This window comes from Pongo pygmaeus, chromosome 4 (assembly GCF_028885625.2).
Source record: "Pongo pygmaeus isolate AG05252 chromosome 4, NHGRI_mPonPyg2-v2.0_pri, whole genome shotgun sequence".
Classification (NCBI taxonomy): Eukaryota; Metazoa; Chordata; class Mammalia; order Primates; family Hominidae; genus Pongo; species Pongo pygmaeus.
In genome coordinates this window covers 91,490,626-91,634,804 of record NC_072377.2, presented here as the reverse complement: position 1 = coordinate 91,634,804, position 144,179 = coordinate 91,490,626, and the positions used below count along the sequence as shown (strand labels likewise).

The window sequence follows — 144,179 nt, the reverse complement described above, 5'->3', positions numbered from 1 at the left end:
TACAACAGATTTGTCATTCATGCACCGCTGAGCATAGACGCCTAATTTTACCTTTTTGCTATTATTTTAAATTAAGGCACTTATCCGAAAGATCAAAACAGCTTTTACAATGGACACTTTGTGAAGGGAGATAGTGATAATATCTGGAGGAATATGGTAATTAGTCCTGTTGTGGAGGCACAGAGAGATGCCTCATGCATATATTGGGAAACTGCAAAGACCAAATATAAAAGTATATCTCAAAGTTGGGAGGGTAAATTAGAAGGTGCCTAGTGATCCGGCAGAAACATTAAATAAAGCAAAAAACATTGCATTTATAAAGCAAGAACAAAGACATTTCCTTTTGCTTTGCTGGTAAAGAATATTAAAAGAGGACAACCTCCTTTCTGACAGCAGTTTTAAATCCAGCTTTTCATATTACAGTCCTTAATGAGGGACCCCACAATATCAGATGAAGAAAAACAAAGAGAATTTTTGATGAAAAAAAAAAATCAGGAAAAAGAGAGAGATGATTGAGAATATGCAAAGTTTGTCTGCAGTTGTTTGAGCACAGGCATAATGCTGAAGGGACTTTTTCCCTCTAACTACCTATTAAGGAAGGCTGCATAACAAATAGCAGACTATCCCCTAAAGAGCTGAAAGGTAAAGTTCTCAGGAAGCCCCAGTAAATACTGAAATGATTTTTACTATTCCAAATTTAATTCGACATTTTCTTAGTGTGTGTATGGGGAGGGCGGAATACCCCCTTTGTGTCCTAAAAAGTGTCATGCAACACAGAAAGATCTCTCTGAAAGAAAACGCATCTTGCTTGACTAAACACTGAGCTCTCAGCGTGAAGAGAATAAACGCCTCAATGTTACACGCGGCCGTGTGGCTGAGCAGGTCCAATACAGTGCTCTCACGCCATCTAGCGGCTTTGTGAGAAGTCTCTGGCAGGCCCTGTGATCTCATTGAGCCACTCCTGTTTGTATTTAAGTAGTGCCTATAATGCAAATAGAAGCGCAAATAGAAGAGAGAAATTGCCATAATTATTCAGAGAATTTGGACACAAAGTAGTTATTTTGCTTGAAAAATATAAATTTTTCAGGATGAAATATTCCAGCAGTTTAAATACCCTGGCTTAAAATTTTTGGTGCCATTTTGATTTAAGCGGAAGTGGTTTCAGAACTAGGGCCCTTCCTTTCACTTTTGTCTACTTATCTGCTGCATCTCTTTCCTTTCTTCTTCTCTACTTTCCTTTATTTTCACATCATATTTTCTTTAAAATTTCTGTTTTGATTTCAAATTTTTCAACGGCTTGAAGCTTTTTTTTTTTTTTTTTTTTGCTTGTACTCATCAGGCTTTTATTTTAATAAAATGCCCCCTTTGGCATTCTAATTTGAGATAATAATAGGTAATAAAATCAAAGAACCAACTTTCTGCTTCTTGGAAACACCCAAAATAGTGCTATCCTCAGATACTCTTCCCTTACCAACCCTCAGATGTGCTGCCCTGCAAGCAGCACTTGGAATGTCAAATTGCAAAGATACTGTTTACAAGCTATTTTAGCCACTCTCAGAAATACAAGTTTCCACTGTCATCTTTGCAAAATGGCATTATACACACTATTTATATGAATAGAAAGTGTGCTTGAACTTTGCTTAATGAATCAATCTTCAAGTAGTGTAAAGTCTACTTAACCAAAATCATGTTTCATTCTTTTCCTATTTGAGAGTTATTTCATAGGCCTAGGCATTCTCCCTTTTGATCCCATTGAGTCACACATTTTAATATTACATTTATTATATCTACAGATAGAAACTCTTATACTCTGAAAATATAGTTTCCTTTTTGGATAATGTGAAAAATTAAATTTACAGTGTTTTCATTGAGATACCTTTTAATGATACAAAGAAGCTAATTTCTACATTTGTATAACAAACATCTACATAATATTAGTCATGAACCAGGATTAAAGTTTCTAAATCACGAATAAAAGGGGCTGTTGGTGGGAAACTAAATAGGAATTTTGAAGACCTCATGTATTTTATTGCGTTTGGGAATCAATAAGAAACACAAGTTGCGACTTTCTCTATACATGTGGTGTTCAAAGACTGATAAATATTTTAAATCAAACATCCTTACTTGAAGGGATTTAGTAAATTAATTTAGTACTTGTTGAAGAAGTGTGCACATTTAACCTTTCAAACATTATAAGTAATATACAAGTGGAAAATAATTTTGTTTTTTTGTTTATATTAAAAATTCACTTTCAAGGTTTCAATTATGAACAAACAAAAATTCATAAAATCTGAATTTAACATTTCTCTGATAAGTATGATATTATTTGCCTTTGCTGTGTTCTTTTTGAACATTTATGTTTCATCATTTAATTTAGACTATGAGCAAATATTTTAAAGTAAGGATGCTTTTTTAAAAAATGCTGAATCAGAAAGAATGTTCTTTGATTTTTCTACTTTGTACTAATTTTAGTATAAATTTTCTTAAAGAGAGGTCAAGTCTGGGTTTTTGCCTTTCAAACAACCATAGGGAAAAATTCATGTTACACAAAATGCTCATTTTTTTTCCAATTTTTTCTTGGAATGGCAATATGAAATCTTAAACAATAAATGTTTCCAGATGATATCTATATATTCTAGTAGATCAACTGGTTGGTGATTTTTTAAAACTGATATTTTAACTATAATTTTCTTATCTGAAGACATTATGTGTTAATTTTAAAATTGTACTTTTATTACATTTTCTAATAATTATTATATATGTAATTTGATTTTATTTTCATATGTAAAAAGAAGCTATTTATAAAATTCTAAGAAATATTGGTCCAATTTTAATTGAAATCCAGCAGTGTTTCTACCAGTTTTAATGTCAATATTATTGAGAACCAGATATAGCAGTGTTCCTTAAAACAATATTCAGAAAAACTTTAGAAAGCTGGAAACTTCTTTGTTGAGTAGCATGATAGTGCTTTTCTGCATTTTTTCTAAATAGGTTCACATAGACAGAAAAATAGACTTCCAAACAGTTTAAAATTATATCTCAGTAAAATGCTACTTTTCTGATAAATTCACCACAACTATACATATTCATTGTTTTAAAGAAAAGGAAAAAAATCTCAGGGAGGTTTCATTTCATAGGAAAAGGCATGTGGGCATCACACATTGCTGTCTGAGGACAGTGCTGCATTTTGATTAGAACAAGAAGCTATAATTGGAGTGATAATCTTTTACACTGTTTTTAATTGTAATCAGTGCAGATGTTTGTAGCTTTATGATTAAAAAATGGTGCTTTATGATATGTATAGTTGATTTTTTAGGCCACAGGCTTCTCACCTTGGCTTATCTGAAAACATGAATTTGATAGTCAAAAGTACTGAAAAGTGAGAAATCCACAAGAATTAAAAAACAAACATCTACCATTTTTGATGGACTAAAATGTGTATGTTTTAATCTCACTAAGCTTATGTAGATAATTTTTTGTATCCTTTCTTCATGAAGTGAAATAAAGAAGCTCCATCTATGAGACTAAAGGAAAATTTGAATTATGATTGAAAATAGCTTTGATAAAGAAAATATTAAAGTCTTCATAATTTAAGCATGATTCCTCCCAGGATAAGATAATTTGGCTCATTCTTTAGGCGTTAGAATGAAATGCAGATGAAAACAATTCTATATAAGCATTACATTTTGCCTTTCTTTCATTGTGTCTATTTTTATCTTAAGATAAGTTTCCCTGGAGATATAGATGATAGATAGATAGATTAGATAGATACATAGATAGATAGATAGATAGATAGATAGATAGATAGATAGATAAATAGATGATAGAGATATCTGACTTTTTCAGTTTTTATTCATAATGTTTTTAATGGAATTAATAGAATTAATTAACTTTAGCATTTATATTATATACCCGGGGGAGGGTCTTTCTGTATTTTCTGGAGGAACGATTTGCAGTCTCATAAACACAAATCAAAGGAGTCCTTTCCTCTCTTTTATGTGTAGGAGTATATTTGGTGTACGGAAATCTCTTAATGAATGTTCTTGGTCAGGTTCTCTCTACCTAATGCTGCACTTAAAGGCAGATATTCTGGATGTTAGATCCCTTTCTTTCACTTTTCCTGGGCTGTATTTCTCTTTTAGGTTACACAGCTAGGCTGCAGCAGTATCCCATTCTGTCTGCCTCTTAAATGAAACAGAGTGGAAAACCATGCCCCCACATAGAAGCATCTGCTTTATTAAAACAATACATGTGTTCAAGACTCAACAAGGCATTTTGAATCACAGTGAAGTTTAGAAATCAGCTGATTAATTTTCTGCAAGAATCCTTGGGGGAATTTCCTTTTTTTCTTTGTATCAAAAAACACATCCATTTAAACAGCAAACATCTGATTATAAGTGGTAGAAATGTGAGTATATATGTGTAACAGCTAAGACTAAACTGGTTAATGCCTAGAAATTTATGGTAAAGAAACTTAGGAAGTATTTTACTTCTTGCAGTTTTAGACCCCAAATTCCTAACATAAGAATAATATCCTGTCTTCATTACAATAGCAATATAGAAATGGATTCATTGCTAGAGTGTTTACAAATTTTACAAAGGAACTAAAAATTATTATATGGCTAATACTGATCATTTAAATAATAATAGCTGCTACTCAATGCCATCTGCCATAATTTATATTTTTTATTGCTCATCTTTAGAATGATCTCACAAATTAGGTAGTATTTATATTGTACACATAAGGAAACTGAGACTAACAGAATTTGGATCACTTGCCCATGGTCACCAGCTATCAAATGGCAAAATAAATTCAAATATATGTCTGCTTCATCTTACTACACATCATTCCTCCATGCCATGCTCATCACTAATATGAGTCAGAAACTGTCCCATGTTCTTTATACATATCCCTTGATTATAAAGCCTGTGTCTTTTCCTATATGCTTCTTAAATTGAACAAAATTTGGATGTGTAAGTAACAGTATATTTACAGTATTAACTTCTTAGCAAAAGCAGAAACAACTTTTATCAGGTATGTCAATAATCAAAGCATTCAATTTTGGTAGAAATCAGGGGTCATGATGCTAACAAACTGGATTTAATACAATATTAAAACAAACTCTAATGGATGAATTTGGTAATTATTCTCTGACATATTCTCTGACATATTCATATAATTATTCCATTTTATGGATTGTGGAATTATTCCATTTTATGGATTGTGGAATGGTGCCATTTTCCCCTTGTTCATATCTGCTGCCACTTATCTCATTTGTCTAGAGAATGTTGCACATGACTCGTTCTTCTTATTACTTTAAACATAAAACACAGTAGACATGTCATGCCTTGTTTATCTCTGCCTCACCTGACCAGACTTTCTTCAAAGTCCATACAACATTCACACTGACCTCTTGGGACTTTGTGGTAGTTTACCTCACTTGATTGGATTCCTCTGTCTTGGCACCACTCAGCACTAATTTCTACCATATCAGTTTATACAATAAACTTGTTATTTTATTTCACATATATGCTTGATATCTTAATATCCAAAATCTTTAAAGTGGAAGCAATTTTCGTTTCTTTACATTTTCCATGATATCATTCTAAGGTACCTAGCAGAATGCTCCAAAGAGGAGCTACCCTATTCAACAGTTAAGACTGAGCCAGGTGGATGGCAGCTAATCAGGTCCAGTTCCAGTCTTAGAATAATAAGCAACATGCCATTCTACCATGTAAGTCAGTGGGGCCAGCTGCGGTGGCTGACGCCTGTAATCCCAGCACTTTGGGAGGCCAAAGAGGGCAGATCAGGAGGTCAGGAGTTCGAACCAGCCTGGCCAACATGGTGAAACCCTGTCTCTACTATGGATACAAAAAATTAGCTGGGCATGGTGGCACACACCTGTAATCCCAGCTACTCAGGAGGCTGAGGGAGGAGAATCGCTTGAACTCGGGAGGTGGAGGTTGCAGCAAACCGAGATCGTGCCATTGCACTCCAGCCTGGGCGGCAGGGCAAGACTTCATCTCAAAAAAAAAAAAAATAAATTAATTAATTAAATTAAATTAAATATATAAATAAAATAAGTCAGTAAGATATTGTTAAACAAGATGAGGTCAAGACTAATTCTCACAGAATACTATTTGTTTAACATTTTCTGGGTTGGTCCGGGGTCTGATAACTTTTCCCTGGGACCTTTTCTCCGGGTACAATATTGTATTCATTTGGAAATTTTTAACCAGAGTTCATCTTAACCAGAGTTTATAGGTGAGCACAACATGAGGACCAGAATGAAAAGTTTTGCTGAAGTTAACAGTACAGTGTAACTATTCCTATTCCTCCATCTTCCAGTGTTTTTAATAGAGAGTCTAGGAGGAAATGTTCTTAATTCAGCCATGCTTTTGTCGACTGAATATTTTCAATTTTAAGGGATTTTTGAGACAGTATACTTGAGAAATAGTTGCATATATAACTACACATTACATGGGTCAAAAAAACAGGCATAGATCATCTAGTCTGCAGCAATAAACTGGTAGCTTCTAGGCCAGAACGCATTCTCAAATATGCTTTGTTTGGCCTGCCCAGTTCTCAAAAGCAGATTTTTTTCTTAATTCAAAACCCAGGGCATTTCACATTTTTAAAAAACCTTGCTTCTCATGAAAAACTAGAAGGTTTTGTAACAGTGGGTCTTCTTTCTTGCAGGATAAAATCACCTGGGACTGAACATTTGCCATTCTCTTTAGACAGGGCATACTTTCTCCAATTTGCCCGGTCCTCAGTACTTCTTAGAGAGATTTCTTCCAAGCCTACTTCAGGCATTCATTATCTGCCTTCCGTCTGTAAGCATGTAAGTGATTCCTAATTTAGTCCAAGCCCTGCATTTTAAACTATTAAAAGGAAAGCTGAGTCATTTATAGTGATGCATCCAAGCCCTGGGTGTTATCCACTGAATGATTAGATGCATCAAAATGAGTTACTTTTAGACATTTCAAAAGGATTTTTAATATAGTAAAAGCATTCTATTATAAACTTGCACATCCGTATGTATATAATTACTCAAATCAACTATAATATGATTTATTATAGAAAATATCTTCCATATCACACTTTTCTAAAGGTTGGATAACAAAATGTGTAATATGTGTTTTCACTAGACACAAGGTGTTCTGTGTATATAAGAGAAGAAAACAAAGAGTTTCAATGTAGACAGTTCTGCCTGGCCGAGAGAATTGATTTCTCAAGCATATGGATGGATCCCTTTCTTCCTTGTTGTCTTTCTGTCAGTTGATGCTGGAGTGTCTGATGGTGAGGAAGGATCAGTGCCTGAGAGATATGAAGATGAGAGACCCTGACATTGGCCTCAGCACTAGAAACTTGTACTACTTCACAAGTTTCCAAGAAGCTTAAGCTCCAAGAAGCTCCAAGAAGCTCCAAGAAGAATTAAAAGAACTAAGGATCTAACCACTCCCAAGAACTGCCTTATAATCTGAATCCTTGGAATTTTCTTGGCCTACTTTGAGCTGAAGTTCTGACTCTGTATCAGGGAGAGATTCTTCACTAAATTGATCCTTTTCTTGAGAGTGAGCTAACCCAATAAGCACTGAAATTCATTTAAAGGAAAAATTTGCATTTAAATTTCTTGTAATTTTGTATCATTTTTACATAAAAATGAATATTCCCCTCCACTCTATCCCACACGCACACACAGGGGCACTCACTTTGGGCAGTTGCTTTTTAATGTCTATCAGATTTACTCTAGGCAAACTGAGAAAACATAGGAAGCTAGTTTCAGCATGGTAACAATAGCTCATAAGCCCACCTGCCACCATACACAGGAGCTTTTATCAAGACATAATAGAATGTTAGAGAACTAATTACAGTATCATTTTTCAAACATGACACTCTCTAGAAGTTCAGGTTAATTTATTCCCGCAATAAGTATTTTTCAGATGCAAACTTGATGAATGGCACTGATCTATGTGCTAAAGATGAAGAACAAAAAATGCAAGATCAAAACCCTGCCCACCAGTCACTTACTGTCCTGTTAGAGAAAATTCGTAATGCAAAATTGTAGATGAGTAACACAGGGATGTGGTTGAATGAATGTTATGGATGCTATGGTTCCAAGACAGAAGAGCTAACGAATGCATTATTCATTCTAAAGGTGAGACTTGAGTACAACCTTGGAGAATGGGGAAGGAGAAGTATGAAAAAGGCTTGAGGTCAGAAATATGCTTTATTCAGTTGACAGTGAGGATTCTCAGCTGTCCAGAGAGGAAGGTTCATACTAGCAAGAAGTAAATTAAGTAGGCAGGAGAAATCTTCATGGCTAAAATCTCATGCAGGGTCAAACTGTCTGGGTTTGAATTCTGGATCTATCACTTACTAGCTGATGATTGTACCTCTGAAGTCTCAAAGCATCTTACAGAGCCATTTGGGAGATTTTGTGAGTCCATTTATGTAAGTCATGTAGCACAGTTCCTGGCACATTAGCACCACCCTGTAAATGTCAGCTACTATCAGTAAAGGTGGTGGAGAACCCGATATGAAATGGATTTGAATGCCAAAATGAGAAGTTAGAACTTGACCTTGTAAGTAAAATGAAAGCTATCATTGGGTTTTTATTTGTTTTTTAGTGGATTTGAGATATGATATAGATGATGTTTCAGTAAGATTGATCTGGTGGCATTTATTGTAGAGGATGAGTTGGAGAAAGGAGGCAGGAGGACGGGAAGGCAGCCGGGAGGTTACTGGCGTAGTTGGGGTGTGAAGCACTAAAAGTGTGCACAGAGAAATTTTAAAGAGAAAAAAATCATTGGGATACTGGGTCTTAATCATTTGGGGTTGTAGGCTTCCTAGTCAATCTCACAAAAACTATGGATCCTCTTCTCACAAATGTGCATATACTGTTGCACACAAACACAAAAATCTGCATGCAATTTCAGGGGTTCAGGAAGCCCTCCCTTAGAACCCAGATGCAGGGAATAAAAGAAAAGGCAGAGAATGAATGTACTGTCATGAGGAAGTACAATAATAATATAATAAAATTAAAACAGCAGTATGATAAAGTGAATCTAATAGATTACATTGGATATATAATATTGCTACTTTGTATTTATGTTTGGGAACTGTTTTGTAATTTTAGTTTGCCCCACAGAGATGGACATATTTTTATATCTCAACTGTAATAATTGTATTTTCTTTCATCTTTGATTTTTTTCCTAAAAAATATTACTTCATTGAACTGATCTGTCAAATGTGACTTTCACACTCAACTGGTAAGTACAGGATATCATATTCTGCTCCACACTGCCAGGTTATGCTCTTCTCTCCCGTTTTGAAAATTGGTGCCTGCGTCTGTGTCTTTTTTATTTAAGTTTCAAAATTATGTAAAAAACATTGTTCAAAATTATTTTTTCAGTATGAAAATTAAAAAGAAACCTGTATTGGAATTTTCCTTTCTTCATTTCTAACACGAATTAAATCTGGAGACTGGGGAGGCAAGTGTATTGCATCAGTCTCACCTTCACTTACCATTGATTACCCTTCTGCCCACTTATTCCTATGTTCTTATATCAAAATTAAGCTCACGAAATAATAGCCAATGCACCCCAAATTGCAGTTTCCCACACTCTTAAGAAGTCAAGAAAGTATAAGCAGAGAATACACCTTTTTTTGTGGATCGGCTAATTCCCAGTAGGCACTCCAAATGCCTATCTTTAGGTTCCTTATTTTTATTTTATGATTGGAGCAAACTTATTTATACTTAATTTTGTGGCAAATACCAAAAACAACTTGCATCTCTATTAAAATTATTCATATATTACACAGGATATAAATATAAGTTTTTACTAAGATTGTATCCATTTCCTTCTTTCATATTAATTTGTTAGGAAATTTCAAATAACATTTTATGAATATTTACCAAGCTTTCACCATCAATCCTGAGGATCAACAGTCTAATCCTGCCATTTAAGCCACATCTAACATAGTACGGGATCTGCTGTTTTGGAAACTAATTGATCAGATTCTATTAAACAGACCAAACTGAGGTGAAAATAGACCTAATGATCATCGATTCATCAGTTAGGTCAAAATTTTTATCTTTTCATGTATGTTAATCACATGAATATTCTTTTAAAGCATAGTAATTATCACACACATCTAATTCTCCAGAATATGCATGAAACACTGGTATTAGAAAAAGAGACTGCAGTATTTGAGAGCTTTAGGAAATCCTATTCTTGTCACTAGAAAGATGTGGATGTACCATGACTCAGAGATACTGATTTTATACGATGCTAAATGTATTATAATAAAATTAGCCCTATGATTCGCATTTACTAACAGCTCTGACAGTTTCCTCACCTTGTATATAGATTCTAATTGGAATTTTTTGAAAATATTTTTCTTATGGATTTAATTTTTTCAGTAATGGTTGATATTTTTGTGCTGAAATGGGCTTAAATATAACTTTAAAACAATTTAAAATAAGACAGTTTAAATTAGAAATAATAATTGAGTTTAAGTTAAACCAAGAATAATCCAAAAAAAAAAAAAAAAAAAAAAAAGACCAACTTGCCCAGTCTCACTGACTTTAAGAGAAACGAAAGCCTTAAGCACAGTCAGAACTAGAATAATGGACACTGAACTAGAAGCCTGAGGATGATGCTGTCTGCTGATTACATTCTGTCATTCAGAACCACTGAGGCCATTTTCTGTTCTGTAAAATGGGAATTAAAATACTTTCTATAACTCTTTTGCGGGGTAGTTGTAAGGATCAAATATAATAAAGAGTGAAAACGCATTAATCTTAAGTGACACAAAGTTATTTAAAGAATGGATTAGTGCTATCCCAATTATTGACTTCTTTTTCCCCTACAATGGTAATTTTTCTTTTTGATTTTCATTGATGGTCTCTGCCCTCACTTCCTCTGAATAAAGCCTTGGAACTTCTTTTCATAATTGGATAAAATTAGAAAGAATCCCACATCAAGTAGCAAGATGCCTTAGCTATTATTACATTGTAAAATTCCAAAGAAAACCATTTAGGCATGTGGACCCCATTTAGGGATTTCTGTTTTATAAGTCATGTTGGTGTAGAATTGTGTGAGTAGAACTCCACAAATTATACTTTACATTTACTCCTAAGTAAGCTGGTAAATCTGCGTGAAAAGAAGCCCAAGTCTCCACTCTTGCTTCCAGTTCTCATGCTTATAAAGCGAACTGTGTCAGCCAATTCCAGCAAAGCCAAAGGGGGAAGATGTTTTTGTAAGCTTCCTTTAACTGGCAACATTTAGTGCACCACACTAATATCCCAACAACATCGCTATGGCAACCTCAGGCAAGCCCTGCGCATTCCTTAACTTCCAGGCCTGGGCAGAAAACTTGGCTTGCGCCACCAGGAGGTGGGGAGCTGGGGAGCTGGGGAGTGGGGAGCTGCGAAGAAGGTTGGCTCCGGGCTCTACCCAGCATTAGAAACAAGGGCGGGAGGGCTGGCGGGTGAAGGGGGACGACACCACTTGATATCCTTTCTAAGTGATTCCTGTGTTACTCTGACTTTGTTTTAGTTATCACGTGAGCTAATTACAATGCTAATTAGCCCAGTTTACGGGGACTGCTGTGCATTTGTACACGAGGGTTCTTTGTTTGATCTGCTACATCATAAGCTTACCAGCACGGAGGAATAGCATGTATCGTTGAACGTGGGAGAACACACCTTACCTTCATTTGTATTAATGAAGAAAACTACTGAAAACCAACAGACTAATTAAGGGTAATGAACAATTTTGATCAGCAATTATTTTTTAATATCGAAGTTCGCTCCTGGAAAGAGTAGAATGGGGAAGTTCATCTTCCAGCTTTCTACCCAGAAAGGTAGTGAGAGAGAGATCCTGCTTCATTTCCATTTCTTCTCCCACAAACTGTTTTAACATATAATTGAATCGATGCCTTTATTTCAAAAGGAAAAAAAATAATTATAGAGCTTGTTGGGATCATTTTCTGAAGAGAGGACATTATGTGTGCATGAATTCCATCGGTGATCTGAGGAGAAGCAGGCTGCTTGGACCATTACCCATCATTGTCGAACAGCAGAGTAATTAATTGGGCAAATACGTCTAGATCTGGTGAATTCACATGCACAGTAACTGGGCAGCAGCAACACACACTCTTTTACTGTGAATAAAATAGCAATAGTTTTATGTGTCTTTGTGCTATGTAAAATGTCTTTTTTTTCCCTCTTGGCTTTATCCATTCCAGATTATTTTGTCTATCTTTATGCACTCATTTGAAAAGAGGTTGCTTATTACAAAGGAGAAAGATATCTAGATGAGCAGGTTTGAATTCCATATCTGTTTATTTTTAAAGGAATGAATTGGGTTCATTATTCTTTCACTAATTTTTAAAATAATTTAATATTTTCACTAAAATGGGTTAAATGAGCATGAGGAAATAGTATTTTTTAAACTAGTTCCAGGAATGGGCATGCTTCTAAAAAAATTATTAAGGCCTTCTAATTACCGTACAATATTAATTCAAAAATTTAATTTTTTATTTAAGTGTCATCTACAGAGGTAAAAAATAAGGCACAGCATTTGTCCTGGAGAAACTTCTTATAATAGTCCTCTGTAAAGTACAGACAATCCAACAATCTAACACTGTTTATTTGAACATCAAAAAGTGGACAAATATTTAGAGGAAATAATATGATTGTTTTAATGCAAATCATCTCTGATGGCTAAATCCAAATGTAATAAGAAAGCTTAGGTTTTGACTTAAAAGGAAGTCAATTTTCCAGCATCTCCACTTCTGAAGAGGTTAAACGATGATTCTTTTTTTTTTTTCCGATCACATTTTAATCCAGATAACAGAGGACTTGCACTCCTAATTCAGACTTTCTGGTAAAGCTCAGCTTGTCACAATGTATAGCTTTCTTTCCTTTGATAAGGTCAGTTTGCCAAAAAGAACAAAGTGCATATGAGTAATACATTACTCAACCACTTGTATACATACATCTATTTTTCTTACCAGGTCTCACTATTCAGAAAGGTACAGACATGGCACCATGATAAAAAGGGTCATTTAAAAGACTTCGCAGAGGCTCTGTACTGTGAAGGATTGAATTTTCACTTGAATGCCTACATTTTCACATCTTTTTCTTTGCAGAAATATTCCTTTTGAATGGCAGACTGCAATTGGGTAGGTTTTTCTTTTTTTAAAGTCACTGACCAGGAATATATAAAATATTAGAAGGCATTTGTCCCAGTGGAAGAACACAGTTCACTACCAGGTACCAGGTCGTTATTAAAAAAGTTATACAACTTTGTGTCTTCAGATTGAAGAGCTCCTTCAGATAAAAGCCTTAAGTTCAGTCAAGGTGGAAGGAACACTAAGGTCTGTCACTTCTAAACAACAGACAATTTAAATAACTTGTGAAATCATTAGCCTCAAAGCCATCTACCTAGTAATTTTTCATAATCACATCCAATGTGTATTCTTAGGAACACACAAGCAGACTCCAGTTTATCTACTTCAATATTTGATCACAACATTTTGAGAAATATGCTCATGACTAATTTTAAAACCTCTTATTTTTGTTTAGTGGTTTTATATTTCCCAAATACACTTAAAGGGGTGGGGAGGAGAGAAAAGTCTATTAAATACACTGAAACTTTTTAATATTGGTTATTGGATTCCCTAAGGAGTTAATGTAAATTCAGTTCAGTTGAATGAAACAGATATTTCTTCATCTCCTACTGTCAGTATGGTATTGTGCTGGGATTACAGGGAGATATAAGAATGAATAAAGCATCTTCTCTACTCTTAAGGATTCTAGAATCTATGAAAAAAGTAAGGTGCACAACCATAATAAAAGCTAGAATATGATGAATAAGAACAGAAAGTCACAAAATTCTGTCAGAATATATCAATGAGATTTTGTCTGGCTGACTCAAGGAAGACATTACAGAGGAGAGAGCACTTAAACACCACCTTGAAAGATGCATTCAGTTGGCCTGCAGTGGAGAAGGACAGAATAGTCTGATAGAATTGTTACATTCTGGAAAGGAAAATGGTAAGAGAAAAAGCATCCAGGTGGAAAAAATGCAGGAATGTTGGTGTGACATGGAGTCCAATATAAGCGAGACAGAGGGGGAATATAAGTTGCTTGAGGAAGAGTGATGAAAATCAAGTGTGAACAACTATGTTGACACTTGATGATGTTACTAAGTAGTTTGGTTGTGATTCTACAGGCAATTGTGAGCTTTAGAGCAACAGAATGTCTAACAGAACTGTGATTTGTGTAGCTTGTAAAATATTGTTTCTTTCTTCTCATGTACAATTTATCTGTTTTTTCCTATACTGTTAACGATTTTTCTTGAACTTTAATTGGATTTTTTTCCCTTTCCTGTTGGAACTAAACCAGAGGACTATAGATGTCATGGACAACATATCCCCCACTCAAGTATTCATGTCCAAACTAAATTGTTAAGAAACTTCACACTAACAATAATGATTTTATGACTCTAAGTCTAGTGGAAATTGTGTATTGTTATTTTAAAAAATACTTAGAATTACTTCTGAGTTATGTGGAATCAGAAATACATTTCTTTGAAAGTGAAACAGGATATCTTGTTCATACTGTATGTATAACAAAACCGGATGAAAAGGTATTTTTTGGGCTTTTAAGAAATAAACTTGCAAACCTCCCTAAAGTATGGACAGTTTTATTTCTAAATGTTGACATTTGGAAAAGTTATAAGAATTAAAATACATGGAAGAGTCTGTATACAGTGACATATAATTCAAATAAAATGTTCCGAGTTCCAACCACTGCCATCCAATTCTCCCACTAACGTACTTATCGCTAACAGAAAAGGTACCTCCATTTTACAAATTTGAGCTTTGATTAGTGAAGACAGAGATAAATTATCCCTTTTAAAATTTTATATAAATTAAAATAATTTTCTCTTAGCTATAGAAAATAAGGCAAATTCTGTGTGTTTTTTTTTTTTAATTGAAAGACTCTTGGAATAGGGGAGCAGAAATGGCAGCAAGAGTGAATTTCAGCTCAGTGTGTTTTTTAAGTAAAATAGGTTATTCTGTATAAGATTAGTAGAATTTGAAGGTGGGCTAGAGCTATTCTGATGTCCTAACAGATCAATTTTTTGTCATGTATAGTAAATAGGTGAATGACAGATCAGACATATTGTATTCATTTTGATGTCATGTCTTTTTAATCCAATAAATTGCTATATAGTTAGCCATTATGACAGCTGAAGCAAACAATTTGACACTGAAATAATTGAATCAGTGGCCCCACATTCATACTCAATATTTGGAGTGAGAAGACAAGTGGGAGAAGTGGAAAGACAAAGCTCATGTGGCAATTGGATGAAAAAATAAATGCTGCCCTTTTGTTTAACTATAAGAAAATAAATTGTTTTATACATAAGATTTAAAATATGACATTAGTCTTTGCAATTTCAAAACTAAGAAATCATTATTTTTTTAACCTGAGAATAATGGCATTAATTCAGGCATTAATTCAGGCTTGAGGTTGTTGACTTCAACATGCAAAATTTTATTTACCCTTATAATGAAAATAGCTACAACTAAAAATACAATTTAGAAAGGGAAAATACTTGTGATCCCTGTGAAGATACTATAATGACAGATACTGTGACCAACAAAAATGCAGGATAACTCATATTTTTTCAGTTGCTTGATATATATTAACCAGACTTAATGTAACATTCTTAAATCTGGGCACCCATGTTGTTGTAAACTTACTTTGCTTTCAAAGAAATACAGTTCAATTAGGAATTTCTATATCTATTTAAATCTCCAAAATAAACATCTGATGGGGATGGAAATACCTAGTTCATACTCATTCTTCTTAAAAGCTCCATGATTGTTTCTAATTCTTGGTATCGCTAAGTCTCTGGAATCTTTTGCTGTCTTATCCCAGAGCACAATTTTTCCATATTATAGTCTCCTGCTAGATGCATTATCGACACATCTCATTCTTGCCATGAACAATCTTCTGAGTTGCTTCCTCCAAATTATTTTTGTAAGATTTCAACCTCCCACCCCTTTCTGGCTCTCATTCTTTCTACCCTTCTCCCTTTCCTTCTGCCCCTATGAGTGGGTTGTTCTTTGCCCATTATTTTAATTCTGCCAGGGAAAACCACAGAAATCCTTACTTTCTGGTAAGTGGCAAAAAAGTGAGAGGAGATGGGTGTGACTAAGTAGGGAAGGCTGCTCTAACTTACTGAAAGGGAGGGCAAAGTTGGAGTTTCAGTTTGTTAATACTTTTATCTCCTTCATATCGGCTTATAGTATGTTTTCTCCTCTGCCCCTTAGACAATCACAGTATCACTAATAGCAGGATGCTTACACAGAATAATTCAGACCTTCTGACCTTCTGACCTCTGATTATATTTGATTAGGTATGAGTTTACCTGGTAAAATTCATATGTGATCTCCAAGTTCCTACCTTCTAAACTAGTTCCAAAACATAGGGTCTGGCCTATGCAAATGTGATAAATAAGCTAATAATTATTTATTGAGTAGCTATTATGAATAATATACTCTGCTTGAAAGTGAAATATAAATCAGGATCCTACAGTTGTTGTGTAGGGCCAGAGGCAAGGATTTGTAGTCAGATGACCTGAGTTTGAGACCCAGTTAGCACTTACTAACTCTTAACTTGGAGAAAAACACTTAATCTCACTAAATCCTATTTTCCTCTTTTGTAAAATAAAAGCAACAAAACTGTCTATAACATGAGATTCTTGAGAGATTTAAAGAAGATAATCTATTCAAAACAATTTTGTAATAAATAGTAGACTACTAAGCAAACACAAAGAAATGTAGCAGGGATCTTCTGGTTCAGATGGCCTGAATTTTGGTATGAGCTGGATGTAGATAAAGAATTGCCTTGAAGAAGCCCAAGTCCCTAAAGAATAAGGAACACACACACACACACACACACACACACACACACACACACACACACCTGTTTCCTCTAGAGCAAGGGTCCCAACGCACCAGTCTGCAGCCTGTTAGGAACTGGGTTGCATAGCAGGAGATGAGTGGCTGTTGGGTAAGCATTCTTATCTAAGCTCTGCCTCCTGTCAGATAAGCAGTGGCATTAGATTCTCACAGGAGCCTGAACCCTATTGTGAACTGCACATGTGAGGGATCTAGCTTGTGGGCTCCTTATGAGAATTTAACTGATGCCTGGTGATCTGAGGTGGAATAGTTTCATCCTGAAACCACCCCCCAGCCCCCCACCTCCCCCCACCGACACACATCATGAAACCAGTCCCTGGTGCCAAAAAGGTTGGGGATCGCTGCTCTAGAGGTAGCAGGAGTTTGTCAAGGTTTCCTGACTGAGTTACTAGGAATAAGATAAGAACTGTGAGGAAGATTTCAGCTGCTAGTAGAAGTTACAAGTACTAGACTTGGGGACCACCAAAGGAAGCTTTTCTCCACTTGCAATGCTGGTATTAGGAAAAAGAAATGGCAACAACAATAACCCAGTTATTGGCTGTCAGTCTGTGATGCCACAGAAAGTTAATATTCGAGGGGTAGCTTTGTGCCCAGAACTTGAAAATGTAAGGTGACTAAAGTAACAGCATCACTGAAAGAAAGAAAAACTGACTAGAAGCAGCAAGCTTCATATCAGCTACCTAAGAAGGAAGGGACTCAGGGAAGAGTTCCAACAATAACTCTGATGAGGCTCAGGTCCATAAAGTCAGTTTTACGGTTGGTGTTCTGACTGCTATTCTTTGAATTGACCCCTTTGGTTATAGAAAGCACCTGATACATAAACATACAAAAATTCTAAGTTGACGTAAAACTTTCTTTATAGGATGTTTAATATGATTCAGATGAAAGAGCATTCTAGTGTATTATTCTCACTTTCAAGAATCCTGATTGAATTCAATTTTGGCAGAGTAATTAATAGAATAATTTGTGCTCTATTCTTACTGATATACTTATTTCCCTTCACATAATCCTGCAAAAACTGCCTAGTCCTTGTCTTTCTGTGCTTTAGACATTGTCATATTTCCAGGGATCTAAAGATCCAGTACGTTGGTTTAGAAAAACCCAGACTCTTAGAAATGATGAGGCTATATTTATCAATAGGGAGAAGGCCCACTCCCCACCCCCAAGGATTAGGAGAGCCAATTGGAGAAGTAAGAGAGGTTTAGAGAGATTTAGTTTTTTGGAGATAGCAGAAGGAAGGAACTAGGGTCCTGCCAGTTCTGCAGATGAAAGGACCAGGGCTTTGGTACCATGCAACATCATAGAGAGGTGGCTAGACCTCAGATGGAAGCATTTATGGTAATACCTAGAGAGGGTGGATGTTATGACTTGAGTCTTCAATTTAGAACAGTGAAGCCACCTAAGACCCTGCTGTCTCAGACAATGAGTCTATTAGGGTAGCCATTATGGACTGAAGACGAGAGGATGCCCCACAGAACAACCTGGAATGTGTAGGAACCTAGAATTCTTACACAATCTAAGGAGTAGATTCTCAAATTATTTCTAATGTCATTATTAGAAACATTTTCTCTCCATTCAATTAAGAAGGGACTTGAAGCAGTTTTATCTGCTTTAGAAAAATAAAAATTTTAAAATATGATGATTCTTAAATTCCACACATTTAGAAGAGAATTTACATTTACTATGTCATGAAGCGTTTCAATAGTGACTCCATAATGGACACTGACTTATATTTTTAGATACTTCAGTAAGATAGGTGTTATTCTAATGATGTTACAGATACGGAGAATTAAACTCAAAGAGATGTCATTTATCTTGCTCCGTGTTTTATAACTCATAAATTATGAAGTCTTAATTTAAACTCCAGTCTCAAGCTACAAACTCAAGTTTCTGTTATTAACTGTGCTGCTGTTAGAAATGGGCCGAAAGAGAAGCTTTTCATTCATTCACTCAACGTATTTACTGGGGACCCACTATGGGTCAGGCACTCTTCTGAAGCTGAGGAAACAGAAGCAGATAAAACTGGCCCTCATGCATCTTATATTTTAGTAGTGATGTGGGGAGAAGGAGACATTAACAAAAGATAAGTATGTGTCATCTGTTGATAAGTGATAGGAATAAAAATAAAGCAGTGGAAGGGGGGTGGAAGGTGATAAGGTGCTGTTTTATAAATGATAATCAGGAAACATACCTTCGATGAAACAACATTTGAACAAAAATGTGAAGTCAATTGATGGAGGGAACCCTGCCGATAAAGGAGGAGAAGCTTTCTGGGCAGAAGAAACCAGAAGTACAGAGGTCCTGATAGAAGGTGTTGGCTGTGTTGGAAGAATAGAAAGGAACCAGAGAGACTGAAGAGGAGGGAGAGGAGCATAGAGGGTAACTGGTAAGGCAGAGGTGTGGTGGCAGATCAAATCAGATGAGGCCTCCCAGGGGTAGTGAGGGTCTTGGATAAACTTGGAAACCAGCTCCTCTGACTTGACTGGTAGGCTTAAGAAACTACAAAGTTTGCAATGTACTTTAATATTTACTTTGTAGGTATCATTTTTGAGTCATATTTTCTGCTAAAAAGCCAAGTAAGATGACTTACAATAATTGTTTTTGTTTCCATACAAAATCACATTAATGGTCATTCCAACCCAGTATTTGCTCCCTAAGAGGGGCAACATCTTGCAGAGAGCACAATTTTCATTCATGATAACTAAGCTCAAGTGACCGGGGATGAATAGTAGACTGTTGAAATATGACTTTCAATAATATAAAGCCAGGAGCAGATGATTTGGCCTTTCCATTTGAAACTTGAAAATCCTGTGATTTCCAAAACTAAATTTTATTTTGTTCTATTAGTGATTGTCCTTAAATTTTGCCTATGCTTCAATTCACTATGCTTTATGAGGGCAGAGTAAATGTTCCAATGGGGTGAAAAAGATTTAAATAATATTTCATTCTGGTAGTTTGGTCACATAATGTTAATTAGGAAGACAACAAATAGAAAAGTTAATTTCAATTTTACATGACCTGCTGTGTGTGTCAGCTTCCAGTTCATCCAACTTGTGTCTTTTACTTCTTCAACAGATCAGATACTCCATGTGGGGCTACCATCTGAATAGAAATTAAATGATCTATTCTCCCACAAGTGCCTAAGGAATTGCAGAGGTAACTTTCATTAACCTTAATGGATCTTAGACATATAAAGCCCTTGAATGTCAATGGGAGACTGGACTCCGTTGAGCTTCTCCTACTTTCTTTAATAGTGCATATTTAACCAAAGAATGACAATAAAACATTTATCGTCAGAGATTTTTTTTTTATTATACTTTAGGTTTTATGGTACATGTGCGCAATGTGCAGGTTAGTTACATATGTATACATGTGCCATGCTGGTGCGCTGCACCCACTAACTCGTCATTTAGCATTAGGTATATCTCCCAATGCTATCCCTCCCCCCTCCCCCCACCCCACAACAGTCCCCGAAGTGTGATGATCCCCTTCCTGTGTCCATGTGTTCTCATTGTTCAATTCCCACCTATGAGTGAGAATATGCAGTGTTTGGTTTTTTGTTCTTGCGATAGTTTACTGAGAATGATGATTTCCAATTTCATCCATGTCCCTACAAAGGACATGAACTCATCATTTTTTATGGCTGCGTAGTATTCCATGGTGTATATGTGCCACATTTTCTTAATTCAGTCTATCATTGTTGGACATTTGGGTTGGCTCCAAGTCTTTGCTATTGTGAATAATGCTGCAATAAACATACGTGTGCATGTGTCTTTATAGCAGCATGATTTATAGTCCTTTGGGTATATACCCAGTAATGGGATGGCTAGGTCAAATGGTATTTCTAGTTCTAGATCCCTGAGGAATCACCACACTGACTTCCATAAGGGTTGAACTAGTTTACAGTCCCACCAACAGTGTAAAAGTGTTCCTATTTCTCCACATCCTCTCCAGCACCTGTTGTTTCCTGACTTTTTAATGATTGCCATTCTAACTGGTGTGAGATGGTATCTCACTGTGGTTTTGATTTGCATTTCTCTGATGGCCAGTGATGGTGAGCATTTTTTCATGTGTTTTTTGGCTGCATAAATGTCTTCTTTTGAGAAGTGTCTGTTCATGTCCTTCACCCACTTTTTGATGGGGTTGTTTGTTTTTTTCTTGTAAATTTGTTGGAGTTCATTGTAGATTCTGGATATTAGCCCTTTGTCAGATGAGTAGGTTGTGAAAATTGTCTCCCATTTTGTAGGTTGCCTTTTCATTCTGATGGTAGTTTCTTTTGCTGTGCAGAAGCTCTTTAGTTTAATTAGATCCCATTTGTCAATTTTGGCTTTTGTTGCCATTGCTTTTGGTGTTTTAGACATGAAGTCCTTGCCCATGCCTATGTCCTGAACGGTAATGCCTAGGTTTTCTTCTAGGGTTTTTATGGTTTTAGGTCTAACATTTAAGTCTTTAATCCATCTTGAATTGATTTTTGTATAAGGTGTAAGGAAGGGATCCAGTTTCAGCTTTCTACATATGGCTAGCCAGTTTTCCCAGCACCATTTATTAAATAGGGAATCCTTTCCCCATTTCTTGTTTTTGTCAGGTTTGTCAAAGATCAGATAGTTGTAGATATGTGGCGTTATTTCTGACGGCTCTGTTCTGTTCCATTGATCTATATCTCTGTTTTGGTACCAGTACCATGCTGTTTTGGTTACTGTAGCCTTGTAGTATAGTTTGAAGTCAGGTAGCGTGATGCCTCCAGCTTTGTTCTTTTGGCTTAGGATTGACTTGGCGATGCGGGCTCTTTTTTGGTTCCATATGAACTTTAAAGTAGTTTTTTCCAATTCTATGAAGAAAGTCATTGGTAGCCTGGTGGGGATGGTATTGAATCTGTAAATTACCTTGGGCAGTATGGCCATTTTCACGATATTGATTCTTCCTACCCATGAGCATGGAATGTTCTTCCATTTGTTTGTATCCTCTTTTATTTCCTTGAGCAGTGGTTTGTAGTTCTCCTTGAAGAGGTCCTTCATGTCCCTTGTAAGTTGGATTCCTAGGTATTTTATTCTCTTTGAAGCAATTGTGAATGGGAGTTCACTCATGATTTGGCTCTCTGTTTGTCTGTTATTGTTGTATAAGAATGCTTGTGATTTTTGTACATTGATTTTGTATCCTGAGACTTTGCTGAAGTTGCTTATCAGCTTAAGGAGATTTTGGGCTGAGACAATGGGGTTTTCTAGATAGACAATCATGACGTCTGCAAACAGGGACAATTTGACTTCCTCTTTTCCTGATTGAATACCCTTTATTTCCTTCTCCTGCCTGATTGCCCTGGCCAGAACTTCCAACACTATGTTGAATAGAAGTGGTGAGAGAGAGCATCCCTGTCTTGTGCCAGTTTTCAAAGGGAATGCTTCCAGTTTTTGCCCATTCAGTATGATATTGGCTGTGGGTTTGTCATAGATAACTCTTATTATTTTGAGATATGTCCCATCAATACCTAATTTATTGAGAGTTTTTAGCATGAAGGGTTGTTGAATTTTGCCAAAGGCCTTTTCTGCATCTATTGAGATAATCATGTGGTTTTTCTTTGCTTCTGTTTATATGCTGGATTACATTTATTGATTTGTGTATGTTGAACCAGCCTTGCATCCCAGGGATGAAGCCCACTTGATCATGGTGGATAAGCTTTTTGATGTGCTGCTGGATTCTGTTTGCCAGTATTTTATTGAGGATTTTTGCATCAATGTTCATCAAGGATATTGGTCTAAAATTCTCTTTTTTGGTTGTGTCTCTGCCAGGCATTGGTATCAGGATGATGCTGGCCTCATAAAATGAGTTAGGGAGGATTCCCTCTTTTTCTATTGATTGGAATAGTTTCAGAAGGAATGGTACCAGTTCCTCCTTGTACCTGTGGTAGAATTCGGCTGTGAACCCATCTGGTCCTGGACTTTTTTTGGTTGGTAAGCTATTGATTATTGCCACAATTTCAGCTCCTGTTATTGATCTATTCAGAGATTCAACTTCTTCCTGGTTTAGTCTTGGGAGGGTGTATGTGTTGAGGAATTTATCCATTTCTTCTAGATTTTCTAGTTTATTTGCATAGAGGTGTTTGTAGTATTCTCTGATGGTAGTTTGTATTTCTGTGGGATCGGTGGTGATATCCCCTTTATCATTTTTTATTGCATCTATTTGATTCTTCTCTCTTTTTTTCTTTATTAATCTTGCTAGCAGTCTATCAATTTTGTTGATCCTTTCAAAAAACCAGCTCCTGGATTCATTTATTTTTTGAAGGGTTTTTTGTGTCTCTATTTCCTTCAGTTCTGCTCTGATTTTAGTTATTTCTTGCCTTCTGCTAGCTTTTCAATGTGTTTCCTCTTGCTTTTCTAGTTCTTTTAATTGTGATGTTAGGGTGTCAGTTTTAGATCTTTCCTGCTTTCTCTTGTGGGCATTTAGTGCTATAAATTTCCCTCTACACACTGCTTTGAATGCATCCCAGAGATTCTGGTATGTTGTGTCTTGGTTCTCGTTGGTTTCAAAGAACATCTTTATTTCTGCCTTCATTTCGTTATGTACCCAGTAGTCATTCAGGAGCAGGTTGTTCAGTTTCCATGTAGTTGAGCGGTTTTGAGTGAAATTCTTAATCCTGAGTTCTAGCTTGATTGCACTGTGATCTGAGAGATAGTTTGTTATAATTTCTGTTCTTTTACATTTACTGAGGAGAGCTTTACTTCCAAGTATGTGGTCAGTTTTGGAATAGGTGTGGTGTGGTGCTGAAAAAAATGTATATTCTGTTGATTTAGGGTGGAGAGTTCTGTACATGTCTATTAGGACAGCTTGGTGCAGAGCTGAGTTCAATTCCTGGGTATCCTTGTTAACTTTCTGTCTCGTTGATCTGTCTAATGTTGACAGTGGGGTGTTAAAGTCTCCCATTATTAATGTGTGGGAGTCTAAGTCTCTTTGTAGGTCACTCAGGACTTGCTTTATGAATCTGGGTGTGCCTGTATTGGGTGCATATATATTTAGGATAGTTAGCTCTTCTTGTTGAATTAATCCCTTTACCATTATGTAATGGCCTTCTTTGTCTCTTTTGATCTTTGTTGGTTTAAAGTCTGTTTTATCAGAGACTAGGATTGCAACCCCTGCCTTTTTTTGTTTTCCATTTGCTTGGTAGATCTTCCTCCATCCTTTTATTTTGAGCCTATGTGTGTCTCTGCATGTGAGATGGGTTTCCTGAATACAGCACACTGATGGGTCTTGAGTCTTTATCCAATTTGCCAGTCTGTGTCTTTTAATTGGAGCATTTAGTCCATTTACATTTAAAGTTAATATTGTTATGTGTGAATTTGATCCTGTCATTATGATGTTAGCTGGTTATTTTGCTTGTCAGTTGATGCAGTCTCTTCCTAGTCTCGATGGTCTTTACATTTTGGCATGATTTTGCAGTGGCTGGTACCGGTTGTGCCTTTCCATGTTTAGTGCTTCCTTCAGGAGCTCTTTTAGGGCAGGCCTGGTGGTGACAAAATCTCTCAGCATTTGCTTGTCTGTAAAGGATTTTATTTCTCCTTCACTTATGAAGCTTAGTTTGGCTGGATATGAAATACTGGGTTGAAAATTCTTTTCTTTAAGAATGTTGAATATTGGCCCCCACTCTCTTCTGGCTTGTAGAGTTTCTGCCGAGAGATCCGCTGTTAGTCTGATGGGCTTCCCTTTGATGGTAACCCGACCTTTCTCTCTGGCTGCCCTTAACATTTTTTCCTTCATTTCAACTTTGGTGAATCTGACAATTATGTGTCTTGGAGTTGCTCTTCTCGAGGAGTATCTTTGTGGCGTTCTCTGTATTTCCTGCATCTGAATGTTGGCCTGCCTTGCTAGATTGGGGAAGTTCTCCTGGATAATATCCTGCAGAGTGTTTTCCAACTTGGTTCCATTCTCCCCGTCACTTTCAGGTACACCAATCAGACGTAGATTTGGTCTTTTCACATAGTCCCACATTTTTTGGAGGCTTTGCTCATTTCTTTTTATTCTTTTTTCTCTAAACTTCCCTTCTCGCTTCATTTCATTCATTTCATCCTCCATGGCTGATACCCTTTCTTCCATTTGATCACATCGGTTCCTGAGGCTTCTGCACTCTTCACGTAGTTCTTGAGCCTTGGTTTTCAGCTCCATCAACTCCTTTAAGCACTTCTCTGTATTGGTTATTCTAGTTATACATTCTTCTAAATTTTTTTCAAAGTTTTCAACTTCTTTGCCTTTGGTTTGAATATCCTCCCGTAGCTCGGAGTCATTTGATCGTCTGAAGCCTTCTTCTCTCAGCTCGTCAAAGTCATTCTCTGTCCAGCTTTGTTCCGTTGCTGGTGAGGAACTGCATTCCTTTGGAGGAGGAGAGGTACTCTGCTTTTTAGAGTTTCCAGTTTTTCTGCTCTGTTTTTTCCCCATCTTTGTGGTTTTATCTACTTTTGGTCTTTGATGATGGTGATGTACAGATGGGTTTTTGGTGTGGATGTCCTTTCTGTTAGTTTTCCTTCTAACAGACAGGACCCTCAGCTGCAGGTGTGTTGGAGTACCCGGCTGGCCGTGTGAGGTGTCAGTCTGCCCCTGCTGGGGGGTGCCTCCCAGTTAGGCTGCGTGGGGGTCAGGGGTCAGGGACCCACTTGAGGAGGCAGTCTGCCCGTTCTCAGATCTCCAGCTGCATGCTGGGAGAACCACTGCTCTCCTCAAAGCTGTCAGACAGGGACATTTAAGTCTGCAGAGGTTACTGCTGTCTTTTTCTTTGTCTGTGCCCTACCCCCAGACGTGGAGCCTACAGAGGCAGGCAGGCCTCCTTGAGCTGTGGTGGGCTCCACCCAGTTCAAACTTCCAGGCTGCTTTGTTTACCTAAGCGAGCCTGAGCAATGGCGGGCGCCCCTCCCCCAGCCTTGCTGCCGACTTGCTGTTTGATCTCAGACTGCTGTGCTAGCAATCAGCAAGACTCCGTGGGCGTAGGACCCTCTGAGCCAGGTGCGGGCCATAATCTCCTGGGGCACCGTTTCCCAAGCCCATCGGAAAAGCACAGTATTCGGGTGGGAGTGGCCCGATTTTCCAAGTGCCGTCTGTCACCCCTGGAAAGGGAACTCCCTGACCCCTTGCGCTTCCCGAGTGAGACAATGCCTCGCCCCTGCTTCAGCTGGCACACGGTGCGCTCACCCACTGACCTGCGCCCACTGTCTGGCACTCCCTAGTGAGATGAACACGGTACCTCAGATGGAAATGCAGAAATCACCCGTCTTCTGCGTCGCTCACGCTGGGAGCTGTAGACCAGAGCTGTTGCTATTCGGCCATCCCGTCAGAGATTTAAACAGTAGTATTTTAAAGCTTTGAATGGGATCAACAAATGAGTCATTAAAAAGTGTCAAAAATGGATGGAGCTGGAAGCCATCATTTTCAGAAAACTAACATAGGAACAGAAAACCAAACACCACATGTTCTCACTTATAAGTGGGAGCTGAACAATGAGAACACATGGACACAGGGAGGGGAACATTATACACCAGGGCCTGTCGGGGGTTGGGGGCAATGGGAGGGAAAGCATTAGCACAAATACCTAATGCATGCAGGGCTTAAAACCTAGATGATGGGTTGATAGGTGCAGCAAACCACCATGGCACATGTATACCTGTGTAACAAACCTGCACTTTCTGCACATGTATCCCAGAACTTAAAGTAAAATAAAATAAAAAATAAAGTGCCAAAAATGATTGCTACAGACATCTTAAAAAATACTAGTTGTTTAAAAAAAATTTCAACATAGAAAATACTACTGTCATCCCTTCTTCCAATTTACAAGTATTAAGGTAAATTCCTTTAGAGAAATAAGTTATTTGTGCCAACATTTGTCACGTGCCTAATATGAGTATAGCCGTCAAATTTTGTTTTCCAACACACCATCACTGTGTGTCTGCAAGTAGCCACAAGGCTCTGTACTTCACGTCATTTTTGAGCTCTCTCTGCATGGACCTCTTAGAAGTCTTAAAACTATGCTCATTTCAGCACCAATAAGGTAAATACTAAATATATTAAGAGAAAGGACAGTGCCTCTTGCTCTTTCACTCACTCATCCCCTCATTCACTCTCTCATCAAGCACAATAGCTCATTGACCCTATTGATAGGAATGGCCACTGAGGATTGCTGAATTTTGCAAATTAGCTTGTGTCCCCCGTGAGCTATACAGCAATTTACACTTAATAGAAATTATAAAGAAGTTTTGCACCAAAATGTATCAGAGTGGCAATGGGTTAATAGGAAATGTGAACTTTGATTTCACAGAGGAGGAGGCTAAAAGCCTTACTCCAACAGGAAGGGATTCATGAGGGAGTGTAGGGAATGCAGCGAGGGAATTCTGGAAAGGAGTGAGCAAACAGGAAAGCCTCTAAAGTGGTCAAAGGCAGCATTGACATCATCACCCAAGCAGTGACTTTAGTTCTGAGCAGGTGAATATTTTTAAAAAATCCAAATCAGTCAATTTAATTGCTGATGGGTTTGTCCTCTCTGGTGGTGAGAAGAAAAATGAGACAAAAAAGTCAGCTGATGCCAGTTCTTCTGGCAGAGTGTTGTGGTTTATAAATGCAACATCTGTATGTGAATGTGTATCAATGTGTGTGTGCACATATGCTTGTGTGGCTAGGTAAGAGAGGAGGAAAGGAGGCAAAAAGAGGTCCTTACCACATAGCAAACCTGATGATGACATAGGGGATTTCAGTTTTTCTGAAGTTCATAGTCTTAAGTCTAACTTAGTGATCCTTGCTCAGAAAGCAAAGGTTAGATATCCAAGAAAATTAAACTGTCTTAAGATTATGATGTCTTATTTTTGAAATGGCATTTCTGTGTGTAAGTGTTATGTCATTGGTAGTTGGCAGGATTCTTTTAAACACAGATCCCGACACACACAGACATACAAATGCATGGAAGTTAATTGGGCCTATTCCATCCATTTTTTATATTAGCAGTGGGAAATATTCAGAGACCAAGGATTTTCAAAAAACATGGTGATTTCTCCTAGGGCTATTCACATTTCTTTTCCTTCTCATTTCCTTGTAACTATAAGGAGGAAGGGTTAATCCACTGAGAAGCAAAGATGATAGCTGAAACACTTGGCTGCTTAATCATTTGTTCTTCCAGGATCCTAAAAGAACAATAAGAAGTCCTGGCAATTGCTTCCAATTACAGTCCTTTTAAAATAAACTGGTATCAATAATGGTTTTTTATACCAACAAAGATATAACCATTAATAACTAATTATAAGTAAGGTTTGTTAAACCAGCGCTGATTTATTCAAAATGATATGTAATTCAAAGTCACTGGTAGTCTTTAACTGATTAGATGTTATGCATTCTTTAACAAAACACTGAATAAATCGGGAAGAATTTAACCTCAAGTCAATTAATTAATGTTATTGAATTCTGGTTTGTTGCTTGCTGAATTAATAAGAGTTTGCTGTAATCAGCCATAGCATCAACTTTGGACTCACAAGGATGTCAGATATGCAATCTGGTGACCTTGAATAGGTGACACGTTTCTATCAACTCTCCTCTGCCACCCATCTTCTCCTTCTACTCAATTTCATTTTTCCCTGACAAAAAGACTAGAGCAGCTTGCTGGAGATGCAGCATGGTTCAGCAGGTGGATAAGAGCACAGACATTGGAGCCAAACTGTCTGGAGTTGCAATCACAGCCCAACTACTTTCTAGCTAGGAGAACTTAAGCAAGTTAGTTAATTGTTCAGTGCTGCAGTACACTCACCTATAAAATGGAGATGTTAATAATGATTCATGACTCATAGGTTTGTTTTGAAGATTAAATAAGTTAGTAGTGATAAGGTAATCAGAGAGGTACCTGGCATACAGAAAACTCCATAGTAGTACCTACAATAAATAAATATTCTCAGCAAACACTATGAGCAGGAAATTATAATTAACTTGGATGACCATAACCATCTCTTTATCAAGGAACAGCAGCAGTCAGAAAGGAGAAATTCAAGTTTTGTTGCTCTCACTTTCTTCCACTCAATTCCTGTCTCACTTTAGCCCAAATTCATTGAGACTCAGTTATGCTCAAGGAGGGCTCTTTTCCTGGTCTTTCTCCAATCAAGAAAAAAATAAAAGCTTTTGTTGATCTTAACTAATGATCTCTCCTATTAACACTGAAATTGCAATTTCAGAAGATTTGTATAGACAAATGTCTTATATAGTCTCAGCTGAAAAACCACTCATGCCCAAATTTCCATATTCTCTAACAATAAGTAAGTTCCATGTATGTCTGACCAGTCTCAACAAGGAATTGAGCTCCTTAAGGCCATAGGCAGCTATCTATTTCTTTAAAATGAAGCAACATGAAGAAAACATAAATAAATGGAAAGATAGCCTGTGTTCATGGATTGGAAAAATTAATATTATGAAAATGTCTATATTATTAAAGTGATCTACAGATACAATGCAATCTCTATCAAAATTCTAATGTGATTTTTTTACAGACACGGAAAAAAGCAATGCTTAAATTTGTGTGTAATCACAAAAGACCCCAAATAGTCAAAACAATCTTGAGCAAAAAGAATGAAGCTGAGGGTGTCATATATCCTGATTTCAAAACATATTAAAGTGATTTTAATCAAAACAACATGTTACTAGAATATAAACAGACATAGACCAATAGAACAGGATAGAAAACCCATAAATAAACCCATGCATTAATAGTAAACAGATTTTTGACAAAGGTGCCAAAAACGCACAATGGGGAAAGGACAGTCTTTTCAGTAAATAGTGTTGGGAAGCTGGATATCCACATGTGGAGGAATGAAAGTAAACCCTTATCTTGCACCATATTCAAAAATCAACTCAAAATGGACTAAAAACCTGAAACTGTAAAACTACTAAGAAAATATAGGAGAAAAGCTTCACAACATTGGGTTAGGCCATTATTTTTTAGATATAACCTTTTCTTAAAATCTGTTTCATTGACAAAAATAAAAATTATATATATTTATGATGTACACCATATTTTGATATTATGGAATGGCTGAATCAAGTACTTTGTATATTTGTTACCTCATATACTTACCTCATTTTTTTTTTTGATGGTGAGAACACTTAACATCTGCTCTTATCAATATGTTGTATCTTTTCAAATAGCATATATATTTTTTAATTTTTGTGGGTACATAGTGTATGTATATATTTATGGGTTGCATGAGCTATTTTGATACAAGCATGTAATGCGTAATAATCATATCAGGGTAAATGGGATATCCATCACCTCATGCATTTCTCCTTTGTGTTATAAATGATTCAATTATACTCTTCTTTTTAAATGTACGATTAAATTATTTTTGACTAGAGTCACCCATTGTGCTAGCAAATACTAAGTCTTATTCATTCTTTCACTATTTTTTGTGGCCTATTCTAACTATTTTTGTGTCACAAGCAACAAAAGCACAAATAGATAAATGGGATAACTTCAGACAAAAAAGTTTCTGCACAGCAAAGGAAATAGCCAACAGAGTTAAGACACAGCCCACAGAATGGGAGGGAATATTTGCAAACCATATACCTAATAAGGGGTCTATATCCAAAATATATAAGAAACTCAAACAACTCAATAGTAAGAAAACAATCCAGTTAAAACTCGACAAAAGTCCTGAACAGACATTTCTCAAAAGAAGACACACAAATGGCCAATAAATACATTTTAAAATGCTCAGTATCACTCACTAATCAGGGAAATATAAATTAAAACCACAATAAGATAACCTTACTCCCGTTAGGATGGCTTTTATTTCAAAGATGAAGTATAAGCATTAGAGAGAATGCAGAGAAAAGGCAATCCTTATACATTGTTGGTAGGAATGTAAATTAAGTTCCTCAGAAAACTTAAAGTAGAACTACCATACAACCCGGTGATTCCACTTCTAGGTATATATCCACAGGAACAGAAATCAATATATTGAAGAAATAACTGCACTCTCATGTTCATTGCAGCATTATTCACAATAGTCCAGATATGGTAACAACCTAAGTGTTCATCAGTAGATGAATGGATAAAGAAAATGTGTATACACACAATGGAATACTATTCAACATTTAAGAAGGGGGAATTTTGTCATTTGTGATAACATGGATGAATTTGGAGGACATTATGATAAGTAAACAAGCCGGGCACAGAAAGACAAATACCAGTTGATGTCACTTATATGTGGAATCTGATAAAGTGCAACTCATAAAAGTAGAGAGTAGAATGATGGCTTCCAGAGACTGGGGGAAAAGAAAGAGGAGAGAGGGAATGGTAAGTTGTTGATCAAAGGGTACAAAGCTTAGATAGACCAGGGGAGTAGGTTTTGAGAGACATTGCACAGCAGGGTGACTATAGTCAAAAATAATGTATTATATATTCCAAAATAACTTAGAGAGTAGATTTTCAATTTCTCACCTTAAAAAATGATAGGTAAGTGGGCTGGGCATGCTTACACCTGTAATCCCAGCACTTTGGGAGGCTGAGGCGGGTGGATCATGAGGTCATGAGTTCAAGACCAGCCTGGCCAAGATGGTGAAACCCTGTCTCTACTAAAAAAAAATTACAAAAATTATCCGGGCACGGCACAGTGGCAGGCGCCTGTAATCCCAGCTACTCAGGAGGCTGAGGCAGGAGAATCGCTTGAACCAGGGGGCGGAGGTTGCAGTGACCCGAGATCACGCCACTGCCCTCCAGCCTCGGTGACAAGAGTGAGACTCCGTCTCAAAAAATAAACAAACAAACAAACAAAAAGTGATAAGTAAGTGATGTGATGGATATGATAGTTTAATTTCATCATGCCACATTGAATACATATATCAAAACATCACCTTGTACCCCATAAATGTATATAATTATGATTTGTCTATCAAAATAATATTAATAATAAATAAAAATAAAGTAAAATAAATAAATCTACTCCAAGCAATGAAATAATAAATATGAAGCATAATGGATGCTCTGTTCTCATAAAAGAATAATGGTCTTCCACCGAAAGTTTTTTCCTATAGAACTAACTTTACTTTCTCGTACTGATAACAGCTGAGGATGAGGAATATAGGCTACAATGCTGAACCTCTTTTCCACATAAAATCCAAGTTCAGTCATATTTTTTAATCTGTTTAAATTCAATATAGTAAAATTATTCTGTAATTTCTTATTATAGTTAAAAATATATCTGAGATATAATTTAAATCAAATATGATATAAATAGAGCTTTAGGAAGAAATGGATCCATGGAAGCATATCAAAACACTTGTGTTAATAGCCAAAAAATATTCTCTCTGAAAAACCACTTATAGTATAACTAATTTTTCATATTTTAAGGAAATATAGTATTAATACTGCCACAAATATTCTATCATTTCCAAAAAATTTTTAAATAAATATGCTGGAATTCATGATAGAACGAAAGCTTATGAAACAGAGGTATTTTCCTGTTTTCCTAAAAATATCCAGTAAGAGAAAAATGTATATTTATACAGATAATTTTTCACTTTTAAATTTTAATTTTTCAGAATTTTCTATTTATTATAAGTGGTTGGTTTTGCTTTTGTTTTAAATGAAAGCAGCTTTAATTATCTGACTCTCATTGACTACTAATGACATACTAATGTAAATCTCAGGGAACAATCCAGGAGAAGGCAACAACATGGAATGCTTCTAGATGGCTTGTTTTCTCAGCTCCTCTGAGCATTAGTGGGCAGGAGAACCTGCTCTTTGCAAGAGGAAAAGACGGCAATCGCACGAGAATCCTCCCTGTGTCTTTCAGCATAAGAAAAGGAAGGTTTTTGGTTTATTAAGAGTGTGTCTCTACCAATGATTGAGTCATTTTTGTGTGCCAGGTTACTGTCAAATGTTTGACACATGTAATCCCACTGGATCTTTACAAACATTATTTCTATTTTACAAAAGAGGAAACTGAGCCTTGGTGCAGTTAAATAATTTGCTCAAGGTCACACGATAGTAGAACTGAGATGGAAACCAGGTGTGCATAACTCTAAAGACATCTGAATCACTAAACTGCCTCTCTGTAAGCAGTCATATAAAGGACACACATTTACAGAACAGCTAAGATGATCAAATTGAACCTTCAAATTCTACATCTCCTCTACATGCTAAAACTAAGCCGTTTATTAATATACATTGAAAATGATTAAAACATAAAATTTGCATTGTACTTTTTATAATACTAGTGATTTCCATGCTATAAAAGAAAATAAATGATAATAATAACACCTCTAACACCACCTCCAAGGATAATTTCTACTGCCATTTACTAGGCATTTATTTTAGGTACTTTGCTAAGCACTTTACCTATATTATTTCATTTTTTAAAATAAGAACTAGCCACAAATTATACAATCTAAAACTCAAATTAAATTGAAATATGTATACATTTTTTCAGAAGTGAAAAATAAAGATACAGTTTTCTATTTCCTTGATTTCATTTTCTTTACTTCTAGAGGGCAGATTTTCTATTGTCCAAAGTCTGGTTCTTACAGGTCTGAGTGATTAACCCATATCTCGATCCCAAAGAACATGCAAAAGGTACTGAGATCAGTCAGTGAGGGCTTAGCAAGGTAAGACAAACCAAAGACCCAACTGAGAAGTAATTTAAACCAAATTTACTCCTCATTTTCTTCACCTATTCGTGCCAGGTGGTAGACGCTAAATTCAGTGCTTCTCTCAACACTCAGGTAAGTTAGCAGACCAGCATATTGTCACCCTGGGCTAACAGGGAGAATAATTCCGCCATCCCCACCGGTACAACATTAAAGGAAATGAATCTCATTCTGTTCTTTTCTTGGGAAGTAATTTATCAGATGATTTATTTACAGTGCAGACTGCATGACAAGTAAACAAATATGTTATTTTTGCCCACTGTAGTTGGATTTTAAACATGAGAAAGAGACAGAGTAAGTGTCTTTCTAGGGTACGTGAGTAGCTCTGACAACAGCTTTGAAAAATAAAGAACTCCATTACAAGGCGTTTAGCAAGAACTGATTTACATACTAGAGTAGATCTTTCATGAATTCTGCCAACGTAGAGAGGAAAGGGGAGGAAAAAAAGGCTCCAATTGCATGCTACCACTGTGCATGTTGATGAATCCCCCAGCACATGTTAATTAATGCCCCTATTGTGTTTGGCAGACTACCAGGGACTGTGATTGTACACGAACTGATCCTTTAAATGGAGAGTGGGTTACTCTATATTGAAAAGAAAAAGATTTCTATTTGTATAAGCCACAACTATTCCTTAGGAATAAGTGTTTTGCTTTTAGTGCAATTAAGAGAGACGAACTGCAATCTATCACAATATTTTATCATTACACTTAAAAAAAATCCTCAACCCCAGTAAAGCAAGTACAAAATCACAGAAATGTCATTGTTTTTAAGGAAAAATATCATTGCTCCCATTGCCTTATTTAAATCAGTGCCCAGATTTCACTCATAAATGATGATAATTAATACTGTTATCTATGACACCATCTTGTGTTCTGGCTGAAGCATAAGATTGTATTCAAGCAATTAAAAAGAAATCCTCATAATAAACACATGGCGATCTTGAAAAAAATTAAATAAACAACGTCATCCTGATAACAGAGGTGAACTGAACACGGGAAAAAGCCAGAAGATGCAAATTGCCCTTCCTTAAAACTTACAAAAATATTATGTCCAGCTAGAATTTTAATTTTAATCATAGAGAAAAAGAGGACTGACTACTTTCTCAGCTCTTATTTCTTATTTGTTTTAATTTGCTTTTTACTACTTACACTGCAAAGAGCTGATAAATATTGGGTACATTAAAGCATGAATGGCCTAGAAAAATAAATTGCCTTATATTACTGCTCCTTGTGAATAAAATTGACATATCTCAGAAGCTGCTGCAGTAGTATCCAAAATGGCGTTACAGCCAAATTGATTAATTATCTTCCACCATTCTAAATAATAATAAAATTCACTTCTGGCTTACTAAAGAACACATCCCTTTCCTCATCTACATTGCTTTAGTTGAAATAGGCTTTATTTGTATTTTTTAATGGCTTCAGTCATTTGGGCTTCCTTGTAGGTAGAACTCCCTCCAGATTTTCCCCAGCATATGTAAGCTTTACTTAAACCAGTGATTCTCAAAGTAGGGACCACTTAAACCAGAAGCACATCGGGGTGCTTGTTTAAAATACAGGTTCTGAGACTCTATGTGCTCAGAAGCTCTGATTCAGTAGAAGTCCAGGAATGTGCATTTTTAACAAGGACCTAGGTGATGCTGATCACTTAATCTATTCCATATGCCCTTCTTTGTGATTCAGTTGCTTTAAAAAAAAATTCACCAGCTCTTCTTTTTACTTAAATGATTGATTTCACTGGATAATGAGTATCTCTTTAAGAGTGTGGTATCATATACTTAGATGGCCAGGTCTGTTCTCCTTCTGGTCTGAGGATACTGGGACTCAACACTTCAATGACCTTTAATTCAAAGTGCCAGGATTGTAAGCCCTCTTTGCCAGTGGAAAAGTACTGCAGGGCTGTGGGGACATGAAGTTCCAAGAATAGGGTAGAGATCATCACAGAGTGACCACGGAGAGCTTCTGTGAGCCCTTCAACCTTTGGGAAACTTCTTCCTGGGACACACTCTGCTAACCTTACTAATTCTTAAGTCATGTTTTTTATCAGTCTTGGTATGCAATGAACTCTTGTTTAACTTAGTTTAGTATGAAACCCCAATCTTATAACCAGATATGTGTTGAGTCATTGACTCCTTTTGAAATATAGATTCCTCTTGGGTCTATGAATGAATAATAGCAACAACCTGTTGAATGTTTACTATGTGCCAAGCTAAGAGCTAAATGCTCTGCATACATTACATTATATATCCTTTCAGCAATAACCCTCTGAGATAGGTGTTACAATTCTCTATCTTATAGATGAGGAACTGAGGTTTTGAGAGGATAATTAGTTTATCTGTGGTTCCTGGTGGTAGACATAGAATTCTGCCCAAGTTGGTCTGACTCTGTGCTCTTAACCAGGAGGCAATCCGGCCTCTAAAGTGAGTTTCTCTTTCCTGTATAACTAGGCAGTCTTTGTGCCTCATGTCTTTGAAATAAAGTCTGGGCTCTATATGAGCATTTGCTTCCTTTGGGAGTGCTTTTACTATATTATAAGTTCTTTGAGATGAGAACAAATGGATTGAGCTCCACCTCTGGGTTTCCTTGCCAGCACTGTCAGAACCAAAGTACAATAGTGACATGCTCAGGGTAAGAAAGCGAGGTCCTGCCAGTCTATTTTAGGACTCAGAGCTCTGACAGAGAGCTTACTGTTACATTATCGCACAACATGATTACAATAGATGAAGTCACTTTCAAGGGAAGCCAGAGCCTATACCCCACCAGTACTTTGTTTAATGAGCCCAAGACAAAAATAACAGCATCTAATAGGCAGGGAGGCTAAAAGAATGGCACAAAACAGTCTTTACAGCGCGCAACTCTGAAATACAATGTAAGTCAAAGGCAAACAGCGAGTTGATTTCTAAAATCTCACTTTGCCCCAAATAATTACTGCTTTACATAGACGGTTTTCTTTTTTGAGTGAATCCTGAAGTTCTACAAAGAAGAATGACCATTTCTCATACTTTCCCATTCCCTGCACTCTTGCTTGTGCCATTACTCTCATTTGGAATCCTCCCTAACTACAGACATCTCCTTTCCAAAACTCTGCCTGGCCAATGGCAAATGATTTCTTTTAGGATGAAAGACAGTGTGACCGTGAAAGTGTGCTCTTGCTCTTTTAAAAGGAAATCTATGCAAAGAAATTTAGTGCTGAAAATAGGTTCTGGTACCTGAGTCCACAGCAAATCTTGATGTCTTATATGCTTCCTCTAGCTTTTAACCTGGCTTTGGTTCATAACTCTGATTCTGAAATTCATTCCTTTCAGTTCCTGCAACTTCTCATCCTCATAATCAGGTATTGGAACCTGGCTTTGCCCCTGGATACCACAATTCTTCCCTCGATTGACATTGCTGGATGGCTACTGTCAGTCTGGCATCATCCCTTAAATCTCTAGATTCACTTTCATTATCCTTCAACCTGTAGCTAATGTTCAATTCAAGAACTGTGAATGAATGGTCAACCTCAACCAAAATATTGCCTGATTATTTAGGGAAGAAGCAATTTCTTCTTCCTCTGCATTTGATCTAAACCTTTTTTATGGCATTTATACTGCCAACTATGATTATTTGTATACGTCTTGTTTTCTCTTCTGAATTATAAGCTCCTTGGTGCTAGGGACCAGGTATCATCTATTTTTATATTGTCCACAATGTTTTTGAATTAATAAAAATAATAGTAATACTATTAGATAACATTTAGTGAAATGTTGATATACTTCAGGCACTGTGCTACAAGGTTTTCACACACTACCTTCTTTAGTTTTTACAAGAACACTGTAAAGTAGGTATTATTGTTATTAACATTTAACAGATGAAGACATTGAAGCTTAGAGAGTTTCAGAAATTTGCCGAAATTTACACAGTCAGTATGTGTAGAGCCAGGATTCTAAATCAGGTCTGCCTGACTTCATAGCAATAACTCTTAATCCTTGCACTGGAGTTTTTAGTGAATTGGTAGAATGAGTAAACACATTTACAAATTAAGGAAGAGTAAATTGTCAAAACATAAACCATATTGCATGTTTCAAATAAATACATTACATACCCAATATTTTTAAATATTGGAGTTATTTTGAAGGTGGCCTTTTTTCTCTGATTCTGTAATATTTAAGGAATTTCTAACATTTAGCATTGATATGTAAAAAAGTTTAAATTAAAGATGAAAACAAAATGAGATTCAGTCAACCAAGTTGGACAGCTAATGAAAAGTGTGATGGAAGAAATTTATGGTGCTTTATACATAGTAAACACCCATATTTGTTGAATGAAAAAAAAGACTGAATTAACAAACCACTCAATCAATGAACAAACATTGAAAATCAATCTAGATACTAGACACTGGAATAATTACTGAAAATGCATAGCAACTCATAAAATATTTGGAATTAGATACACTAACAACAGTATATATCACCACAAGAATGGAAATACATATGGAAGATGATCCTGTCAACATTTTCATAGAATTAGACATATCAAATCCCAGAGTTAGCTGCTCAAGCATATAATGTGTTTATAACAGGGATGACCATTTCTACTTAACTATAACATTGCTAGATTAAAAGGAATGTAACATATATGTTTAGTAACTTGACACATAATAGCCACTCAATGAATATTATGTCCCTTCTCCTAGCCCACACCTCCATATTACATTTCTTTAGGTAATATCTTCAACTAATAATATCTTTTTGAGACCACACTTTCTTTAAGGTCTTTGGTTCCCATCCTTTGCATCCAAATGGTAGAAATGATATGTGGCTTCCCCAGAAGTCTTCAGTCCTATCAAGAAGAGACAAGGAAAAGTATTTGAGGTAATTCCTGTTCTTTCTCTAGAGAGGTCTAAAGGGAACTCTTAAATGAGGGCATTGCCTGTGTCTTCTCTAGGCTTTCCAACTCTCCTCATGGGTAAAAAAGAGATTGTGAGTTGCATAAACAAGCAGATTCCTCAGGGCTCTCAACTCTACCCAGAAGTGTCAAGGCCAAATTAATCATTTTAGATCACAACTATCCACAGCTTCCCCAAACCTTATGGCCTCTGCCAGTAGGGCTCAAAGGAGGCCTAGACACCCAGACTTCCCAATCTCTTCTCAACTGCTGCTTTGCTACATGCTATGCTTGAATCTACCAGGCCTAACTACATTATGCCTATTATCCCTGGACCTGTCAGTCATCAAAAGTAGTCCATAATCCCAGGCACCTGTTATATCTGTCACATGAATTCTCACAGGGCTCTGCACAGTTTTGACCTCTCACTCCTTTCCCACCACTCCCCAATTCGTGAACTCCTTCCACTGTGTCTTCTAGAATTCATTGTCTGCAGTCAAAAAATCTCCTAGATCCTTAACCTCTTCTCTGAACATTGTTTTCACCTTTTTACTCTAATGAAAACCCAACTTTCCTTACAATGTCTCTGAGGTAGTGATTGGGTTTTTTGGTTGTTGTTATTTGTTTGTTTTTCTCCCACAGTCCTCATACATATGGACCTGGAGGTTGTGTATGTGTTGTAGTTGTTATCCTTCATTGTCCGTTCAGACCAATCTCTCCGACTTACCAGTTACCACCATGTTGCCAAATCCAATGGTCAATTTTGGTTCTCATCTTACCTACCTAACATTAGCATTTGACACAGTTGGCTCCTCCTCCTTGAAACTTTTTATTTATTTCACTTCTAGTTCACCACGTTCTCCTGATTTTTCTTCTGTGTCAGTGGCTGTTCCTTCTCAGTCTTCTCTGCTGGTTCCTCCTCCTCTGTCCAACAAACTAAATATTAGAGTTACCCATGGCTCAGTCCTTAGGTCTCTTCTTCTCCTTCCCCATTTCACTTTATTTAAATCCATTAGAACAATCTTTTTTGGTCTCATGGATTTAAATACCACATATATGTTGATGGCTTCCAAATTACACTCCAGACTTTCTTGATCTCCAGATTCATGTCATTAACTGCCTACTCAACACCTACAATCAGAGGTATGGTAGAGATATAAAACCTAATATGTCCCAAACTGAACTCTTAATGTCGTTCCATGCCCCAAACCTGCACACTCTCTCAGTTAATCAAGTTCCAAACCTTGGAGTCATCTTCACTCCTCTCTTTCTCATACCCCACATTCAACCATCAGAAAATTCTTTTGGTTGTGCCATCAAAATGCTCTCAGAAGCATGTTACTTCTCACCACCTCCACTATTACCGTCCTGTAGAAAGCCATCTTCCTCTCTGGCATTACTGCAAGCACTTCCTACCTGGTTTCTCTTTCTATATTCTTAGCACCACTATGATCTATTCTTAACAGTAGGCAAAGAAAAAAAGGTTTTTCAAAATTACAGTCAGAAATCTTGCAATGACTTCCTTTTCTACTCTAAGTAAAAGCCAAAGTCCTTACAAAGGCCTACAGGGCTTTATAAGATCGGGATCACAGTACCTCTGACTCCACCTATTACCACTCTTCCCCTAACTTACTCCGCTCCACCCACACTGTTTATGTGCTCCTATCTTAGGGTGTCCCTTTGACCTGCAGTGCTTCCCCTCAGATATCTGAAAGCCCAACTCCCCCACCTTCTTCCAGGCTTTGCTCAAGTGTCACCTTCACAAACAGACTAACTCTAACCTGACATTCCTATTTCACTTTGCAATCCTCTCCCCAGCCCCATACTCCTAAGCCTCTTCATCTGGCTCTACCTTTTTATTACAATTATTCCCTTTAACACATGGTGACATTTGCTTTAATTTTTCTTTTTTAACATCTATTGCTTATTGCCTCTCTTCCCTGCTGGAATGTGAGCTTCATAAGAGCACAGATTAATTTCTTTCTTTTTCTCTGATTTGTTCTAGGAATCTGGAAATGTGTATGCCACATGGTATATGCATAACAAATAATTGTTAAATAAATGCCAGATTTGTATAGGGTTTCAGAATGTGTGACTTGCTGTCTTATGTTTTGAAATTATATTTAAAACTAGCCTTTGCTATTGGCCAGGCATTTATCATTATTCCCATTATTCAGATTAAGAAGCTGAGTTCAGAGATCATTTTTCCTGACTCATAAATGTATTGCTTTTGCTACTTCATCCTGGTTACCAGGACAGTGTCTATAAAGATTTTGCTTAACTCATAGCATAGACCAGTGGCTTAAACATTTACTGAGCACTGACTGCTGTGTGCCAGTGATAGCACACAAACACAAAATATAGCCCAGAGTCTGACAGACAATATATTTGGACAACAGGGATAGGCCAGGGTCTTGACTCGCAAAATGTAAATGTGCTCTTCCTTTACGAGCAGAGCCACACCGACCATCATGTCAGTTGTTTCTCTTTGTTTCATAAGCCACCTGGCATCCTGCAATTGGTTCGACATGTTCAACTCAGGGTTTTTATCTCAGCATTACTCTGAGATGACACCTCAGAAGGTGACTAATACAATTTGATTAAATTTAGATTTTGGTAATTTGCCAGCACTTACTTACTTGACTAGAGGAACAAGGGTCCTTTGGTACATATGATCATGAAATTTAAAGACTATAGCTTTTACTGATTGCAATTGAATGCGTTAAGCATATTTTAGGCTCAGCTTTATGACTGGTATTCAGAAATGATCTTGTGGCTAGTCAGCAATTCCACCTGAATAGAAATTCTTTAACTGGAAATTTCTGGCTTTGTTTCTCTAAGCTGTGGTCAGAACCTCACCTTTGACTTCCTTCAGAAAAGCATTACTGTTACTTAAGAAGCTTCTGTACCTGCTCTCAAGAACTATAGGCCAAATTCTTTATGATCTCCATGTTTACAAGAGCTGCTACCCTTGTTCCTGGCCAGTGACTAAATCCTCAGATTCCTCTCAGGCATTAATTTAAACTTTCTTTGTTTGAGAATTTTTATTTCTGACCAGAAAGAGCATTTGAACTGATTCTAGTAATCAGCAGGGTTGCTTTGAAAGTCTTGAAGATGATTTGCTATAATTACCAGTTCTTGTTGTAAGGAGTGTAAAAGGAACACATGCTTACTGAGTGCTCACTCCCCTATGTGTCACAGCTCTTTTAGTTAGTTAGTGCAGTTAAGCCTCATCATCACCTTGAGAAAACTATGCTCAAAGCCATGTCTTAATACAGTTGGAGGTATTAAGACACAGGGAGCTAAAACCACATCCCACAACTGCCTCAAAGGCTAGGACTTTGAGCCTATATTGGAGAATGACCCATGTTCTTTAAAACCTCATACAGCTAAAATGTAGCCATAGAGAACAACAACAACAGCAACAAAACAGAACAGAAAATAATGAATAAGACAACCTCACAGATAAGATGAGAGCCTTGTCTGTAAAATGTCAGTTTAATAGAAGTCCCAAGCCAATCAAGCCATCCCATGGAGATTAGACAGAGAGGCCATAGGGACAGATCCTGTCAGTCATCTTATGAGTAATTAGCAATCAACCAGATTAGATGTGTAGGAAAATAATTTGATTTGTTTGAAGTTAAAATGAATTAATAAATTGAATGTGGCCATTCAGACAGGAGAAAATTTTGACCACATGCTTTCACTGTCTCAATATAGAGAATGCTAAATTTGATCGGTATATTTGTCTCAGTCAAACCTCATGAACCAATGTGCTAGAGAAAAAATTCTGATCTTTTTTCTCTACTTCCTTTTTCTCTTTCTTCCTCTCTTCCATCTCCTTCTTCTTTTGCTTTTTACATTGAAGTCCCTACTACAGAGAAGTTGAAAGAATTTGAAATTGATAACCTTGTCCCAGGAGTCTTTGTTTTTCAGGTTCTCAGCTGTGATTATAGAATTTTCATTATTAGGGTCAAAGTTCAGAACATTTCTATCAATGTTGCAATTTTTTTTTCCTTTGAGGAAAACTGAGGAAGTGTCTTGGCAATGTCCTTTGAATTATAAAATACACTTTTCAGGACTTCTCTATGATTGAATTTAATTAAGTTTCCATTTGTTCCTCATTCATCCTCAACTTCTCAAATAAATTTTCTTCCTGTATTTAGTTCCTATTACTACCTCTTTTTTAAAGCAGGAATATAACTCTAAGCCTCTTGTGTGAATCTGACTCTTTTATTTGTTTAAGAATAAAAATCTGCCTCCTGTGTGTTGAATTTGGTTATCATGGTTTTTATTTGGATTTTAATGTAGCGTGAACAGTTTTTAGTTAAGGCATACATTGTCCTATAAAGTGGAGTCCTAACACCTCTCAATTGTTTCTGACTCCTTCGTATATTTATGATACTTGCCTATGCCCTGAAGGCATTTCAGTCTGTAATCCTTATTTAAACAAAAATCAATTCTAATGATTTTATGATGGTTGAAGATGTCTTTAAGAATATATATATAGGTTCATCACACAATATATTTCGTTTTACATATTATGTGCTGATTATCAGGTGATACACCAGCTGCATTCCTATTCAAATACATTTGAAAAATTCATTGGCATTTTAGCAGCATTTTTTTCTCTAACATGGATATATATTTTGCATGATTTTTGGGATAGAGATTTGTTTTTACAAAGATACGGACTTTTATCTGCCATTGATAGTTTAGTGGTTTCAAATGTAAAATTAATTGCAACCTTCTAAATACTCTTCAAACTATGATATTTTGGTGCCAGGAGAAACCAGCTATAGCGATATAGGTATTTCTGAGTGACTGTCAATATTTAGGGAACACATATGTAGTATAAGAGATAATTTGTTAAATAGATTTATTTTGTTTAAACCAGATAACTTAATGAACAATGGCTATATGTTAAGAGTTGTCAATCAGATTCTTATTTTATTAAAGCTATCCAACTACCAAATGAAGTTCCAATCCTAATGGATACCTGAGAGTAAAATAGTATGTACTTGAAATTCACTTGCAATACAAAACAAAAGTGCCAGTTATGTTTTTAGCATATTTTATTGTAGGTTAATTTTGAATAGGAAAAAAGTATACTGCACTATCAACCCAAGGGAAATGTTTCTGTGTTTAAATAATTATTACTCTGTTGAGGTTCTTTTAAATTCCTTTCTTTCTGCTCTTCATAAGCCAAATTACTAACGGTTGATTTGAATACTAAAAATACAATATTTGTATTTTATTATTTTAAATGTCTTTTCCTATAAAATTCAAGGACCTAGTTTTCAAACACAGATCAATTTGTTTGTCCTTGAAAAATCTACTTTAATTCTAAGTACCACTAATACAGACACCAGAGGGAAAAGGCTGAATATTTACTAGCAAAGTCAGAGACGAACAAGAACTGTTATAACAAACTATTGAAAACAACTGAGATTATTAAAATCTTTGTAGGAAAGAATATCTGTATGCTGGGTACTAAATTGAAATGTTTTCAATACTAAATTGAAACATTTAGGCTAGAAGGAGAGCTAAAGATCCTTTGGTGCCAGGCACAGTGGTGCTCACCTTAAATCTCAGCTACTGACAAGGCTGAGGAGGATTGCTTGAGGCCAGGAGTTCAAGATGAGCTTGGGCAACACAGCAAGACCCTCTCTCTAAAAAAAAAAAAAAAAAAATCTTTTTTTCAATACTTCATTTTATAAATGAGCAAACTGTGACTCAACTAGTTGTGGAAGAACTAGAATTATTCAAGTCTCCTCATTATAATAAACCAATTTCTTTTTTTTTTACTACTTTTTTTACTACTGTGAACCTGAAAAAGCCAATCCCTCAAGATGAATCCTGAATGGCTAACTGGGCCTAAATTTAAAATAGAGCCAAACATTTCTCTGAGTTACCAGAACACCTACACTGCTGTCTAACTTTAGGGTTTTCATACCTGACTGTTCCTGTTCACCTGGCCTGAGCCAACCACTTAGGCTGGCAGGCATCAACCAATCAGAACTCAGATGCATTGACCAATCAGAACTCAATTGCATCAACCAATCAGAACTAAGCAAGTTTGACGTTTTTCATTTGCCTAAGTGAACCTGGGAAATTGGGAACCTGGGCTGGAACTTTCTGTACAGAAGTCAAGCTTTCCTTATTCTCTGGAACATATCTTCATTTTACACTGAAGGCTGTTTCTACACTGAAGGCTGCATCTCCCCAGTTTGCAAAGTGTTTCCTGGAATAAAGTCTCTTTCCTTCAAATTCCTTTTCAGAGAAATTTTGTTCACCTCAGCTGTACTTATATAGGGCATAATACAGTTAGAACACCAACCATTTATTGGGATGTTATGTGTCTGGCATGGAAAGTGTTACTTGCCTTATTATCTTAACAATCCTGTAAGACAGGTATCAATATCCCTATTTTACTGATAAGTTGATTTTAAATTTCTGTTTTGAGATAAAATGATTTGCCCAAAGTCACCTTACAGAGCCAGCAATCTAATACAAGTCTGTGTGAATTTAAAGTCTCTTCTTTTGCTGCTGAACTAGTCATTTAATTTTTTAAAATCAGAAACAAGTTTATAAAGTTGTGTAGGACATGAATAATATAACATATTAATTGGCTTTCCCCTTTTCAGTTTTACCATTATGTAAATAAAGTTAAATATTTATGTAAAATTTATAACCTGTCGCTATCATGAGATTTTTTTTTATCTAGAAGAAACCTGAGAATAGCTACTCCACCCCATTCATTTATAAATGAATTATTAAGACCAGAAAGGTCAAGGACTTTTCACCAAAGGGATAGTTGTGAAACTAGAATAGAGCAAAAGTTCCAGCTTGAAGTTATCCGTTTTTTTCTATTATTCAGCATTCACCTATTGAAAACCAAAGTGGAGGGAGGGGAAAAGGAAGGCTGAGAAGAGACTTAAGTACTATTATTAGTGAGCTTAGTGTTGATAAGGTCGATGCCTATACATTTTTGGAAAGACAGTACTGTTTGAATATGTTTGACTTTCAAAGGGCCCGGTAACTTTTACAGTTTTTTATGTGTTTTATGAGGGACAGAATTTGCATTTCATGTTTGGCTAAGAAAGGAGATTCAGTAATTTTTATATTTCATTGTGTCCTGTAAGTAAAATGTGCATTGTATTATGAAAAGTGAGAAAGAAGATAATTTTCAGCTAAAGTACTAGTCAGCAGTTAATTTTAATTTTCTTTTCTTCTTTGTAAGGTTTTTTTAAAAATTTTTTTACTTAGAAGAATTGTTTTAGTGAAAAGTAAAACATCTATAGCACATTTAGTAATTTTTTTCCATCTAGTTTAACTTATTTTCCTAGGGAGAATGAGGTGGCTATAAATACCTTTACCACTTGATCTTGTAGCCGTAAATGAGGGCAAAACTCCCTTGGCACTAACAAGAATTTTGTCTACGAATAGTTACAGAATTGGGTCCATGATGATTATGAAGCAATTTGATTCTTTCCCAAGAGACAGAAAACTCTAGCACAATTTTCAGTTGGAATATACACACTAGCATCTTGTCCATATTCCTAATAAGAACAAGAATGAAGGAAGAAAAAAGCCAGGAATTCTTGTAGGCTTTAGCCGGTTTGCTTCAAAAGCCTGTCAGCTAAACAAATAAAGTGAAGTAGTAGTGGGAGGGAGAGCCAGGAAATTAACTGCTGTGGGCTATAGTTAATGAGTGGTCCGATGAAAAAGAAGTTTTGGTCATGGAAGTGTACACATAGAATGAAAAAAATTAACACTATCAAAAAGAGTTAGCCTACACAAATTGGATTCTTATTCAATTCTGAAGTTTATTGCTTTCTTGTGGGATGTGCCTCCAACCAGCTACAGAAGCTTTCCCTTACCCCCGAGCCCCCACTCCCAAACAAGATGAGTGACATCAATCAAAAGATTGAAACTTTGAAGCATGGTTAGACTGCTGGGTAAAAGCATGCCAAATATGCTTGAGACTTCATTAAAAAGTGCCTACAAAACACCTTGGGTAAAATCCACAGCATCTTGGCATTTCCACCTCATTAGGGGTAAAATGAAGTGGTCATTCCCTGAAAACTGCCCCTGCCGTATTCTGACCAATCACTTGAGTGTCTTGCTCAAGCTCTGATTTAAAGCCTAAGCAACCACAAATCCTCTCAACTAAGTCTGTGCAAGGATCGGTTGACTTTAGGCAATATGGTCTCTCTGGTCTCACTTTTTAAAGACAGGATTAATCAGAGATTTCCTATGAATAATTTGTTGCCCTTTTTCAAAAGTTTGAGAACAAAGTAATCAGCAACTTACTTGAAGAAGTAAACTACGCATTTTAAGAAAACACTGCTTTGGATATGACAATTACCAAATTTTGTTGAAATGGGGCATTCTTGAAACATTCTTGAAACAAATGCTTCGGTACCTGATATCCCTGTACTGTATGCCACAGGGAATTGAAAACCAATAAGCTCCTAGGACTGAAGAGGAGCAAGGCTTTCTCTTAAGTATTCTCTCTAATCGTGCAACTTAAAGAGTAGTTCAGGGACCAGCATCACCTAGGAGCTTATTAGAAATGCAGAATTTGGAACTGATCTCAAACCTCCTGAATCAGAATATGCACTTTAACAAGATCCACCAGGTCGTACTTTTGCACATGAAAGTTTGAGAAACACTGCTCTGAGTCAAGGGTTCACAATGGAGTATATCATTGAATAGTAATAATAAAAATCCTTATAAATGTCATTCTACACGAACAACTTACCCTTAAGCCCCCTTCCTGTCAATGTGATTCTAAGTAGCCTAGTGACACAAGAGGCTTCAGAATTATTCTAACTAAAGAGTGCAAATTCTTTGAGACCCAGCAGTGGCTGGATTTAACATAAAATGATGTGGGCCAATTATCCCAGTTAAAATCTTGATAGCACCATTACTAACTTTTATGAACTATTTTATTGTGGAGGTAGAGAAAGTGCTATAAATAAGGCGTTTGAAATAGTTTGCTTTTTAAGAGTAAATCTTTAATGTAATTTATGCTGAAAAGACATAGAGGGGCCTAGACCAGTTTCCTATTGAATCAGAGCTACAGTTTATATTAGTAATTTCCAATTAAAACTTCTTACAATTAGAACTAAGCTCTTATTCTCAAGGGCAAATTTGTCACTAAAACCTTGTGTTAGTACATGCAGATGAGTCAAATGATATACTGCTGAGGTAAGTTTTAATTAATTCATGGCTACCATTAATGGCTATATTTTAATAATAATTTCTTCTTGTATTTATACCCTTGTCATGATTTTGTAAAAAACACAAAAATATTAGCCTGGTCTAAATCCCCAAGAGCATAATAATTCCTAAGAGTTATGCAGAGTCAAGTTAGATGGGCCATGGGCCTCAGTCAAATATTTATATTAACCCGGATCTTGATTGTCAACCTGAAATTCATTTTTTCAAAAACAAACATACTCCTGGCTTTCTTATTTTTAGTTACTACTACATTATATTTCTGTGACTTATGAATTTTCAAAGTCCAGAATTTTCTAAAATGTGTTTGGGATAAATACAAGTGCTCAGGGACATTAAAGGTCCTATGGCTAATGAAATTTGGGAAATACCAGATTAAATAAAATTATATATGCTGAGATACACTATTACTAACCAATAGCAGGGCTATAATGTACAATGTTCTTTTATCCTCAAAAGTCACATGTTAGGCGGACACGGTGGCTCACGCCTATAATCCCAGCACTTTGAGAGGCCAAGGCAGGCAGAACACTTGAGGTCAGGAGTTTGAGACCAGCCTGGCCAACATGGTGAAACCCCGCTTCTGCTAAAAATTAGCCAGGCATGGTGGCACATGCCTGTAGTCCCAGCTACTCTGGAGGCTGAGGCTTGAGAGTCATTTGAACCTTCGAGCTGGAGGTTGCAGCGAGCTAACATCGCACCGCTGCACTCCAACCTGGGCAACAGAGTGAGACTGTCGCAAAGAACAAAAAACAAAAAAAAAACAACAAAAAAAGCAACATGTTTAAAAGCATCTATGATTTGTGTCCTGAGTTACATACTTTGGGACACCTAATCTAACTAATTGTTTGAATTTTCATTTTTCTGAGTACCATATTATACCACTCACAGTAAAAACAGTAAAATAGCATATTTGTAGTCTGCACTGCACAATTTAGCACATACTTACAAACTCTTTCATGATTCATCGTTGTTTTGTCTATTAATCTTCCCTCCCAACTAAATTGTAAATTTAGGCTGTATGAATCACATCTTATATTTTGATATCTGCTACAGAATTGAGCCCTGTGTTGGATGTGGTACGCAATGGAATACTTACGGGTATACCGACCTATGCTAAAATTAAGTTTTTCCAGTTTCCGTGAGTAGTCAGTTGTTGTAGTATTTCAGGATTTTATGAGATAGTTTGTTTACTTTAAGTAGAAACTTCTTATTATTTTATATACTTGGATTCTACATCCAATAAGCCTGTCTTTCTGGACAGTGAATATAAATATTTCTGGCCAATGAATATAAATATATAATCACAAAGCTGCTACTGGGATCTGGATCTTTCCAGGTTATTATTTTTTTATCTGTGTTATATCTACTGGATACTATTTCTTCAATTGCAGAAGCGGAAATGCCAGAGAAACTCAAAGTGCAGACACACCATTAATTTGAACATGTTTTGCTATTTATTTCATCATCAATGCATTTCATAATGAGACTCAACAAATGTTTGTGTTCTATGCCGCAGATGATATTGAAATTGTAAGTCTAGAAGCTATCCAATACTTTTTTTCACGTATAAGGATGCCGAGGCCCAAGGAAGTGAAGTCAACATCTTTCAGGAATGTTTACAAAGCTTCCTATATTTGTCTTGCTAGCGTATCATTCTAAGTACTGCTTCCATTATATTTACTAAAAGAATAACAGCAACCTACTTGTTTTCTGTGAAGTTCAGCTGTCGCTTTGCTCCATGTTCACCTACACTGTGGGCACCTACTTGAATCTGACTTTTTCCACAGACATTTCAAAATTAAGATGGAAAAAATACCTTTTTTTGAGCTTGGAAATTTCACTTAGTGTTCCATCTCCTCAAGCATGAGGTGATGAGTAGGGGAGGCTGGAATATTCCTATCCCACCATTTGAGGCCACTAAAAAATTCTCTTGGTGTCAGTTCCTTTTGATCCCCTGTCAGTAGATCTTGCAGATATACACACAAGGTCTTCAGAAGATAGGAACAGCTCATGCTGAATTTCATGAACTGATTAATTACAACCGCATCACACCCCATATGTATTCAAAAATATGATTTTTTTTTAACAGATTGGATTCTAATTGTTTTACCCTGGAATTTACCACCACCCAGTTATAGAATTCAGATTACCATACCAGACACATTTAAGTAATATTTGGAACTGTCTTAGCACCCTAAATGAGATGCCCAGTGAGAAACAAGAAGAAATTGTTTCTTTTCCCACTTAGAATATAAATATCTTTGATTGCATAAAATATTGGACTTAGGTTGTTTGTCTAATTACTTGCCTAAAGGCAGGAAACTGGACCCAATTGTTTATTAATATTCTTTATTATATTAATCTACATATCCTTCAACTGAGTCCTTTTTTTAAAATCTTGGCATCCCAAGCAGTAAAAAAGTCAATCACCCTTTCCCAAAGGATGTGTGTCCATACAGATAAATTTTATTCTCAAGCATAAAGGTTAAACAAAAGGTAAGAAAGTGAGATTACAAAGTCAAGGAGCTGCCTTAAAACACTGATCAATGTTTTTACTCCCACCCTGTCCTCATCTGGACACCATTAGGAGAACCACTAAAATTGAATTCAACTGCTATGTATTATGCATGATGCATTGTGTACTGTATTGTTCCATGCCATTCATTTCACTTGAGATGAAATCAGGCAAAGGAGGCAAATTAAGTCTACCTTCAGAACTCTAGACCACTGACTCTTATAAAAATTGATTTACTATTTTATCTAATGTTTCAAAAACTCATTTCATTAAGTTGTAAATCACATCATTCAGTACTACTACATCAGAAGGTAAAATTAATGATAGAGATAAGGACATTAGAAAAAGCCACAGCATGGCTACATGACAACATGAAAAAAATAAATTGATGAATAGCAGCTTAGGAGCAGTGACATAGGGTTCAGATTTAATTTGAATGGTGAAGGGCATCATCCTATTGAGCAGACTGGATAAGGGTAAGTTCATATTGGCATATGGTTTGATGTCATCATGTGTGACATGGAGCAGTGGTACAGTGAGAAAATAACGTGGCATTTTGAAGACCAGAAACATAAAATTTGAGGTTAGCCCTGGATGAAAGTGCTTTTTCTTTGCCAGGTAAAGAATCACTATCCAGTAATTCTGAAATCCAAAGTTTTTTTTCTTTTCTATTAACTCTTTAGAAGTAGCCTTAAAAGAATACAAAATTGATGGCAAAGATGTGGGGTCATGTTAATTATAGGTAGCAGGTAGACAAGTTGTGAGTAAAAATTTAATGTCAGTACAATTTTATCAGAATACAAGAAATGCCATTTGAGATATACGCTGTATTAGGAATTTCAGTACCTTTCACACTACCAATGTACTTCCTATGCTTTATTAAACTAGTGTTTATGCCATCTGAAGAAAGGGGATGGATTTAAATAGAAGACAAAGGGATATTTAATTTTACGTATTGATAAAGAAGCTGAGGTATAAAGGGCATGTCAGCATAGGCAATCCTTTCTACAAGAAATTCTAAGACATCAACAATTAGGTGTTCTCAACAGATTGATCATAATAAATCTTTAGCTCTCAAAGCCATACACTGATTACATCCAGTCTGTGTCAGTAATTTTTGCCTTCATATCTTTTGGTCATCGACTTGTCCTGTCACCGTCTGCATCAGGAACTGGCTCTATCATGGCCAGGAAAGCACCTGTCCCACCTGAAGCTGCAGTCAAAACACATAAGGAAAGTCAATAACTGCTCCTCATCACAGAGTTTGCAAATCCTGACTTACACATATTACTGAGTCAAAATGTGCTTGTGAAGATCAGAGTGTGTCACTTTACAAATGAGGAAAGTAAGACAAGAAAGAGAGCCCCTCACTTTTTAGTCATCTCATGACAGATCTAGGAAATGAACTCTAGTTTTCTGTCTCTATTTTAATAAGCCTGATCACAACAAATAATCAGTTTGCTTCCTTATTCTCCTTTCAAGGAAGAAATACTGCCTATATTTTGAGTGAGTCTAAGAAACAAGGAAAATGTCTATTTTCAGAGGGAGGAAATGAACCTATGATACAAAGTGTAAAATTTACATTTTTCTTTTATGGACATGACTAAAACTAGTATGATAATATATCTTAACAACCTAAAAGTGAGAAAGTAAAATAGTCAATGAAATCCTTAAAATGATACAATATTGAACCAGTTATCAGAGTCTGAAAATGAATCCATCTACGTATGCAATGATAAAGATTTGGAGATCCTAATCCTGAAAATTTACTATGTGAGTCAGGCCTCCTGCCTGATTTGAAATGAACACATTTAAGGCCCAAGTGCATGTGACTGTCTCCTGATTTATGAGTGAGATTGAGGCAAGTGTGCACTTGCCCATGAAAAGTAGACCTCTCCAGAACTCTCCTTCTGACCACTGAAGAATCACACTCACAGCATGAAATAATCAGGTCTCTGCTCATAAAATAACGACATTCATATTTCTTTATTCCTGTAGGACTAAGAATTGATTTCTAATGATGAGCAAGCAATTTTTTCTTTGAAATAGAAATAAGGTTTTTAAACCTTTTATTTCTGTGTGTGTTACATATTAGCTCTCGAGGACCATCTGTGTGTACAGTTATGTGGAGGCCTCAATGCTATAGCATCTAAATATTTTGTATAAGATAAAAGAACATACTAAAGTTTTGCCAGTGTCTGCAAGAGATTTGGGCAAAGGTGAACAAGCCCCAAGCATAACTTGATTTTTCTTCAACGTAGTATCTCTTGTATCGATTACAAATGGAGGAGTGTACACAAACAGGAAGCACAGGAGTGGAAAAGAAAAATAAAAAATAACAAGGGGTGTTAAAGGAAATAAAGAAAACAAAATACATGAGACAACAAAGTATAAGCAAAAGAGGTGCCCAAACAGGAACACTTACATGTGATAAAATGGTGCGTCTACCTAGACCCTGTGCATTATGTTGATATTCTGTACTAAAATTTGTACTCACTCTTAAACACTTTATAATCATTTTGAATCTCATTGTTCATAAATAGGTCTTATATAATAAACTTGTAACTCTGGATAGAATTTAAGGTTCTATTTTATCTTGAAAAACTTAAGAAACAGTGAAATACAGAGATTAAAGCAGTTGCTAACTTACTTTTTTGCAATGAATATTTATTAATGTCCAATATGTACAGCTAAGAACAAATGAATTTGAAGAATAAGAGCTCATCACTCTAAGAAGCACTGATAAAAGTAAACTAAGAAATAAGAAAATGAAAATAAAAATGATATGATTACAGCTGATTTTCATCTTGACAAACAGGTCACTGACTAGTTTATCATAGAAAGGATATTAGCAATTGTTGAGTGGTTCCTAGGGAAAAGCTGAGAACAATGATGGGGCTGGGGTTGTGGGGGATGGATTCTTACGGGAGCTGACCCACTGGTACACTTCATGTAAAAAAGATGCAGTAGCAAAAATAACCAGTGCTTTTCATGAATTTTATCAATAAATAATAGATTTTCACCTAAAATGTTAAATAAGGGGAAAATTATGTAATATCAATGCAGACTTTCTTCATTTTGCCCATTAAAAGAACTTTCTTATAAAGTGAGAGAAGAATATTTTGATTATTCTTTCAACTACATATTATTTTAAGTCTCAATCCAATTGAGATCAGTTGATTGATAATTATTCATCAGATTTTGGCTGTATGCACGGCAAAGTCAAATATTAAGGGCAGAAGACAGGTCATGTTTCAAAAATGATCCTATGTTGTAATTGCACAATAAGTACTGTTTCCAACCCTTTTCTCAGTTTCCAGTGTTAGGGTGGACAGATAATTTACAAAATGCCTTGACACTCAACATTCCTTCACAGTCTAGAAGGGGTAGAAGGAAACTCACAAGGTCATAAGAACTTGTCCACCAGAATTCAAGTCTCGGGAGTATGGCCGAGTGCAAAGCTGCCCATTAGCGGAGACAAAGGTCCTCCAGTTCTCGCCCTGCAGGATTGGGCAGCTGAGGCTGTGCTCCTTTAGCCCCAGCTTGCATGATATGTTAGTGAATGAATTCTAAAGACAAAAGACATCCCTGAAAACCTTTTAATAAAAGCAAGGTTTTGGACTAACTGTATGAAAACAAGATAACAAACAGATGAGCCTTTAGAAAAGGAAAATTAAGTGCCTTCAGCATTTCTGAAAAACAGCATAAATAGCCTGCTTGGGTTTTTACTGTGCTACATGTTGTGATGGAACCAAAAAGGAAATAAAAAAATGCCTTGTTTTCTCATGGACGAACTCCATTTGCATAGTTCTATGACAGCAATGCAGTGGCTATAGAGGTCAAATACTCAGAGACTAGGCCATTGGGGCGAGCCACTCCTCCTTCCCTTCATTATTTGTCTTATCCACAAAAACATACTATCAATTCTCTTTTCCTAAGTTAGATGATAATTCAGTAGATTTATACATTGTTTATTTTATTTAATAAATCCTCATATCTAAGGGCTTCCCAAATTAATACTAAATAGAAACTAGTGGCAAAAGTAAATATTTTTCTCCTGAATCTAATCTTTTATTAATCTGCATACATGTTATTCCAAATATATACATGTAGATTGCCACATATATATGTGCATAGAATGTATAAATACATATATATTATACATGAATGATTTATTACAGAAATATCAGTGTTTCTAGATTACACTGCATACTTGATGAGCTGTCATTAGTGCAGAAAGGATACATAGCTTTTCAACAAAAGAAAAGAATGAGGCTGCCAGAGTGTTGCAGTGGTTTGGTTTTTTTTTTTTTTTTTTTTTCCAGCATCCATCCCTGCCAATCTCTGCACTGCCAGTAGGGAAAACCATATCCATGGCAACCAACCGTACCATTCCAACCCACATCAATGACGCCTCCAATCTAAACTGTCAAATATTCTATGCACATCATGTAAAATAGGTCTCTTTCCCCTTATACCTCTGTGCATCTCGTTTCCGTGGCTACATGTTTATGCAAATGAGAATTGTCCTTTCTCTCTCAGGTTGATTGAACACTGAATTTGTTTTGCACCTTGGCAATGCAAAGCCATGCTGTCTTGCCACCTGGTCTACCACATAATTGCAAAAAATTACATTATAATGATAACTGTCCCCAAATTAGCCTGATAACACCATCTACCTGCCTTGTGAGCGAAAGAAACAGTGCAATAAAGAAAGATGTTAAAACAGAGTCGAGATAGGGGAATAATGTTTAATTGGCTCTCCAGAGTCCACTAATTTTCAGAATTGGAAACCTAGTGTTTGATTTGTTCTTTTTAGTCAGCAAGAAGAAAAAATATCCTTCATAAATTCTGAATGACAAATTTGCCCATCCTTTTTTGCATGTGGTTCCAGCATCCCAGGGAATCTAAAATGTCATTTCCTCTCTGGAAGAAAGGAAGCACAAAACATGCTAGGTATGTACTCTAAATTTTCACTCAGTATCAGTTCTAACTATAAATTTCTCCCAATTCCTGTGGTTTTCTCATTCTTTTTCTCCAACCCTCTCCAAATCTTACATCAATACCTTTCTTTTAAAGTTAAGATGCAGGATTTTTACAGGATGACACGTATTAAAATAAAATAAAGCTGGGACTGTAAAACAAATTACCTTCTCTCCACCCCCAACTCCTTTAATCTATTGCTTTCCACTGGATTATGTCCTGTAAATGATTTTGTTGTGCTGGTTAGTTTTGTTTTCAGGAAAATCACATTTTGCAAATAATGAAATAACTAATTGTTTAGTTAGTTAATTTTTAATTATGACATATCAATATGATGACTTTAAGGACTATATTCATGTTAATATTTTTTACAAAAGAAAAAGAAATATGCAGGTAAAAATGTGGCTCGTAGTATATTTCCCCAGGGTGTAGGTGACAAAATAAAAGATACTAGGCTCTATTATGATAAATGTTGAGGATATATTTTACTTTTCCCCCTTCTTAAGACCTATTTCCCTGCAACACAAATCCTTCAGTATGTTTTTAAAGGAACCATTTTATATAATTCCATGAGATTTTTGTCTTAGATTGATCTTCTAAACTTTGTTTATACTCTGAGTTATCTTTGAGTAGATTAAGGAAGAGCAAAGCTTACAAAGGTAGCTAAGATCTCTTTTAAATTTAACAGATGATCTGTAAATATGTCCTGGCCAAAGATTAAAAATCTGAAATTTCCAAAGAAGGATCCTTAACCATCTTTCCCCCAATCTTCTTCTCCAAACTATAAATATTTTTTAGGGTTTAGCTGAGAAACCACTTTCTCCCTGACTCAATTCCTATCTAAAAAGATAACAAAGTGATTGTTGTTCCCTTCTTGATCTCTTGTTTGTATCAGTGCTGTTTCAGCATTTCATAAGATATCATTTCCTGTTTGTATGACTTGCTCTCTGATAAGATTACAAACCCTGGGGCAAAGTTGGGGAAAAGTAATATTATATCATTCTTTTGTATTTTCTATCCTTAAAGTGAATATTTTGCTCAGTTAAATTGAATGCCAAGTCTTGATTGTTCTTGGATTTTAGGCTGAGACATTTAGACAGAGAGCAGCTAATAAATGTGTCTCAGCTCATGGTAGGAGAAGAGAAACCAACTTTTAGTTAGGTGTTCATTATGTTCAAGAAACCATGTCAAATATTTTACATATGGAACAATAATCTTTTCCTTGTTAAAATTTTCTTTTAAATAACAGGTTATATTTTTTAAAGCATAATATTTTAAAGAGAGGACATGACATTCATCCTGAGTAATTCTGTTTGATTGTCATATTTCCACCAATAAAGTTATTTGCTGAGCACTATTCTTGGCTCTATGGGGAATAACTGAGGAAGCAGAAGACCTAATTTTATAAAGATAGCAACCAAATAGGATGATAAATATGTATAAACACAGGTGATAGGAATGATTTAAAACTCAGCATCAATTATGACACTAAATAGCTTGGAAGGCTAAAATATATCATTATTGGAGTTAATTTCTAGGAGAAAAGTATGGATGAAGAGTTTGAATAAGATTTACCTGAAGAGGACAAATATTTAAGTATGTGACTCTTTCATTAAGTCAGTTTTTTTTTTTTTAATCTAAGGTTTGCGCATTTGTACTATCCTCATTTAGTCTCAAGGTTAAAGCTTGGAGATGGAGCTTTAGGTATCCCATGCTGAATTTGCCTTATTTGCTATTTAACTTTGCCTATTCGTGTAAAGTAAAATGAAGAAATAAAACATTCTTTTGCCAAACATAAGGGCTCAAAAAGTTTGTCTGCATTCCACATGTGAAAAAACTAAGGTGTTTATGCACAGAACTAGAAATCGCCTTAATTCTCTCATCCACTTATTGTATCTACACAATTTACACTGCCTAGATTCCTCCTATGAGATTTCTCCTTAGAAACATTGCAGAGAAAAATAAACAAACAACAAATAAAATCCCCAAAATCCATCACCTACTTTCTTAAGTAAGAGCACCTACTTTCTTGAGAAGGGATAATACCATATTATCAAATAAATAATAATAAATTCTTATGAGACACTATGTTCCAAACACTGTTCCAAGTCATTTACATAATTTAAGCCATTTGTTCGTTACAACAGCTTTATAAATTAGATGCAATCATTAACCCTAAGAAATAACAGATGAGAAAACTGAGGCGTAGAGAGGAACCTAAATTTGTGCAGCTAGAAAGTGGTAGAGCTGAGACTCAAGCCCTAAGAATCTTGCGGTAAAGTCTCCAAAGTGTTAACCTTTTTATTTCTATGTTGTATGACATTTTGAGAAATAATTTTATTCTCAATTATCACAATAAATTTGCATCAGTTAAAAAATTCTTAAAATTGTAATATTCGCAAATTCTGTCTTTATAATTCAAATTCGCTTTTATTTCAATTTTTCAAAGCATGATATTGAATCCTCTCTTGGGGAGAAAAATCTCTTTCTGAAAGGCTTCAAAATTGGAAACATTATTTTTAATTCCAAAAATAATTGTTAAATGTATGTTGATTATTTCACATCTAGACATCCTTCATTCATCTAGTCAGTCAGTTAACAAATATTATTGCAGACTTACTAAGTGCCATGCACTGTTCTTGGCTCTGGAGATTTAGTAGTGAGAAAAAGAGAGCCTATTACCTTATGGCACCCACTTTACAGTAGAAGGAGGGAAGAGAAGAGAAGAGAAGAGAAGAGAAAAGAACAGAATAGAATAGGTCATATGGTGAGAAGTGTTATCAAGAAAAATTAAAGCAGATGAGGGAAAGGGGACTGCTTTTTTATTATACCAGTAAAAGTTTTTTTTGATAAAGTGACATCTGATCAAAACCTTGAATGAATTGAAGGAGGGAGCTCAGAGGTGGAAACAGCCTTTCTAGGCTCAAGGACCCATCAGAATAGTTGGATGGTGTAAGGGAGAAGAGCTGCAGGAATTGCTGTTAGTAAGGCAACAGATGGTCAAATCACAGAGGAACTTGCAGGAAATTTTTAAGTACTTTCCCTTATTCTCTGAGAGAGATAGGAAACCCTCAGTGGATTTTCAGCAGAGGAATAATAGGAACTGACTTACATTGTAAAATAGTCACTCTGGCTCAGAGTGAAATATGGAGTAGGGGACCAGATGAAATCAGGGAGTCTGGTTTAAAAGGATTGCAGTAGGTGAAGGTGGCATGTGCCCAGATGACAAGGAATGAATTGTGAGATAATTATTATTATTATTTTTTTGAGATGCAGTTTCACTCTTGTTGCCCAGACAGGAGTACAATGGCACAATCTTGGCTCACTGCAACCTCTGTCTCACAGGTTCAAGAGATTCTCCTGCCTCAGCCTCCAAAGTAGCTGGGATTACAGGTGCCCGCTACCACGCCCGGCTAATTTTTTGTATTTTTAGTAGAGATGAGGTTTCCCCATGTAGGCCAGGCTGGTCTTGAACTCCTGACCTCAGGGGATCCATCCACCTTGACCTCCCAAATTGCTGGGATTACAGGCATGAGCCACCACACCCAGTTTGAGATAAGATTTTAAATGTGTAAACTACAAGATTTTATAATTTATTAGATTTGAGTTGTGAGAAAAATTGAGGAGTAAAGGATGACTTTACACATTACATAAGGAAATTAAAAGATTTATACTTAGATGTGAAATGTATCTTTAGATAAAAATTAAACATTTGAAATAATTTGAAAGTTATAATACAGTTAAAATTCTTCTCAGCTTAGCCAAATTTTTTAGATACTCAATTTAAAACAATTACTTGATCATTACTTCTTTATTGCCAACAATTTTTTGATGCTATCCAACTCTTCACTGAAGATGCAACTTTGTAAAGTTAGCAAAGTTCTTAATGTAGAAACAACCTCCTCTTTCTTGAAACACTCTTTCATCTTCCAAATCTCAGGTGTCATGCTCCTTTTGTCCTATTTCTTAAACCATTCTTTCTTACCTTTTTTTGCAGGCCCCTCTTCGCTGGCATTTCCTAACTCTCAGTGCTTTTTTAGTGTTCTGTTACAAGCTATCTTCCTATATCCATCTTGGACTCCACTTGGACAAGCTTCACCACAAGAAAAGTTTCAATTATTGTCTAAATATTAATGACATCAAATTCTGTAGTCCCTTATTGTTCAGTGTGGTAGCTCTATCTGGCTCTTGAATGCTTCAAATGTTGCAAATACAAATTAAGATGTGCTATAAGCATAAAATAAATGCTGAATTTTGAAGATATAAGTTTTTTTTTTTTTTTTTGACAGAGCCTCACTCTGTCACCAGGCTGGGGTGCAGTGGTGCAATCTCAGCTCACTGCAACCTCTGCCTCCCAGGTACAAGCGATTCTCTTGCCTCAGCCTCCCGGGTAGCTGGGACTACAGGTGCGTGCCACCACGCCCAGCTAATTTTTGTGTTCTTAGTAGAGATGGGGTTTCACCATGTTGGCCAGGATGATCTCGATCTCTTGACCTCGTGATTTGCCTGCCTCAGCCTCTCAAAGTGCTGGGATTACAGGTGTGAGCCATCATGCCCCGCTGAAGATGTAGATTTAAAATAACAGAATATATCAATAATTTTTATATTGATTAGACATTGAAATAAAATTTGTTGATATATTGGGTAAATAAAACATATTATTAAAATTTATTTTATCTGTTTTTTTTTACTTTTGTATTATAGCCATGAAAATATTAGAAGTTACAGATATGCCTCACATTATATTTTTTTTTTTTTTTTTTTTTTTTTTTTTTTGTTCTTTAAATATTTATCCAACATTTGTTTAAATGAGAGGCTGAGCTCTGCCTGGGAAAAGGGCAGAAGACAAGCTGCGCTCATTTGTGCCACTGTTCTAATTTAGCTCCGACCTCAAACATCATGGCCAACTCAGCAAAACAGAAGGTCTATGGGAAATAGGATCTACCACCTCCAAGTTGTCCCTCTTAACCTACCTCATGCCTCACTCCAGCCACCATCTATTGTTTCTCCAGCATACCCCTTGAGGGTCTCATCCCCTTACCCAACCCCAAGTGTCTCAAGCTTTCCAAAAACATGCAGTAATCTCTGAGAAGAGACATTTCTCTGCTAACAATTTGATGCCAGGTTACATTTGGTGTTTCTCAGAGAAGCTGCTCCAATGGAATGACTCCAAGCCTGTTCTTGACCTACTTCTGAGATGAGGATGGGGAATTGCAGAGGGTCAAGTTCAAAATCACACAGGGTATTGGTAGCCATTGAAGGACATGCAGGATTCTGTGAACTGTCTCCAGATCACTTCCATTTAAATCCTCACATTATATTTTTATTAAACTGTGCTTCTCTGGCCCCATTGATATTTCTTCAGTATCAGACTTAGCCCGTGGCTTGGTATATAATGTGTTGATAAACATTTATAAACTAAATAAATGAATGTACAAAACAAAAACCTTTTATAAACTGGGATAAACTTTGCACAAAATGTGGAGATGGTATACAAACATTTTCTAAGGAATGCTAAAAAGTGATGTTCTTATAAGGAGATAACCACCATGTTTTGAATGGGAGAACTCAGTTTTCTAAAGATGTTAATTGTCCCTGAAGTGACACACATTATAAGGAAATGATTCTTATAATTTTTCTTTAGAACTTAACAAAATAATTTTAAGATTCAACTAGAAAACTAAACATGGAATAATGAGTCAAAAAAGATTTAAAATAAAATAATTATAGGGGATCATATCAAGTTTTTAAAAAGTTATAAAACTTCAAATATTAAAACAGTATGAAGCTTGTGCCAAAATACAGAGATCAAGGAAACAAAACAGAAAGTTCAGAAACAGACAAAACTACAAATAAGAATTCGGTACATAATAAAGGTGGCATTTTAAATCAGTGAAGAAAAGGTGTATAATATGATAATTTCTTTTTTAAAAGTGTGATGACAACTAACTATTTGACAAGAATAAATGTAGATCCTTAATTAACGTCTTAAAATAAAACTAATTCTCCAAATGAATTAGATGTAAGTACAAATAATGAAATTTAACCATATTAGAGGAAAATATAAATGCATTTATATAGATAAAGAAAGCTCTTTCAATGAAGAATTAAGGCAGAAATGGAAAGATCTAACTAAATAAATGTTTTAAGACATTTGTATGGGGAAAAATAGCACAATCCAAGTGAAAAAGCAAATGACAGAAATATAACTATGTGTGACAGAAAGGGTTAATGAATTTAGTATATAGAAATCTTACAAATTGTCAATAAAAAGAATATATAAGCCACTAGGAAAGTGGGCAAAAAGTATAAACAACCAACTTACAAGAATAAAAAATGTAAGTGATTAACAAAATATGATGAAAATATTCTACTTCACTAGTAACCATAACCATGAATATAAGACAAGATGTCTTCCCTGCCCTCACCAACTATTAGGCTATCAAAGGAGGAAAATTTCCACTGTGATTGAGACTGAAAAGCAACACACTCTTACAGATTAAAATTAGTAACAATGTTATGAAATATAAAGGGAAGTGATGCATTTAATTCAGAAATTCTATTTCTAAGAATTTTCCCTAGTAATCAGATGGATTCATAAAAATGAAAATGTGAAGATTTGAATATCACAATATTCTTTATAATAGGGGGAAAATTGAAAATAAACGGACAGCCTTAGGTTAATACTCAAATAACTCATACAGCCATAAAATGAAATTCTACCCAATCATTACAAATGATGGGGTCTATATTGACAAATATATAGTTTGTTGATGACATGTTGCTATATGCTAAGTGTAGTTTCCCAAAAACTGTATCTACGATGATCCCACTTTAAAGATACATTTATTTCATTCATACACATTAAAAGAAAGTATTCTCCAAAATGATACTAGTGCTTACACACTAACAGTGCAAATATGGCTAATCATGCTAATAGTGATAGGATTATGGGCAATTTTTTCCCGCTTGCTTTTATTTTTTGTTTCTAATCTTTCTACATAAATATGAATAAGCAATTAAAAATGCACAAACACAAGCAATATATATATATGGAAACATTGTGATTTATAGCAATGCAAGAAGCCTTAGAGGCTATGTTTATACTGTCAGAATTCACTTGTGCCACATTTCTATTCCACTTTCTGACACAGTGAAGCCTCACACTCATAATCTCCTCAGCACACCTATATAGGTGCTTACATAGGAGCCTACAGACATGCAGTTCATCTCTGCTGAGAGCAAACGCTGCTATGCTCACTCTCAGGGAAACATGGCAGGCATTGGCATTGTCTCACAATAGGTGCCTGCGTTTGAAGGAGAAACTTTGAAAAAAAAAAATCTTTTGGTGTTTTCATGTCCTTTTAGGACACACTCAACCAACTTGCACAGGGAAGAGAGTTTGGCTTCAAGTTCTTTACCCTAATAGTAAAAATAATAAGACCTTTGCTTATATAAATGTACACTAACTTACTTGTTTTCAAAAGAATCTTGTGAGCTATGTTGGCTGCCTTCCTCTTCTTCCTACTCACATCTTAGAAAAATGAGATTCAAAGAATTTACATGATTTTTTTTCTAAAGAGCAGGATGATGGTTCAAACTCAACTATCTTTCTTTCAAACCTTAGATTCGATTTCATTTCACTCCACAGCCTTCCATGCCTACTGTTGAAGGGCCTAGTCTTTAAATAACTAGGAAGAAGAGAAAACCCAAACACTTTTGATTATAAAATATGATTGATAAGAAATTATAAGTGTTTCACAAAATGTTTTTTAAGTGTTATTGGTATTTTGCAATGAAGAACCATACAAAAGAGAAGAAAAAGGAAAAGGATCCTTTAAAACTCCCAAACAGACATTTTCTTTTTGAAAGTTACTTCTTGTCCAAGAAGATATTTTTTCAAACTGGGGGAAAGAAATTGGAATAAATATGCTATGAAATACACTGATTTATTTGTATTAAAGAAAGTATACTACAAAGAAAATACTGAATTAGAGAAAAACATACATGCTACAGTGCTGCAAAATGTACTGCTCATTTCATGCATCTAGTATTCTTCAAATATGAAAATTATTATATTTTAAAGTAATATTATGCTTTATATTTCAAAAGCCAAAAGGAAGGTTGAAAATGGCCTAAAATATCTACAAAGCAAAGGTCTGTAGCTAAATGTTTTATAAAAACATAAATTTGGTATAATATTTTTCCAATTCTGAGCCAGCTTTCTGTGCATTCACATGCAAGCATGCACCGGTGTCCTTCTCTATGAACATCATTGCAAAGTGTGCAATCAATTTGCTTCTATTATGAATCATGCCCTATTCTTACTGGTTTTCTGCACATCAACATTCAATGAATAGACTAAAAGCCCATGCTATGTATATTCATCTAAAATTCTTCCATATACAACCTTTGCAGAAATAACTGAGCCAGAATGCATATCAGTCATATTGCTTTCATGTTTGAAGCCCAACTGTTGCACCTTCTGGGTCGATGCCAAATAGAGATTTTTCTAGTAGGTAATATAAGTTTTCACTACTAATTGGATCTGAAATGTACTCTCACAAATAGTCACATTTGTTTTTTCTTGATTGATTTTTAAATTATTTGTCAATGCAAGGTCAACAGTGACCCCTCTCAGGTCTTTCAGCCATGGGGATTGGTCCTCAGCCTGCTGAAATGCCAAGAAATTTTAATTTATTTCATTTGTCTACTTCATGTTTATAAAAGTGCATTGACATACAGACCCATAGTTCGACACACTGTTTTTTAATGAGTTTTAAGCATTTGTTGTCATTAAAATAATATATTTTAGAAAATTTGAAAGAGAAAAGGAAAATATCACAGTCACCACAGTAACACTATTATTATTTGTGTTTATTATTACCTAGTTTTTTAGTAATAAATCCTTAAAAATTATTGTATATTTTAAAAATATGTGTCTTAGTCTTTTCCTTCCCTTTGGCCCTTAGGTATACATAATTAGAGGAATTATAATCTTTGTTCATGACAAATGCTATTTAATGTTCATGCAAGGCCCTATTAATTTTTTACTTACTTATTTGTAACACTATAAGATCTCTCACAAATTCACCATCATCTCCTTATATATTAGGAGCTTCATACTAACCTACATCAAACGTTTTGTTCCTCATTCCTCACTCTGCCTTTCTCTACTAAAGGTAACAATCACTCAAAATTCTGTTCTTACCAATCTCTTATTTCATGTATTGCATTTAGATGCACTCCTTAAAAGCTTATTTTTTCTTGAGATTGTTTAAAAGTTGAGCATACTGCATGTAATCTTTTGGAATTTATTTTTTCATTTAATAATCTTATTACTAAGATTTATTCCCAATGTTGTCTGTTACTCTATGTCATTCATTATGATTTCTGTATAATAAACCATTGTGAATATACCACATTTTTTTCTTTTATTTTCACTTGGATGGACACTTGGGTTGCCTTTATTATAGTCTTTAACTGTCAGTTTTCATAGTTTTATGATATTCCATCAATTTTCCTAATCAGCTCTATATTTTTTAAATTTTGTTGCATATAATACATTGCTCTATTGATCAAGGTTGGAGTGAGCACCTCTGTACTAATAGGTTTCCTGCAATATATATTATACCTTAGACAGAGACAGAATTATTAGGTCAAAAGATATGAGCATAATATTTCCAATTTGCATTCCAAAGGATGACAATTCCATCAGCAATTGCACGATTATCACATCACCATAAGCACTGTCTTATTCATTTTTTGTTGTTAATTTAAAAGATAGTTATGTTTTGGCTGGGTGCGGTGGTTCACGCCTGTAATCCCAGCACTTTGGGAGGCTGAGGTGGGTGGATGATCTGAGGTCAGAAGTTCGAGACTAGCCTGACCAACATGGAGAAACCCCGTCTTTAATAAAAATAGAAAATTAGCCAGGCATGGTGGTGAATGCCTATAATCCCAGCTACTTGGGAGGCTAAGGCAGGAGAATAGCTTGAACCCGGGAGGCAGAGGTTGCCATGAGCCGAGATCATGCCATTGCACTCCAGCCTGGGCAACAAGAGCAAAACTCCATCTCAAAAAAAATAAATAAAATAAAATAAAGATAGTTATGTTTTACTTTTGAGCCTCACTGATTTCAGTCAATAAATGAATATTGACGTATTAGAGGTAAGGCATTAAGAGTGAAATAATGGTTCATAAACAGGCTCGAAAGTCTAGTTTGAAATTCTAAATGGGATATATTGTCAGTAAGCATTGTTTATTCTTACTAGAGTGATTTTCAACTTGCAAGTAAAAAAGCTGAAGCTTAAAGGAAATAAGTAATTTTTCTAAAATTATATAGTTAGTTTTCTATCACACTGTATTGCTTCCCAACTGACCAAATGTAAAATGGATCATCAAAATTTTTAACTTGTTTTCATTTTGAGTGATCTCTTTAAATTTCTGTAGGATTTATAATCTTGGCCCTACAACATAGTACTTGAACATGCATCTACTGTTATTTTAATTCCACCCCCCGCCCCACCCCGAGGAATGGCCTTCTTTTCTTGCTGTTGCTTCTCCCTTGAATTTATCCCTCACAATGTGTTGTAGTGTCAGGTCTAGAGCAATTTGTACAGACAGACAAGCTGAGCTGACCTATCTGAAGTCACACTCTTTCTATGTTGGAGACACTTGTCTTACCATTCCTCTAAATCAAAATATTATTAATTATGTAGATCTGATATCTCATTTTCAACTCATTGTTCTTTCATATGCCGTATGTTCAATAATATTAATTAACTAGTTTGCATCACAACATGGCATAAAGTGCATTGCAGTGTTTGTATAATTTATATAAATGTTTGCCACAAGATTACTTGGCCAATGGAGATAGTAGTAGGGACTTTTTTTTTCAGTCTCACACAGAGCAACATTTGCCAGGCACTCACAACACATAGCCACTCTACTCAACTACCTCAACTAGAGACAATTTTTGTTCAGTCTGATTCATCCCAACAAAGCAAACATATTTAATCCTTGGTCTTTATGACTAAAGTCAGCAGTTTTACCCATCATAGCTGCAAGTTCCCACCCTTTTCCTGCATGCCTGCAATCTGCATCTGAATTGCCAGATGATTACTCTGCTGGGTTCCTTATGCCCACTCATAAACAGTTACCGGTCTTTGTGGTCCTGTGCAAAAATAGGCCCCTGGATGAGTCATTCATTGTGTATCCAAATACCGGCAAGATTTGTAAAACAAATTCACATTTTTCACTTTTGTTATATCTTTCTGATCTTAGCTTGGAACAATTAGCTTTCCCTAGGTTTTGTTAAATAGAAATATGCCTATATAACATATTCTCCTTGCTTTGTCTTTGTGGTCCTGTGCAAAAATAGGCCCCTGGATGAGTCATTCATTGTGTATCCAAATACCGGCAAGATTTGTAAAACAAATTCACATTTTTCACTTTTGTTATATCTTTCTGATCTTAGCTTGGAACAATTAGCTTTCCCTAGGTTTTGTTAAATAGAAATATGCCTATATAACATATTCTCCTTGCTTTCTCCTTCTGACAGAGCAATTTCTTTGGCTATAGAAAGATGAATTTCCACAGATTCATCAGATAAAATATTCTTTGCCCTTCTTCCTCAGTAACTGTGAAACTGCCTTGGCAAAATTATGACTGAGATGGTGAAAGAGATCTAACTTAACTGACTCCATCTTGCTTCCAACCTCCCAGCTATCCTTGTTCATTCCTGGGCACAGGCTGAACTAACTTTGGGAAAAAATTAGCTCATAGTTTAAGCAAAGATGGTAACATCCTTTTCCCAAGGCAGACCTCCTTCTTACCCGGGGACTAGATTGTGTTTGTAAGACTAACATTAGCCACAAGAGTAGAAATTATTGTTTAGGAGTCATGCAGCTGGAGGATATAAGATTCTGACCCTCCCTAAACTGCTCCTAAGACAAGTGCTTGAGATATTTTGCAGACCCTGCACTTGATGGATCAGTTGGCCCCACCCAGATCAATAAACTGGCTCATCTGATCTTGTGGCCCCCACCCAAGAACTGACTGGATGCAAGAAGACAGCTCCGACTTCCTATGATTTCATCTCTGACCAATCAGCACTCCTGGCCCACTGGCTTCCCCCCACTCACCAAGTTATCCTTAAAAACTCTGCTCCCTGAATGCTCAAGGAGACTGATTTGAGTAATAATAAAACTCCAGTCTCCCTCACATCTGGCTCTGCATGAATTACTCTTTCTCTATTGCAATTCCCTTGTCCTGATGAATTGGCTATGCCTAGGCAGCAGGCAAAGTGAACCCCTTGGGCGGTTATAAGTTTGAGGGCTTGTCCAGGATTGCTCTTGTGGCTACCTTCCCTTAGTTCAGTGGGACCCCTCCAGTGATGGATTCAGAAGCCAGCCCAAGTGACTGCCTAGTTCTCTCAGACTGGGGACTGACTCTGGTACTCTCTCTACTGGCTGGGTGCTGCCGACCCAATGTGCATGGATTTAATTGCAATGGAGAAATAGTCCTGGGGAGACATACTTAACTGCAGCCCTATCACAGCATGTCTGTCTGTAGCCCCATGGTGGGGTGTCTGTCTGTAGCCTAGTTATGAGGTGTCTGGATTGGTGAATCTTAGGTACTGCCAACACCTCTTTCCTTCTCTCAGCTGGTTCTGTAGCTGTATGGTTCAGCTCCTTGTGGGAGCAGGGTGGGTGGTCTCAGTTGGTTCTTTCTAACTAGTGGGAAGAGTCCTGGTTTGGGAAACTTCTCAATCAGGAAGTTTTTGAGGAAGTTTCTCAGACAGAGAATAGGAGGATAGTTTTGAAGGGATACTCTTGGATTTTTTGGTTAGGGATCTGATTTGGAAGGCCTTCTGTCCATCTCGTCTTTGTATGTGTTTGTATATGTGGAAGGGATCTCAGAGGGGTTGCTGATGGAAATCTAGCAGGCCTAACTCAGAGAACCCTCCTTATTTGTCTGGTCACACTTGATGAGAACTAAAGAAGGTTCAACAGGCCTGTCTCTCAGGGTGACTATCTGCTCTTCCCCTTGCCCAGAAACCCTGTTGTGAATTACCATTCAGAGGTCATCCATCCCCACCTGAAGTGTATCAAAGACAACAGGGACCAAAGGGAAAGAGTTTGAGCTTTGCCAGGCTGATATTGGGTGCTGAATGAGGTGACTAATGTCTGTTTTGTTATTTGTATTTTGCTGGGATGGAAAATGTTAATTTGGTTCCCCATGCAGCCCATTGGGCAGCATCTTGCAAACTGAGAATCTTATCTATGACTCCATAAAGCAATAAAAGGAATTTTCTCTTGTAAAGTGCCTTGAACTCCACAGCTATAGCACAAGCAAGCAGGGTCATCAGAAGCTGCTCCATTCTTCTGGAAGCTGCAGAGAAAGGGAACCCAGAAATCTGGTATGCCAGCAAAAAGGGTAAGAAATTCTTACCAGCCAAGGTTCTGGTCTCTCTCTCTCTCTCTTTCTCTGTCTGGATAAAGAGTAAACTATTTGTCAACTCTGCAAGGGTTTGATTAATAGAAAGAAGGATTTGTGAGACTAGTCTTAGGCTGTAGGAAATCTGGGGTACTTTGTCCTAAGAATCTGTCTTTCTGTGTTCTGTAATGGAGAGAGAGGTATCACAGGATAGAATGTGGGTTTAGGGCCCCTATAAGCCTGTTTTTCAAGTCAGTTTGGCAGGTTGGTCAGTTACAAACTTTGCTATGGGTCCCTGAAACAAATACTGTATTTATGAAATTTCTCTGTCTTGTTTTGTGTTTTAAGAGCTTAACCTTGTGACCATGTGGGGATACCTTCTTTTAGTTTCTACCACCCAGAGGACAGGAATTTGGGAGTTCATGTCATAGTTAGACCTAAAAATTTTTCTTGAGCAGTTAAAAGCCTTGCAAGCTAGAAATTGGCTTCTCTAGGCTCCTTCTAGGAAAAGCAATAGAAACTGCTCAATGCTGTATAGCTCAGCAGCTAAGGCTTTATCTTTCGACAGTAGTCACCTGGGTTCAATAGTTGGCTTCTGGAATGATTGCTTTCTGGTTTGTTAATTGTACAACTTTGCCATTTATTAAGGGTTTTTTTCCCCTCATAGATAGCTTTTGATTTCCTCTCTTGAATTTTCCTTTCTCAGAACTATCTTGTGCAGATTCTAAATCTTGTAAAAAAAGAAACTGCTTGCCATGTATTTGAAGCACCTATGAAGCTACCTTTGGTAAATTTCAGAAGCAAGATATATTGGCTTGGCACGGCTAAAGTCAGGTAATAAGAGATTTGAAAGGATTTTTTTTTAAAGAGTACTGTGGTTAAAAGTCAGCTTAATTAAAATTGAATAAACTATAGATGTATTTAAAAGGCCTTTATGTTTTTGTCTTCTTGGAACTTGTTTTTCTGGAAAAGGTTTTTTTCTTCTCAGTCTACTGAATTATTTTTCTCCAGTTTTTTGTCTTGGCACTCTTAATGCACACATGAGAGGCTCTAAGATAACTTCTGGTAGCCTGGGACTTATTGGGAAAAGCAAAGGGGGTGCCACAGACCCCATTTTGGGAAAAAATAAACCCTCCGTTTTCCTCATGAAACCCCAGGAACTAAAAGCGGATGGATCTCTCTCTGTTTTACATTGTAGTATCTGACAGTTTTGAGTTTTGAGGGCATCAAAAATTACTTCACATTATGAGAGAGCTTTGGTGTGTAATAACTAGGTGGGAAATATACTTTAAGGGTAATAGTAGTTATATTTGAATTTTTGCACACTTGGATCAGAGAAGCATGCTCTTGTCCACCTGGAAAATAAGGAAACATCTCCACCCTGCACTGGGAGATAATACTTCCATGAGATATGGGCTGATTACAAAATGGGCTGATTGACTTTGGGTTGCCTTGCAATGAAATGCAGAGTAGAAGCACTGCACTGTCTTCTCCCGTAGTATTTCCCTCCTTTTGTGGATCCAGGGTCCAGTATAAAATGGCACCCTTAATTTTGGGGATCTGTCTTTGCCTTCAGCTGCTGATTTGCTGCTTATTTGGCCCTAGAAATGCATGCATTCCTGGCCCTGTTCCTCCTCCCTGAAGCCAGTAATTCAATTAAGAAACTGGCGTGGTGGCTCACGCTTGTAATCCCAGCACTTTGGGAGGCAGAGGCCAGCGGATCATGAAGTCAGGAGATCGATACCATTCTGGCTAACTTGATGAAACCCCGTCTCTACTAAAAATACAAAAAATACAAAAAATTAGCTGGGCGTGGTGGCAGGCACTTGTAGTCCCAGCTACTCGGGAGGCTGAGGCAAGAGAATAGCCTGAATCTGGGAGGCGGAGCTTGTAGTGAGCCGACATTGCACTGCTGCACTCCAGCCTGGGCAACAGAGTAAGACTCTGTCTCAAAAAAAAAAAAGAAAAGAAAAGAAAAGAAAAAAAGAAACTGGCAAATAAAAAATCTTACAAGTGCTGAATCTTCTGTCTTTCTGTCTGTGTATTTATGTGTGTTGTTAGTTTATATATAAAAGAGCTCTGATTAATTGGCTTAGGAAAATAAGTGCTTAAATCAAATATTTTGTCAGAAAAATGGAAACTTTAATGCTTTTTTGTTTACATGGCTTTAGGAATCTTTTGGATATAAAGACAGTTTTAAAGATTATTGATAAAATGTCTTGAAAATGTAGACATTTGGTCTAAATTAAGGTCAGATATCAGATTTGCTAAATGCATTAAGGTCAAACTGTGTCTTTGACTTTTGAAAATTATTCTATTTACCTACTTTGGAGCATTAGATAATAGATAAGGCCTAGGGACATATGGAGACCCATGCCTGCCAGCTATGTTAAAAGGAGTCAGACCTCATCTTCACTTCTGTCTGATGTCCTAGGCTCCACCGCTAGTACATGATTTAAATTGCTTACTATCAGGTTTTTCACTAAAAATAAAAGTTGCTAAGAGTTAACATTGTAACATCTAGTTGAGACCACCGGAGAAGCAGTTTTACATACAATGTGTGTAGGGAATGCGTTTTTGGTAAAAGATTATAAGAAGGCATGGGAATGTGGCTTTTGTTAAAGGGAATGTAATTTTGTCTAGTTCAGAGGGTTTTAAAGATTGTCTCAACCTGAAAGAGTAACAGAACAAAACTGAAGGTTTAGCAAAGTGAAAAGGGTTTGTAAAGGGTTGATCTTGTAAAAATTCTGTGGGCATAAACAAGTTGGCTAAGATTTAAAAGAAATTGGCTGGGCACGGTGGCTCACACCTGTAATCCTAGCACTTTGGGAAGCCAAGGGAGGTGGATCAGAAGGTCAGGAGTTCAAGATGAGCCTGGCCAATATGGTGAAATCCCATCTCTACTAAAAGTACAAAATGTAGTTGGGCGTGGTGGCACACACCTCTAATCTCAGCTACTCAGAAGGCTGAGAAAGAAGAATTGCTTGAACCTGGGAGGCAGAGGTTGCAGTGAGTCAAGATTTCGCCATTGCACTCCAGCCTGGGTGACAGAGTGAGACTCCATCTCAAAAAAAAAAAAAAAAAAAAAAAAATTAAAATGATGTGGGGCCAGAATCTGGGCCCATGTGTCCGAATAACAGGGTTTTCTTACAAAGTTGATCTGCTGTTTGATGGAAAATTGTAAAGGGTTCTAAAGTTTTGTGAAAATCATACCTTATGGTCAAACTAATTAAAACTCAATAGAGATATAAAATTTTATATTAAAAAACTAGCTTTAACATTAAAGATGTACTAACACAAACATTAAATTTGGTTTTCTCTTTTGAATATGATTTTTATGTACTGTTAAAAGATAATGAAAGTGTTTTGTTTTCTCCTATGAGTAAATGGCAGGAAAAAATAGGAGAGAGAGAAAAGACAGATTCATTTGGTCTTATGCTATCTTCGTAGGGTCTCGTTTGGAAAGCTAAGTCTCCTCTATCAGAGTAAAGATTTTTCTTTTTAAAAAAAATTTTGCAGTTATTTTGGCCAAATGAATGACTTATGGTGACCTGGGATTCTATTTTGTGATATCCAGTTTTAAACCTTTGATATTTGACAAACTTTCCAAAATCAAATTATAAATTATGTCTCTTTCTTACCTAATATTTTAGATATTAGGTCCTCTGAAGTCCAAAAATGACATTTGGCTTATTTGGTGCAAAAATCATACAGGAAGCATTGTCAAATATGAAATGGTGTTTTGCTTTCTTTTGCCTATATTTGTGTAAATGTGTTATTGGTATATGTTCCAAAATTATGTAAAACTCCTATAATTCTAATATAACTTAATGTATGTTATCAGTAATAATTACAATTATTGTGTTAACAGACTGTGTGCCACAGAGGTAACAAATTTCCTTGACAATCATGCCTTTACCTGTGGCTGACCTAAAATGTTGTTGTCCATAGACACCTGTTGTCTCATTTTGGTCCTCTTTAAAAGATGGTTTTATAATCACCTATAAAATGTAACAGGTGCTCTTAAATGCAGGATTCTGATTAATAACACTGGACATTGTGACATTAGAATAGAGAAAAAACTTTTGAATAGAAAAGTCAATGGTCTTTGGTTTACCTTGGACTGTGTTTGTATAAATATCTTAGTATGTGTTCCAAAATTATGGGAAACTTCTATAATGTTGATATAATTTAGTGTCCATTCTTAATAATTATAATTGTTATGTAAAATTGTTGTATGCCACAGAAGTAACCAAAATTCCTAGTCAATCGCAGCTTTAATAGTGGCTATAGACTTTTGTCATCCACAGATGTTTTCTCTTGCTTTGTCTTGCTTTGGTTCTTTTCAAAAGGCAGTTTATAATCAGATATAGGACTGTAAGTGCAGGTTTCAGATAACTTTAAAAACTGTGCTATTGGAATAGAGGAAAAACATCAAACTTCTAGGACTCTCCTGGAGAGCAAATGTGTTAAACATTGGTAAACCTTTTGTTATCAGAGTCAAGATAACTTATATTTTAGAGCTTTTCACAACTCCTGTGAACAAAATTTGGAGCATATTTGTTCCTCTCTGCCTGATTTCTCCAGAATTTGGAAACTATTTGTGAATATTTTCAATTTACGGCAGCATAGTTAATTGCATAAGTGCAATAAGAATCTGTTTTCTTTTGTTAACAGGACACAATTGGAGAAACTGATTATTTTACCAAGGCTTTGACTGGAATGGCATGCTTCCTTTAAAAAATTCAAGCTTGACTTATACAGCCAATTAAGCCCTGCTGGGGAATCTGGCCTCATACCTTGTCCACACAGAGTCCTTGTACAAGGTTCCTGACCTGTGGTAAGTAAAGAATGTCACTTTCTAACAGGCCCAGGAACCCCAAGCTCTCTTGGGACCTAAGAGCAGAGGAATTTGCTGAACTCATAGGTGTTGAGGGTACAAACCCATGGCCGGGCTTGGGTTTTTTTTTTTTAAGATGGAATTTCACTCTCATTGCCCAGGCTGGTGTGCAATGGCATGATCTTGACTCACTTCAGCCTCTGCCTCCCAGGTTCAAGCAATTCTCCTGCCTCAGCCTCCTGAGTAGCTGGGATTATAGGCACCCGCTGCCACACCTGGCTAATTTTTTTTCATTGTATTTTTAGTACAGACCAGGTTTCACCATATTGACCAGGCTGGTCTTGAACTCCTGACCTCAGGAGATCCACCCACCTTGGCCTCCCAAAGTGCTGGGTTTATAGGTGTAAGCTGCTGTGCCCAACCTGGGCTCAGCTTTTAAAAAGCCTTATCTGAGATTCCTCATGTAACAGAGTTCTATCAAAGCCAATTTAAAAAGCCTAAGTGAAAAATAATTATTCTTGCTGCACTTTAAGCAAATAATCAGGCCAAGTACTGTAAGACTAGAGTTTATTTTGTAAACAAATCAGTTCTATCATGATTTGTTTTTAATTAAAATGGGGACTAGAGAGAGAAAAATTATGCTTCAAAAGAAAAACTATAGTACACTGTTATTAGCTGTTCTTGAAGTTTTTTTCTGTAGTTTAGACTAAATTCTAAATTCTTTTTTGGTTAGAAGTCCCCAAACTAATGTTTTTAAATCTTTGCTTTTAAAATTGGGAATTGTACTCCTCATCCTAGGGCTTGCTATTTGCCTTATAGTAGGCTGTTCACTTAAACATTGTAGTAAAACTATAGATGAGAGTACTAATATTTTTGCCATGCAAGCCTTGAAATCCCATCCAGGCCTGCATGAGTACACCTAGATCATTGCAAAGCAGTTCCGCTGTTGTCATCTTGGGGTTCACTCCCATTCCCACTATGTCTCCTGTTAGCAGAAAGAAGCCAGAGTGATTGATGGCCTTTTCCCATCTTCATAGCCTACACCTTAAGATGAAGGTGTTATAAAACCCAAAAGGAGGGATTGTAACTGCCTTTGCAAAATTATGATTGAGATAGTGAAAGAGAGCTAAATTAACTGACTCCATCTTGCTTCCAACCTCCAAGCTGTCTTTGTTCATTTCTGGGGGAAGGCTGAACTAACTTTGGGAGAAACTTAGTTTACAGTTTAAACAAAGACAGTAAAACCCCTTTCCCAAAGCAGACCTCCTTTTTGCCTGAGGACTAGATTGCCTTTGTAGGACTAACATTAGCCACAAGAGTAGAAATTATGGTTTAGGAGTCATGCAGCTGGAGGCTACAAGATTCTGACCTTCCCTAAACTGCTCCTAAGATAAGTGCTTGAGATATTTTGCAGACCCTGCACTTGATGGAGCAGTTGGCCCCACCCAGATCAATAAACTGGCTCATCTGATCTTGAGGCCCCCACCCAGGAACTAACTGCATACAAGAAGACAACTCCAACTCCAGCTCCTTATGATTTCATCTCTGACCAATCAACACTCCTGGCTTACTGGCTTCCCCCCACGCACCAAGTTATCCTTAAAAATTCTGCTCTCTGAATGCTCAAGGAGACTGATTTGAGTAATAATAAAACTCCAGTCTCCCACACAGCCAGCTCTGTGTGAATTACTCTTCCTCTATTGCAATTCCCTTGTCTTGATGAATCAGCTCTGTCTAGGCAGCAGGCAAGGTGAACCCCTTGGGTGGTTACAACTGAACCATGGCACACAACATTTAGTTAGTAAAACACTCTGCTGTATTAAATGCATCCTTTTTTTATAGCCCTGACAATGCATGCGTTTCCAGAAACATGGGTTGATTTTATGAGCACAAAAGGTGGAAGATGAGCCCTTCAATATATTCTTCTCAGCGATAAGCCTACTTTGCACAGTAACACATAATAGAGTTTCTCAAGGACTTTACTGTATTTTACAAGCAAGGGCTGAGGGTATTTGGTAGATGTGGAATTTGACCCACAGAACACTGCAGTACCCAACCTAAGGTCAAACAGGCAGTCCTTGGCCAATTTTGTTCAGAACCTTGACCATCTAACTATCTTTTGCTCTAACATTATGTTTTTTTTTCTAATCCATCAAGAAAGAAGAAAGAGCTTTAACAGACATTTGATAATGAATTGTTACTTCTTACACATGTTTATATATAAACCCTTGACTGTCAATGCTATAAAAGACAATTCAAAAGGAAGAAATGCAATTATATTGAAACACCATTCAAAACATCACAACAAGAAATGCAGTCTACTATAAACTGGTAAGTTCTAGTAGTTGTGGACTTTTTAATGGATTACAGGAGTAAAAATATTAATTTTGAAATTGGTTATTTGGATCTGAGAACATTGTTTTTCATTGAAATTATATGTATCTGCTGGTTATGTTCTTGAGAAAGAATGAAAAAGAAAGCCTATTTAATGCATAATGTACTTGAGTAATGGTAATAATAGTACTGTTTCAATGATATCTCACATTGTTTCCACAGAAGAAAATATTTCAAGCCCCAGACATTCACAGCTGGGCCATTTCAAAAGCAGGTGTGACTGATTCTGATAGTGGCAGCAGATGCATAAGGAAAAGGCCAGGCAATAGAAAAGTGAAGAGATGGGAACAGGTTTCAAAACCATTCTCTCAATTCTGTATTTCAGTGGGATAAATGACATTGTTTTCTATCTGCTCAAAGAATGCCAGATACATCCTAGGTTCTCTGAATTGAGAAAGAATGAGAAGTTTCTCTCCAACAAATGGAGGTCTGAATGCAGACCACCTGTACCTGAATGCAGCTACAGACTTGCATTTTGTTCAAGAAAGATATCTTTCTGCTGGTGGGACAAGACACAAGATACACACAGAAAGAAAGTATAATTGAGAAGGGAGGAAATATATGTTAGGTGAGGAAGAACTTACTTTGTACAAAATATACCAGTGGTACTAGTAGCAGTCATGCTGAGAAGGAAAAGAAAAGTACTGCATGATGTGCAATGCTCAAGCCATGCCTTTAGTACTTAATTGGGAAAATTTGACCGCTGATTTTACCTCTGGTTTCCACACTCCTGAAAGGAGGATATTGAACTTAATCATTCTTTAATGGTTTTTCAGCTTTAAAATGCTACATTTATGCTACAAAACTGAATAAATAATACAGCCCTAGGGAGAAGGTAAGCCAGAACATGGCAGAGCCCCAGTGCTGGGCAGATGAAGGCCTGCTGAGAAAGTGACCCCATAACCAGGCCCAAACACAGCTAAATGAAATAGAGTCCAAGGTAGACAGTAGGACTTGGAAATAAGATAGAGGAATACTTGTTTTAAAAATATGCTTCCTTAAACTGCTTCTAGGGTAGTTTCATGAGGAAGCTGGCATCGAGTGCCAGAGCATTAATCCAAGCCACTTCAAACACCTTCTTGTCTTACTTTGGGATTTATCTTAGAGAATATGATGGGAGTGAATTCACGGGTAGAAAGCAAGTTTCATCAGATCATTTTGTGTGGTGGTAGATATTTTAAATTATTCACACTTTTCTCTTTTTTTCTCAGATCACCTCTTTTTTTAGTTTTTATTTTTCTCTTTCCTCCCACCCTACCCAGAAATACTACTATAGTAAGTTATTATCTCTGATAAAAATAAGTCAAAGTCATTGGGTGTGATGGAGACAGGATAAGGTTGAGACTTATGGTCCATTGGGAAAATAGATGATATACAGTGACTGAATCATCTGATTCAGTAATATAGTAAATCACACTGATATCAGTGATTCACACTGATATACAGTGACTTAATATCTAAGCAGAACCTAAAAAATACATTGAACATCTGGTTGTTTTTAGCAAAATATGAGATTGGATTATGTGGTCCATCTGCATGGAATTAGCATTAAATTTATCTAGTAGTTAGATCAAGAAGCATACTATATAAATCCAAATATAAGAAGTAGCTATTATAATAATTATTGATAATAATTTACTGTTCTTATCCATGGCCTTAAACATGTCATTTTATAATTGTATTCTTCAGTTTTAAAAACTGATCTAAAAAGCCCAAAAATAATTCTGCAGAGGCAAATGACCTAATAAGGCAAAACAAAACCTTAATATCTTAGCAAAGGTAATTTAACAAGAAATTTCATTGTATTCACACAGAATTAATTTTTATGATAAATTATATTAGATCATCAAGCACTTTACTTATTGTTTATATCTTCACAAGTGAGGGAAAAATCACACAAGAAATAAATTTATTTAAATATATTGACATATAATGTCATGAATTATTCCCATGTTTCACCTCAGTTCATGTTGACTTTGTAGATACAGCTTTAGAAAATATTTTGTATATTACTAAGATAAACAAGGTACATATTTATGGGAGTTTATTGCATTATTCCATTTACAATATTCTTTAGCAGGTAGATGATTGTCTACCAGTTAAAATAAAAATTCAAGAAATTTTTTTAATAAAAGAAAGGCATAACTTGTTGATAAATACTTGGTAAGAACAGTTATATTACAAAGAAATAGAAGAAATAAATAAAAATGGAAAAATCATTTAAATCTAGAAACACATTTTCCTTTAGAATCTAAATATTTGAAGAGAAGTTTTCCATTTCCCTTTAAGTTGCATTTGAATAAGTGGCTGAGAAGTCTCATGGCACATTCATGGATAGTGATACTTATGTTATAGGTGGCTGAGCCTCACATGAAAATATGATTCACCAATTATGTCATGTTTACCTGATAATGTTCAACAAATTTTGAACACTTAAAAATTATTTGGCATTATTTTTTACTTTAACATTCTTAATATCTAAGCTGGACACATGGCAATGTCACTCTCACAGGGAATACACTTATTTTTCACTTTTGTTTTGAAAGCACTTTGAAAAGTTAAAAGTAATATATGACCATAAGAAAGCAATGGGCTTTCCTGTATTGTAAATGTTGAGCACTAAAAACCTGTAGACAAATGACATAGTAAATATAGACACTGATTCTTGGAACTTGATTGTAGACTAGAAAGCTTCAAATAAGATTATCTACAGGTTTCTAGAATGTCCTTACAAGCAAGGATATCTTATGACACCAGAGAAAAATGAGACAGCAGTTTCCCATGAATAAATTCTGATCCCTTTGCACATTGAGCAGATATACCAAGGGAGAGACCATTGGCTCTCATTCTTTGGCTTTTTAAAAAATTTCACCTACTTGTTTCCAGTTGTGTACATAAAAAGAAAGGGAAGTTGCAGTTGAAACATATTGGCCAGGATACCCGCGAGTTATTTTGTGTTTGTGCTTTCTTCAAATGCAGCCAAAATTATGATATATATTAATTTTTTAAAAATAAAAGTCATGTTTTTGACCTCTGTTTATCCAAAAGCTGTTAGTCTTATATTATGAAGGCAATTTAATGAAAGTAATAACTTAGAAAACTGAGAAATTTTAAATAAAAAGTCCATTTCTTTCTGCTGTCATGGAATGAGGTAGATGAGAGGCATGAATGTGAGACAACTCTTTGAATTGGATTAACTATACTTTTAGACAATCTGTGTTATTAAAAATAACATTTGGAAATATTGGAGTTGTAGTTCTTAGATAAGGTTGCAAAGCCAATGTTTATTGTAATTAATGATTTAAACATCCTTCTGAAAAGCATTCTTAGCAAGTCATAAGAATCTAAATGATGAAATGGAATATTTTTAGCAATGGTTTCCATGAAAAAGACAGTCAACATTAATGAAATAATAAAAGCAACAAAATGCAAGTCTCTGTCATCACAAGTCTGTATGAGAAGCAAACAGCTTTACTTCTCTGAGAGATGTTACAAGCTCTGCCCCTCACTATTCCAGAGAACTACTCACATGCTTTTTACATGAGATGAAAGGCTTCATAATCCAAGAAGTTCACAGATCACTTTAACATCATCTTTTCCAGTATTTTTTACTGATTACTAAAGATAAGCCTTATCCTTGTTTTATAGAAGAAATTTTTCTGTGCTCATTACAGCCCAGCTGATGGGTGCCGAGGCTTTTATTAGGCTTTTATCCCATTAATAAGATGCTATGTTGCATGCTTCACAACAATTGAGCAAATTCCATTTCACTTTCCCTTTGTCCACAGTACTATTTGTATGAATTATCAGGATTGAAAATGATGTCTAGGTAGCATTCTCAAAGTTAAAGAAGGGATTGACCTATCAATCTGGTCATGCTGTATGGCATTGAGATAGAGCTTTAAAAAATCACGCAGATGTAAGACAAAATAAACAAATATTGCTAGCAGATCTGCAAAAATCTAGTAGTGGCAATTTTGTTGGATATGCAACTAGAAATTGTCACACCAGTAGTAAGGGCTACAAAATTAAAAAAAAAATTCATTCCAAATAATGCCACATAACAATCAAGACAAACACACATCAATACCTATTTTACGTACAGTTTTAACATATCTTATTCCATAGTTTAACACTATTTTATTTTGGTATAGAAGATCTCTATTACGTACTTCTTTCGATAATTTCTTGTATGACTCAATTAGTTGTCTCCGTTGCACTTGAAGATTCCAGTACCCCTAAGCTCAGTCTCTCCTATCACCATTACATTTCTCACATTTTTCATTCCCTCCCGTTGTATACCATGATGTATGAATGTCCTGTTAAATAAATTAAGCTCCTAGAATTCTTTCTTGTTCTTGGACTGAAAGTAGACATCTAAGTATCTACCATCCCAAAGAGGTACATGTCCATTTATTTTTCATATTTGGAGTCACCAATTAAAAGGTGAAGAAAGAATGTATTCATTTGGTCAAGATTTCACAAGTGTCTATTATGTCCCAGGAACTATTCTAGGCACTGGAGATAGAGCTATGAATGAAATGGAAATCTTTACTATCATACAGCTTATATTCTGTTATAGAGGAGACAGATAATAAGGAAAATAAATGAGTAAAATACAAAGTATATAAGATAGTTGATAAGTGTTGTACAGGAAAATTAAATAGGCAAGGGAGACAGAGGGCATTGGAAAAAAGGGAAATTAGTTATGTGGAGGAGCAAAATAGACCTTGCCAAAATAGTCACATTTAAGTAAATTTCCAAATGGAGTGAGCAAGGAAGTCATCAGGATATCTCAGATAAGATCCTGGAATAGGCACAGGAAAAGACAGATGCAGACAGGAGCCTTTTGGTCTTGGTGAAAGAACTAGTGTAGCTAGAATTAGTGCTGATAGGAGAAAGCAAGGTGTTAGAGGTAAAGGTGTGAATGCTGGAGGAAAAACACCAAGGGAAGCAGATTGTTTGGTACCTTGTGGGCCATTCCAAAATGTCAATCTTTCTCCGAGTGAGTTGGAAGCCAGTGGATTGAATTTGGAAGAATTTTAGTCTTCTCTTTAACAATTACAATGCTTTGAGAAATTTTTTGTTTGAGAAATTAAAGAGCTATAATTCAATTATTTTTGCAAAGATATTAAACTCTAGCTGCTCACTTCATGCTGCATGTATGTATTATTTTAAAATAGTTTTTTTTTTAATGTTAAAATGGTCAAGCTAAGAAGAATTTTTTTTTTTTTTTTCTGGAAGACAGATGAGTTAGCCAGCTTCACTCGGTCCATGGCATTAAGATAACAGTTTAGAAATTTAACATGAAGCAGGTCTGAATTCCTATCTGTTTATGATACTGTACACATTAAGGAGGTTCAGTTAGTAATCAGAATCAATTAGAAATTAGAAATTTCATAGTTGTAGCAGAAATTTTAGTAAGAAAAAATATTTGTGAAAACTCATTTTAGTGGGAAAATTTTGTTGTCACCAAGAGAAGTTTTGGAGTCTTAATAATAATTATGAACTGTTATGGCCAGGCGCAGTGGCTCACACCTGTAATCCCAGCACTTTGGGAGGATGAGGCAGGTGGATCACCTGAGGTCAGGACTTTGAGACCAGCCTGGCCAACATAATGAAACCTCACCTCTACCAGAAATACAAAAATTAGCTGGGTGTGGTGTCATGTGCCTGTAATCCCAGCTACTCGAGAGGCTGAGGCCAGAGAATCGCTTGAACCCAGGAAGCAGAGGTTGCAGTGAGCCAAGATTGTGCCACTGCTCTCCATCCTGGGTGATACAGTGAAACTTCATCTCAAAAAAAAAAAAGCAATAAATAAACTCTTCGCATGTATTATCTTACTTCACACTACTATTATTATTACCTACTACTATTAATATGTTGTTATAATACATTGATATCATAATTACTCCTATTAGTAATGGTGGTATTACACCTATTTTAATGAAATGAAAAAAATCAACCTTAAACTTAAAGAAATCAAGTAATTTTTATGGTGCCTAAGAACCAGAATTAGCTTCCAAACCCAGTTTTGAAGATTCTAGAGGCCACGCACTATGAATACTTTTTCTGCCTTATCAAGTTAACAATGGTAAACTTATAAATCAACTTGCAAAGCTATTGTGAATAGAAGCATTTCATGCTATGATTGTAACAAACTGCTGCGTGTGGGTGACACATAGTAAGAGTCCATAAAATACTAGTTCCTTCACCACTTTCCCAGCTAAGTGGTAAAGACATTACTTATTTTCAAAAGAACAACAAAAGACTGAACATGGAGTCTGTTTAAAAAAAATACACTTTGTTTAGGTAAACACGTTTATGGTACTGGGCATTTTGTAAGAAAATGCACTCCTCCTGTTGATGCTTGCAGTAATTCTCTCCACAACAGCAGCACAGACTATACTATCTATACTATACACACATAATGGTAATTTCAGAGTAGAAACATATCAATCACAATTTGTACATATAATTTTGGAAGGCATAGTGTGCTATACACTGTCCTCCAGGAATGAGTTTGTTTTGCAAGGAAATAAAATGTAACTTTTCATTAAATGTTACTATATATATATATATAACAACTGTGGTCTACCTTATACTCAAACCATTTGCAAATATGGACTTTGACATATATAAATTTGACAACTCTTAACCATTTAGAATCTTAATCCCTGTTCCAAAGGATTCTTCTTTTATACAACTAAAACCAGGCTCTCATTTTCTTTGTATAACATCCTCCTAGCTTTCATCCCCTAGTTTTAACTTTGGGTCATATCAGACCAGGTTATTAATTTTTTTCCCCATTTATCCCATTCACACACTGGAAGGTACATAAATTGTAACCAGTGTCTAATACCATCCTCAGAGTCCATGTCATGAGACAAACTTATAATGAGATCTTTTTGGCTTCTCCAGTAAAACTAAACCTTCTTGGATAATATCCAAGACACATCTGTTTTAAATCAAATTCTGCTCTACAGAATGTGGCAATGTGGATGTAGACAAGAGTAAATACATCTCTGGCTCAAGTACAACAGTAACTTTTTAATTAAATGTTAATTTGTTACCTATAATGCTATGTGGTTTTAAAAGAGATTTCAAATGTATTATCTCATTCTTTACAGCAGTCCTGTGTGAAAGGTAGAATACAAATTATACTCATATTTTACCTTTAAGGAAACAAAAACTCTAAGGCAATAAGCAACCAGTCTCAGGTTAGACACCTGCAAAGAATTAAAGTTGGTTTCAAGTTGAGGATTTCTGACTCTTTTTCCAGAGCTCTTCTCACCACACATTATGTCTAAGTGAGAAAGCTGAAGTGAAGTCACTCATAAATTTGTGGGTGAAACATAAAATATTTTCTCTGGGGCCAAATATACAGAGAAATCTTGCAATCATTCTTTGTTTGGAAATACAGGTTTTTCCTGCAACTGTCAAACAAAGTTCCATTCTGCCAAGAGCATATTCTGCAATTGTTTTGGAATAATACATTTTTTAGGACTATCAAAGACACCAAAAATTAGTACTAATGAAAGGAAACTTACCCAGTCATATATTAAACAATATTATAAGATTAACAATAACTTTAAAAATGTGGTACTAGTACACATCATGGAACAGTTCAAAAGCAGTCCCAAATATATTAAAAAAACTTTTATATGCCCCAAAAGAAATAGAGGTGTAAGACTTAAATTATTCAAAAAATGATGTTAGAATATCCATCATTTTTATTCATCTCACAACAGGGATTGAAATATATTCCAAGTAGATGAAATAATTAAATGCAAATAAAATATATAGGTAAGTATTTAACAAATTGGGAATGCTAGATATGGTTGCCCAAGTCATGTGCAGCTGCACAATGACACATCCACCTAGGTGAATGGTTTTAACATCTTGCAACTGATTTTTGGTTGGGAAAGAATTTTTTAAGTGGGAAAGCAATATAAAAATCACGTAAGTGAGATTCATCGATTTGACCATATCAACACAGTTGAATATTATACATCAAACTTAATTTGTCTTATACTAATTAAGACAAAGAATAACTGGTAAAAACATTTGCAATAAATATTATATCCTCGCAGAATTTGTGTATGAATTCATGTATATGTAATGACCAACACCCAAATCCCCAGCAATAACATTCATTACTTCTATAAATTAGGGTGATGTTAAAAGGTATAACAAAAATATCCCAAATTGTAAAATGGCTCAAACATAATAGAAACAAGCATTTGTAAACTTTTTATACCAGGGCCACATTAGAAGTCTGGTGAAGCTTAGAATCCCTTCTCAAAATAATTTTTTATTTCTTTGTATTCTATATATTTTTTATTTTTATAGATTTAAGGGGTACAAGTACAGTTTTGTTACATGGATATATTGTGTGGTGGTAAAGCCTGGGTTTTTAGTGTAACATAACCCAAATAGTATACATTGTACCAGGTAATTTCTCATCCATCATCCCCCTGCCACTCTCCCACCTTTCTGAGTCTCCAACTTTAATTATTTTACTTTCTATGTCCATGTGTACACAACATAAAAATAATGTTTTTAAATACACGAAAGAAAATTTTTAAAGTTTCAAAAGAAACTAATTACATTGAAATGCAGTGCTAAAATATTGAAATAATTTATGATATAATAATAAAGATGCTTATTTATTAAAACATCAAATAACAAAATATACTAGCAGGTTCATTACTACTATATTTTTAAAATCTTGATAAATATGAATTAAATTTCAGATATTTGCTACAATTGTAATGTGATACAAAAATACTCTTCATAGGTACTGCTAATGCTACTGGTTTGTTGTCTACACTCATAACAAAAGAAGATGCTAAATTGAGGTAAGAAAGACATTAGTGAAAATCATATTTTTCCCATTCCAAGTTCACAGACCCCTTGAATTCAATCTACAGACCCCTTGGAGATCTATGGGCCTCAAATTAGAAGCTAATTCAATACAAGTTTATTTCTTGCTCATATAATATTCTTTCACAAAAAGGCAGAGAAGCAGGATTCAGGTGGAGACCTCAGGGGACCAGGGACCAGCTGAAGGAGGTTTGCCTTGTTCAAGATGCAGTTTCCAAAGTCATCATCATTGTTCCCATCCCAGCTAGCCAAAAGAGAAGAAGAATATGGAGAGATATATGTGAGAGAATTTTGGGAACCTGGAAATGGTGTACATCATGTCTACTCATATTCTACTGACTAAAACTCAGTGACATGAACATACCTATCTGCAAGGGCAGATGAGGAATATACATAAGCAGTATTCCCATGAAGAAGAAGAGAGTCTGGGCTTTGATGAGTAGGTAATAGTCTTCCATATCACCCATCATATTAGCAATTTCATTTCTAATGACTATACTCAATGAGGTAAAGTTTAGAATGAAGACATGGGAACAGCTGTGGAAATGAATTGTGTAAAAAGTGCATTTTGAAGAGCAAGCCATCAAGATGAATTGAGTATTTTTAAAATGTTGAAGCACATTGATCCATTACTTTAATTCCTATGAATTTTTAAGAATATAACACAAACTGAAAAATATACACATGAATTATTCCCAGCAGCATAAGCTTAAATAAAAATACAATTATTTATTATCATTTATAAGAAATATACAATAACCAAAAGTTCAGTTAGCATTGCCAATGAAACTGAGGTACAATCATATGATAGATTATTATGTTTATAAGTGTTTTAATATGTAATAGCTGAAATTTCTTGAATGCTTATTATATGTTAGGCATTGTGCTGATTGCTTTACATACATGCCTTATGTCCTCACAACAACCCCATGAGACACTTTATTTTTCCCATTTCAGGTATGAAAAAACTGAATCTCAGCAAAACTAAGTGCTTTGCTGAGAAATATAAAGCTCTGATAAATCTTGGCTGATTGCTCACCTAGAATCTGTTCTATCTTCTTGATAAAATCCTAATCTTGCAGGGGGTGGGGGGAAATGTGCTCTGTTAAAAATGCTACACCTCCAGACTAACACAATTGAGGCTGGCTATGTGCCTATCCATGGCCAATGCAATTTAAGAAGGAATTGCCATTATAAAGGAAGACTCATCTGACATGAGCCTGTTCAGACTTCCAACCTTCATCTTTTCACTCTTCTTCTTCTCCCAAAGGAACACTGTAGGGACTCAGCACACTCAGCGTGCCTGGGGGCAGTTGACAACAAAGGTAACAGTTTGGACTTGTATGCACTCACTTTAGAGTCCCTCCCCTGAGCTCAGCATGAAATGATCAGAAAAATCCATAGCATACAGCTTCTCCCTAGGGAGAGAAAGAGAAGACTAAACATAGATCTAATATTCAGACATTTTTGGGAGCTGCCTGAGGACTGATTTCTGTCTCTCCTGTCTTGGAGCACTGATGGAACACAGCATACTGTGAACAAAAAATAAAAATAGTTGGATGGTGTGTTGCTGCCCCAGAGGACATACAGTACAGCAAACAGACATCAGAGGAAGCAAGATATAATAAACTCCTGAAACAGAAACTGGAGAATACCTTTAAATAGAAATTTACATGCACACATCTAGAGAAGTCACATCCGCAAAAAAAGTTTGAGGGGTCCCTAAAATCTTTAGCTGGGTTGACTGGTGGAGATGGTCTCCTGTAGGAAGCCAATCTATAAATGTTGGAAGAAGTGGCTGTTTTTTCAAATGTTTAGACACCAACACAAAATGTCAAGCACAAAGAAACAGGAAAATATGGAGCAAACAAATATAAGTAAATCTTCAGAAAGCCATGCTAAAGAAACAGAGGCATATGAATTACCTAACAAAGAGTTCAAAATAACCATCATAAAAATGCTCAACAAGTTTAAGGAAACAATACATAAAAAGGGAGTATTTCAACAAAAAGATAGAAAATATATATTGTTTTAAAAATCAAACAAAAAATTGGAAATGAAGAGTCCAATAACTGTGATAAAAAAATTTCCTAAAAAGGTTCAACAGTTGACTTGATTAAGCAAAAGTATAAGCAAACTTTAAAACAAGCCATTTAAAGTTATCCAGTCTGAGGAACAAACAGAAAATATAATTTTAAAAAGTGAAGAAAGCTCTAGGGACTTATGGGAAACCATGATGTGAACTGATATACACATGGTGGTAGTCCCAGAAGGATCAGAAAGAGAAAAGGGAAGAATGTTATTTTCTTCAATAATGGACTTCTCCTACCTGCTGCCTTCTGAAGAAGGTGATTTGCTTCCCCTTCACCTTCTGCCATGATAGCAAATTTTCTGAGGCCTCCCCATTCATGCTGAACTGATGCTGAGGCTGCAATATCATTAACATGCAAGTATGAGAGGAATGAAGCACCCCATTTTATAAAGACTGTGGCCCATGAATTCTTGTGATAGAGATTATGCTGGATGCACCCAGAAAAATTAGAAGCTTCTAGTTAACTCCACAAAATGTTGTGTGCCTCATGAATAAAGATGCTGGGAGGAGGCACCAAGATGGCTGACTAGAAGCAGCTGTCATCAGCGGCTCCCACCAAAAAGAAGAAAACCAGCAAGTGAATCCTGCACCTTCAGCTGAGGTAGCCAGGTTCTCTCACTGGGACTGACTAGGCAGTTGGTGTGACCCACGGAGAGTGAGGACAAGCAAAGTGGAGTGACAGCTCACCTAGAAGCCACACAGGACAAGAGGAATTACCACCCTCAGCCAAGGGAGAAAGTGAGTCATTGTGCTACCCTACCTGGGAAACCACACTTTCTCCACAGATCTGTGCAACCTTCAGATCAGGAGATCTCTTCGTGAGCCCATGCCACCAGGGCCTTGGTTCCCAAGCACAGACTGTGCAGATGCTTGATGGTCGCTCAGGTTGCAGCCAGCAGCTGCAGGCTAGATACTGCATAAGATGATTGGGACTGTCTAAGATGACTGCCAAATACTCCCTCCCAAGGGGAGGGAAACAGCCATCACTGTGGCTCCAGTCTGTTGTTTTCCCCTGCTGGTAGCAGAGAGACTGGGTGGTTTGGACCAAGAGGAATTCCCCACAGGGCAGCACAGCAGCTGTGTGCAGATCATGGCCAGACTTCTTGCTTAGGTGGGACTCAGATCCATTCCTTCTCACTGGATGGAGCCTCCCTGTGGGAATTTCAATAACTCCAGCCAGGGTTTGCAGACAGAACTCTAATCTCCCTGAGATGGAGCCCATGGCAGGAAACACAGCCACGATCTCCATGGTTCATCAGACTTAACCTTTCTTGTCTGCTAGCCCTGAAGAGTCCAGGCAGTCCAGATGAGGGGGATTCCCTCTGGCACAGCACACTGCTCAGCTAAGGGGCAGCCAGAATTCTTTGTTAAGCAAGTCCCTGATCCCATGCCTCCTAACTGTGTGAGAACCCCCCAACAGGGGTCACCAGACACCTTATACAGGACCATTCCCACTAACATCAGATTGTTGTCCCTCTGCAACAAAGCTCCCAGAGGAAAGAGCAGGCAGCCATCTTTCTGTTCTGTAGCCTCCACTGGTGACACCTCCAAGTGCAGGAGGGACCCAGGTGAATAGGGTCTGGAGCAGACTCCCAGTAAACTACAGCAGCCCTACAGAAGAGGGTCCTGACTGTTAAAAGGAAAACAAACAAACAGAAAGCAACAACAACATCAACAAAAAGCCCCCACAAAAGCCCTATGCAAAGGTCAGCAGCCTCAAAGATCGAAGGTAGATAAGTTCACAAAGATGAGAAAGAATCAATGCAAAAACACTGAAAATTCAAAAAGCCAGAGAGCCTCTTCTCAAAATAATCACAATACCTCTCCAGCATGAGCACAGAACTGGGCTGAGGCTGAGATGGATGAACTGACAGAATGAGGTTTCAGAAGAAGCTAAGAACGATGATATAATATTGCAGGAGTGGCTGGGTGTGGTGGCTCATGCCTGTAATCCCAACACTTTGGGAGGCTAAGGTGGGCGGATCACCTGATGTCAGGAGTTCAGCACCAGCCTGACCAACATGGAGAAATCCTGTCTCTACTAAAAATACAAAAATTAGCCGGGTGTGGTGGCACGCGCCTTTAGTCCCAGATACTTGGGAGGCTGAGGCAGGAGAATGACTTGAACCTGGGAGATGGAGGTTGTGGTGAGCCAAGACTGTGCCACTGCACTCCAGCCTGGACAACAGAAGCAAAGCTCTGTCTCAAAAATATGTATATATATATTGCAGTAGCTGTAAACCAGAATAACTAATTTAGAGAGGAACATAAATAACCTGATGAAGCTGAAAAACACAACATGAGAACTTCACAATGCAACAATGAGCATCAACAGCTGAATAGGCCAAGCAGAGAAAAGAATCTCAGAGCTTGAAGACTATATTGCTGAAATAAGACAGGCAAACAAGATTAGAGAAAACAGAATGAAAGGGAATGAACAAAACCTTTAAGAACTATGGGATTATGTAAAAAGACTGAACCTATGACTGATTGGGGTACCTGAAAGATATGGGAAGAATGGAACCAAGTTGGAAAACATACTTCAGGATATCACCCAGAAGAACTTTCCCAACCTAACGAAGAAAGGCCAAGATTCAAATTCAGGAAATCGAGAGAACCCTAGTAAAATACTCCATGAGAAGATCAGCCCCAAGATACATAATCGTCAGATTCTCTAAAGTTGAAAGGAAGAAAAAAAGTGTTAAGGGCAGCCAGAGAGAAAGGTGAGATCACCTACAAAGGAAAGCCCACCATCAGACTAACAGCAGGCCTCTCAGAGGAAACTTACAAGCCAGAAGGGACAGGAGGGCAATAGTCAACATTCTTAAATAAAAGAATTTCCAACCTATAATTTCACATCCAGCCAAACTAATCTTCATAAACAAAGGAGAAATAAAGTCATTTTCAGGTAAGCAAATGCTAAGGGAATTCATCACCATCAGTCCTACATTGCAAGAGCTCCTGAAGGAAGCATTAAATATGGAAAGGAAAAATTGTTACCAGCCACTACAAAAACACACTGAAGTACACTTACCAATGTCACTATGAAGCAACTACATTAACAAGTCTGCAAAATGACCAGCTAGAATCATGATGACAGGATTAAATTCGTTAACAAGTCTGCAAAATGACCAGCTAGAATTATGATGACAGGATTAAATTCAAACATAAAAATATTAACTTTAAATGTAAATGGGCTACATGTACCAATGAAAAGACAGAATGGCAAGCTGAATAAAGAGTCTAGATCCACTGGTGTGCTGTATTCAAGAGACCCATCTCACATGCAAAGACACACATGGGCGCAAATAAATGGATAGAGGAAAATTTACCAAGCAAATAGAACCAAGTTGCAATCCTGGTTTCTGACAAAACAGACTTTAAACCAACAAAGATCAAAAAAGACAAAGATGGGAATTACATAATGGTAAATGGTTCAATTCAACAAGAAGAGCTAACTGTCCTAAATGTATATGCACTCAATACAGGAGCACTCCATAAAGCAAGTTCTTAGAGACCTACAAAGAGACTTAGATTCCCACACACTAATAGTGGGAGACTTTAACACCCCATTGTCAATATTAGACAGTTCATTGAGACAGAAAATTAACAGCTATTCAAGACTTGCACTCAGCTCTGGATCAAGTGGACCTGAAAGATATCTACAGATCTCTCCACCCCCAAACAACAGAATATACATTCTTCTCAGTGCCACATGGCACTTACTCTAAAACTAATCACATAACTGGAAGTAAAACATTCCTTAGAAAAGGCAGAAGAACTGAAATTATAATAGTCTCTCAGACCACAATGCAATCAAATTAGAACTCAAGGTTAAGAATCTTACTGAAAACCACACAACTACATGGAAATTGAACAACCTGCTCCTGAATGACTCCTGGGTAAATAATGAAATTAAGGCAGAAATTAAGAAGTTCTTGCGATAGTTTACTGAGAATGATGATTTCCAATTTCATCCATGTCCCTACAAAGGACGTGAACTCATCGTTTTTTATGGCTGAATAGTATTCCATGGTGTATATGTGCCACAGTAAACTATCGCAAGAACAAAAAACCAAACACCGCATATTCTCACTCATAGGTGGGAATTGAACAATGAGAACACATGGACACAGGAAGGGGAACATCACACTCTGGGGACTGTTGTGGGGTGGGGGGAGGGGGGAGGGATAGCATTGGGAGATATACCTAATGCTAGATGACGAGTTGGTGGGTGCAGCGCACCAGCATGGCACATGTATACATATGTAACTTACCTGCACATTGTGCACATGTACCATAAAACCTAAAGTATAATAATAATAATAATAATAAAAGAAAAAAAAGAAATTAAGAAGTTCTTTAAAACTAATGAGAACAAAGAGACAACATACCACGATCTTTGGGATGCAGCTAAAGCAGTGTTAAGAGAGAAATTTATAGCATTAAATGCCCACATCAAAAAGTTAAAAAGTTCTCAAATTTACATCCTAACATCACAACTAAAAGAACTAGAGAAACAAGAGCAAACAAACCCCTAAGCTAGCAGAAGACAAGAAATAACCAAGATCGACACAAAACTGAAGGAGATAGAGATAAAAAAAAAAAACCTTCAAAAATCAACGAATCCAGGATTTGTTTTTTTTTGAAAAAATTAATAAAATAGATAGACTGCTAGCTATACTAATAAGAAAAGAGAGAAGAATCAAAGATAGACACAATAAAAAGTGATAAAGGGGATATCACCACTGATGCCACAGAAATGCAAACAACCATCAGAGAATACTATAAACACTTTTATGCTAATAAACTGAAAAATCTAGAAGAAATGGATAGATCCCTGGACACACACACCCTCCCAAGACTAAACCAGAAAAAAGTTCAATTCCTGAATAGTCCAATAACATGTTCTAAAATTAAGGCAGTAATAAATAACCTATCAACCCCAAAAAGCACAGGACTAGATGAATTTCCAGCTGAATTCTACCAGAGGTACAAAGAGGAGCTGGTTCCATTTCTTCTGAAACTATTCCAAACAATTGAAAAGGAAGGACTTCTATTATAGTTTGAAGTCAGGTAGCGTGATGCCTCTAGCTTTGTTCTTTTGGCTTAGGATTGACTTGGCGATGCGGGCTCTTTTTTGGTTCCATATGAACTTTAAAGTAGTTTTTTCCAGTTCTGTGAAGAAAGTCATTGGTAGCTTGATGGGGATGGCATTGAACCTATAAATTACCTTGGGCAGTATGGCCATTTTCATGATATTGATTCTTCCTACCCATTAGCATGGAATGGTCTTCCATTTGTTTGTATCCTCTTGTATTTCATTGAGCAGTGGTTTGTAGTTCCCTTGAAGAGGTCCTTCACATCCCTTGTAAGTTGGATTCCTAGGTATTTTATTCACTTTGAAGCAATTGTGAATGGGAGTTCACTCATAATTTGGCTCTCTGTTTGTCTGTTATTGGTGTATAAGAATGCTTGTGATTTTTGCACATTGATTTTGTATCCTGAGACTGCTGAAATTGCTTATCAGCTTAGGGAGATTTGGGGCTGAGATGATGGGGTTTTCTAGATATACAATCATGTCATCTGCAAACAGGGATAATTTGACTTCCTCTTTTCCTAATTGAATACCCTTTATTTCCTTCTCCTGCCTCATTGCCCTGGCCAGAACTTCCAACACTATGTTGAATAGGACTGCTGAGAGAGATCATCCCTGTCTTGTGCCAGTTTTCAAAGGGAATGCTTCCCATTTTTGCCCATTCAGTATGATATTGGCTGTGGGTTTGTCATAAATAGCTGTTATTATTTTGAGATACATCCCATCAATACCTAATTTATTGAGAGTTTTTAGCATGAAGGGTTGTTGAATTTTGTCAAAGGCCTTTTCTGCATCTATTGAGATAATCATGTGGTTTTTGTCATTGGTTCTGTCTGTATGCTGGATTACATTTATTGATTTGCGTTATGTTGAACCAGCCTTGCATCCCAGGGATGAAGCCCACTTGATCATGGTGGATAAGCTTTTTGATGTGCTGCTGGATTTGGTTTGCCAGTATTTTATTGAGGATTTTTGCATCAATGTTCATCAGGGATATTGGTCTAAAATTCCCTTTTTTTTGTTGTGTCTCTGCCAGGCTTTGGTATCAGGATGATGCTGGCCTCATAAAATGAGTTAGGGAGGATTCCCTCTTTCTATTGATTGGAATAGTTTCAGAAGGAATGGTACCAGCTCCTCCTTATACCTCTTCTGGAATTCGGCTGTGAATCCATCTAGTCCTGGACTTTTTTTGGTTGGTAAGATATTAATTCTTGCCTCAATTTCAGAGCCTGTTATTGGTCTATTCAGAGATTCAACTTCTTCCTGGTTTAGTCTTGGGAGGGTGTATGTGTCGAGGAATTTATCCATTTCTTCTAGATTTTCTAGTTTATTTGTGTAGAGATGTTTATAGTATTTTCTGATGATAGTTTTTATTTCTGTGGGATCAGTGGTGATATCCTCTTTGTCATTTTTTATTGCATCTATTTGATTCTTCTCTCTTTTCTTCTTTGTTAGTCTTGCTAGTGGTCTATCAATTTTGTTGATCTTTTCAAAAAACCAGCTCTTGGATTCATTGATTTTTTTGAAGAGTTTTTTGTGTCTCTATCTCCTTCAGTTCTGCTCTGATCTTAGTTATTTCTTGCCTTCTGCTAGCTTTTGAATGCGTAATCAAAACAGCATGGTACTGGTACCAAAACAGAGATATAGACCAATAGAACAGAACAGAGCCCTCAGAAATAATGCCACATATCTACAACTATCTGATCTTTGACAAACCTGAGAAAAACAAGAAATGGGGAAAGGATTCCCTATTTAATAAATGGTGCTGGGAAAACTGGCTAGCCATATGGAGAAAGCTGAAACTGGATCCCTTCCTTACACCTTATACAAAAATCAGTTCAAGATGGATTAAAGACTTAAATGTTAGACCTAAAACCATAAAAACCCTAGAAGAAAACCTAGGCAATACCATTCAGGACATAGGCATGGGCAAGGACTTCATGTCTAAAACACCAAAAGCAATGGCAACAAAAGCCAAAATTGACAAATGGGATCTAATTAAACTCAAGAGCTTCTGCACAGCAAAAGAAACTACCATCAGAGTGAACAGGCAACCTACAGAATGGGAGAACATTTTTGCAAGCTACTCATCTGACAAAGGGCTAATATCCAGAATCTACAAAGAACTCAAACAAATTTACTAGAAAAAAACAAACAACCCCATCAAAAAGTGGGTGAAGGATATCAACAGACACTTCTCAAAAGAAGACATTTATGCAGCCAAAAGATGTGAAAAACTGCTCATCATCATTGGCCATCAGAGAAATGCAAATCAAAACCACAATGAGATACCATCTCACACCAGTTAGAATGGCGATCATTAAAAAGTCAGGAAAAAACAGGTGCTAGATAGGATGTGGAGAAATAGGAACACTTTTACACTGTTGGTGGGACTGTAAACTAGTTCAACCATTGTGGAAGTCAGTGTGGCAATTCCTCAGGGATCTAGAACTAGAGATATCATTTGACCCAGCCATCCCATTACTGGGTATATACCCAAAGGACTATAAATCATGCTGCTATAAAGATACATGCACATGTATGTTTATTGTGGCACTATTCACAATAGCAAAGACTTGGAGCCAACCCAAATGTCCAACAATGATAGACTGGATTAAGAAAATGTGGCACATATACACCATGGAATACTATGCAGCCATGAAAAAGGATGAGTTCATGTCTTTTGTAGGGACATGAATGAAGCTGGAAACCATCATTCTCAGCAAACTATCGCAAGGACAAAACAAACACTGCATATTCTCACTCATAGGTGGGAATTGAACAATGAGAACACATGGACACAGGAAGGGGAACATCATACCCCAGGGCCTGTTGTGGGGTGGGGGTAGTGGGGAGGGATAGCATTAGGAGATATACCTAATGTAAATGATGAGTTAATGGGTGCAGCAGACCAACATGGCACATATATACATATGTAACAAACCTGCACATTGTGCACATGTACCCTAAAACTTAAAGTATAATAATAAAAAAGAAAAGGAAATGAAGGACTTCTCCCTAATTCATTTTGTAAGGCCAGCATCTTCCTGATACCAAACATGGCAGAGATACAACAACATAAGAAAACTTCAGGCCAATATCCCTGATGAACATCAATGCAAAAGTCTTCAATAAAATACTGGGAAACCAAATCCAGAAGCATATCAAGAAACTTATTCAGCATGATCAAGTTGGGTTCATCCCAAGGATGCAACACTGGTTCAACATATGCAAATCAATTAATGAATTCATCACACAAATAGGACCAATGACAAAATCCACAAAATTATCTCAATAGATGCAGAAAAGGCCTTCCATAAAATTCAACATACCTTTATGTTAAAAACTCTCAATAAATTAGGCACATTGAAGGAACATTCATCAAAATAATAAGAGCTGTTTATGACTAACACACAGCCAATATCATACTGAATGGGCAAAAGCTGGAAGCATTCCCCTTGAAAACCAGCAGAAGACAAGGATGCCCTCTCTCACCAATCCTATTCAACATAGTATTGGAAATTTTGGCCAGGTAAATCAGGCAAGAGAAAGAAATAAAGGGTATTCAAATAGGAAGAGAAAGAAGTTAAATTGTCTCTGTTTGGAGATGACATGATCCTCTATCTAGAAAACCCCATTGTTTCAACCCAAAAGTTTCTTAAGCTGATAAGCAATTTCAGCAAAGTCTCAGGATACAAAATCGATATGCAAAAATCACAAACATTCCTATACACCAACAACAGCCAAGCAGAGAGCCAAATCATAAATGAACTCCCATTTACAATTGCTACAAAGAGAATAAAATACCTAGGAATATAGCTAACAAGAGAAGTGAGGGACCTCTCCAATGAGAGCTACAAACCACTGCTCAAGGAAATCAGAGAGGACATGAACTGGTGAAAAAATATTCCATGCTCATGGACAGGAAGAATCAGTATCTTGAAAATGGCCATACTGCCCAAAGCAATTTATAGATTCAATGCTATTCTCATTAAACAACCATTGACATTCTTCACAGAATTAGAAAAAATACTTTAAATTTAATATGGAACCAAAAATGAGCCTAAATAAACAAGACAATCCCAAGCAAAAAGAACAAGGACAGAGGCATCACACTACCCGACTTCAAACTATACTACAAGGCTACAGTAATAAAACAGCATGGTACTAGTACAAAAACAGATACTTAGACTAATGGAATAGAATAGAGAAATCAGAAATGAGACCACATATCTACAAGCATCTGATCTTTGACAAACCTGACAAAAACAAGCATGGGGAAAGGATTCCTATTTAAGAAATGATGCTGGGAGAACTGGCTAGTTATATGCAGAAAATTGAAACTGGACCCCTTCCTTATACCTTATACAAAAATTAATTCAAGATGAATTAAAGACTTAAATGTAAAACCCAAAACTATAAAAACCCTAGAAGAAAATCTAGGCAATACCATTCAGGACATAGGTAATGGCAAAGATTTCATAATGAAAACCTCAAAAACAATTGCAACCAAAAAATTGACAAATGGGATCTAATTAAACTAAAGAGCTTCTGCACAGCAAGGGAAACTATCATAAGAGCAATCAGACAATGTAGAAAATGGAAGAAAATTTTTGCAATATATCCATCTGACAAAGGTCTAATATTCAGAATCTACAAGGAACTTAAGCAAATTCACAGTAAATAAACAAGCAACTCTATTAAAAAGTGGGCAAAGGACATGGACAGACACTTTTCAAAAGAAGACATACATGCAGCCACCAAACATATGAAAAAAAAGCTCAACGTCACTGATCATTAGAGACATTCACATTAAAACCACAATGAGATACTATCTCATGCCAGTCAGAATGGTGATTGTTAAAAAGTCAAGAAACATCAGATGCTGGTGAGACTGCAGAGAAATAGGAATGCTTTTCACTGTTGGTGGGAACAAAAATTAGTTCAACCATTGTGGAAGATAGTATGGTGATTCCTCAAAGCTCTAGACCCAGAAATACCATTTGACCCAGAAATCCCATTACTGGGTATATACCCAAAGGAACATAAATCATTCTGTTATAAAGATACATGTACACATTATGTTCACTGGAGCACTATTCACAATAGCAAAGACATGGAGTCAACCAAATGCCCATCAATGATAGACTGGACAAAGAACATGTGGTGTGTATATACCAAGGGACCCTATGCAGCCATAAAAAGCGACATGATCATGTCCTTTACAAGGACATGGATGGAGCTGAAAGCCTTTATCCTCAGAAAACTAACACAGAAACAGAAAACCAAACACCACATGTTCTCGCTTATCAGTGGTAACAATATGAACACATAGACAAAGAGAGGGGAATAACACACACTGGAGCCTCTCAGGAGGGGCCGGGAAAAGGGAGAGCATCAGGAAAAATAGCTAAGGCATGCTGGGCTGAATACCTAGGTGATAGGTTGATAGGTGCAGCAAATCACTACAAAATAATAATTGAAACACCAAGGAAGATAACAAAAGAGAGACAAAAAAGCTACAAAATAGACAAAAGAATTAATAAAATGGCAATAATAAATCCTTACCTATCAATATTACTAAATGTAAATAGATTAAACTCCCCCATCAAAAGACACATAGTGGCTGAATGGATACAAGAAAACTCAATGTTTTACTGTCTGTGAGAGAATAATTTTAGATTTAAAGACACACAGACTGAATGATAAAAGGTGGAGAAAAGGTATTCCATGGAAATAGTAACCCAAAGGGAGCAGGGATGGCTGTGTTTGTATCAGACAAAATAGACTTAAGTAATAAACTGCCACAAGAAACAAAGATGGACATTATATAATCATAAATGTGTTAACTTGCCAGGGAGATAAAACAATTATAAAGCATATACATCTGTCATCAGGGTACCTAAATATATAAAGTAAATATTGACATAACTGAAGAGAGAAACAGCAATTCAACAATATTAGAATACTTCAATACCCCTCCTTTCAATAAGGGATAGAATATTCAGACAGATAATTAATGAGACAGCAAATCTGAAAAATAACATAGGTCAAATGAACCTAACAGATACATACAGAACATATCATCCAACAGCAGCAGAATACACATTCTTCTCAGGCATACTTGGAACATTCTACAAGACAGATTACATGTTAGGCCACAAAATAAGTTAATAAATTTAATGAGATTGAAATAATACAAAGTATTTTTGTGACCACAATGGAATGAAACTAGAAATCAACAAAAGAAAGAAAACTGGAAATTTTTCATTAATATGTGGAAAGTAAAAAACATATTTTTGAACAGCTAATGGATCAAAGAAGAAATCAAAAGCAAAATCAGAAAATATTTTGAGAAAAACAAAAATGAAATACAACATACCAAAACCTATGGGATGAAGCAAAAGCAATACTTGGAAGTTTATAGCAGTAAATGCCTACAGTAAAAAAAAGAAAGATATCAAATAACCTAATTTTGCACCTCAATGACCACAAAATTTAGTAGAAGAGGAAAAATAATGAAGCTTAGAGTAGAAATAAACAAAATGGGAAATAAAAAACAATAGAAATTATGTGATAAAACTGAGAGTTTTTTTGAAAAGATAAAATTGACAAAATTTTAGCCAGAATTACCAAGAAAGAGAAGAGAAAAGACTCAAATAAAATCAGAAATGAAAGAGGAGACATTATAGGAAGCTGAGGCTGCGTGCGGTGGCTCACACCTGTAATCCCAGCACTTTGAGAGGCCGAGGGGGGTGGATCTTGAGGTCAGGAGATCGAGACCATCCTGGCTAACACAGTGAAATCCTGTCTCTACTAAAAATACAAAAATTAGCTAGGCGTGGTGGCATGCACCTGTAGTAACAGCTACTCGGGAGGCTGAGGCAGGAGAATTGCCTGAACCTGGGAGGCAGAGGTTGCAGTGAGCCGAGATCATGCCACTGCACTCCAACCTGAGCAACAGAGTGAGACTCCAACTCAAAAAAAAAGGAAGCTGGCCATGGTGGCACGCGCTTATAGTCCCAGCTACTTGGGTGGCTGAGGCATGGCGTTGGAATAGCTTGAGCCCAGGAGTTCAAGGCCAGCTTGGGCAACAGAGTAAGACCTTGTCTCAAAAAAAAAAAAAAATAAAATAAAATAAAAGAAGAGACATTACAATTGATACTACAGAAATATAAAGTGTCAAAAGGACTACTACGAATAATTATATGCTAACAAATTAGATAAGCTAGGTGAAATGGATAAGTTTCTATTATCACCCAACATACCAAGACTGAATCATAAAGAAATAGACAATCTGAACAGACCTATAGGTTATAACCAGTAAGAAATTGAATAAGTTATCAAAACCTCTTGACAAGGAAAAGCCCAGAACCAGATGGCTTCACTGGTGAAATCTACTAAACATTTAAAGAAAATTAATACCAATTTTTCTCAAATTCTTTCAAAAATTGAAGAGAAATGAACACTTTTAAACTTATTTTTTATGGCCAACACTATCCTGATAGTAACACCAGACAAAGACACTCCAAGAAAAGAGGACTATAGGCCAATATCCCTAATGAACATAAATAGAAAAATACTCCACAAAACATTAGCAAACAGATTCAATAGCACATTAAAAGAATCATACACCATGATTAAGTGGGAGTTATCTCTTTGATGCAAGAATGGTTCAGCATTTAAAAATCAATTAATGTAGTGATATACTATATTAGTAGAATAATGGATAAAACTCACATGATTATCTCAATAGATAAGAAGAAGCACCTGACACTTTTACAAATAACACTCAATAAACTAAAAATAGAAGAAAATTACCTTAACATAATAAAGTCTTATATGAAAAGCCCACAGCCGACATCATGCTCAATAATGAAAAATTAAAATCTTTTTCTCTAAGATTGGGAACAAAGCAAGAACGTCCATTCTTACCACTTCTATTCAATGTAGTACTGGAAGTCCTAGGGAAAGCAATTAGGCAAGAGAAAGAAATCAAAGAAATTCAAATCAGAAAGGAAGATGTAAAATTATCTCTGTTTGCAATGACATAATCTTATATGTAGAAAAAAAGACTCCATTAAAAACTATTAGAACTAATAAATGAATTTGGTAAAGTTGCAGGACAGAAGATCAACATACAAAAATGAGTTGTATTTCTATACACTAAAAATGAATTATCCAAAAAGAAAATTAAGGAAACAAACCCATTTAAAAGAGCATCCAAAAGAATAAGACAGCCAGGTGCGGTGGCTTACACCTGTAATCCCAGCACTTTGGGAGGCCAAAGTTGGGCAGATCATGAGGTCAGGAGATCGAGACCATTCTGGCTCACATCGTGAAATCCCGTCTCTACTAAAAATACAAAAAAATTAGCCGGGTGTTGTGGCGGGTGCCTGTAGTCCCAGCTACTTGGGAGGCTGAGGCAGGAGAATAGCATGAACCCAGGAGGCAGAGCTTGCAGTGAGTGAGCCGAGATTGTGCCACCACACTCCAGCCTGGGCGACAGAGTGAGACTCCGTCTCAAAGTAAAAAAAAAAAAAAAGAATAAGACAGAAACTTAACTGAGGAAGTGAAAGACTTGTACACAGAAAATCACAAAATATTGATGAAAGAAATTTCAAAAGACAAAGAAATGGAGAGACTTTCTATGTTCATGAATTGGAAGACTTAATACTGTTAAAATGTACATACTATTGAAAATGATCTACAGATTCAATGCAATTTCTATCAAATCTTAATGGAATGTTTTACAGAAATAGTAAAAACAATTCTACAATTCATATGAAACCACAGAGGACTTCAAATAGCCAAACCATCTTGAGAATGAACAAAGCTAGAATTCTCACACTTGAATATGTAATTTCAAAGCACATTACAAAGCTACAGTAATTAAAACAGTGTGGTACTGGAGTAAAAATAGATATATAGACTGATAGAACAGAACAGCGAGCCCAGAAATAAACCTATACATATACAGTCAACTCATCTTTGACAAGTATGCCAAGAATACACAATGGGAAAAAGTCTCTTCAACAAATAGTGTTGGGAAAACTGAATATCCACATACCAAAGAATGAAGTTGGGCTCTTTCTTACATTACCCAATACAGAAAAATCAACTCAAAATGGAGTAAAGGCTTAAATATAGTACCTGAAACTTTAAAGCTCCTAGAAAGAAACAAAGGGGAAAAGCTTTATGACACTGGTCTTATCAATTATTTCTTTTACAGGATGCCAAAAGCACAGCCAACAAAAAGCAAAAATAGACAGGTGGCACTACATCAAACTACATCAAGCTTCTGTACAGCAAAGGAAACAATCAGCAGAATGGAAAAGTAACCTACAGAATGAGAAAAAAATATTTACAAACCAAGTATCTGATAAGGGGTTAATATCTTAAATATGTAAAGAACTTCTACAGCTCAATAGCAATAAAACCCTTATAGTTTAAAAAATGGACAAAGGACTTAAACATGCAATTTTCCAAGGAGACACAAAATGGCCACAAAAATATGATAAGATGCTCAATATTATTAATCATCACGGAAATGCAAATCAAAACCACAATGACATATAACCTCATATCTGTTGGGATACTCATTATGAAAAAAAACTAACAAGTATTGGTGAGGATGTGGAGAAGTTGGGATTGATGTGCACTCTTGGTTGGAATGTGAAATGGGGCAGCTACTGTAGAAAGTATGAAGATTCCCCCAAAATTTAAATGTAGAACCACCATAAGACCCAAAATTTCCACTTCTGGGTATATATTTCTAAAACAACTGAAAGCTGGATTTTGAAGTTACTTGCACACCCATGTTCATTGCAGCATTATTCACCATGGCCTATATGTCCATCAACAGATGAATGGATGAGGAAAATGTAGCATATACATACAATAAAATATTATTGTCCTTAAAGCAAGAAGGCAATCCTATCATAAGCAACAACATGTATGAACCTTGAGAACATTATGCTAAGTGAAATAAACAAATCAAAAAAGACAACATATGATTCCACTTATACAAGGCATATATAGTAGTCAAATCCACAGAAACAGAAAGTAGAATGGTGGTTGCTGGGCTGGAAGAGGACGTGAAGAGTCATTGTTTGATGGGTATAAAGTTTCAGTTATGCAAGATGAAAAAGTTCTAGCAATCTTCTGTACAACACCATGCTTATACCTAACAATATTGTTATAATTAGTTTAATATAATTATAATTAGTTTAATATAATTATAATTAGTTTAATATAATTATAATTAAAATTTTCAGAGGGTGGATTTCATGTTATGTAGGGTTTTTTTAAACCACAATAGCAACAACAGGAAAATTCAAGTCTGAAGTCCGTAACACATATTCAGCATATATATGGGTGTTGAAGTGGGCTGACATCCAGTGTAAAATATAGACATGATATATTCCTGTTTATCTACATTATTGACAACCATACTTTTTTATTGTACTTTAGTTGTAAAGCTTAGGATTAATCATAACCTATAGTTTATAATGTGGTCTTATCATTGGTTCATATATAGCCTATGTTTTAATTATTATTTAGTTATTTTAAGTAATACGTCACTCACAACAAAAGCTAGAAACTTGATAATCTTATATAGCACATGATTTTCCCCAACAACACATTTCTTTGCTACTCTCTTGATCTCATTTTCATTAGAATGTCAATAGACATAATTTTGTTTCACAGTGTCTCCATGTTTTCAAATAAATTTTGAAAACCATTCTTCCATCTTCATATTCATTTTCAAAAGAGTACTTTGGTGGCTTTAAATTAAAATGATACAGCATTTTTCTGTCCTAGAACTAAATGTAATGTCGTGCTTGAAATGTAATTCAAGTAAATAGTTATAAAATTATTGAACAAGTTTTTATGGCTTTGTAATGTAAACAGATTGAAATGATATAGCCTTTCAGATCTAGCAAATATAAAATTGCCATGAATCTTGTAACTTGCTCTAAAGTCGTAAAAGAGAAAAAGGACTTATAACAATAGTAGGCTTCTTTTAGTTAAGCTCAGTAAATATTTATTAAGTACTTACCAAATAGGAAGTATAGAGTTTGACATTGGTGGGAGTGGTGGTTCAACATAACTAAGATAATGATCTCTAGGTGAGGAGTTTAAATTTTAATAGAGGAGAGGCACATGCCACAAATAACTGTGATTCAAGATAAAATGACACAAATTCCAAATGTTAAGTAAAATCAAAGTAAAGGTAAGCAATTATAATTCTGAATTGAGGATGGAATCAACACTTAAGGAGGATTTTTTTTTCTTTGAGACAGTTTCACTTTGTTACCCAGGCTGGAGTGCAGTGGTGTGATCTCAGCTCACTGCAACCTCCACCTCCCAGGTTCAGGGTTCAAGCGATTTTCCTGCCTCAGCTTCCTGAGTAGTTGGGATTACAGCCACATGCCACCACACCTAGCTAATGTTTGTATTTTTAGTAGAAATGGGGTTTCACCATGTTGTCCAGGCTGGTCACGAACTCCTGACCTCCAGTGATCCACCTGCCTCGGCCTCCCAAAGTGCTGGGATTACAGGCATGACCAACTGTGCCTGACCTTCAGGAGGATTTTTATAGCTGAGTAGGATCCAAATAGGTCTAAGTGAGAAGGGGATAAAAATACAGGAAAAAGAGTAGTTCCAAAATGTTATTTTAAAGCAGGGTGACCATTTCATCCTTGTTTGTTTGGTACTTTCCAGTTTTAGTACTGAAAGTCCCATGTTGCTATGATCTGAATGTTCATATCCCCCCAAATTCATATGTTGAAATATTCACTGCAATGTGATGATATTAGGAGGTGAGGCCTTTTGGAGTGATTATATCATCGGGGTGGAGCTCTCATCAAAAGGATTAATGTCCTTATGAAAGAGGCCCCAGAGAGACCCCTCACCCCTTCCACCATGTGAGGTTAGAGTGAGCAGATTGTTGCCTACGAGGAAGAAGGCCCTCACCAGACATCAAATTGCCAGTGCTTTGATTTGGGACTTCCCAGCCTCCAGAGCCATGAGAAATAAATTTCTATTGTTTATAAGCTACCCAGTTTATTATATTTTGTTATAGCAACCCTCATGGTCTAAGACACATGTCACGGGTAAAGGGCAAACCCAGATGTTTGATCACCTAGAGAACAATCAACACCTTTCCTGCCATTCCTTCTAACTTCACAAACAGCGAAAAACACACAGTCCCATATGGCCAGACCTTAGGTGTCAGCTTTAGGAAACTTCAGGCAGCTTTCCCTGTCTCTACCACATTTTCTGAGAAGTGAGGTTTAAGACTCCAAAGTTCCTTATCTTTCCCAGTTACCTCCAGCTGCACTTCCCTTACCAAGATTAATAATTCTTTAAGCCTACTCTGGTCCCAAACTCTTTTACTAATAAGATGACAAATCCTGGCCTTTTCCTGATGACCACCTCCCATTCTCTCACCTCTGCCATGTCTTATTCTTGCTGAGCGTTCTTGATGTTCTTATCAATACCTTTGGTCCCTCAACCGTCTCCAGATTTTCCCAACTTGTCAACCCCGTTCTTGTTTACTGAGATTACCTGCATACTAACATTGTTGAGATAAAGCAATTTGGAGTCAGATAGGTTAATTTTTATCCATCTCTGCCTGTTACTACTATCCATATGAGCTTAAGCAGTAGAGTTAATTTCTCTGAACCTGTTCTCTCAGTTGGAAAATAGGAGATAATACTCTTTCCTATTTCATGGAATACTTATGGGATTAAATGATATCACTCACAAAATACATTTTTAAAAGAAACAAGTTTTAGAATTGTATGTATAGTCTGACTATAATTTTGTGTAAACATGTATACCAAGTGTGTTTTTCTGTGTGAATATTTATAAATGCAATAAAAAGAAGAATAAAATGAAACTCGACAAGGGAGAGATTTCAGAAGAGGTATGGAAAAGGAGAGAAATATGAAGAAAATTATCTCCACATTTCATCTTTGAATTTTGTAAATATTAAACCATGAACACAAGTTATTTCAAAATTAAGATACAGAAAAAATTAGAAGAAAAATAAACAAACAGAAAAACTTCACAGGGGATTTCACACTTGAGTGAATCTTAAAAACTGGATGCTTCATACCTGGGAAATAAGAAAGAAAAAGATGTTCCAGCAAAGAGAGAGAGTGTGAGCCACTGAGTGGATAATGCAATGCTGCCAGGACCCCGATGAAGTTGGAATGATGAGGGACTGGGTACACTGAGAGAGATGTGAGTGGGAGCGTTATAAGAAATAAGTTTGGAGTCTAGAGACATGGCTGGGGCCAGATCTGGGAGTCACCAGAAGTGAGGCTGGAGCGATGGCTGGGACCAGATTTGGGAGGGTCATCCCAAATGAAGCTGGAGTAATGGCTCAGGCCTTATCTGGATGCCCTGTGAATGCAATACTAGGTAATTTAAACTTTATCCTCAAATTAATGGGAAAGTATTGAAGGGTACTAAGAATGGGAAAAATAATGGAAGCTGTATTTTAGGGAAAAAAAAAACAACTGTGTTAAGGATTGATCAGAAGGAGTAGTCAAAGCTGCAGGCTGGAAAAGAAAATCACAAACTCTTCCAGTAGTCATAAAAAGAGATGATGAAAGCTAGGACCAAAGCCAAGGCCAAATAGTATGTTTTTTACGCTGTGACTACAATTAACAGGTAATATTTATTGCAATAGTTCTTAATAGCTAACATTTATTTAGCCAAACTTAAATTGGCTAAACACTATAAATGGATATCTCAATTATTTCTTACAGCTCAGTAAAATAGATACTGTTAATATTTCTGTTATATAAATGATGAAACAGAGACTCAGAGAGATCAATACTTGCCCAAACACACCTATATGATAAACAGTGTCACCAGGATCTAATCCATACAGCTTGGTTCCCTGGTCACACTTTCAACCTGCGTGTCATAAAGCCTACACCTAAAGTGTCCTCGATGTCAAAGAAAAAATGCACCAGACAGAATTAAACAGGCAGAGAAGACATTATTCAAGACTTTTGCAGTAGGGGAAAAAGACTAAACTTAACTCCACTGAAACAAAAGACAGGAGGAGTTAGTGGGTTAGTGAAAAACAAGTACCGGAAGATGTTAGAAAGGAGATTGATCAATGCAATTAGGCCATCTGAGTTTGCTAATTGTTGCTTATTGAAGAAGTTAGGCTCCTATCTTCTCACAGAGACTGGGAGATGGGAGTGCAATCTTTTTCTGGTGATTATATTTCAAAGACATGGCTTCCAGATCCATGAAAAGATATTCCTAAGTTGTAAAACTGGCCAGGGGCTCAGAGGAGATTTGCATATCAAAGGGACAGAAAAACATTATATTTATTATTTTTATTTTTTCCATTTTTTTAGATTCAGATGATTCATGTGCAGGTTGTTTCATGGGTATATTGCATTGTGCTGAGGTTTGGGCTTCTATTGATCCTGTTGCCCAGACAGTGAACATATTGCCCAATAGGAAGTTTTCAGCCCTTCCTCCTGTCCTTTGGGGTCCCCAGTGTCTACTATTCTCATCTTTATGTCCATGTGAACCTAAGATTTAGCTCCCACTTATAAGTGAAACATGTAGTATTTGGCTTTCTGTTCCCATGTTAGTTCACATAGGATAATGGCCTTCAGCTGCATCCATGTTGCTGCAAAGGACATGATTTCATTCTTTTTCATGGCTGTGTAGTATCTGTGCAGTATATGTACCAGATTTTCCTTATCCAATCCACCATTGATGGGCACCTTGGTTGATTCCACGTCTTTGCTATTGTGAATAGCATGGCAATGAACATCCAAGTGCAGGTGTCTTTTGGTAGAATGGTTTATTTTTCTTTGAGTATGCACCCAGTAATGGGTCAAATGGTAAATCAACAAGCAAAAAGTAAATAACCCGATTAAAAAATGGGCAAAGGATATGAACAGACACCTCTCAAAAGAAGATATACAAGTGGCCAACATACACAAGAACAAATGTTCAACATTACTAATCATCAGAGAGATGCAATTCAAAACCACAATAAGAGACCATCTCACACCAGTCAGAATGGCCATTGTTAAAAAGTAAAAAAAATAATAGATGTTGGGACAGTTGTGAAGAAAAGGGAAGGCTTAGCCACTGTTAGTGGAAATGCAAATTAGTTCAGCCCCTGTGGAAAGCAGTTTGGAGATTTCTCAAAGAGCTAAAAATAGAACTACCATTCGACCCAGAAACCCAGTTACTGGGTGTATATGCAAAGAAATACAAATCGTCTACCAAAAAGGCACACATAGTCACGATTGGTGCAGCACTATCACAATAGCAAAGACATGGAATCAACCCATCAACAGTTGATTGGATAAAGAAAAAAACTTATAATTGCAGATTATTTAAAGTAAATGCTCTAATAAAAAGATTAGGAGCCTATAGTCAAGAAGAAACCTGTCTAAAGTTCAGTCAAGATGAGGAGAACCCTAAAGTATTCTTCATCATCAATCATTCTGAAATATGGGATTCAGTAATTCAGTGTAATTTAAACTTAATTCTACTGAGGAAATTCATGCAAATGGCATGTAAGTCACTAATATACATAACCTATTTTAAATTATAATATTTACATTTACATTTTAAAACTTAACACACCAATATACATTACAAAATTTAATATACATCTTCAAAGTAAAATTTTCTGTTTTATAGTCATTTTAAAACAGCACGTAGAAATGAACCTGATGACTCAATAACAACAAAGATAATAGCCAATATTTATTCACTATTTACTATGTGTCAGACATCGAGCTAAATTTTTTCTTATATGCTCCTTTTTATTATTATTATTATTATTATTATTATTATACTTTAGGTTTTATGGTACATGTGCGCAATGTGCAGGTAAGTTACATATGTATACATGTGCCATGCTGGTGCGCTGCACCCACTAACTCGTCATCTAGCATTAGGTATATCTCCCAGTGCTATCCCTCCCCCCTCCCCCCACCCCACAACAGTCCCCGAAGTGTGATGATCCCCTTCCTGTGTCCATATGTTCTCATTGTTCAATTCCCACCTATGAGTGAGAATATGCGGTGTTTGGTTTTTTGTTCTTGCGATAGTTTACTGAGAATGATGGTTTCCAATTTCATCCATGTCCCTACAAAGGACATGAACTCATCCTTTTTTATGGCTGCATAGTATTCCATGGTGTATATGTGCCACATTTTCTTAATCCAGTCTATCGTTGTTGGACATTTGGGTTGGTTCCAAGTCTTTGCTATTGTGAATAATGCCGCAATAAACATACGTGTGCATGTGTCTTTATAGCAGCATGATTTATAGTCCTTTGGGTAAATACCCAGTAATGGGATGGCTGGGTCAAATGGAATTTCTAGTTCTAGATCCCTGAGGAATCGCCACACTGACTTCCACAAGGGTTGAATTAGTTTACAGTCCCACCAACAGTGTAAAAGTCTTCCTATTTCTCCACATCCTCTCCAGCACCTGTTGTTTCCTGACTTTTTAATGATCGCCATTCTAACTGGTGTGAGATGGTATCTCATTGTGGTTTTGATTTGCATTTCTCTGATGGCCAGTGATGGTGAGCATTTGTTCATGTGTTTTTTGGCAGCATAAATGTCTTCTTTAGAGAAGTGTCTGTTCATGTCCTTCGCCCACTTTTTGATGGGGTTGTTTGTTTTTTTCTTGTAAATTTGTTGGAGTTCATTGTAGATTCTGGATATTAGCCCTTTGTCAGATGAGTAGGTTGCGAAAATTTTCTCCCATTTTGTAGGTTGCCTGTTCACTCTGATGGTAGTTTCTTTTGCTGTGCAGAAGCTCTTGAGTTTAATTAGATCCCATTTGTCAATTTTGGCTTTTGTTGCCATTGCTTTTGGTGTTTTAGACATGAAGTCCTTGCCCATGCGTATGTCCTGAATGGTATTGCCTAGGTTTTCTTCTAGGGTTTTTATGGTTTTAGGTCTAACATTTAAGTCTTTAATCCATCTTGAATTGATTTTTGTATAAGGTGTAAGGAAGGGATCCAGTTTCAGCTTTCTCCATATGGCTAGCCAGTTTTCCCAGCACCATTTATTAAATAGGGAATCCTTTCCCCATTTCTTGTTTTTGTCAGGTTTGTCAAAGATCAGATACTTGTAGATATGTGGCATTATTTCTGACGGCTCTGTTCTGTTCCATTGATCTATATCTCTGTTTTGGTACCAGTACCATGCTGTTTTGGTTACTGTAGCCTTGTAGTATAGTTTGAAGTCAGGTAGTGTGATGCCTCCAGCTTTGTTCTTTTGGCTTAGGATTGACTTGGTGATGCGGGCTCTTTTTTGGTTCCATATGAACTTTAAAGTAGTTTTTTCCAATTCTGTGAAGAAAGTCATTGGTAGCTTGATGGGGATGGCATTGAATCTGTAAATTACCTTGGGAAGGATGGCCATTTTCACGATATTGATTCTTCCTACCCATGAGCATGGAATGTTCTTCCATTTGTTTGTATCCTCTTTTATTTCCTTGAGCAGTGGTTTGTAGTTCTCCTTGAAGATGTCCTTCACATCCCTTGTAAGTTGGATTCCTAGGTATTTTATTCTCTTTGAAGCAATTGTGAATGGGAGTTCACTCATGATTTGGCTCTCTGTTTGTCTGTTATTGATGTATAAGAATGCTTGTGATTTTTGTACATTGATTTTGTATCCTGAGACTTTGCTGAAGTTGCTTATCAGCTTAAGGAGATTTTGGGCTGAGACAATGGAGTTTTCTAGATATACAATCATGTCATCTGCTAACAGGGACAATTTGACTTCCTCTTTTCCTAATTGAATACCCTTTATTTCCTTCTCCTGCCTAATTGCCCTGGCCAGAACTTCCAACACTATGTTGAATAGAAGTGGCAAGAGAGGGCATCCCTGTCTTGTGCCAGTTTTCAAAGGGAATGCTTCCAGTTTTTTCCCATTCTGTATGATATTGGCTGTGGGTTTTTCATAGATAGCTGTCATTATTTTGAGATACATCCCATCAATACCTAATTTCTTGAGAGTTTTTAGCATGAAGGGTTGTTGAATTTTGTCAAAGGCCTTTTCAGCATCTATTGAGATAATCATGTGGTTTTTGTCTTTGATTCTGTTTATATGCTGGATTACATTTATTGATTTGCATATATTGAACCAGCCTTGCATCCCAGAGATGAAGCCCACTTGATCATGGTGGATAAGCTTTTTGATGTGCTGCTGGATTCTGTTTGCCAGTATTTTATTGAGGATTTTTGCATCAATGTTCATCAAGGATATTGGTGTAAAATTCTCTTTTTTGGTTGTGTCTCTGCCAGGATTTGGTATCAGGATGATGCTGGCCTCATAAAATGAGTTAGGGAGGATTCCCTCTTTTTCTATTGATTGGAATAGTTTCAGAAGGAATGGTACCAGTTCCTCCTTGTACCTCTGGTAGAATTCGGCTGTGAACCCATCTGGTCCTGGACTTTTTTTGGTTGGTAAGCTGTTGATTATTGCCACAATTTCAGCTCCTGTTATTGGTCTATTCAGAGATTCAACTTCTTCCTGGTTTAGTCTTGGGAGGGTGTATGTGTTGAGGAATTTATCCATTTCTTCTAGATTTTCTACTTTATTTGCGTAGAGGTGTTTGTAGTATTCTCTGATGGTAGTTTGTATTTCTGTGGGATTGGTGGTGATATCCCCTTTATCATTTTTTATTGCATCTATTTGATTCTTCCCTCTTTTTTTCTTTATTAATCTTGCTAGCGGTCTATCAATTTTGTTGATCGTTTCAAAAAACCAGCTCCTGGATTCATTAATTTTTTGAAGGGTTTTTTGTGTCTCTATTTCCTTCAGTTCTGCTCTGATTTTAGTTATTTCTTGCCTTCTGCTAGCTTTTGAATGTGTTTGCTCTTGCTTTTCTAGTTCTTTTAATTGTGATGTTAGGGTGTCAATTTTGGATCTTTCCTGCTTTCTCTTGTGGGCATTTAGTGCTATAAATTTCCCTCTACACACTGCTTTAAATGCATCCCAGAGATTCTGGTATCTTGTGTCTTGGTTCTCGTTGGTTTCAAAGAACATCTTTATTTCTGCCTTCATTTCGTTATGTACCCAGTAGTCATTCAGGAGCAGGTTGTTCAGTTTCCATGTAGTTGAGCGGTTTTGAGTGAGATTCTTAATCCTGAGTTCTAGCTTGATTGCACTGTGATCTGAGAGATAGTTTGTTATAATTTCTGTTCTTTTACATTTATTGAGGAGAGCTTTACATCCAAGTATGTGGTCGGTTTTGGAATAGGTGTGGTGTGGTGCTGAAAAAAATGTATATTCTGTTGATTTGGGGTGGAGAGTTCTGTAGATGTCTATTAGGTCCGCTTGGTGCAGAGCTCAGTTCAATTCCTGTTGACTTTCTGTCTCGTTGATCTGTCTAATGTTGACAGTGGGGTGTTAAAGTCTCCCATTATTAATGTGTGGGAGTCTAAGTCTCTTTGTAGGTCACTCAGGACTTGCTTTATGAATCTGGGTGCTCCTGTATTGGGTGCATATATATTTAGGATAGTTAGCTCTTCTTGTTGAATTAATCCCTTTACCATTATGTAATGGCCTTCTTTGTCTCTTTTGATCTTTTTTCGTTTAAAGTCTGTTTTATCAGAGACTAGGATTGCAACCCCTGACTTTTTTTGTTGTCCATTTGCTTGGTAGATCTTCCTCCATCCTTTTATTTTGAGCCTGTGTGTGTCTTTGCACATGAGATGGGTTTTCTGAATACAGCACACTGATGGGTCTTGAGTCTTTATCCAATTTGCCAGTCTGTGTCTTTTAATTGGAGCATTTAGTCCATTTACATTTAAAGTTAATATTGTTATGTGTGAATTTGATCCTGTCATTATGATGTTAGCTGGTTATTTTGCTCATTAGTTGATGCAGTCTCTTCCTAGTCTCGATGGTCTTTACATTTTGGCATGATTTTTCAGTGGCTGGTACCGATTGTGCCTTTCCATGTTTAGCGCTTCCTTCAGGAGCTCTTTTAGGGCAGGCCTGGTGGTGACAGAATCTCTCAGCATTTGCTTGTTTGTAAAGTATTTTATTTCTCCTTCACTTATGAAGCTTAGTTTGGCTGGATATGAAATTCTGGGTTGAAAATTCTTTTCTTTAAGAATGTTGAATATTGGCCCCCCCCTCTTCTGGCTTGTAGAGTTTCTGCCGAGAGATCTGCTGTTAGTCTGATGGGCTTCCCTTTGATGGTAACCCGACCTTTCTCTCTGGTTGCCCTTAACATTTTTTCCTTCATTTCAACTTGGTGAATCCGACCATTATGTGTCTTGGAGTTGCTCTTCTCGAGGAGTATCTTTGTGGTGTTCTCTGTATTTCCTGCATCTGAATGTTGGCCTGCCTTGCTAGATTGGGGAAGTTCTCCTGGATAATATCTGGCAGAGTGTTTTCCAACTTGTTTCCATTCTCCCCGTCACTTTCAGGTACACCAATTAGACGTAGATTTGGTCTTTTCACATAGTCCCACATTTCTTGGAGGCTTTGCTCGTTTCTTTTTATTCTGTTTTCTCTAAACTTCCCTTCTCGCTTCATTTCATTCCTTTCATCTTCCAGGGCTGATACCCTTTCTTCCATTTGATTGCATCGGCTCCTGAGGCTTCTGCATTCTTCACGTAGTTCTCGAGCCTTGGTTTTCAGCTCCATCAGCTCCTTTAAGCACTTCTCTGTATTGGTTATTCTAGTTATACATTCTTCTAAATTTTTTTCAAAGTTTTCAACTTCTTTGCCTTTGGTTTGAATATCCTCCCGTAGCTTGGAGTAATTTGATCGTCTGAAGCCTTCTTCTCTCAGCTCGTCAAAGTCATTCTCCGTCCAGCTTTGTTCCGTTGCTGGTGAGGAACTGTGTTCCTTTGGAGGAGGAGAGGTACTCTGCTTTTTAGAGTTTCCAGTTTTTCTGCTCTGTTTTTTCCCCATCTTTGTGGTTTTATCTACTTTTTGTCTTTGATGATGGTGATGTACAGATGGGTTTTTGGTGTGGATGTCCTTTCTGTTAGTTTTCCTTGTAACAGACAGGACCCTCAGCTGCAGGTCTGTTGGAGTACCCGGCTGGCCGTGTGAGGTGTCAGTCTGCCCCTGCTGGGGGGTGCCTCCCAGTTAGGCTGCTCGGGGGTCAGGGGTCAGGGACCCACTTGAGGAGGCAGTCTGCCGGTTCTCAGATCTCCAGCTGATCTCCAGCTGCGTGCTGGGAGAACCACTGCTTTCCTCAAAGCTGTCAGACAGGGACATTTAAGTCTGCAGAGGTTACTGCTGTCTTTTTCTTTGTCTGTGCCCTACCCCCAGAGGTGGAGCCTACAGAGGCAGGCAGGCCTCCTTGACCTGTGGTGGGCTCCACCCAGTTCAAGCTTTCTGGCTGCTTTGTTTACCTAAGCGAGCCTGAGCAATGGCGGGCGCCCCTCCCCCAGCCTCGCTGCGGACTTGCTGTTTGATCTCAGACTGCTGTGCTTGCAATCAGCCAGACTCCGTGGGTGTAGGACCCTCTGAGCCAGGTGCAGGCTATAATCTCCTGGGGCACCGTTTCCTAAGCCCATCGGAAAAGCACAGTATTCGGGTGGGAGTGGCCCGATTTTCCAGGTGCCGTCTGTCACCCCTGGAAAGGGAACTCCCTGACCCCTTGCGCTTCCCGAGTGAGGCAATGCCTCACCCCTGCTTCAGCTGGCGCACGGTGCACTCACCCACTGTCCTGCGCCCACTGTCTGGCACTCCCCAGCGAGATGAACACGGTACCTCAGATGGAAATGCAGAAATCACACGTCTTCTGCGTCGCTCACGCTGGGAGCTGTAGACCGGAGCTGTTCCTATTCGGCCATCTTGGCTCGATCTTACATGCTCCTAAGAACAATCTTGGGAGGTAGGTACAACAGTATCTTCATTTCATGGATGAGGAAACCTGTTCTTATAAGGTCACACAGTTTATGCATTGAGCCATAAGTAAGACTGGCTACCTAGTTTGTCAGACCCAGTGAAAAATGAAAATGTGGTACCTCTTGTTCAAAAATCATTAAGAGTTTCAAGACAGTGACAACAGAACCTTAAACGGAACAGGATCCTTAGAAGCACAGGTTGCACACCCAGGAAGCCAGCCCTACCTGCCCTTAAGTTTGTGCTTTTAGCCTTTTGGATATACTCTGTCTCTTCTAAGTAAGTTATTAAATGGTGAAGTTCCTGGGGGTGCCCAGAGTTGTTAAGTCATTATCAATTGACCTGAAATGCCTTTTTTAATGCCTGGAAGAAAGATCCTTTTTCACAGACAGGATCTGGATGTTTAATCCCACCTATATCACACTGCTACTCAGTGAGGTATCAAAGTATTATGAAGACTTGAAATTCTTTACTGAGTTTCTGTCTGAAAATAGTAAATGCCTGCAACAAAGGAGGACCTTAAAATACAAGGGGGAACTACAGCTAAATACTAGCCTACAGACAGCAGCTCCTTTCACTCTGTACTATAACAGCAAGTATTACTGCGTCCGATTAGAACTTAACTTGGGTGATATAGTACAATTCTTAGATGACAAGAAATAGCAGGAATGCAAATAAATGAAAGGGTTTCATTTTGTTTTGTTTTTACCTTTAGAGTAAATAGAAAGATATACAGTAGTACTGAGGCTACTACCAGGAGAAGGCAACACTGGTACTGAACAAAAAAGAGTTTCTTTACAATGAAGTACAGCACAGTTGAGAAGCATGAAATAAAGACGTTTTCTAGACTCCAATTCTATCATTTCCATGAGGTGGGTACTATCCAGAGTGACTACTAATATCACTACATGATACATGATTGGGACTTAGGTAATGGTTCATTGCAAGCAGCAATAACAGAGTAGCAGATTCAGATTTCATTATAAAGAAGGTTCATTTCTATTTGAAAATTCATTTTCCTTTTTGTTAGTTGGAACCAAAATGGAGCTAAACATAGACCAAATATGATATCCATTGTAATACAGGTTATGCATAGGGTTTTTTTCTTTTATTTCAACATCTCCAACACCAGCTCTTTGAAAAGACTTGTATGAATTCTATAACTAAAATTTTCTCACTGCGGACAGACCAGAAGGTATTGTCAGGATGACACATATTCTGTTGTGACTGTTGTTTGGCATTTTGTGTATTTTTTTTTTAAAGTGACTAGTCTTCCTTCTGAATATATTAACAAAATATTAATCAAATTTCATAAATATAATTATGACTTTTGACTTAAATATAAATATTTTTCTTTAAAAACAAGCACCTCACTTATGTAGTGTAGTTTTAAAACAACTTTATTGAGATAAAATTGACATAAAATGAAGTGCACATATTGAAAATGCAATGTAAGTTTTGAAATAAATATTTGTCAGGAAGCTTTCCAAAAGCAATATAGTGAACCAATCTGTCAACCCTCAAAGTTTCCTCTTGTTCCTTAATAATCCCTCCTTTTCCCATGCTCATCCTCCCATTCCAGCTGGCTCCCCAGGCAACCACTGATCTGCTTCTGTCACTATAGACTAGCTTGCCTTTTTAAAGAACTTTAAATTAATACAATCACTGAGTATGTACTTCTTTTACCAGTATAATAATTTTCAGATTCATCTACATGGTAGTGTGCATCAATAATTCATTCCTTTTAATTGCTGAATAGTATTCCATTGTATGGATAGAACACTTTTTTTTTAATCTTTCTTTTTTTTTATTGTTATACTTTAAGTTTCAGGGTACATGTGCACAATGTACAGATTAGTTACATACGTATACACGTGCCATGTTGGTGTGCTGCACCCATTAACTCGCCATTTAGCATTAGGTATATCTCCTAATGCTATCCCTCCCCCACCCCCACAACAGGCCCCAGAGTGTGATGTTCCCCTTCCTGTGTCCGTGTGTTCTCATTATTCAATTCCCATCTATGAGTGAGAACATGTGGTGTTTGGTTTTTTGTCCTTGTGATAGTTTGCTGAGAATGATGATTTCCAGTTTCATCCATGTCCCTACAAAGGACATGAACTCATCCTTTTTTTATGGCTGCATAGTATTCCATGGTGTATATGTGTCACATTTTCTTAATCCAGTCAATCATTGTTGGACATTTGGGTTGGTTCCAAGTCTTTGCTATTGTGAATAGTGCCACAATAAACATACATGTGCATGTGTCTTTATAGCAGCATGATTTATAGTCCTTTGGGTATATACCCAGTAATGGGATGGCTGGGTCATATGGTATTTCTAGTTCCAGATCCCTGAGGAATTGTCACACTGACTTCCACAATGGTTGAACTAGTTTACAGTCCCACCAACAGTGTAAAAGGAACACATTTTTTTTAACTGTTCACCTGTATTTGGGCGTTTGTGTTGTTTCCAGTTTGGGGTTATTACAAATAAAGCTAATATGAACTTTTTCATACAAATCTTGGATGGAAAATTATATTTATTTCTCCTGGACAAATAGTTAAGGGTGAAATAACAGATTATTTGGTAGATGTGTATCTAAAAATTTAAGACACTACCAAACTATTCAACAAAGTATTTAAAACATTTTATTTTCCAACCAGCAGTGTAAGAGAGTTCCAGTTACTCCACATTCTTGCCAACAGTTGTAATATTTTCTATATTTCTTGTGATATATGCATACATATATATTAGCATAACAGTGTTCAGATCATATAATATTTATTGATAATAAAGATAAAAATACAGTTTATTTTAAAAGGTGAGAGGACAGAGGCAAATAGCCATTTTTCAAAGGCATCTTTAGAAATCTGTCACCTTTCTGTTAATTCCCAGTCATTATCATTAGCCACAATAAATATGATGACTCAAAATATTAAATAGATAGATATTATTTAATGCTAAAGCCACAGCGATTATTTATTCATGGATACAGAAGTTACAAATAAGCCTAGCAAAACTATAGGTGAAGATCAAAATGGAAATAAATTAGAGAAAACACAGCTTCTCAAGAATTAAGAGTAGAACTAGTATAGCTCTAATGCATCAGCGGGGTAAGCAGTATCTATCTACTAAGGTCATTTGTGCTTAGATTAAGGCAGCAATTTTTTTGTCTATTAAATGTATTTATATTGGACTCCAAACAATCTAGAGTACCCTGAATCACTAGCGACATCAATAATTTTGGTTCAGCTTCCATCAGAAAATGGGATGTGCTTTTGTCAAGATGTTGTCAGGTATCAGATCTCTTTTCAAAGCTTGCAGGAGATGAAAGTAGCACTCCTTGAGGTCAGAAGCTAACTGGTGTCTTTTAGTGTTATTTATTATCTGAGGAACGTGAGTCAATTCATAAGACGCTCCCGGTGGATAGTATTCACAATTGGCCTTCAGTTTCAACCCTTACTGTTCTGCAAGGCAATGGAAGATGAACAGTGATGATTTTTGGGTCTCTGCACAGAGGTGAAGGGGTTAGGGTCTGAACTTTCCTGATCTTCCTTGGGTGCTATTAGCAGTGACATCTACTTACCTTACTCCTTTTTTATAGTAAGTTGAATTTATTAATAAAATCCCATTCTTAATCATTTATTTCATCATGATTACAGAATATAATCATAGACATGAGATCTCAATACCTTCTGGGAAAGTTCATTTTATTTGATAGTGTTTAATGTGTAGACGGTGCTTCCTTTTACCTTCGGAGCTGAAATCTGCCTCTTAATCATTTCTTTCTAACTAATGGAAGATTCCCTACTGGTAACAAAGTGACTTACTGAGAAAAGGATGTAGAAATTTCATGAAAAGAGTATGAGTTTGCATCATACTTCCACCACTTCACTTCCAGATAATATTTGCCTTCCTTATCTTGTGAAATGTCTACAACAATAACCACATCTTAGGGTTGCTTGAACACTAAAGGAAATTATTTTAATGCATAGTCCTTACTTGATAAATTCAAGTTCCAACTATGAGTTACACTATTGCTCCCGGTGAACCTGACAGTCTAGCTTAAGTTAGGAAGGTCAAGCTTTCTCTGGCAAAAACTTTTATTGCTCATGCTCTTTGATTATGCTTCATTTATAGAAGTTTCCTACACTGAGATTTTTAATGGGAATTGAGAGCTAAAATTTTAGTGTTTTCAAATAAGCTTTTAACCCCATGTATTCATCAGTTTCTTTTTGGCCTTTAATTTCTAAAATTACAAAGAATGTCTAAAAGCTATCATGTAAAAAAAACAAATTTTATTTAGTGGCACATTAAATATTTTCAGTTTCCATTTGCCTACAACAACCTAGCCACAGCTGTTTCAGTGTCTATCTATCTGCTTATCTATCAATCACATACTGAATCTCCTCCCTCTGTGATCTGTTACAAACCCACCATATTCTAGATAAATGTTCCCAGTAAAATCAACAATAATACCATTAAATCCTAGTCTTGTTGACTGTGGAAGAACTGGGGCAAACTCATCAAACCCAAAGAGAAAATTGGTGGATGTGTGTTTATCTCCCTGGTGCAATAGCATCTTTGTAGGAAATACCCAAACTCTTATTGCATACCTACTGTCAGACTCTATTGACAATATGCTTCATCACCAAGTTCTCTGCATTTGGGAAGCTTCATTTCTTTTCTCTGGTATTTTTAAAAAATATATCTTATTCCTACCTTTCAAGCCATCCACAAAGCTGTCAATTTTCTGATATGCACTTCTTTCTCCAAATGTCTACATTGCTGATAATACCTGATAATTCAAATAAAATATAGCTCTCATCCTACTCTAAGAGAATACTTTCAACTTAACCAATCTAGTCTTATAAATTTTTTAATTGTCAATTTTTTTTTGTTTTTCTCACCATAATTAAAATTGCCAGTTGCCCAGGAACAAAGTGAAAGTCTGAGACAAAATAAAAAAAGAAATCTTAAACATTTGTGACTTAGAAATCAGATCATTTACACTGTTCATAAAATAGTATTTATTATGAAATTATCTTTTGTTTTTTCTGTCTCCACTTCTTCATTAGCCACTTAAAAAATTATTAGCTAAAAATTCTTCACAAAGGATCCTGTGACTCCCTTTATCCTTTGACAGGTCATCCTGTTGAAAGGCCAGCTCTTTTAAGGAAAGCTGCATTTTCTCAGGATAAAACAAAAATATTTTATTCAATACCTCAGTGTGTGCTCTGGGATTTCATCTTCTCTGTATGTTGACCCTGGACTAAACACTGCCAACCTCATACCCGCTGCATCAGCAAGTCTTGTCAGTTCTACTTGCTGAATATTTTCTGAATTTTCCCTTTTCACTCCTCACGGTTACCTTTCCAGTCCAATGTACATTATTTCTCACCTGAACTACATTCTTCCTCTCTTACCTGGTCTCCCAGTTTCTACTCAGGCTCGCAAATATTTTCCCCTTTACCCAGTAGCCAGAAGAACAATTTAATTCATATTAATAAATCTGATAATGCAGTACCCTGATTAAATGTTCCAGTAACTTATCATTACCCTTGGAGTAAAATCCAATTCTTATTTTCAGCTCCAAGGTCCTGCACCATCTGTTTCCCTCTGGGCGCTCCTCTCCTACCATTCTGCCTCACTCATGGTCCTCCAGCTACACTAGCCTTCCGTCTATTTCCGAAATAAACCCAGCTTATCTCTAACTCAGGCCTTGGAATCCATTTTTTCCAGATCTTTATGTTGCTGGCTTTGCTACCTTTCACATCAAAATAATTCTCATCCCAGTGTTCTCTCCCCTTGTATCCTACTTTAATTTCTTACCAGAATGTTTTATTCTTACTATTTATTCTTTGTACACATTTTATTCCTAATATGTATACTATGTATTACTATGTATTCTTACTATGTATATTATGCATTTGCATACTTGTTTATGGTCTGCTTTCCCAATTAGAATGTGAATTTTTTGTGGCATAGACTTTTTGTGGTGTAGACTTTTTGTGAGGTCTACTCACTCCTGTCCTGTCTGCCCCTTTCTCCCCTCCAATTAAGATTAGTGCCTGCTACATAGAGAGTACAAGAAAGATCTGTTAAATGAAAGAATGAAAAAGCAACATGTTGAATAGTGTTACTAAATATATCACTAAGATCTCTAAAGACACCCTTCTAAAAATGCTTTTGTAAATTGCAACAAAAGATGAAACTCTTAAATGTTGTTATAAAACATATTTAGCTTATAAGACATACTGATAGAAACACTAAAAATCTTAAAATATTCCTATAAAAATGACAAGACCATGTTTTATTCACTGAACAAGGATCCGTGGATCATGGAGTCATCTAGTTAATAACTGAGTAGCCTGTCCTAGTCTGAGTATGGCCACTAACCTAGTATGAAGAAAGTGTTCTTGTTGCAAGGGTAATTCTACTGAAGAGAGAAAATTATTAAAGTTAGTTAATTCAACAATTAATTTTGATATAAAGGATGTGTTATGAAAATTTAGAAAATGGTGAAATTGAAAGCAAAGCAGGCACAAGAGAAAGCATAACACAAGAGCAGTTTACCTTTGAATTTATTGGGTAAGAGGCTCTTGGCTAGTTCATCCATCCTGAACACCAAAAACTGCTTAGAATGATCGACCAGGTTCTCTGGTTAGACAACTTTTCTTAAAATACTTTAAATATTTTCTTAGGAAAGCAGTCTTTCAACAGAGGGCTTTGTAAACCTAGAGTGGTGGTAGGGTTACATGGAGGATTTGGTTGGAAATAACCAAATCCCTATCTGGAATAACATTTCAATGTGTATATAAATTCATGTTTGTGTTAGAAGTAATGTATTTTCTCTATTATGTAGGAATCTGTCAAGATTAGAAAGAGCTTCATATCTTACAAAACCCAAGTAATAATAGCTTCAGCAAGATGAATAAATGATTTTATTTTTCATGCAGAAGGAATTCAGAGACAAGTTTTTTCTGAACTTCTACAATTACTCTGAGAATTTACTAGAGAACTAGGCTCCATTTTTTCTGCACTACATTTACAAATATTGTTTCTATCTTCCCGTTGTCTCATGATCTCAAAATGCCTGCTTCAGCTCCAGGCATTATATTCACATTCTGGATAGGAGAAAGGAGAAAGGAGCAGGTGCAGAGGAATATACCTCCCAGCTGAATAACTTTCTTGAAAAACTCATTCATTGGCTTCTACTTACATTTCACTGGACATGTCTATCTGAAAGGGAGGATGGAAAGTGTCATTATTATCTGAGCACTTTAGTGGTCCCAATAGTATAGAGTTTTTTGGGTTTTGTTTTTTGTTTTTACTAAGGAAAAGGGAAGAGTAGGTACTGGGTAGGCAGTGTGTACTACCACTATACAGTGTATATACCACTATATTTGTTTTTGTTTGATTGTATTTGTTTCGTTCACTGTTATATTCCTGACATCTATCATAGTGCCCAGATTTTCAATAAATTATGCAATCCCAATAAATTAATATATAAGTAAATAATTTTACAATATTTGTCTGTACTTTAACTGTGGTGTAGCTATGCAACATATCTCTGCCATTGTTTCGGTGTTGGCCACTTCTCCTTTTATCATCTGGTGATGTCACTAAATGAACATCAACTATGTCCCAATTCATGTCAATTATCTGCTTCCCTGTGTGACTCTCAATAGGCTAATAGCATATTGTTCAAAGTTTTGATTTTAAAAGTGCAGAGTATTCATCAATTGTAATTCTATATCACAGGCTATTTCTAGTTCTATTTCTATTTTCTAATGTACATATATAGGCAAATACTGTAATTTCAATTTCAGGCTAAGTTTTCCGATTCTGAAAGTAAGTCAACTACTAGGGAAAATGTTTAAACACATTCTCTTTGATGTAGTGGCTTTGACAGGAAGAAAACAGCTCCATCTCTTGTACCCAAAAGTCTTTGCTCAAAGCTCCCTTCCTGTGTCAATTACCTATCAGCAGCAAAGGTTTAAAAAGTCTACTTTCTACCTAACAATAGTTTTTCAATTTTTATGCCCACTTGTGTGTAAATTAAAGAAGAAGCACCTACATTAGCTTTTGTGAATATTACTTATTTTTGCCGTTTTTGTTTCTGGTCTGTCCACTTTTTACTGCGAAAAATTTTTATATGGGCATATTTGCATTTTGTGGGGGAATTTCACCCTTATTCTCTATATTTTTCTATCTTTTAAATTCTGTTCAAGTAATAAGAAAATAAAGAAAATTCATATATACATAATAATGAATTTTAAGACCTGAACAAAATTTGTAATGGCTCAACATATATGCTGAAACATCACAGCACTATATCATAGCATTTTAACTACACGTACTAGACACCTTCACATATACAATGGATTTGAATCTTTTTATGCCATGAATTCAGAAGTAAAGAAATAATGGAGAAACGGAAAAATCAAGGTCAATGAGTGAAAATAAATATGAAAAAGTTTGAATGTAAACATGTTGAGAGATAATGAGATCCATGTAAACCAAACGACTTAGGCATTAGATACAGAAATAGAGATATGAAAGCAAAAGAACATAAGAGACATGATTACCAAAAACTAATTAAACAAGGTTCAGCAACACCACCACTTACTTCATTTAAGAATTTGCTATTTATGCTCTTTGTTGACTGAAAGAGGTAAGATTACTGTTTTAACTAAATGCCTGTCTCGGCTTTGTTTCTACTCAATTCTTGAGACTAAAAAAAAATGAAGGAATTATTTTTACCAATAAGTAGATTAAAATATACCTTAGGTTTGATTTTTTTAGGATGTATGTTTATTATTATTATACTTTAAGTTCATGTACCCCACGTTTGATGTTTTGATCATCTCGACAACTTGAATCAAACAAATGGCAGAAAACAGTTATTGAATAGGCATATTGTCTATAACTTTAATATATTTCAATGTAGTGTGTGTGTTTGTTCCAGAGATGAAAATCAGTAGACTAGAAATTCATAGGCACACATATTTCTCATTCACTGCTCAACTCCCACACCTAGAAGGGTGCCTGGCATATAGTATATACTCAACAAATATTTGATGAGTAAATAGATTGATTTGTCAACAAAAAAATCATTTAATCCATCTAAAAGCAAAACCTACATAATTATAATGTTTATATGAGGTTAAAAGAATGAATTATCCACCTTAATTGAGAAAAATATGTACTATATTAACTAGAAATGAAGTCTAGAGTCCAGAATTCTAACCACATGTATCACATTTATCTGTAGAAATTATCTAATTTTATCTTAAGGTTTCAGCAGAAAACATTCGAAAGCATTTGGAAAACTTGCATAGTGTTCATTATATAATAAGAACTCAAATTTTTCTTTCAGTTTCTACTTTTATTTTAGAAATGCAATGAACTTATCTACCATAACTCTAATTTAATTCATAATGTAAAGGGCTATCAATATTAACCTGGGGTCCACATGATATAATATAAAGTGTATAGGCTTTTACATTAAACTAACCCAACTTTCAACTTAGTAGATGTGCGGCCTTGAATACGTTGTTTGGCCTTTCTTAACTTGAACTTCCACAACTATAAAATGTAGATCATACCTACATTTTATGTCAACTTATATGTATTACTTAATCCTAAGTACAATGGCCTCAGGAATAACACTTCAGCTGCTTGGCATGACTCCAGTTCCTGGCACATCTCTTCAGTCATTTTGAACTCCTTGCTGTTCTCTTCCTTTATTCTACCATCAAGTGAGGGAGCTACCTTCAGGTGGGAGAATTCCTGGAGAGGCATGCAGCTGTGAACCATGAGCACATACTGTAAATCATAAGTACATACATATTAGCATGGTTGTGAGGATAAAATGAGATGATACATCTAAAATGTTTAACATGATATTGGACACATACTAGATCTTCAATAAGTGTTCTCCTTTAATTGCACCACGTGGCCAGAGCAATATAAACTTGTCAAATTTCACATGACATTTTAGCTGATGTGTTTTTAAAACCACAGAAAACATATATGAATTTGCTGGAGTGCAAAGGGGTGATGTTGCAAGACACTGATTCACTAATAGTAACAGAGTTATTTTGTTAATTATCCCAGAAAGAAGGAACTTGGAAGGGTAATGCCCCAAATTTGACCTGGACCTCTCATTCATTCTCTGGTAGACAAATAACAATCTGAGAAATTTAGCACTATTTCACAGGAGCACAAGGCAAAGATGATCTTTTAGTGACAACAGAAATATGGTGGTGGTGAATAATTTCACTACAGATTTTCTCATAACAGTTGACTTTCTAGAGAACATATGACCTGTTAGATTCATTCCTCCAGTCAATGGCTATTTTATTTCAAGTTAATCAAAAGTGATGCACTCATAATGGCAGAAATTATGCTTAAAAATTAGACACATTAATATTGAGTCTTTCATGTTTTCTCTGATGTGTATGTGCATTAGTAAATTGATTACATGAAATACACACATATACTTAACAGAACACTTTCGGAGAATGAGTGGATCAATGAAACATCTCTGTCAATTTCACACTTCACATTTTCCCCATGGTTTCCATTCTAGATCAGAAAAAGGAGAGAAGGCAATAAAATATTCATTAAATGCACTGCAGCCCATTTATAGCAGATGGTCTCTGGAGGGTAAATTTCAAAACACGTGCTAGAGAGCGCTGTACAAAATATGTGGTTGTTCTGACACAGCAACTGGTGTGAAGAATGGCAAACGCAATAGTTGTTATTAGTAAGCGAGAAGATCATCCATTGTGAACCATGATCCAGCTCCCTTTTCATTTAGTTTAAGAAAAGGGTAAGAGTAAAGTTTGCCATCCCTTATCATTTCAGAGATTTTATAGATAGATAAAAAAGTACAAGATTTGCCTCACAGTATCATCAAGTATTATGATAATTCTTAAAAATTGTAATGAATCTTCTTTCAACATTCTTTAAGTTCTTAGAAAATTAAGATATTTGGGGATACATAGCAATGATAATAATTCACAGGTATTGCAATGTAGAGAGAAGAAAAAAGAGGAAAATTATATATTATAAATATTACGCACATGACTGCATGGCGGGTGGATGGATGGATAAAGAGCTAGATGTACAGTTGTATAATTTAAAATACTAGAAGCATAAAATGATAAAAATTCTAATCAGGATATAAAATTAAATATAAATGTGCTCTAAATCTCTCAAAAGTTAATATAAGTAGATAACATTTAGAATAAAGTGAACATTTTTTTGGTTTGCCAAATTGCCTATTTGTTCAATATAATGTAACAATTATCCAGATTTTTCAAACTGTAAGTTTGTGTATGTTACTGACTTTCACTATAAAAATACTTTGGCATTACACTATTCTTTCAAAAATTTGTGGAGATATATTTTTAAATTCACTTTAAATCAATTTTCTTAATAGTGAAAAGTTTGGCAAAATCATCTATATTGGTTAGTGCATATTGAATTATGCAACGTTCTTTTAAAATTTTTTATTGTAGTACAAAAATCATGAGAAAATTTAACATTTTAAAGTGTACAGTTCAGTAGTGTTAAGAATATTCACATTGTTGTGCAATTATCTCTAGAATTTTTCCATGTTGCAAAACTGAAGCTCTATACCCATTGAACAATTCCCCATTTCTCCTTCCTCCCAGCTTCTGGCAACCACCATTCTGTTTCTGAGTTTGACTACTGCCAATGCCTTGTATAAGTGGAATCATCTGGTATTTATCCTTTTGTGACAGTTCACTTAGCATAATGCCTTCACAGTTCATTCATGTTGTAGTATGTGAAAGAATATCCTTCCTTTTTAAGGTTAAATAATATTTTATTGTGTGTATAGACACATATTGTTTAGCCACTCATCCAGTGATGGACATTTGTGTGTTTCCACCTCTTGATTATTGTGAATAATGTTGCCATGAACATGAATATGCAAATGTCTCTTTGAGATCTTGCTTTAAATTTTTTTAGATACTTATTTGGCCCCCTATATCCATGGGTTTTCCATCTGTGGATTCAATCAACCATGGATCAAAGTGTTTGGAAACAATTATTGCACCTCCACTGAATGTGTACAGACATTTTTTTCTTGTCATTATTCCCTAAATGATATAGTATAACAACCATTTACATTATATTGGGTATTAGAAGTAATCTAGAGATGATTTAATGTGTATGGGAGGATGTGATGGGTTATATGCAAATACTGTGCTATTTTATATCAAGGACTTGAAAGTTCATAAATTTTGATTTTCTCTAGAAGTCCTGGAAGCAGTCTCCCACAGATACCAAGAGACCACTGTATATCCAGAAGTGTGACTACTGTGTAATATGAAGTTATAATTTTAATTTCTTCAGGAACCACCATACTGCTTTCCACAGCAGGTTCTCTATTTTAAAATCTCACCCACAGTGCATAAGGTTTCTAATTTCTCCACATCCTCACCAACACTTATTTTCTGTCCTTTTGATATTAACCATCCTGATGGATAAACAGTAGTATTTCATTGTGGTTTTGATCTGCATTTCTCTGATGGTTACTGCTATTGAGCATATTCTCATATGCTTGCTGGCCATTTGTATATGATCCTTAGAGAAGCATCTTTTCAAGTTCTTTGCCTAATTTTTAATTGGATGGCTTTTTGTTGTTGAGTTATAGGAGTTCTTTAAATATTCTGGACACTAACTTCTCAGATTAATGATTTCCAACATTTTCTTGCATTTCATATGTTGCCTTTTCAGTCTATTGATTGTGTTCTTTGTTGCACAGAAGTTTTTTTAGTTTGATATAGTCCCATTTATCTATATTTGCATTTGCTGTCTATGCTTTGGGTATCATTTCCGAGAAATAATTGCCAAATCTAATGTCATGAAGATTTTCATTTATGTTTTCTTCTAGGAGTTTTTTGGCTTGGGGTGTTATGTTTAGGTCATCAGTGCATTTTGAGTTAACTTTTGTATATTGTGTAGAATAAGGACTCAACTTCATTCTTTCGCATATGCATATTGTAATATTCTTTTATTCTTTTCTCTCACTGTCTCTCTTGCCTCACATTCAAGCATTTACATGAATTTCTTTTTTGCTTTTTTTTTAAAAAAAAATAATCACCTGCAATTTCTCCTTATTTTCCTTCTTATGTTTGGATCTATTGTTTGGAATATTACAATAAGCCTCAATGAGAATTACAGTGGTATAATAAGCTAAGATTAGCATTTAAGGTAGAGAATAAACAGAAGAAGTGGATGAATACTTGAGGCAAGATTCCTCTCTGTTTCTGACAATATACAGAGAAAAATGCTACAAATTTTGACATAAAAAGAGAAGTATTTGTAGCAACATATTTTTTTACTGTGGCTTCCCCTCAACGGATTGCCTCATGTGAGTCTCAGTACTTATAAAAAGTTTTTTATCATTTATTTCTCACAGAAGGAACTAGAAGACAGAAGACATTTGATGTTTAATTTATGAAATATAAATACTGGCAAAATAATGTTGCATTCTACATTAAAAAGAATGATAATGCCTTTCCAGGAGGGTACTTATATAATTGCAAGACCTGTTATGAGATTTGAGTCTATTCCCAGCTTGTTCCATTATGTTATACAAATCGGCCACCAGGTAAAAATCCTATCACATTGCACAAAAGTATTGTAAGTTAATTATTAGTAAAAACGCTCAAAATCTTGATATTACTACTTTTAAAATATCATTTATTGTCTCAGATGTATCAAGAAGCAACTATTATTGAGACTTTCTTATCTTTTCTATGTGAAATCAAATTCTCTCCAGGGTACTTTATTATAACTTATTAAAATAGTCTGTTGGTAGGCAAAATTCTTCTTACTGTGACCAGAAGACTTTAAAATTAGTGGCAAAGGAATTTGGATATTCCCAGAGAAAAAGAATCACAGAATTGAGTATTTGAAGTTAGGTTTAATGTTCTAATTTGATGTGAAAATATAGGTGCAAGCTCAGACATATTTTGATACAAGTATCTGGGAACCAGATATTGAACTAAACAATTTACAGACCTTGGAATAAGTAGAAAATTACTCTTGAAACCATGTTAAAAAGCGAATGTAAAATTGATCACATTGGAATAAAAATAATCATGTCTAGAAAAGTATTTTCAGTAAGTATGATTTATATTTAAGAGAAAATTATTTTCTACATCTTGGATCACTTGGATATCATACCAATCTTTAAAGAATTATTTCAACCTTCTCAAATTTATATTACCATTTTAAGCAGATAAATGAACCAGTGACTTTATTAACTAAAGTATGTCCAACTAGTGTTCTATAAATCAAAGAGGGGTAAAGGGGTTAAAACTGATGATAAAAGTCTAATGTTATAGCTCTCCAAGTTACTATATTCCAAAAGACAATGGATCATTTTGTTAAAATACTGTATTCAAAAAAGTTCTCATTTTCTTCCTACAGTTTATTTAAGTATGTTTGCATGAAATCTCAAATAGTTCCAATATGTAGTATCAGTTACAACATTTGTTAAGTCCATACAATTTATCACATTAGCAAGCTAAGAGAAAAATAATAAATGCTATTATGAATAAACAATTCATCTTAGGACAGTTCACCAAAAGGCAAGTAAACAAACAAGCAAACAAAAGCCAACTCTTCACTCAGATAAGAATTCAGTCTGTGATTTGTGTGTGTGTCTATTTATTAACCAAGAGTTTAACTTGACTTAATGTTAATATACCAAAGGCATGAATTTTATTTTACTAAGAAAATGCTTTCAAAGAATCCTGATGAACTTTTATCAGCTTTGCTTGATTTTGAAATAATTTTATATGAGTGGTCCACTGATAAAATAGAAAATGTAAAAAAAAAAAATCCCAACTAGATTTAGTGACCCTTTATATGAGTATAAAATGATTTCATGTTATATTGTGAACTTTTCACAAACCTTTTCTAAGCAATTAATGTGTTGGTTTTTAATTCTAAGAACAACATATCCCAAATACTACTCTGCAGATTGAGTTCTCTCTGTCTAAATAAAATGATAGACTTTCTAAAAAGATTTTTTTAAATCATATTATTATCATGAGTTGCAAGAGTCTTTCCAAGTAGATTTCCTCAAAGGCTAAAGTCTACTCATAGCAATGTGAAATACTCTAGTTGTGATTACTCCAGACAAAGGATATCTACATAAGTAAATTCACCCAATAAAAACTAGTATCCCACTTCCTTTTATGTTTATGTGAGAGTTCCATTGGCTTCTAAACATTGAATAACTTTTCATAGAATCATAGAATTTTAGATCTGGTACAATTCTTAGAGATACCTCTAAGGAATCCAAGACCACAAATCTTTAAAGATCAAAAATCAATAAAATGAAGAACAAGGACATAGTATCAGTAAGATGCAAAACCCCAAACTGTTACATTGAAAGGACTGATAATAGACAAAACTCTTACAAGAAAGTCCAAGGGGAAGAAAATAGAAAATCACAGACAAATAAAATACAAAATGAAAAGGAGACATATTGTTCACACAGTACAAGTTTTATGTCATAAGAAATACAATGAGTTTATGTTAGTGAAATTGAAAACTTAGATGAAAAGAAAAATTTCTTAGAAAAATATACATAATCAAAATACATGCAATAAGAAATAAATAACCCAACTGATCACTACCACTTAAGAAACTGAATAAAAAATATTCCTCCCAAAAAATACATGGCCCAGATGGATTTATAGTCAATTTATACCAAACTTGAAGAAATGGATAATTCACGTACAATTTGTATCAGAGAAAATGGAAGAAGTAAAACTGTCCAACACATTTTATAAGGCTAATATAATTTTGATACCATAACTTGATGAAAAAAAATAATGCCTCCATTTTTAACCAGCCTTACTTATAAGTAGAAATATAAAAAATACTATATACAATACTACTTGAATCCGGATATATTTATTTAAAATTCACTATTAAAAATCTGTATATTTAATGCACTATACAAACAAACACAAAAAGAACACATGGTAATCCTAAAAGAGCCTCCTTTATTAAACATTCCTTCTAAAAGTTTTTCTGTTTTAAGTATCCATTCCAGGTAGACTATCAATATGTCATATATGCCTTTGATAAATAGTATGATAAAAGGAGACAGAAAGTGGTTTATTTTCACTCAAAATAATATTTAAAATGGAATTTTAACTACAAATATTACTTGTTTGCTTCCCTAATCACTAAGTTCAGAATGCCACTGGGAAATTTCAAACGGGGTCTGAATTAAAAATTTAATTAAAAAACACACTACCAAAGCTTACAGCATTTTTATTTCGATTGGGTGATAACCTAATTATAATTAGGATCATATTTTAAGTGTAGCTATACAAATTCAGGTTACCCAATAACTTTATAAAATTTAACCCTATTAAAAAATTAAGTATACAGTTCTAACTAATGGAGTTGAGCAATTAGAGTGGTAGAGGGAGCTCCAATCAGAATAGGAAAGCTCAAAAGTAAGCCACACCCCTCCTCCTCCTCATCCTTTTCTATACGAAGAAACTTAACTGGCTAACTCAGACACAGGTTATTAAGCCTGACTTATTTTGTCCATCTAGATTTAAACAGTATCCATTCAGAACAATGACAAGAAAGCTTTAAGTAAGTTCGCAAATCTGAATGATTGGGTTCCTGTGCGATGAGTGCCACTGGGTGGAGGGATTTGAAAATAGGTGTTCAAGTCATACACTTACACCCACCAGTCAGATTAAGTTTAGATTAAGAGGGGCTATCTTATCTTCATTGAGAACAGTCTCTCATAAAGGTGTGTGAATTTGCTAGGGGATGTATATGAGCTAATTGATATTTCTTGCCTTAAGGTATCATTCAGTTCCAAAACTTTTGTGCAGACAAAATATTCCTCATTTAGTACTTGACTCCATGTAGATTAATTTAGGTTTTATCCTTTTTAGACTAAAGCACTGGTTGGTTGCAATTTTCCTTAACTACCAGTGGATTTAGCAATGATATATATACAGCCCTAATTTCTTAAATCCCTCACTAACATTTTTTTGACAATGTAATCAGAAGATTAAAACAAGGATGCAAAATTACAGATAATAGTGTGTGGATTTTTTTTTGTTCACCACATGCAGGATGGTCAGATAGATGTTAATGAAAATATCTTTTAATTGACAGTATGAATGTATATATATGTGTATATATATATAAAAATCTCACTGTTTTTCTTTTAAAAATGTCTAAAAATATAAAAGCACTACATGAAATAAAAGACCGTATTTGCAAGATATAAATTATTTTTCCTCCTTAGAAATGTACTATAATTTTAATTTCATTGATGTGATTATTTCTTTTTAAAATTTAACTGAATGCTTTTTTTTTCTTTAAACAAGGCTTATGCAATACAAGATGCTTCTTGCCCTTCTAGGAAGAATCCCCTACTGAAATGGAAGGTAAATTCTTTGGTCACTCACTAGCTTTGCAGTTTTCAACTTTATTAAAAATACGTTTTCTTTAAAGAAGCTTCAGTGATTTCTCCAAATAATATAAATGGCAAAAACACAAAGGAATTCAGTTTATCATGTGAAATTGTACATTTCACAATTGCTCAATCAAAAAGAATTAGATGAGAACTTTTCATTTTCAAAATTATACACACATAAAATAGAATTATAGACATATATTTACAGATCTACAGAATAATAGGACTCTCTTCTGAAATTATAACCTTTCTTGTTTAGAAAATAATTCAGATTATTTTGAAACAAATGAAAGAAATAAACATTGGAGATATATATATATATTTAGCTGTTTTTTTAAAAAGTATTCAATAGAATGAGCACCACTTAAATGAGCATCTTTGGCTAAATGGTTCCAAATCTACAATCTTCATATAGTAATGGTAAAGACTGCATGGTGTTTATTACAGCCGTAAACATTTAATGGCTGATAATTAAACAGCATCCATATTGAATCTTGCAAGATTTAATTAAACATAGCACACTGCAGATGTGAGATTTAAATTACTATTTATAATTACATGTAAAACACAATTCCTAATATGGTCACATGGAATTCTGAGAGAAATTTGCAATTTCCTCTCATTTTAAACTATTTTAGTTTTGAATTCCTTACTCCATTTTTTAAATTACGGGGCATTTGACAACAGACAATATAACAAATACGTCAAATGTGTTTATGAATATTGGTCCTGAGTGAAGGAGTATTGTCTCAGAACTATTCCTTTAATATTTTTATTCCAAAGGTATAGCAAAAAAAGAAAAGAAAGAAAAGAAAATAGAAATAGACCCACCTAATTACAAATAATTCAAATAAAGGAAAATAGGAACTAGCCCAACTCTATCATTAGATGAATACAAAGCTAGAAAGAAAAAGTAAAAAGGATTTTATTTTTCTTCAGTTTTAGCATCATATGTAACTCATATATTTGCATATTATTTACAAAAAATCAGTGAAGAATATTAGAGTGCAAAATTGATGTAAAGGGAACATTTAAATTTTCATGTGGAAAACCTATTAAATACTGAAAAAAATTCAGCCTTCTTTATTCCTTATTAAAGATGTCTTTGGTATTTTTATCCATACAATGTATAGGAAATACAGTGAATGTGGAGTATTTTATAGTTGATTTCACAGACTAATTGATTGCACAAAACATTTAATACATCTTTCATAACAGAAATTGCTCAGTATCTTATTTGTGCTGTATGTCTCTATGGGGTGGGAAAACAAAAATGGAATGTGCCAAAGACTAAATTCAATTTGCACCATTCTCCAGTCCTTTATGTCTGTAATGTTTCACTTTCGCAAATGTTTACAATGAGAATCTTGTCAGTGAGGACTCTGAGACCAGAGAGGCAAATGGGTAATGTTGAGAAGACTAACAAAGGATGCCTTGAAATTCCATATTCCTCATCTCCACAAGCATAAAGAAAGGCACAATTTATTTTTAGTGAATTATGGGAGTGAATTACACCCTAATATTTAAATTAATTCTCCTGGTCATTCTTGATTAACACTTCTCTTGCCACTATTGTATTACAAAGAGCTACCAAATTTAAAAATCTGCAGGTGAGCTGAGAAAAAACTATAAATAACATATTCAACAAGGAATAATTTGTCTGATCATATATGCTTATTATATGCATATAAAGTACCATAATTGTTCATGGCATTTTAAAATAAATAAAACAGTCTCAAAGTTATCATTCAAAGAGAAGATTCTGATAAAGAAAATAGATGAAACCTAGCAATGGAGCTGTCCAGGGCTCCATATGCATGTGATGGTTTCTTATTTACATGTTGCTCATGTTTATGCATGTTCAGAAGAATACAGCTGCTACCCCATTCTCCAGAAATCACAGACACCGGTCAAGTCTACAAATAGCCACATTTGAGCTTGTAATGTATTTATCATGAAAAGCTAGAAGCTCTAATGGTAGGGAAGGGGAAAAGCAGCACAATTTGCTTTGAAAAGATAACATATTTTTCAAAAAACAAATACTGTATATTCAGTTCAGCTCCTTTAGGTGCTTTTATGTTATAGGAATTCTGCTGGTGATGAAAACAGCATCCAGCCAATCAAATGGTGGTACCCTAGTGCCATCCAAAGTAGAAGCCTAGTGTTTAAAATAACCCTGATGAATTATTCATAGAGCTGATGTTTATGCAAATTAGAGAATCATGCATCCACCTGACCACCAAGGGAAGAAAAAAACATAGGGAAAAAAAAACCCATCATGTTTTTAGCATTCTCTAGAACCGATGAAATCAAATGATAATATTCTTTCATTAAACGCATCAAGGAATTACAATCCTTACCTGGTTAGTTTGTAGGGCCTTCAGATTTTCTGGATGAAATAACTGACTGTGCATGCAACCAATAAAACTGAACTGAAAAGCTGATTAAGGGCACTTACTTAATGCAAAGCCACTCACTGAATATTCATATGATGCCTGTGTTTATGCAAATTAAAGCAAAAGAACGCCCAAGGGGATTGGTTGCCATAGACCACAAATACTGTGTACAGCAGAAAATATAGAGAATAGTGACAAATAAATCTTGAAATTCATAGCTTTGAAGCAACAAAGGAGAAACAGTAAAATATTAAAAAGCTGAGGTGAATTACAGGTTTAAATTGTTTTATTTAATCATATTACTTTAGAACTATCGGCTATTCCTACCATGTGATGATCTATAATTATCTTAATGCCAAAAGATATCTTCACGTTTGTTTGTCAGCTTTATTTATCCTTTAGCCATTCATACTAGCAGATCTCCTAAGCATAGATTAGTGAAGAAAGAAACAATTATGATAAAAATATGAGTCGGTAGAATAATAACCAAATACAGACCCATGTGTGATACGATATTAAGTCTTTTACGTACTGATTCTTCATTGGTAAAACCTTACTAAGTAGCGTCAATGGAAGACCTCCAACATGTCGAGCACATTGCTTTCTCAATATTGATAGATATCTGCTTCATTTGATACGAGGATTATTTTATATTAGATGAGATACTGTGAATCTTTTGGCCAAGAATATTTTGCCACACGCGGCTTTAAATTCCAAGGATTTTCACTTTTAGAACTCACATACAATAATTTTCTCTGAAATGCCTGCTAATATGTAGTGTCCTAATCATGAAAAAATGTGAATCCTCACATATGTATGTGAGAACCGATTAAAGACATTGGCATGATTCATAATATTTAAAGGATACAGCACATGTCTGGCATAAAATGCTTTACACTGTTAAGAAGGATCTTCACTTTTATTTCCTGAATAAGAATCAGAGATGGCTAAAAATGCTAGAATGTATCTTACAGGTTTTTTGTTTGCTTTTGTTCATCTCTTTGCTTTTTGTCACATACATTCAAAACTTCAAAAATAAGAATAAGGCAATATTCTCCATGGCAGTTACCACTGACTGAAGAGTATTTATCATTTTCCAATGGTTTCCTAATAATTCTCACATCCTCATTCCACAATGACTTTGGTCTCCCTCAGATAACATAATGAATTTTCAAGCACTTCTAGGAAATAATATTTAAAGTTTTAAGCATCTATACAAAGCTGGCTACACTTATCACAAACGCTATAAAGACTGAATCCAATTCCTGGACACTGTTTTCCTAGAAGAATTTAGAGGGACTTCTTTGTGGCACCTTATGCTTTCCTAATTACAGCTTTCATGGTTGCAAATAATTTCCTTTCTTGTAAAGTTGCTCTTTAGCTTTCCATGACTGTAATCTTCACAGATGTATAGTTATGTGCATACACATACATTTTCTATAAAATATATTGCATTTATTTAATCTAATTAACGTCTCCTTAAAATTCTCTTTTGCTAAGTTTCAGAATTGACTTGAAATACTGTGATCAACATATCTAAAATTCAGAATTAAGTTGTTAAAATTTTAGAAGCTGCGAATTTCCATTTTTGTTATTGGTGATTTCTTTCATTTAATTAATTAATTATATTTATACATATCTGTTCATACAAAATACAGAATCAAATGAATGTGTAACTAGTAGTACACTTTCCTTTATCATCATGCAATTCTTTTTCTTCTATTAAGAACATATTATATAGAAGGTAGACTAGTAATTTCTTAAAGTTTCTAATTAAAGAATCCTAAACTAAAAGCTTCTGAGAAACAATGTTTAGGTTAATCAGCAAACACTTGGCATTTATTAAGGTTTTCTATCACTATAAAAATTATCCTTTTTTGAAAAAGTCAATATTTTAAACATCAAAATTTTCCAACTTTCAAATTAAAATTCAAACACAAGTTTTACCAAGACTAGTTATTGCTTATTGAAGAGACACTGACCATGCTTCAGGCTGCAAAAAAGCTAAGGCTTCCTTCAGAAAGATATTTTTATTTTCAAAGAAAATATACCCCCTTTCCCGCCCCACCCTGCACACACACCTCAAATGAACTGCCAGAGGAAAATGTAAGGGGTATCATTAATGTCGTCCTTTGTCCAATTTTTGATATCATTAGTGGAAATTTTCCTTCCCTTTCTTGGATTGAATCTCTTAATCTCTGGCCCTGTACAACTCTGAGGTATTTCTGACAACTTTAAAATATTTATAAACCAAATCCAAACCGCCGTAGGCCATGGTTGCCTCAGACCTCTTATCCTGTATCTGTGCAGGGCAAGAATAGCTTAGTCAGTGAATTCGGTTCTATAAGAATCAAAATCATCTGTTCCAGATTAAATAAATCAATGCTTTTGAGACTGAATTAACTGACTTATATTATGAATTTATAATTTCCAGGTTCATGATTCATTTACTATTTTACTCTGCAGGCACAATAAAATCCTAAAGGACTATTTACAAATTCTTGCAATGTTTCACAAAGAGGTAAACTTTAGCCCATTTGACATTTATGTTAGAAGTCTGAACTCTCTTTTGAGCAGCTCATTTGGACTTTAACCAATTCAAAAAAATGTGAATAAATATATAGAGAGATTCAACAAAAACTCAATCAGTCAGGTGAAATCGGTAGTCGACTATCTCTGATGTAAAATTTGTTTGGTCTATACATGTTTTTAAATTAAAACTAGATACCAGTATTTAAAATTATAAGATTTTACATTAATAAACAGAATTTTCTTTTTTTCTTGGAAAATCAGAGCTGACATTCTCACTAGGCAACAAACCCCTGGAGCCAGGTAGAGAATCCCCCTCTAAGCGAGTCCTGAGTCCTCCCTTTGCCAGGAGTCCTTTCCAGGATGCTTCTCTCTTTTATGCTATTCCCACAGGTATCTGAATTTGTGACCTGTTGGCATTTGAGTTGGATTTGTGAAATCTGGGGGAGCGCTACATTTTGAGACTGTTTTAAATCCACTGACCATGTCTGATTTATATATATTTTTATTCGATATAGGTATGTTTATAAATCTATTGTTCAAGTAATTCAGAATAAAAGGTAACCCACACAAAGAGTAAGCTGCCCTAGGTATCCAGGCTGCTTCTATGTATATGTTTTGACAATTCTGCTTATACCAGGTATTATCATGCTATCCTTTTAATAAAAAACATCAACAAAGCACCTCTAATAGAAAAGTCGAATAAAACATCATACTAATATTTACAGATTATTTCTTTATAGCATACATAAAAATACACACTATGCACACACACACTTACACACCCTTATGTACACTAGGGATACCATCAACTGTTTAAAATATCCTTTTCAGCAATAACTTTGAAGAGAGAACCCTGAGTTCTTTTCTCTTTTCTCCTTGCTTCAACTTTCAAATACTTTAATTTTCTAGAACATATCTGTGGTTTCACCAGAGATCACAGTCTTCATAGTTTTCCTCCTAGCTTTCATGATTTGTACCTGATACTCTGCCTCTCTAATTGGTAAGAGTGCAGGAAAATCAAAAAAAAAAAAAAAAGATCTGGGACACTCCTGAGAACCGCCTCGTTCTCTCCTCCATGTGGCCCCCACACAAAACAAGATTGATTACTTGAGTTCATATGAACCCTTTGGCAAAAACCTTGTGATCTAGTCCAGTCATAAGAAGACAATTGTTCTGTCTAACTGTAATAGAGAAACTATTTACTCCACAACTCTCACCTACAATAATTTATACTTTTAGTGGTAATTTACCTAAAGCAGCATTTCTCTCCTGCTTGAGTCCTTAGCAAGCATTGTCCATGAGGGTAAGCAAGTACACTTACAATTAGATAACACCACTTTTTTTTTTTGATACGGAGTTTTGCTCTCCTCGCCCGGGCTGGAGTGCAATGGTGCGACCTCGGCTCACTGCAACCTCCGCCTCCTGGGTTCAAGCGATTCTCCTGCCTGGGTCTCCCAAGTAGCTGGGATTACAGGCATGCACCACCACGCCTGGCTAATTTTTTTTTTCTTTGAGACGCAGTCTCGCTCTGTCGCCTGGGCTGGAGTGCAGTGGCGAGATCTCGGCTCACTGCAAGCTCCGCCTCCCGGGTTCACGCCATTCTCCTGCCTCCTGAATCCTGCGTTTGCTCGGAGTCCTCACCAGCATGCTTCTCTCTTTTATGCTACTCCTGCAGGTATCTGAATTTGTGACCTCTTGCATTTGAGTTGGACTTGTGAAATCTGGGGGAGCGCTAAATTTTGAGACTGTTTTAAATCCACTGGCCTTGTCTGATTTATATATTTTTTTTCGAAATAAGTATGTTTATAAATCTCCCGAGTAGCAGCTGGGACTACAGGAGCCCACCACCACACCCGGCTAATTTTTTGTATTTTTAATAGAGATGGGATTTCACCATATTGGCCAGGCTGGTTTCGAACTCTTGACCTCAGGTGATCCACTCAACCTTGGCCTCCCAAAGTTCTGGGATTACAGGTGAGAGCCACCATACCCGGCTATCACCACTCTAATAAGACCATTCAGTTGATTATTTTTTCTAAAATAAGGCTCTATCTTCACAAAAGGAAAATATTTTAAATCAACTCAAGGAGGCTTAACTGCTTGTTGAACATTTCGTTTTTATTACATATAAAGATGGGAATTTAGTGCACAGACAACTAGTCCTTCTCTACCCCAAATCAGAAAATAGGTAAAAAATATTTCTTCCTTTTTTTCCTCTTCCCTTAGTTTGGTGTGCACTGACCTTACGTCACATTTGTAGAGATGCTCATGACGTTCAGCTATTCTGGCAATACTCTTTGCTCTTGATTTTGTTTTTCCTTCTATCTCAAAATTCTTTTTACTGCTTTCTCTTCTTTAAAGGTTCTGGTTGACGTCTGGTTCACTGAAATTATCTTGATAAATTCATCTGAGCAACAGTTTAATAGATAATAAAAGTGCCAGTGGTAGAGACAATTAGGTTCAAATGAACCTTCTCTCAAAACACTCCTCAAATCACACTATAGAAGCAAGTATCTGCCAAGCCAGCAATGGTTCCAGTGGCACCTAATTTAAGCCTTAAAACCAAAACAAAGAGGTACTGTTAGAGTAAATTCATTTGAAAAAAATAACATTTAAAAACACAGTACCAATCTAATTTTAGTGAGGGTATGAGGCTATTTTAAGGCTTGATTTAACCTATGGTTTAATATTCATATAGGTAACATTGTTGCAGCCTAGGGTCTCATTTCCAAAGATAATTTCTGAACTTAAATATTTCAGAGCACAGAATAGTGTTTGGATAAGAATATTTGCAGAATAGTAAACAGCTACTGTCTTAAGGTTAATGGTCCACTACAATGTATCTGTAGTGTCTGTAAAACTTGTTTTGTATTATGATCTCCCCATCTTCATTGCAATAACTCACAGCCTTCCAGGTTATTTTTTTTCTTTCTCAAAGATTTAATTAGTTGGTTCAAAGGACTCATTTTCAAACATCTTTTATATTATACTTGGTGATTCTGACTTCTACATCTGGATTCAATGTCTTTAAACATCTCCATTTCCATTTCTATAAATTTCAAACCTAGTCATCACCTGGAACATTTCTTCACCTTTTTTATGAACAAAAATTCTCCTCTCAAATCTTTCTCCTATACCTATGAGTTGCTTCCTCTCTTCCATTACATTTCATTTCCCCTCTTCCATTTAAGCTTCTTTTCCTCTCATTGCATCTAGCATATTAGACCTTCCAGTTTTTATTTTGCTCTGTGTCAATCTCAATTCCACAATCAGCCACATTAAATGTGCCGTATCCCCTTAACTACCCACTTTAAGAGCTCTCTTCATCCTATTTAGGGATAAACCCAAAATCCTTTTACTTTATTCCCATTCCCATATAGTCAGGCACATGAACTTTAAATTCTTTCTTTTTTTTTCTTTCTTTTTTTTTTTGAGTGCAGTATTAACTCATATGATCTTGATCACTGCAATGAGATAAATGATACCTCTCATAACTTCCTTTGTATGTTCTACCTTTCACCCCCAAATTTCTTCAGGCTCTACTCTTCCTTTCAGTCCTTGAATCAAAGGGAGATTTCTCTCTTCCTGCCACAGACCAACTCTGATCCAAAAACCAATAATAATAATAATGCCTAATATTTACTGAGAATTTATGCCAACCACTGTGCTAAATACTTTACATGGATTATCTCACTGATCCCTATTTTAAACCTATGATATAAGCACAACTATTATTTTTTACAGATAGAGAAATTAAAGCTTGGAGAATCTAAACAAATAACTCATAGTTATACAACTCCTGGTAGAGCCAGATTCTGAACCCGGGCCTGCCTGATTCTTTAGAATTTGATGATATTAAGAACTTGTCATATTTTTTCCATCTTCTCCATGATATTTTACTTTCCTGTTTTGTTTCATAAGTCTCTGAGCAGCTTTTCACATATCATTTGTTATCTACTCTTTTTATGTCCATAAGTTAAATATAGATTGGCCATTCTATTTTTTACTACAAAATTTCCGTCTGGACAATCTTTTTCTCTCCCATGGTATCATATGCCACTTCTGTCAGATTACAAAATATAGTACAAGTGCAGTATAGTAAACCTGCCTTGAGAACAACATCTAGTTGGACATGCCCAGGATGTCCCACTAAATCAAAAAACTAAACAGAGCTCACTCACCTCAGCTCATAAGAGTTCAATATGGCAGTGAACTAGTGAGTTCCCCTTTGGTTTCTCATTCCTGTCTCAAAAAGTCTAAAGTCTATATGTGTGTGTATATATCTATGTGTGTATATAGAAATATATATATACACACACATATATATGTGTGTGTGTGTGTGTGTGTGTGTGTGTGTGTGTGTGTGTGTGAAGTCACAAATTTGCAAACAACTCAGACCTGCAAAGATCTAGCTGGTCTTCCTTGTAAGCCCTCACCCATTAGGAAGTGGTAAGAAAGTACTCAAACACTTCCTAACATTTAGCCCAATACAGTAAGCTAACTAATTCTTTTAGATAATGCTAAGTCTTTGGGGTTATTTGCTCATTTTTTCACATTTCACTCTCTCTTTCTTGATTTATCTCTAAGACAGTGTTCCAGAACTGACATTCAGCTGATATTCTATTAACTCTTGTGAAACAGGTGTCTGTTTCAATTATTCAGTACCTTTAATATATTGGTTCTTAAATATTTTTAGTATTACCTTTATGTGTTTGGTATATGGTAGAAAGAGGAAGGGCTTACACAAACTGCTAGTGGTAGAATGAATGAAGTAATGCTTGTATCCTCACAGTCATTTTAAATTTTCCTCTGATTCATTTGATCACTGGGTGACTTGCTCATTTCCAAAATGGAAGTTAAAAATTGGTCTCTCCAAACTTGGGCAGATTCTAATAGTTCACCATGAGTGACTCAAAATTAGCTCTTCCTGAAGTTGTCTGTCACATCTTCTTTCTGGCAGTAGGACTACTTCAACTCTTCCCTATGGTAGGTCCACTAAAAAGGTGTTTAATAAATCATCACACAAAATAAAATATTTTAAAAAATTCAAATATGTCAGTATTCACTTTAGTTCACAAAAGGCTGTTACCCAAGTCCCATCCTCCGGGAACTGTGGGATTCCATTCTTGCTACAGGGGATGTTAAGATTGCCTGGAAACTGAAGACTACCTGAGGATCATCCTAAGAAATTACCTCTCTCCGAAGACCTAAAGAGAAATTTTCCAAGCCCTAATGGAAGACCATATTCCCTTGAAATTTCCTATGCCTGTGTAACAGACTTCCTTTTTTCCAAGTGGAAGCCCAAATGTTTCATAGAACACACATCTGTCAGCTATCCTGTCCTTCTCTATTTCCCATTTTCTTCCTACAACTTTTTAGGATGAAATACATAGGGCTTTATTTACCTTACATTATGGGCTGCCTCTTATTAGGAATTCCTAATGTTTTATTTTGTGTAATATATATTCTTTTTTGACATCTTCTTCTTATATTTTGATTGACTAAATTTTCATTTATTTTTAAAATTATATTTATTTCTAAATAAATTTGTATATTTTTAGAAACATAAACCAATGGGTTAAAGCTTTCTCTTTTCATGTTATTATCCTTAAGTTTAATAACCTTAATTTAATTGGTTTATAGAGTTTCCTGCTATCAACATAAAATATGCATTCTTTTAAAACACACAAAACTTTAAAAGGTAACCATTTGGCCTCAACACAATCCCAATTCCAAAAAATATAAGCCATGCAGATTATAACATTAGTAACAATGCAATAATAATGGTAATTAATAATAAAAATTGCTAAAAATTCATCTGGCATGCACTTAGAAGTAACTCATGTTAAAGAAACCCACAAAAAATTACAGATAATAATGGAGTTCCATCATAGCAAATTTAGCTTCTGCATATTCAACTATGCTTACTTATAAGAGAGAAAAAGAGGGAGAGTGCGATAGAAGTAAATAGAGAAATAGTGTGGGTAATTCTACCTGCTGTTCCACTCAAAGAGAAGGTGCATGTGAAAAGGGAGAGTTGTTCTGCTCTGTTAGCTTTGCTGTTCTTCGTGATGCAAATATTACACCACAGTGAAAAGGATATGTGTTTTTAAAGATACATCATGATGCCTTCCACTTTTGGTAATGACAGAGTAGGAGATAATTTGGACCTAACCACTAAGTGAAGCCAACAGAGGAGGACTTACTGTGAACCTACTTAAGCTTAGATTACAGGGATCTTCACTTGCACAGTTCCTCCCAAGGCCTCGTATCTAATTTTGCATTCTGTTTCTTAAAGAGGGACCTACAAGTTGGGTCAGCTTTGGGCTCCACAAAATAGGACAGCCACTAAAAACAATTAAAAATTTCAAAATGATGGTGAAGAATAACCATGTCAAGATCTAGGAAAACATAGAAATCCAGGTAAGTGGCTGGGCCTGGTAGTGGTAGTTCATGCCTGTAATCCCAGCACTTTGGGAGGCCAAAGTGAGGATCACTTAAGCCCAGGAGTATCAGACAAGCCTGGGCAACATAGTGACACCTCATCTCTACAAATTTGAAAAATGAGCTGGGCATGGTGGCAGGCATCTGTCGTCCCAACTACATGAGAGGTTGAGGCAGGAGGATAATTTGAGCCCAGGAGGACAAGGCTGCAGTGAGCTGTGTTAATCACACCACTGCACTCCAGCTTGGGTGACAGGGTGACACTGAGAAAGAAAGGAAAAGGAAGGAAGTAAAGAAGCAAGGAAGGAAGGAAGGGAAAGAAATAAGGCGGGGAGGGAGGGAGGGATGGAGGGAGGGAGGAAGGAAGGAAGGAGAAGGAAGCAAGGAGGGAAGGAAGAAAGAAAGAAGAAAGAGAAAGAAAAGAAAGAGAAAAGAGAAAGAAAGAAGAGAGAGAGAGAAAGAAAGAGAAAGAAATTAAGAAAGAGGAAGGAAGGAAGAAGGGAAGGAAGAGAGAGAAAGACAAAATGAACAAACAGGAGAAATCCAGGTAAGCCTGGTCTTCAGGACTATTTCTGTGCAGGAGATGTGCACAGATCTAGAAGGAACATTGAGAATCTAAGGAGCACCTCTGACAAATTATTTGATATAGAGCAACAAAAGTGGAGTCCAAGCCTTGGCAAGGGAAGATGTCTATGGTAAATAACTCCTGAGGGTCACACACTCAGAGTAAAAATGAGCAGAAAGTAATGCACCCTTTGCAAGCACTTCAGTCAACCTCAGAGTCATCTGGGGACACAGAAAACCTTACATCTTGAAATTAACTTAAGATCACTTGTTTTGCACATGCCCCAAAATACCTGAAAAAAACAAAAGAAAATTTCCTCTGAAGGAAATAAACTTTAACTTCAAATTATTTCTACAAATGACTTATTAAAATAAAACATCCAGCACACAACTAAATATGAGAAAAAAAGACAATATAGGCAAACAATCTACATGATAAAAAGTGAGATAGATCCACAAGCACTTTAGTCAACGGAATTACTAGCAACAGACTGTAAAATAATGATGACTTACTATGCTCTTAGAATTAAAAGTATAATAGCCAAATATCAACTAAGAACTAGAAATTATGAAAAGTGACATAATCTCTTTGAAAAAACTAGAAATTCTGTGGCTAAAATGCACACAAAAAAGGTAAGAATACTCTGGATAGTATAATGGCAAATAAGACATAAGGAGAGAATTAATGAATGAGAGATTAAAACGAGGTGCCTGTTTTTGGTAAGCAGATGGTTTTCTGGTGATTACAAACCTCACTGGGGGCAAAATGGTCTTCAAGTTTATTTATCATTATTGCAATT

The 144,179-nt window shown here is 35.9% G+C and overlaps 1 long non-coding RNA gene across 1 annotated transcript; it reads left to right on the top strand.

The window, feature by feature from the left end:
* Positions 1-55,187: 55,187 nt before the first annotated feature.
* On the top strand, positions 55,188-137,925 carry LOC129037424 (uncharacterized). The gene is made up of 8 exons (XR_008502798.1): positions 55,188-55,249; positions 73,394-73,556; positions 75,714-75,887; positions 114,641-114,797; positions 126,224-126,348; positions 130,560-130,602; positions 131,355-131,414; positions 137,887-137,925. It is a non-coding gene; the product is annotated as an uncharacterized LOC129037424 (long non-coding RNA).
* Positions 137,926-144,179: the final 6,254 nt, after the last annotated feature.